The following is a 144,179-nucleotide window of genomic DNA, read 5'->3' as shown; positions in this document are numbered from 1 at the left end:
ATTGGTTTTTCAAGGTTTGCTCGGCTTTTAGTCCAGCTTGAAAAGCTTGCAAAGATGCATTGATTGGTTTGTAAATTTTGTCAACCAGAACAGATCCAACCGGATTTGGTTGGGGTTCCTTAAAGTTTGTTGAAGGAGTTTGTATTTTTTCTCCTATCTCCTTTTGTATCTTTCCCTCAATCTCCTTTCTCTATTTTTGTCTCTTGAGTTTGTATCTTTTGCATCTTTCTTTCTTGGAGTTTTTGAGGAATTGTTGGATTCCTCTGATCCAATTGTGTTTTTTTGTTTGTTTTGTGTGGTTTGTGCCCTAGTCATCACTTGAACTAGAATTATTGGTTTCCCTTATGATGAACTACTCTTCACTATTTGAAATATATTTAAGGCAGTTTTTCCCTTGTTTTCCAAATTCCTAGGTTAGTCCTCAAGAAAGTGTCACATCCTTGTGTCTGCACGCTCCACAATATGCCTTTATAGGTCTCACATTCTTATCCAATTTAGGACAGTCATTTGTCCGACGGTCATCCGCTCCACAGTTGTGATTTCCACTTTTTTGTTTGGGCATTGGCTTGACCATAGGTGGCCTCGCCCCCTAGTTTGTAATAAGGTAAACAGGTCCTGTATCAATGGGTGCTTGGCACATCGGTTCAATAGGAACTGGAGCAAGTTGGTTATACCACTCTTCTTCTATCAGAAACCATGTACTTGATTGGTATAGATATATTCTTTGGCACTGGAGGTTGCTAACCTAATACTAGTTGAGGTCGCTCCACATTCATGGGTGATATTTTCATGGATGCCATATTGGGCAGGTATCTATACATGGGTTGCCCTTGTGGCCCCATTGGTACATACTGGATATTTCCATCATATTTTGGTTTGTATTAGCACTCATTTGTCTCATGATTTGTCCATTTCCCTTCAATAGTGCACCATTTTAATTGCCTTTGTTGTCCCATAGGTTGTCCTTGATTTTGTCCCTGCAATAGGCCTTGCATTTGCATTCTTTGCATGTTGTTCATTTTATTGTTCATGCGTTTAAGCATGTCCTCTATCACATTGGGAGGAGCTGTATCTGCCGATTCTACTTGTGCTTGCATAGTGGATGTGTTTCGCTCGCTCTGAGTATCCTTAGCTTTGCTTTCTAGGTGAATGTGTGTGCAAAATGTGCTTCCATCTCTGATTTTGCACATCTCTTACCAGGTTGTATTTAGGATTACCGTGCCCCAACTGAAAATCCATTTGTGTAATTTTTTTTCTTTGTCTTCTCTTGCTCGACTCTGGTTTCTCTTGGCCTCCATTTATCTTCTCTTTACTTTTCCTTGCTCTAGTTTTGCGTTCTCTCTTGGTCACTCTTTTGTCTCTCGCTCTTTTGTTGGCCATAATATCAAATTCCTGCTTGTCAACACCAATAATATTAACCCTTTACACTTCATCATTACCTAGCAGAGTCGGTGGTGCTTGGTTTTCAACTACTTGCTACTGATCCTTCTGATGACTAAATTGTGCTTGCCCCTGCCTCAACCAAATAGAGGATACCAACCTCCCCTTTCCCTCGGTGGATGAGGCAATCCGGAGCATAGTGACCCTCCTCTCTGCAATTATAACACATGTCGGGCAGTTGCCTAGCCATGCCTCTTCCTGCCCTTGCTTGACCTCTGTCCATAATACTTAAACACAATTCTTGCATTTGCTCAGATAAATCTTGAACCGTACGTACCCATTGTTGAGGAATGGTTGCCACCCCCCCATTCGTCTAGTTCTCCATTTGAACTTCTTCCCTCGGACTTGGAGTAGGATTGGGAATCATCACCTTGTATCTCTATGCACCTTGCTGGATCTTCTTTTTAATTTTTTGGCTCTTTGCCGGTGCAATAGCGACCGCTCCGTTGTAATTCTCAGGGCTCTCAAAATCCACCTTCTCACGAAATTTGGGATGCAAACAAGCCATAAATTATTCCAAGTTAAATTACTCACCGCCATTAGCCAAGTGCATGGTGACTACAAAATCCCTCCAGCATTCCTGGAAGCAGTTGAGGAAAATCCCAAACTCCTTGTTCACATCCTGCTTCAAATTCTTCAATCTTGTATCCAAGTCAACAGGGGACACGTCCTTATAGAAATCATACAAAATACGAGCCTGCAAAGCTGGCCATGTAAGTATGGGTTCCCCTTCCAAAGCATAGAACCATGTTTTTGCTCTTCCCTACATCAGCAGTGGAATCGTCTTCATATTGCTATCTTTATTTGGCATATGCAACGATAGCATATACAGCTCTCAAAGTCGGTCATCCACTCCTTCGGATCTTCTTCTTCGGTGAAAATTGGTCCATAACTTTGCGCTACCATCTCCCCTTGATGAAAAAAACCTTCTCTGATCAAAACCTACGAGCAATCGGTTAATCCTCAATGGGGGCACCGGAAGATGGAGCGGGGGAATGGGGAACACACCCAACACAAAACACAATGCCTCCCTATAGCTCAAGGAATCCACAACACCCCTAACCTCTCAGATAACACCTTCAAATCGACTAATTTGCACTAATGGAACCACCAACACTCGGTCATCAAAAATTACAACTTGACATGAGGTGTAGTTTTGACTGTCATAAAAAACCCAAAAATAGCCCCAAAAATTTTAAAAATGAGCTTTCAAGCTTGCAAGTTTTTTTAAAAAAAAATTATGGCTAAAAAATCTTAAAATTTTTTTAAATCTTAAAATTTTGAAAGCAATGAAAAATTGACGAATTTATAATCACATGTTTAACTCAAAAAATTAACATCTCCATAATCACATCAGTTTTTGACCAATTAATAAAACATAAACTTTGTGCTTTCAATATTGTGATAAAAAATGCAAATAAATAACAAGCTTATAATATACAATCCCCAAAGTTTGCATCTAATTTTAAAAAAAGGTAACTAACAAGATTACCTCTACTTTTGAAACAAAGCTTTATAAACAAAACTAAAAACTAAAATTAACTTTTAATGCAAGACATATTTAAACTTGCACAAAAACTAAAGTTTTTCTAAAAGTTAAGAGAAACCATTACAATAAACATAGGCAATCTATTTGCCAATTCTTCACGACAAAAAAATTCAAAACTTGGTCTTAATACTAAATTAAGTCCAAAGATCTATGGATTGATTGGAAACTCTTATTCTTCCTCTTTGTCCTCCTCATCCTCTTCATGATTAGTTGGAGGAGAATCATCTTCACCACCATCACCACATGATCGCTCCCGTCTCTTGTATCCACCACATTTGGCTCCTCATAAGGTTCCAGATCAACAAACTGCATTCCTTCATCTAGTCGAAAGGGAGGTTGTGGTTCGCCTGATGTATCCACAACCCTTGGATGTGTGGCCATGTTTTCCATACCAACTTCTTGAAATTCATCTGACAACTCCTTGAGTGCAGTAACACGTTGTTGGATTATCTTACTTGTAAAGGATCCATCTCAACAGCAACAACATTTCGTCCTTTCTTCAAAGCACTCACTGCATTTGTCCCTATATCAACAAATATACAAAACTTGACATACCTTTATCGAAATAAATATCATCAATATATAAATTTTAAAATTGAGTAGTACATGTTCCTGCAAAAAGATCTAAGATCCATTCTCCTTTCATTGAGAGAAGATCAATAAAATCCATCATCAACAGTTGTGGCTTTTGATATGGATTCATGATCTCACTTGAATCACTAGAAAGATCTCGAAGTTTTCTACACACCCCTGGTCTATCAAAAATATTTGTGTGATTTGGTTTCACAACAAAATTGAAGCTACCTCTACAACTAAGAACAGAGGGAGAGAAAAATCCCACGGTAGCAAACTCTGCAGCAAAGGATAACCTATCCAATTGATAGCCTTTTATCTTAGGTTTTGTTCTGTCAAAAAGACAAAACTACATCATCATCGTGCACAAAAAAAAGGGAATACTAAAAAATTTATGAACCATCTGACTTACCGAATGCATAATTGATGGGTCATGGAGTTATCTGCAAAAGCATTTTCAACAGCAGAAATTTGATCATGAGCATGAAAGATTACTAAAACCCAAGAGTTAGATTGTGAATTTTTTGAAAGCTTCTATGACCTTTTCTAAGCACTAAGACCATATTTAACATCATCATTTAGAGAATGAGGTGCTTTGAAGCCATAAGGAGCATCTGCAATTCCAAGAGTGTAGTGGCGTTTGGGAACAAAGCTCTCCATGTTCTCAACTTTGCCTTCAAACACGGAGTATTGGACAGGCAATGTAGTAACTCCGAAATAAATGTACAAATATCACGAGTGCTAACAATGTTTTGAGCATCCTCAAGTCTTCTTCTCTTAGCTCTAGCTCATCCTAAATGTTGTTCAAATTCTTGAGGAATGCTTTTAATTGGAGCTCTTGAAGTACGATTCTGTAAAATATAAAAAATAATAAAAAACAAAATAAAACACTATCCTATATTTTGGAATACTTTCAACATATTGTACATCGTTGTTTAGAAAGATGAGAACACGATGTTTATCTTCTAGAATACAAAGATGTGAACACAAGATGATTGTTTCAAACTTAAACATAATAAATTAGTTGTATTTCAAAATGGAAAATACTTAACAATCAAACACTTACCGCATTTTTAAAAAGAAAAATAAAATGCTCCAACGCAGAGTGGTGACTTGTAGTTGGATGATGAGTTTGCACCTCGATACAATCCTTACAATTCAGCTTTTCGATCATGATGCGTTGCATGTAAAGAAATGTCTTTTGTCTAGAGAAAAGAAAAAAAAAAGACAAATAACAAAAATCCAATGTAACAAAAGAATTTTACTGAAACTTACGTTTCAAACTCTTTAGACATCTCATCAAGAGACAATGCACCTCCTTTGACTCGAGCAAGAATTGGAAGAATGATATGTTTTTATCGGATTCCTTGCAGCAAACGCCAAGGAATAATCTTCATCTCTTCGGGAATGGGTTTTAAGGCTTCTTCACTACCACCTTTTTTTCTTTGTGCTGAAGTAGGAAGCTTCACTCTTTGGCCCTTAATTTTTCCTTCTTCTCACAGCTTGAAAATATCTTCTTGATGCTCCCAAAGGTCACCATCACAAAAATCCAATTGGAAAAAGTTATCATATCCTCAGATGTTATGCTTAGCACCCCTCTCACCCTTCTTTGACTTCTTTGTTCCAAGTCCTACTTGTTCATAGAGTCTGACTTTGAAATCTTCATCTTCCTTTTTTCCTTGACTTAAATGATTGACCCACTCATTGTGAAAATAATGTATCTTCTGAAGAAATGACATGGAAAGTCGCATTTCTAAATCCACATTATGATCCCACGCCAATGTTTTAGCATCCTCATCAGAAAGACATGCGTAAACCCATGCTAAAATTGTCTTGTAGCTCTCAATTAATGGATACTCTGCACAAAGCTCTTTCTTGGCAACAAGAGAGTGTATTCCACCAAGAACAAAGAACCTATAACTCTCAATTTTTGACTTAACAAAGGATGCTTATTTGGACAAGTCTTTGGATCAAGAAGAACAAGCAATGGAAGAACATTGGTGGTTGGTTTTTCTTTCATCTATAACTTTAGATTACTTACATGAGTAGGAATAATGGAACAAACTTCCAAAGGTCTTGTTTGAGTAATTGGGTCAAGTGGTGGGTGATCAATTCTGTCAGCAAGCAAGATGATAGGTCTCTCATCAATCATGTTAAACCGTTTGTTCCTCTCATGGACAATGTTGAAATGAGAGTCACCAGGAGCAGAACTAGGAGCACCAGGACCAGAGAAAAGAGGCTCTCCTTCTTCATGTTCAACTATTTCATGAATCTCTTCAACATCTCTACCACCATTTGAGTCATTGTCATCAATGTCTCCACTTTCATCTGAATCTTTAAAACTGATGCTCAGAACAAAATTTTGAGGGCATAAACATCTCCGAAAGGGGAGTAAAACCATAGGACACCTGATGAAAAATCTCTCGGAATGTTGAATATGTAAATCCAAGATCTGGACCCGAAAAATGCTTGTAAGTTCCACACGCGCGTGCGAAAATGCAAAAACGATTTGCACACAGCCATGCAAAGTACACACATGAAGATAAAGCAAACTCACATAGAGAACAAGGAGATGGAGAACATGAAGATGGAGATGAAGATCAAAAAAGGCATACCTAGATACAACCTCTGGAGAGAGAAAACCCTTCTCATTGTGTTTTGGATTAGAAGAGTATAACAAAGTTGTCTTCTAGAATACACATGTGTTACAAACTTGTATTCCAGAATACACCTGTGCTACAAAGTTGTATTCTAGAATACACCTATGCTACAAACTTGTATTCCAGAATACACATGTGCTACAAACTTGTATTCAGAATACACGTACGTTGCAAACTTATATTCTAGAATACACTTGCATTGTATGTTTGTATTCTAGAATACAAGATTGTTGCAATCTTGTGTTCTAGAATAGAAAAGTGCTAAAACTTGTCATCTAGAATACAAGATTGAAGTAATCTTGTTTTCTATGAAAAAAAATTGAATCCTAGAATAATTATACATAATGAATGAACAAAAATCTTAACACTCATGTATTCTAGAATACAAGTGTATTATAAAGTTGTATTTTGGAAAAGAAATCCAGTGCAAGATTTTATTATACAAGAAGCTTACACACATGTATTCTAGAATACAAGGAACTTGCGCACAAAGTTGTATTCTAAAATACAAGGAGCTTGCACACATATATTTTGGAATACGTTTGTGCTGCAATTTTGTTTTCCAAACCAAAAATTGACACACAGTTCATCAATTTGTTTTTTAAAATCAAATGAGTTTTATTTAAAAAGATAAAAAATCTATTTTTTAGAATACACTAAATAAACATGCCGTGAAAATTGCTTCAAATTGTTTTCATTGATTTCTTTGTCAAACAACACTTTCAAAAAACAAATTTGTATCCCAGTATACAAGTTAATGATACGTCAATATAAAAAACTCAAGATTAATGCTTTATTGTAGTAGATTTAACAATTTGGTTGAATTCTTTTACTTAAAATGGTCTAAAACATTCCAAATAAATAAAAGGCTCTAAAACTTACAAAATTTATAAATTAAAAATCATACCTGAAAATAAACGATGGAGCAAAAAGTGTTCTTTTGCAAAAACATGCTCTAGAGATCAAATGCACAAAACTCTAAGGAAGAGTGACTCAAAATAAGACTTTGAGATCCTTTTTAAGGCATAAATAATTTTTTATTTTTTATTTTTTCTATTTTTTATTCTGTAAAAATAGAGTAAGAAGTGCTTAGGACTGCTCAGACTCATTCTAACAAGAGCCAAAGCTAAAGATTTCCGTTGTGGAATCATTTTTTTATCATTTTCAATTTTTTTCCTCAAACATGTCATTTTCAAGCACTTCTGAATCTTTTCACTTACCTTCTTCCTTAATTACACCACCAACGGAGAATAATAGTTCTAGCAGTAAAGAGGCAATTAGCCAAAGGTTTCAAGAAACGATGGACATGGAGTTGGATAGCACTTTTGGTTCTCAAGGAAATATTGAAAGTGCTGATGATTAAAATGCTACTCTCAGCAGAAAAAAAAGATTATCCAAAGGAGCAGCTGTGAAAGAAACTTGTCGAGAGTATTGTTGTGCAAAGAAGTTTAAGAAGTTTAGGCCTCAACAAAATCAAGCAAGAAAGAGAGATATTCTTTGGGATGAAGCGATCTAACCAAAATAGTTTCTTACATGCATCAATTGCGATAACAAATGAACACACAAGATATACAGTTTTGGATGAAATTGTATGTAGAAAATGTTTGTAAAAGTTTTTTGCTAGAGCAATCAGCGCATGAAAAAAATTCTAGCATGTTCAAGATCTAGAGAGGAGGTTATGCAGTGCTCATACACAGCACGTGATACTCCATAGCTATCATATTTAAAGAATTGGTTGGATGTATTTGTGGGTTACAATGGCAAAAATCTTCCAAAATATAAGTTTACACACTTACCGGATAACTTTACAAAGACAAAGGTTTACAATCTTTATGCTGCAACTCTCAAGGAGCAGAACATGCCAATTCTTTCTCTTTGCTCATTTCTAAGAGTTTGGAGAAAACACTTCTCCCATGTAAAGATTCCAAAAAAAACAAGAATGGGTGTGTGTCAAATTTGTGCTAAATTAAAATCAAAGCGAGACACAGCCAAAACATCAGAACAAAAAGGTAAGCTTGATCTGGATTTTGAAGTTTAAATATAATTTTTTAAATCATTCTATTCAATACTAATATTGTTCTTTTGTTTTGAAGCTCCTATTCAACTTGCACTCAAAATCCACTAAGAACAACAAAGCGCAGAGCGACAAAAGCTAGCAAAGCATAGGAAAAAGTGTCTAGAGCACAAAGATCAATACTTGAATTGGTCATTGGTGGGATGGATCAGAAGAAGACTTTGCTACCTCATTTTTTCTGAAATTATGGTGGATCCATTTTTTTGGCGTGTGAGTCAATCAAACATTATTCCTAACGATAATGTTACAAAAGGTGGAAATCAAGGGACTCAATTAAGAGAGGAGTTGGAGGGATTGGTGCATGGAGAGACTCGAGAAGCTTATGTTAGTGCAAGAAAAACAACACAGAGATGACAACAAGAGAAAGGGATGTGGGAGGGGAATTTCAATGAGTTGGTTGTGGGTGTCATGGTTGTTGTGTTAGCATCAGATGATGAGAGTGGATGTCCATTTTGGATAGCCAAAGTCATCAAGGTCTATGAAGAAAATCAATGTACTTATTCGATTGATGTTCATTGGTACAAAACGGTTGGAGAAGATGCAATTACCTGTAGGTACTATCCTGAAGTGATCAAGGTGAATAAGAAGAAGAAAAAGGAAAGTAGCAAATGCCATATCGATAATCTAAACTTGGAGGATGTGGAAATTCTTGTTTATGGTTTCACCTTGAAGAAGTCTGGTCATCTTTGTCAACAAACCATAAAAAGTTTGATGGAAAAATTTCAAGGATTGTAATTGAAAGCCTTGAGTCTTCAATTGTAAGCTTTCAAGGATGTAATTGTTTTTGTAGTGGAATTTTGTGTAATTTTTACAAAAATATTTGCACCTTTTTTGTCTCAAAAAACTTTCTTTATTGACTTTAGTACAAAAATTTGAAGTTTTTTTGGTAGTGTTCACTGTCATTTTTTAAAGTAGCTCCAAAAATTGATGTTGTTTTAGTTTTTTGATAACTTTTGGCCAAATTAAAGGTGAGGTGTAGTTTTTGCGATTTAGATGTACTTTTTGATGACCAAGTGTTCACCCTTACACACAAAACAATAATCTCCTACTCTACAAAACGACTACTCAGCCCGAATGCACCTCAATGGCTCAACTCACCTTTCCAGACTCACACAACACCCCAATTTTGCCCTCTTTACATCACACTACGATCCTCGGGCACACCTCTCCGCAGGCACAAACATGCACGCAAAGAGCGAGAGGGGAGGGGGAGAACGACACAAGGAAGTGGGACAATGGCTTAGTATTACTAAGCAACGAGATAGTACAACTAGTCCATAGCTCCAATGGAAAGCTTCAACACAAAACACCTCCACAACGGGAGTCTACAAGACTTCACCGTGCAAAAAAAAGGCCCTAAAATGGACCATCTTTTGATATTTACAGGAGAGCTTATCCTTATTTGGTAAATTGGGGAGCATCGAACACTTGTCCCTTTGCTCATTAGAAAGATTGCATGGGATTTGTTTCTCTTTAGAACTTGAACTTTACCTGCTCTCTTGAAAGGGGGGGGTGCACTAGCAACGTCGCTAGTGCCCCTTGGCTTTATTTTTATTTTTTTGGGTTTTATTTTTCTTCATTTCCACCTTTGGACTGCCTTTGTTTTAGCCCATCTTTGCCCGGCCTCTTGAATGGCCCTTCCACTAGCTCTCTGGTCCGCCCTTGAAGTGTTCTCTTTGACCACCCTTTGGTCTCTCTCTCTCTCTCTCTCTCTCTCTCTCTCTCTCTCTCTCTCTCTCTCTCTCTCTCTCTCTCTCTCCTCATGTGATACCTCCTCTACCCCTTAGCACTAGGGAGGTCGCTAGTTGGGGGGGGGGGGGGGGGGGGGGGTTACCGTTGCCTTGAAAAGATGAGGGGCCCTTACGAGCACGGGAACAACCCCCTCCAATATGCCATGTCATCAGCACGCTCAAGTCACCGCCATCACCGTCAGCTCCGCCAAAAGCCACTAGTCACCACCCAACGTCATCGTGCGGAAAACTGGCCACCACCCCCGCCTACACAGTGCTCAATAGGGCCGATTGCCATCACTACCATGGTGCAAGCTCCCACGAGCTCCTTGGATGCTTACAATGAGTTCATGCCCTCATACAAATACCCCTCATCTCCAGTCAACAAGACATTATGTGGGTTTAACCTCATGCCATGTGGCGCTCGCAGTGAAAAACCGCTCCCCAAAAACTCTCAAGTGACTGAATGTTTCCACCCCATTTCAATTGCATGCCATTCACTGGCCGGTGATCTGCCAATTTCCAACCACAAAGCCCGGCCAAAAGATCACATGATTGAATCCAATCCCCCTCGGCCTTGCCACATTCTAAGATTCCCAAATTCACAAACCGAGGCTGCAAAAATGTGAGAAAGCCAAATATAGCCAACCTTGAGCAACCGCACCCCGACTTTGACCGGCCAGAACTCACAGTCCGTAACTCTGTTTGGAGAGCACTCAATTCTGTTAGCTCCATACATCACCATAGAATGCATACAATCCTTGGCAAAGCTCCAAGAATCTCATATGGCACACCGACCAAGGCAACCCAACCGGCACAGAACTGGCCCTTGTGAAACTTCATCTGCTAATATCTTGACATCCGAGACTCAGATCGTTGATTTGAAAAGACCAACAATCTCCATAAATCAAGCACTACACATCTATCCATTAAACCATCTCAAACTGCCTAGAACCACTTTCCCCATCCGTATCATATCTGCAATGTAGTGCACCTTTAAACTCAAATATCTTGGACTCTGTAGCTCTGTTTGAAGATCCATCTAGACTTGCTTCTTTAGCAACTCGAACTCCACATTTCCAAGCAAAAAGATTGCACCTTGAAACTCTTTCATCTGCAACCCAAATTAGCCCTTTCTGGAGCCCTTCTTGGCCTCTAAACCACATCAGCCATACACATCTGTTGCTACCTGCCTGCCCAAGATCTCTGTAGCTGCTCCTGTTCCTTGCCACGCTTCTTCAAGCTTGTACATACCTACCCATGCCATCTTCTATGGTCGACCAACTTGGGTTCACCAACGCCACTTCTAATATAGGTTTTTGTTTTTGTGTCAGTCCCCCATGGGCTAACCAATTTTGACATTAGCCAGAGGTGGGATTTCTTTAACTATAGCTTCACTTGATTCCTTTACAGCTTGTTTTTGAGTTCACGTCCTCTTTCTAGCTGACAAAGGCACGGAGGTTTTGGATATAGTTGTAGGCTTTTCCTTTGCGTTGTGTGGTAGGGATCACACTAGAGTGGACCTTGCACACAGTTCTTGATTGGCTTTAGGCACACAAGGGACCTAGGGGTGATAAATTTGATACAGACACTTTGGCATCTAGCCAAGTGTGATGCCTTCTGATGCAACAGGATGTAGGCACATTGTGGTTCACTTTTTTGCCAACACTCAAAGCCCCCCTTGCTATGTATGTGTACATGCGGATTCTTGGACAGAGGATGTAGCCCTACAAATTGCATGCTCTGCTTGGGCTTGGGTGGGAAACTAGCTTTACACGTGCCTATCTTAAGGTCCCTCAGATGCGGATTACGCCCCATCCCGGCATTAAAAATAGCAAGGTTGGTTGTGTTGCAACATTGGTCTTTTCTCACTAATCCCATGAGGATTGTCTTATGGAATGTGTAGGGTTTAAGTGGGCCCTTGTTTTAGCGTCAGAGGGGTTGCTTTACCTAGGAGCTTCAAAGATGCCTTGTGGGTGGTATGATGTATATTCTTATGCTTCAAGAGCACCATGTTTGTTAGAGGTGCACTTGGCAATGTGGTCAGATTATGTGTGTCCGCTATGAGACCTTTTGGTTAGCTTCTTTTGGGCTTGGAGGCATATAGGGAGGTGTATTTATGACTATTGCAGACTCATGGCACCAGGCCATTGTGGACAGAGGTATTATTGTGCCAGGCAAATCCCAATGGATTATTATGCAGGTTCATGGTAGCCTCATGGGATTTCTAAACATCTATGCACCCAACCAAGAAAGCACACAAGCTGAGTTTTGGTCACATAGTACACATTCTTTGCCTCATGCAGAGTAGTGGTATGTTGGGGGGGTGGGGGGGGGGACTTCGACATGCTAGAGGACCCCTCAAATAGGATTGGAGGCAACCATGCTATTGTGCACGGGACTGAGTTTGTATCTTGGGAGTGCTTATGTATGACCTTGAGTATTTCACATGTTTGGCACCATGCACACTTTGTGTGGCCCCCAACCTAGATTATTCTTATCTCGATCTAACCGCAAACTAGGCGGAGTGAATCTCTCTCAAATAGATTGTTTCTATGCGACTGAGCGCATCGGTGACGTGGGAGGATTTGTTTGCATTTTGGTAGGGGCTACATTTTTAGATTATGCACCAATGATTTTTACTATGAGACACATAAAGAGCAATGGGAGTGCGATGTTGCACATCCCTGAGAGGACTCTATTGGATATAGAGCTCAAAGAGAGGGTGCTGGCACTTTAGACTAAGAGTTTGGGCACTCAAGGAACCCCTACTAGTAGAGTGGCCACTGGTGGACTTGATGTGTGTGAACACACTAGGGCCATCAAGGAAATTTTTTCTCCCTTGTTAGGAGATTTTTTCCTCTAGTGATACTAATTCTTGTGTTGTGTGCTCTTGAGCTTCTTCTTCATCTTCACATGCATTCTTATAGCTGTATTTCCACCAATTGGTATCAGAGTAAGCTTTGACATCTTGCCAATATTTCCATCATCATTAGGAAGTGAATGAGGTATAGGAGGGCCTCTTTATTTGGCAGTTTAAGGGAATGCTTAAAGCTTAAGCCAAGTTTGACCAAGCCTAAAAGAGAGGGCAAAAAGGCCTATGATAAGACTTTTTAAAAAACCATCTCCATATTTTGTATTTGAATATATTCTATTTAATAACCCAAAAGAGAGGTGGTAAATGAATTTTAAGATATCTTTTTCCCACCCCTCTTCTCTCTTTAACATATAAAACGCTCTCTCTCACTTAGATGTGATTAAAGGACGCACTTTTCAGCCCCCTGCCAAAAAAGCAAATTTTACACATTCTCTCAGTTCATTTTCTCTCTAAAATGTGAGTCAATTCTCTCTCTCTCTCTCTCTCTCTCTCTCTCTCTCTCTCTCTCTCTCTCTCTCTCTCTCTCTCTCTCTCTCTCTCTCTCTCTCTCTCTCTCGCGTTCCCCCCTTTTCTCTCTTGTCACTTTTCCCTCCCAATCATTAAGGGAACATTCTTTGTTGCCTACTTCTGATAGAGTGCAGATCCTCCAAGGTTGCAGGTATACTCTCTCTCCCACTATCTCTTCCTATATTGTCTTTATATCTCCCACTCCTCTCTCTCTCTCTCTCTCTCTCTCTCTCTCTCTCTCTCTCTCTCTCTCTCTCTCTCTCCCCCCCCCTCATGCTTCTCCCACCCCAGGTCCAATTGAAAGCAATGGAAAACTCCATTACCTCTGTGTGCAGCATAATTTCTCTCTTTACACTCATGATCAACAATTTGAATTCAAAGGAGATTCAGTTGTACTAACTCTCTTTTTTCCCTCCACAATATAATACTTTTCACCTATCTCTGAGTACTCTCCACTATTTTCCTCCATAGCCAGCTTCACCAACTTGTAGCAATTCCAATTACACATTCTCTTTAAGCGCCAATTTAGAGCAGAGTACGTTACTGTGCAACTTGGCACATCTAATCCCAAATGTTGGAGATCAGCTACAGAACCTTGGATGCAAGGCAATCAACTTATGGGTTGATGGCCATATTTACCATGGCGATCCAATGACCGATGCATCACCGCATTTTTGTAACATCAATGAGCTACTTTATTCTATTGGAGATGGGCGAGAAGGAAATGTTGCTGGAGATTTTATTTACCTTTCGTAAGTGAAAGGGAAGCAAGAAAACATCTCTGTGCTGCCTATTCTTCATTACAAGAGAAGTACGTGAAAGACATTCAACAAGTCAGAGAGGAAGCCAATGAGAAAACGAAGCAGCTAAACAATGATATGGTGAAGCTTAATCAAAAAGTAGAACATCAAAAAATGGAGCAAGAGCATCATCTATACAATTACGTTTAGCTACAACACACTGCACGTAATATGTGCCAACAAATTGATCATCTCACACACATTCCATTAGGCTACCACATTCGCAAGCGCAAGAGAGATGCAATGTCTATGCTATCTTCAAGTGGTGGAGCTCAAAAGAAACGTATCCGTCAAACTCGAGGATAAAAATGCAAGCTTTTAATTTCTTACATTTTTTGCAAGTTGTTGTAATATTATTTCAATAAGTGGGAACTTGGCTGGGATGATGATGGGAATCCATTTTGATGCTCAAATGATTGGACATACTCTGTTGCAACATATTATCAAGCCCAAGGAGTTGGTGGAGCTATTGGATGATTCATCCAATGCTGGCATTGCTAATGTTTTGCACCAAAAGTATTTTAGTGAGCTCAAGAGCATTGTGTTGCCTTAGGAGATGGTGGAGATGTGTGATAGCACAGGAATAAGTTTCAAGTCCTATGAAGCTTTGTATAGAATTGTCACACTAGGTCAAAGAGCAAAAGGCTTGTTTACGTTGTTGCCAACACCTTACAGTGTTGGTGTTGCAAAAAGGTGCACCAATAATGATGTTGCAAGCTTGTTGGGTGGATTTCAATATGTGGAGGATGCCCTGCCATTAGAAAAAAGCAAACCCTTTCGTTACAACAAATTCAATAATGTCTATGTTGACTTATTGAAGCTCCAAGAGTCAATGATCAGATTTTATGGGATGACAGAGAAAGAGTGTGATGGTAGAGTTATATTTTTTATGAAGCTTGATGAGTGCCAAATTTTCACAGGACAACGGCTCAAAAGGGTAAGTGTTATGCTTATGAATAGAGCCTTGGTGGGCATCGATGTTGAGCTAAATGCCAACAAGAAGACAAACACTTGTTTAGGTTCTCAATCAGAGAAGAATATTTGGTGGCTTGCAGCTTTTCATCTTCCACATGAGTCCCTCAAATGGTATTTTAATCACACCCCAATCATTGATGTCAATCGGCAATAACAAGAAGGACAACGATTGTTGCAGGTTTCGGGTATGGGTACATTCCAAGTGGAGTGGCATTTGGCAAGAGACTTGAAAACTCTTGAGTGTATGTTAGGGTGCAAGCAAGGTGAAACGACCCTTTTTCCATTCATTTATTGCTACCACAGTAAAGTCTCATTAGGAACTAAGGGCAAGTGCAAAGGCTAGCAATTCAAAGGGCGGTAAGTGTAAGGCTGGCAAAGTTGCAGTCAACTCTGCAAAAGGTGTTCCCACTACACAAACAATGGGTAAAGCACTACAACAATGGTTTCAAGGTATCCTCAGTTGTACTAGAGTGTACCCCCTATTCGAGACATGGACGATTCAAATTGGGATCCTGTTCTATCGATTCCTCTGATCAATGTGCAGGTGTGCACTCTTCATGTCCGTCTACGAATTCTTGACAAGTTTCTTATGCTCCATATTAATTATGCTTGGAATATGGAGCCTGCAAAATGAAGAGAAGAGTGTATAAGAGAACTCAAATCAAGTGCTAGTCTACATGGGGGTGCACTTGAGTTATCAAAGGACAAGAAGGCATATGAAAGTACACAGGATCGTCCTAATAAAATTTGTATGGGTGGTAGTAAATCTAGGCATTTTCCTTAATACTATTATGACTCCCAAAGTCCCAATGAGTTTCAATTGTGGAAAAAGGTGTGTGACATTACCACTTATAGAGGTAACGAAGCGGTCCTAGGAACTAAGCGTGACATTACCACTTATAGAGGTAACGAAGCGGTCCTAGGAACTAAGCGTGCTCATGTGTGGCAGTCTATAGATGATATTTCTTATTTTCTTGAAAAGGCAAAGGTAACATGTACTGAGATATCCACCTTATAGTTTGTAATCAATAGTTTCATAACGCAAATGGTGGATGCCTGAGACACACATAACACATTACATGGTGGGTTGAACACTTTGTCTTTGCAGTCAAAAAACATCAATGTTTGAACTAAAGTTTATATTTTTTTCATCACAATCTTTTTGCACATAGCTCAATTTTTCTTGGCACATACAGTTCATTGGCTATCCAAAGTAGCCAAGGAATGGAGGACATACACTATCAAGCAAAAGCAGTGTATTTTAAAAATACACGGCATGGATGTGGAAGGAAAAAGAGCAATGCTCTACATGAGATGTTCAATTGGTTCTACAAAGTTTTAGTGTAGAGAGAAAGGAAGAAGACTAAAGTGCAAAAAAGTTTGAAACGTAGAATAGAGAAAGTAGTTAGCATGAGGCAATCACATTCATAACACGCTTCGAGTGCAAAAGATCGATTTCAACGATGGAAACAAGGTGACAAAATGGTAGGCGTTGGGTGGAAAACCAATAAATTTCTGACACTGACCACTTCTATTGTAAACATGCATTGTAATGCCACGTGATTTGTGGACGCCCCAATCAATGGTTTTGTAGGTCAACTTTCATCTATTTTGAGGTTTTTTATTATTATTGATTTTTTAAGTTTTCTTTAAAAAAATAAGTACTATATAGGTCAAAACTCACAACTTGAAGTACATTTCTTGTTTGCACATTCTAGAAGATCCTCTCAAGCACAAATGAGCACGCACTCATATCTTGCACCACATGAACGATTCACACGAGAAAACCACTACGCACATCATTACCACCACAACCACTCATACCACTAATAATCCATAGGCAGCACCCCATGCAGAATCTACGGGTTCAAATCCACATCCTCAGCCACAAGTGGATAACCCAACACCCCAATCTGCTCCACATGCCCAATAGCCTCCCCAACCATCGAATCCAAATGATCAAACCACCATGCTCCTTTTCCAGATCCCCCACCAATTTCATCTCTACATAGAGCCACACAAGAAATAAGAGAAACCGAAGAGGAATACCATGGTCCACTTCAAAATCTGAAGCCCTCACCTATTGTCACAGCACCTAGTGCTTAGGCAACCGTGGTAGCCACGCCGCAAAGATTTGGACTGCAAATCAAACAAAGGGTAATCAAAGTAATAACATGTGATTCAGTTTCTCAAGCACGAGAGGCCAAGAGGAGGAAAAGCATTAAAGAGATGGAAAAGAAATAGGCAACTGAGAAGGAATCCAAAAGAATGCAAGAAGAAAAAAGAAGACAGAGGGAGCAAGAGGAATGGAAGAGAGCTGAGGCTAAGGGAGCTCACTTGGAAAACTTACATGCATGAGCAGAGGTAGAGAGGAAGGCAGAAAAGGATAGAGCTCAAGCCACCCAACAAGCAACTGTTGGGAGCTCAAGGCCTTCAAAAATACCTTAACAAAGAGATGATACTACCAAAATCAGTTTGAGACTCCTGATTGGCTACCAACGTCATTTTGATGAGCTCGTTGGCCATCCAAGCGATCAAGGCTCATGTTTTATAGTGGTGCCATGGTTTTGACCTAGCTTCTGATGTTCTTGCCGAGGAAGCAGATCTGCACATTTTGGTGTGCTTCCCTGGCCTAAGGACAGAGTACATCTTCTAGGATTGGTTCCCAAAGGACGACGGTCTTGGAGACATCATGCATGGCAGCTTCAATTGATGCCAAGTCTATAGGTATTCTTACAGTACGCATTCTGGTTTGAGACACTCATACCCTCCCAAAGGTGGTCCTTCGTGAGTGCTGGGTGGCTATGCAAGAGGGTGGAGTACTTAGGACTCCCAAACTAGTGCTTCATTTGGAGGAACATGGGCCATTGAGCAAATGCATGTCCTCATAGGAGATCTCAACCCACAGCATCGTCTCAGTCCCCATGGCTGGACATGCAGAGTAGACAAGTTCCAAAGACACACAGGTTGGCACCTCAAAAGAGGCCAACAACCAGCCAGTTAATGGATGTCATACTAGGTGCACAAATGCCATCAAAAGGGTAGGGCTTGCCATGTTGTCTCTCTCTCATCACCAACCTCTTATAGCCCAGCAGCATTAGGTTCCCATGAGGAACCATTTCAACCCTCTACAGTAGGATTCCCTTTGAATAGGCTCCCTCCACCTCAGCTTTACCACCACCAACCCCTCCTCCCCATCCACTTTTTGACTCCTTTGCTCTGCCTCCACCTCTCTCTTCTCCCCCTCACTCTCGCTCCCCGCTTTCCCTTGATGGGCCCTCATCTTCATCACCCAACCCATCTAACACTCCTCCTCCAACATAGAGGATTTGACACTCATTTGCTAGACTCTCTTTTGGTAGTGCTTTTGCTACAAGCCAAATGCCTCGAGAGGGACATACCTACTTGAGGACGCCACTTCTAATATAGGTTTCTGATTTTGTGTTAGTCCCCCATATGCTAACCAGTTTTGACATTAGCTGAAGGTGGGATTTCTTTAACTATAGCCTCACTTGATTCATTGGCACCTTGTTTCTAAGTTCATGTCCTCTTTCTAGCTGACAAGGGCACCGAGCATTTGTGTTACCATATACATGTGGTAGTGATGTGTGTGAACACACTAGGACCGCCGGGGCATTTTTTCCCTCTTTAGGAGGTTTTTTCCCCCGTGCATTGTATATACGCCCATCACTCTAGGGCTATCTATCTTTCCATTGCACACTAAGGAATACACTCTCTATTGTGTACCTTGAGCTTCCTTCGTCTTCTCCAAGCTGTGTGTGTTTCTCTGCAATCCTAATTCCAACAATTGGTATCAGAGCAGGTCACGTCCTCTCGGGCTTAGTCGCCAGCTGCTCCAGCACATGCCTGCTCACTTTCTCCGATTTCAGTGAGCTTTGGCAAGCGTTCGCAGGTCGACAAATTTTTTGGGTGAGCTCGAAGAGCTCGGTCTGCTCAGAATTTTGATTTGGGCTCATTTCGGCCTCCGTTTCCACTACGGGCAGTACTGCACAGGTTATTTCGTCATTTTGTGCAGATTTTCTGTCAGTGCCGTTTTCTGCATAACAGGTTCCTTATAGTCTTCTACGGTTTGTGCTATATAGCACAAGTTGTTCCCGCTCCATTTCTCCTATTTTCGGGCAGTTTTCACATCAGGTGCAGCATTTACCATGGCTCACAACAACAACACAGATGTGTTCAAGATGTTTGCTGCTGAGGACAGGTTGGATGGGGACAACTACCCTATGTGGGCTTATATGATGCAACACGTTCTTGTGTCAAAAGGTGTCTGGAACATTGTGCAGGGCATTGATGTACGTCCCGGTTCTGAAGATGTAGGCGATATTGAGGATGTTGCAGGTCTTGCTGCAAGGATTGCAGCTGTTAGAGTTGTTTTGCCTACAGCAGAACAAGCTCGTTGGGATGTTAAGGATGCGCAGGCTCATGCATTGATTGCGTTGTCTGTGAAGCGCACCATTATTCCTCACATCCGTTCAGCAAAATCTGCAAAACAGGCTTGGGATATTCTAGCAGGTCTTTATGCAAGCCGCAATGAGGCTAAAATTGCTTTGCTGCGTAAAGAGCTAGAGTCGAAGATTATGCATGAGGAAGATGATATGGACACTTTCCTTGCTAGTGTCAAGGATATCAATGAGCAACTCATTTCTGCAGGTGAAGTCATTTCTGACAGTTCCCTTGTGCAGACTGTTCTTGATGCCTTACCAGATTCCTACCAGACTTTTGCTAGTACTTGGAGACTGATGACCCAAGGAAATCCTGAAGTTGTCAAGTTTGATGCATTATGCACATTGCTGTTGCAAGAGTCACTTTCTAGAAAAAACAGGACTAGGCAGCGTGCAGTTGAACAGGCTTTTATTGCTTCTCAAAGAAAGGGTGGTAACAGTAATGCAGCCACTTCTTATGGTTCTGCTGCGAGTGGCAAAAATTCTGTTCCTAATGCTTCTGCTGGCAGCACTTCGTCTGGCAATTCTGGTGATAAGGGCAAAAAGAAGATGCGTTGCCATTATTGTAAAGCCAATGATCACTTGATCAAGTCGTGTCCTAAGTTGAAGGCCAAAGAGGCTAAGAAGAAAGAGGGTGGTTCCACTGCAAATGCTGGTTCCACTACAAATGCAGCCATTGTTGAGTCTTCTGTGAAAGGAGATTGTGATGCTGATGTTGATGCAGAATGGGCTTTTAGCGCAGAGTGCACTTACAATCCTGTTGTCCATGATGCATGCTTGTCAGTTGCTGCAGATTCACATGTGTGGTATTTCGACAGTGGTGCTACAAAGCACATTACCTCACATCGTGAATTGTTTACCTCTCTCGAGTCTGTCCCTCATGGGAATTCAGTCACTTGTGCCAACAACGCCTCTTATCCAGTTCAGGGAGTTGGAAAGATTGTGCTCACTGCTGCTAATGGCAGTTCCTTCACACTTGTTGATGCACTTTATGTACCTGGGATCAAGAAGAATCTCTTGTCTGTATCCGCACTTGCTAGACTTGGACTTGTAGTCAAATTTGTGGATGACAGATGTACAGTTCATGATCTCAGTTTTGGTGATGAAATTGTTGCATCTGGGCTTTTGTGCCGTGGGCTGTATAAGCTCACTTTGTATGACAAGTGTGGACAAAATTTTGCAAATGCTGTTGCAGATTCAAGGGCTATTTCAGATGCAAAACTTTGGCATGCACGTTTTGGTCATCTGAATTTTGCCAGTTTGTTGCGTTTGCAGAAATCTGATATGGTTGCTTCTTTGCCGCCTCTTGAAGCACCTATCAAACATGTTTGTGAAGGCTGTATTCTGGGTAAAATGCAGCGTTCTAAGTTTCCAAAGGATGGTTCAGTTAGGGCCACATGCAGGTTGCAGCTTGTGCATAGTGACGTTTGTGGGCCCATGCAAACTCCGTCCTTGGGCAATTACCTGTACTTCGTGACTTTCATTGATGATTACTCCAGGCATGCGTGGGTATTTCCGCTTAAAGAGAAGTCCGAAGTTTTTATGTGCTTCAAACAATTTTTGGCTATGGCTGAAAATGTCTCAAAATGTACTATGGGCACCCTCCGTTCCGATCGAGGGGGGGAGTATATGTCTCATGAATTTAATGCATTTCTGGCTAGTCGTGGGATAAAACACCAATGTACAGTGCCTTATACACCTCAGCAAAATGGTGTTGCTGAGAGGAAAAACAGGTCACTAACGGAAATGGCACGATGTATGGTCAAAAGTCAAGCTTTGCCGCATTCTTTTTGGCTTGAGGCCATCATGTGTGCCACTTATGTACTTAACAGGTGTCCTACGAAAGCTTTGCAGTCTATTACTCCATATGAAGCATGGCATGATAGAAAACCTTCTATTGAGCACATGCGTGTTTTTGGCTATTTGGCATATGCTTTGGTGCCACAAGTGCAGCGCAGAAAATTGGATGATAAGGCTGTCAAATGTATTTTTGTTGGTTATAGTGCTGAAAGCAAAGGTTACAGGTTGTATCATCCGCAAACAAAACGTATTTTGGTTTCACGGGATGTAGTGTTTGTGGAAGATTCTGTTCAACCCTTGCTGTCATGTACTAGAGACAGTAATGTAAGCTCACAGGACATTTATGACACTTTGTTGCCTCTTTTCAGTGGTGGAAATACGAATGTAAGTTCCAATGAGGCAAATGTACAGCCTATGGGGGTTTCTGAAAATGTTTTAGAACAGCCTATTACTGATGCAGATGTACATGATGTACTTGATGAGGAAAGGGCTGAAAATGAGCAAGCTAGAGGTATGCCAAAATGGCTGGTGCATACATTGCGTGACAGTAAATTGGATGCACCTTTATCTAGTCGTACTCGTTCAGGCTCTCGCCATGCATCTTATGCATCAGATTGTTATGCTTTGGCTGTGTCTAGTTTACATGATGTTGAGGAGCCTCTGTCTTTTGATGAAGCACAGAATTCAGAAAATTGGATTGCTGCCATGAAATCAGAATATGATGCACTTATAGAGAATGACACATGGACTTTATGTGATTTGCCTCCTGGCAAAAAGGCCATTGGTACCAAGTGGGTTTACAAGTTGAAACGCAAGCCGGATGGTGAGATCGATCGCCATAAGGCTCAACTTGTTGCAAAGGGTTATGCACAACAAAAAGGCATAGATTATGAAGAGACTTTTGCTCCCACTTGTCGTATGACTACTGTGCGTTTTCTATTTGCATTGGCAGCTCATTTTGGTTGGGATGTACATCAATCAGACATTGTTACTGCTTTCTTGAATGGTGACATATTTGAGGAAGTTTATGTAACGCAGCCTCGCGGTTTTGTCATAAAAGGACAAGAGGACAAAGTGTGCAAATGTAAGAAGGCTTTGTATGGGTTGAAGCAATCTCCTCGTGCTTGGTATGAGAAAGCTGACACTCATTTGGTTAAACGAGGCTTTCGTAACAGTCCAACAGAAAGCACATTGTATGTAAAGCGTGAGGATGATGTATTTCTCATTGTGGTTCTTTATGTTGATGATTTGCTGATCACTGGACCAAATGAGAGACATATTGCTGAATTTAAGGCTGATTTGAATGCTACTTTCAAGATGAAAGATTTGGGGCTGTTGCATCATTACTTGGGTATACAGTTTAAGCAGTGTGATGGTGGTATTTCCTTGTGTCAGAAAAGTTACATAGAGACATTGCTATGTAAGTTTGGACTTGAGGATTGCAAACCTATTGCCACTCCCATGGAAACAGGTTTGAAGTTGAGTCTACATGATGCTGGCGATCCTGCTGATGTCACTCTTTACCAAACTGCTGTTGGCTGCCTCATTTATGTATGCAACACGAGGCCAGATATTCAGTTTGCAGTCTCGCAGGTCAGCAGATTTATGCATAGCCCAGGGTCTAAGCATTGGCAGGCTGTCAAGAGGATTTTCCGCTACCTTAGTGGCACTTTACATCTTGGCTTGTTTTATCCCAAGGGGGGATCATTGCCGCCAGACTTACATGCTTTTTCGGACTCAGATTGGGCTGGTTGTTTTGACACGCGAGTGTCCACAAGTGGTTTTTGTTTCATGCTTGGCAGTTCATGTATATCATGGTTGAGCAAGAAGCAACCTACTGTGGCCACTTCGAGTTGTGAGGCTGAGTACAGGACAGTCTTCACAGCTACGGTTGAGTGTGTATGGCTCAGACGCCTTATGGCTGACTTGGGTGTTGGACAGGACACTGCCAACACTATCTACACTGACAGTCAGAGCGCATTGGCAGTTGCGAGGAACCCAGTTTTTCATGCTCGCACAAAGCACATTGAGGTGCATTACCACTATGTCAGGGAGAGGCTCTCAGCAGGAGAGATCAGCTTGGCTTATGTGCCAACACAGGACAACCTTGCAGATCTTTTCACAAAGGCATTATCTCGTGAGAAGCTTGAAGCTTTCCGCAAAGCTTTGGGCTTACTCCCCTTTGTGGACTGATCCTGTCCTCAGGGCATGGCACTTCCCTTTACTCATGTGCCAGCTCTCGTTCACCGCATCACTCCAGGGGGGATTTGTTACCATATACATGTGGTAGTGATGTGTGTGAACACACTAGGACCGCCGGGGCATTTTTTCCCTCTTTAGGAGGTTTTTTCCCCCGTGCATTGTATATACGCCCATCACTCTAGGGCTATCTATCTTTCCATTGCACACTAAGGAATACACTCTCTATTGTGTACCTTGAGCTTCCTTCGTCTTCTCCAAGCTGTGTGTGTTTCTCTGCAATCCTAATTCCAACAATTTGGATATAGTGGTAGGATTTTCCTTTTTGTTGTGTGGTAGGGATCACACTAGAGTGGACCTTGCACACAATTCTTGATTGGATTCAGGCACACAAGGGACCTAGGGGTGATAGATTTGATACAGACACTTTAGCATCTAGCCAAGTGTGATGCCTTATGATGCAGCGGGATGCAGGCACATTGTGGTTCACTTTTTTGCCAACACTCAGAACAACCCTTTCTATGTATATGTACATGAGGATTCTTGGACAAAGGATGTAGCCCTACGAACTACATGCCCTCCTTGGTCTTGGGTAGGAAACTAGCTTGAGACGCACCTATCTTGAGGTCCCTCGAATGCAGATTACTCCCTATCCAAGTCGGCCTTAAAAAATAGCAAGGTTGGTTGTGTTGCAACATTGGTCTTTTCTCGCTGATCCCATGAGGATTGTCTCATGGAACGTGTAGGGTTTAGGTGGGCCCTTGTTTTAGCATCAGAGGGGTCTCTTGTTCTAGGAGCTTCAAAGATGCCTTGTGGGTGGTATGTTGTATATTCTTATGCTTCAAGAGAACCATGTTTGTGAGAGCTGCATTCGGTGATGTGGTCTGATTTTGTGTGGCCACTATGAGACCTTTCGGTTAGCTTCTTTTGGGCTTGGAGGCATCTAGGAAGGTGTATTTATGACTATTGCTTCCTAAACATCTATGCACACAACCAAGCAAGCGCACAAGCTGAGTTTTATTCACATATTACATATTCTTTGCCTCATGTAGAGCAGTGGTATGTTGGGGGGGGGGGGACTTCAACATGTTGTAGGATCCCTCAAATAGGATTGGAGGCAACCATGCTACTGTGCACGGGACTGAGTTTGCCTCTTGGGAGTGCTTATGTATGACCTTGAGGATTTCATATGTTTGGCACCATGTAGGCTTTGTGTGGCCCCCATCCTAGCTTATCCTTATCTCGATCTAATCGCAAAGTAGGGGGGGTGAATCTCTGAGATAGATTATTTCTATGACAGTGTGCACATCTGTGACATGGGAGGATTTGTTTGCATTTTGGTAGGGGCTACATTTTTAGATTATGCACTAATGATTTTTACTATGAGAGACATATAGAGCAGTGGGAGTGAGATGTTTCACATCCCTTAGAGGATTCTATTGGATATAGAGCTCAAAGAGAGGGTGGTGGCACTTTAAACTGAGAGTTTGGGCACTCATGACACCCCTACTAGTAGAGTGGCCACTGGTGGACTTGATGTGTGTGAACACACTAGTGCCATCGAGGGAAATTTTTTCCCTTGTTAGGAGATTTTTTCCTCCAGTGCTACTACTTCTTGTGTTGTGTGCTCTTGAGCTTCTTCTTCATCTTCTCCATCTTCACATGCATTCTTATAGCCGTATTTCCACCAATTGGTATCACAGTAAGCTTTGACATCCTGTCAGCATTTCCATCATCATTCAGAAGTGAATGGGGTATAGGAGGGCCTCTTTATTTGGCAGTTGAAGAGAATGCTTAAAGCTTAAGCCAAGTTTGACCAAGCCTAAAAGAAAGGGCAAAAAGGCCTATGCTAAGATTTTCTAAAAAGCCATTTTTATATTTTGTATTCGAATATATTCTATATAGTAAACCAAAAGAGAGGTGGGTAAATGGATTTTAAAACATCTTTTTCGCATCCCTCTTCTCTCTTTAACATATAAAATACTCTCTCTCACTTAGATGTGATTAAAGGAGGCACTTTTCAGTCCCCCTCCAGAAAAGCAGATTTTACACATTCTCTCACTGTATTCACTCTCTAAAATGTGAGCCAACTCTCTCTCTCTCTCTCTCTCTCTCTCTCTCTCTCTCTCTCTCTCTCTCTCTCTCTCTCTCTCCGCCTTTTCTCTCTTGTCACTTTTCCCTCCCAATCATTAAGGGAACATTCTTTGCCACCTACTTCTGACAAAGTGCAGATCCTCCAAGGTTGCGGATCTACTCTCTCTCCCATTGTCTCTTCCTATATTTTCTTTCTATCTCCCACTCCCTCTCTCTCTCTTTGTCTCTCCCCTCCTCATGCTTTTTCCACCCCAGCTCCAGTTGAGAGCAATGGAAAACTCCATTACCTCTGTGTGCAACACCATTTCTCTCTCTACACTCATGATCAACAATTTGAATTCAAAAGAGATTGAGCTGCACTTACTCTCTTTCTTCCCTCCACAACATAATCCTTTTCTCCTATCTCTGAATACTCTCCACTTCTTTCCTCCATAGCCATCTTCACCTGCTTGTAGCAGTTCACAATTACACATTCTATCTTTTATTTGCTTGATTAGCTAACTCAAATGTCATTTAATCCCTTACCACTACAAGAGATTACTAACAAGACAAAAGGATATCAATTAAGTGCCAATTTAGAGCTAGAGTACTATTGTGCGACTTGGCACATCTAATCCCAATGTTGGAGATCAGCTACGAAACCTTGGGTGCAAGGCAATCAACTTATGGGTTGATGGCCATATTTACCATGGCGATCCAATGACCAATGCATCACCGCCCTTTCGTAACGTCACTCAGCTACTGCATTTTATTGGAGATGGGAGAGACAGATTGTTGTTGGAGATTGTGTTCAGCTTTTGTCAATGAAAGGGAAGCAAGAAAACATCTCCATGCTGCCTATTTTTCATTGCAAGAACAACAAGTCAAAGAGGAAGCCAATAAGAAGACAAAGCAGCTAAACAATGAGATGGCGAAGCTTAATCAAAAAGTAGAGCATCAAAAAATGGAGTAAAAGCGTCGTCTAGACAATTATGTTTAACTACAACACACTTCACGTAATATGTACCGGCGAACCGATCATCTCACACACATTTCATTGGGCTACCACATTTGCAAGCGCAAGAGACATACAATGTCTATGGTACTTCAAGCAGTGGAGCTCAAGAGAAACGTATCTGTCAAATTCGGTAAGGATACAAATGCAAGGTTTTAATTTCTTTCATTTTCTACAGGTTTTTGTAATATTATTTCAATATGTGGCAACTTGACTCGGATGATGATGGGAATCCGTTTTGATGCTCAAACGATTGGACATACTCTATTGTAGTATATCATCAAGCCCAAGGAGTTGGTGGTGCTATTTGATGATTCATCCAATGCTAGCATTGCTAATGTTTTACACCAGAAGTATTTTAGTGAGCTAAAGAGCATTGTGTTGCCTCCAAAGATGATTGAGATGTGTGACATCGCAGGAATAAGTTTCAAGGCTTGATGTTGGCTTGAAGTTCTACACGTCTTCTTATCTACATGCAATTGTGGTAATATTGCTCATATTTTTTAGGTGTTTTTTGAGGAGTTCTATGATGGAGAGTGGCTTTTGATCGGTCGCTGCCTTAGTGCTCTCACTAAGCATGAAGGGTGGATTGAACAAGTATAAAAGGATCATAAAGAAGGCTTACAACTATTTTATGAAAGATGGACATTTATGGAAGCAACCAAAGCACCCTGGAGGGGTACCGCAACGGGTTGTTTGTGATGAAGCGACTCAACAGCAGGTTATCGAAGAATTTCATGAAAGTTTATGGGCGAGACACAGAGGAGTTTGGGCAACTTTTGTCAAGATAAAGGATCGTTATTAATGGAAAGGTATGTATAAAGATGTGGCTCATTTTGTGGAGACATACTTAGTGTGCCAACAATATTCTAATGTGCATCATCAAGATGGATTGCATCCCACCTATCCACTGGCTATGCACTACAAGTGGGTGGTGGGTTTGATTACCATGCCAGTAGGTGTTTGGAAGATGCGTTACATTGTTCTTGCCAGAGAAGATCTTATTAATTAGCAGGTGGAAGGCAGAGCTTTGCGTATCAAAGCTCCCAGTGCTATATACAAGTTCTTGATTGAAGGATGTTATTTCCAAGTATGGATGTGTTGGTAGAATTACTGTTGATAGAGGAAAGTTGGATGCATATGAAGCTCAGGATTTCTTTGCTCGCTTGGCCATTAAATTAGCTCTCACTACAGCATACAATCCAGAGGGTAATGGTAAAAGTGAAAGAGGGCATCTGCCTATTGTTAAAGCTTTAGCAAAGGCATGCCAGGACATATTGGTGATTGGCCTAAATTCCTACCATTTGCTTTATGGGTTGATCGAACGACACATAGTTCTATTACAGGTTTTATGCCATTTGAGCTAATGTATGGGGGAAAACCCATTATGCCTACAGAGGAAGCGGTTATTTCTTGGACCATAATGCCATGGGAAGAAGGTATGTCTACAAAAGATTTGCTTGCTTCGTGCATTCGCCAACTTGAAGGAGTCGGGAAGATATTGAATAGGCTAAAGTGAAGCTTAAGAAAGCCAGGTTAAAGAATAAAGCAGCATTTGATGGTAAGAAAAGACTGCGAACTCATGCTATTTAATATGGGGATTGGGTCCTTGTATATGACATTAGCCTAGAGAACCAGTACATTGCTATGCAAAAGATGGTTAAACGATGGTTTGGACCATATGTAGTACTTCATGTTTATGATAATGCGACATATAAGCTACATGAGCTTGATGGCACTGAGCTCAAGGTGCCTATTGTGCAGGAAAAAGAGTTAAGTTGTTTAAGTAACGAGAAGGTGAGTTTAATATTGAATATTTCAACACAAATCAACCTCCTGAAGATAATGCTATGTATGCATCAAACGATGAGTTTGATGATCCTCTTGATGATGCTTCTTAAGTGCAGTTGGCACAGATCGGAGGCTGTGCGAGTTCAAAGGGGGTGGATGTTGTGAAACTCTACTCCCATGCTAATAAAGATACCAAGAAGATGCACATCAAGCTTATTTGAAGCTTACCTGATTAATGATCAATGTTCAGGGCTTGATAACAAGCTATTTTTACGGTTAATGTATGCCAGATGCAGCTTTAAAGGGCCAATAGATGCTTTAATGATGCTAAAAAGGAGTATTCTTGAAGTGATCACATATGGGAGATTATGATCTAGAACTACAGTGCTTGATGTGCTATACCCACGTGTCTTTACAGCTCGTCGATTGGAGCTACGGTAAAGAAGTTATGGTAGTTTGAAGTTTAAGTTTATGTAGATCCGTACCGGATTGGGCAAGTGCGGTTGAAGGATCAGAGATGAAGTGAATGCATCGGCGTGAAGTGCTCACTTTGTGGAGCACATCTGTCTTTTCAGATCTGTGATCGGAGTTACGGTTACCAAGATATCGCCAGATTAAATTTTACCATCGGGGCAAATTCCGTACCGGTCTAGTCTATTCGATCGGTGTGCCATCTAGGAATTTTTTATTTCAACCAAGTTTCAGAACGTTATCTTTTGCGGTGCACTCATAATTATATATACAAGAAGACTTGAACTCGCCACTACTTTAGTCAATATCTGTGTCATCATTGTGCTTGCAATGCTTTGATCAAGACTTATAATGCTAATTGATACTCAATCGAATGGTTTGCAAAAAAATTGTTGGGTGAATTATATGCCAAATATGGTGCCATACGGAAGCACATAAGGCTTTTGAAGAGCTTCGTGTCCGGAATGTCGTCTCTTGGAACGCAATGATTGTGGGGAATGCCCAACACGGCTGCGGCAAGGAGCTTTGGTCTATGAGAATAGTGTCATTAAAAATACTGAATGTTGTGCTTAACGATGCTTTGACCGGTATGTATACCAAATGTAGTGCCACTATAAGGGCTAAGTCCTCCCAAGGGGGTGTGGCCACCCAAAATACAACCAAATGTCGGTCGCTCAAGGGATGTCGGCTGTAAAAGCTTAGCCTTATTGAGTGTGAAGGGGAAGAAAAGAGGGGAGACGGTGGGGCAGGCAACGAGGCAGGGCGCAGGGAAGGAGAAAACACTCGTAGCATGCCGTAAGACACTCTGATGAGCTCCGCCAAGAAACATGATTTGCTCAGTAGGTTGGGGCGAAAAAATATGGGGCCATTGCCACCAAATTTGGTGATGGTCTGGGAGTCACCATGCCACATCACCACCCCATTTCCCACGCCTAGCAACAATGGCACCGTCATTGCTTAGGAGGGAAAGGGGCTATTTTAAGAAGGGGGTTATATATAGTGTAAAAGAGCAAAGAACGAGAGGGAGCCAAGGGTATTGTGGGATTTTGGAGGAAGAAGAAGGAGTCACTCACTCGCGTTGCATGAGCAAGAAGGGAAGCCACTCTTATACTCTCTCTCTCGTGCTTGAACAAGGTAAGCCACGCCCTCTCTTGTTGGAGATCGGGGGTGCGAGAGCGAAGACAAGACACGTGAGAGAGGGAAGGGAAGAGAGCACACACGATGTGGGTGGAGCTTCATTCTGTGCCAACTATGTGTGAGTGAGCCCCTTATTCATATGTATATAAATAATAAGGTATAAACGCATGTAGGCAGTTGGACACTAACTGGTCCTCGGGTGCAGGCACACTATCTTTACCCAACAATCTCCCATTAAAGGCTGTGCGTCGGTAAGTGGTGAGAAAACAACACTAAACTAGTATGTACAAAAGGTGAGAGAAGACGGTTCTAAACCTATACCCACTGGCTCATTCCAAGTATGTGAGTGCATCTATAAACTGCTCTAGCATAAACGCAAGGTGCGTACCACTAGGGCTAGAGCCACGATGACACTCCTGGTGCAGGTAACTCATAAGGACCTACAATGCTCCACTATGCACCATGCCAGTGAGTCACCGCACGACTGACAACTCCCCCTGCAAATGCACCAACCGCATAAGCAAGATCAGGTCTCGAGACCAAAAGGTCAGACATGAGAGACCGGAAAGCTGAGGAAACATGCACTATGTGTGCCAACCTATCCCTGTCAGCAACCTCAGTGCCATATGCATCCTCATCAGGAACCACCTGACTATGCATCACCATGTCAGCATTGTCTGGCAAAGGCATATCAGCTCAGAATGACTGCAAAACCAAAAAATCAGCACCATTGCAACCACACACAGCTGTCTAAAGGACACTGTTGTCCTCAAACCTATCAGATCATCATAGAACAATGCATCGGTCTCTGGCTCAACTAATGTCATCTCAAATGATGACTGACCAAGCTGTGCATCCCCATACATATCATTATTTGTGTGAACGTTAGCACAAGACAAATGCACAACCAGCTGTGTCTCACAAGAGCCTGCCTGCTCTAACTGTCTAACCTCGGTAGTTAGGCACACACACAACTATCTCACTGCTCCGCTGACACAAAGGCAAAGCATCATGCAACCCACTAGCAAAGGAAATTCGTCTCTGTTGTCTACATGGCTGCAACAATGTCATAGAGATAGTGCCATCTCTCACGTGACTAACATGCATCGAGTATGTGCTATCAACACTAGCACCTCTCGCTAAAACAAGTTGTCCATGACACAAACTAAAACCGTGCTCATCTAGGACAACATGGCACCCACTGTCTCTCAACAATTGACTCACGGAGACCAAACTCCGAGTCAAACTCGGCACATGGCGAACATGCCTTAGCACTAGCATTGCTCCACTCGGCAATGACATTTGAACATCTCCGGCACCAACAATATCATGGACTGAACCATCAGTCAAGTGCACATGTCTAAGCAAACCGCTAGCATACGAGCAAAAGTACTCGCGTCTCGGCGAGATGTGAAATGAAGCATCAATATCTAGCATCCACTACCATGATAATGTGCCATCGCATGACATGAGAACCTCAGGAGTAAACATGGAAGCAAGAACGACCTCACCATCGTGTGTAGCCTCATACACAACATCTGCCTCCGATGTAGTCAAAGCTGAAGCATCCAACCTGTACTGATGTTTGCGTTGTCGCATCCTGCGGAAACAACGCCTCTGAATGTGTCTTGTGTGTCCACAATTCCAACAAGTGCGCAGTCTCCGTCTCTGAGACCTGCATCTCGCTCTAGGTGCATCTCTAGACTCTGAAGTGCCATATCTCTGACACAACAACTGCCATAAATTTCTAGTTGTACGTGCTTGCATGACTATGCAATAGACTAACTCTACTAGGCTCAACATAATTGTCGACCGTGCTAGTGCATCCAAGTCCTCCCACGCACTGTCAGACATAGACTCTGGCCTCACATCCTTGCCCTGCAGTGGCAATGCCTGGCCCAAAACAAGTCAATGCATCAAGCATATGCGAGCTCCACCTAGCAAAATTTGACCCATCAAATCTCGTAACAAAGAGCTCAAACTCTGACGTGCGTACTGCCATGTCTGGCAACCTATACAACCAAAGAGCAGTAAAACCAATCCAAAAAACTGTCGGCAACCACACAACTGAGATAGAACCAAAACAGCAAGTACGAAATAGCTCAATGCACAAAATACGCATAAGGTCTCCCACTAGAACCACAATCTGTGGGCAAATAAGATGGATGCGGAATACACGTCACAATCCAAACTACCAAACAGTATGGCAAATCTGTGACCAACACTGCCACAAACTTGGATGCGAAAACTTGTCCCAATCCAAAGCCTGCTAGCATTATGGCAAACAAAGCAAACAATGCTCAAGATCACAAACTATGGCGAGTAATCCAAGCCAAAACTCAGTGCAATAACTCAAGCCAAATATGGTGAGTACCATGAGCATAAGAACAAGAACTCTTGGGAAAAATTTGCCAGAGTTCCGATGTAAAATGGCTATCTAACCTAAAATAACCATAAGCAGAAAGAACATGCTCAACAAGTGCCAATGTGCAGTCAATCTACACTCAATACATATGAGCTATCCCAAAAGCTCAACACAAATTGTGCATATGACCCCATGAGACCATACATGCCAAATTACTCCTGATATGCAAATTCGTCTCACACATGCACTGTGGAAATAGGCATATCAAATGGCAAGATACCTGGATGCATAATCATTGCCAAAACAAGGCACAAATGATGCTCAAAATAGCTCTTATTGCCATGATAATCACTGAGCACTATGTCCGGAAAGCGCACTACAAGCGCAACCACATGGCAATACAATAGAGCACTAGCCTATGCTCTAACCGTGCATCAAATAAGCATCCACAATGGCTACAAAATCAGTCCGTCTACATGCCAAAATGCCTTTCAACTGCCACAACGTTGTGTACATAAAGCTCTCTGACGGCCAAAAAACACACTTGTGGAAATCAATTTCTACAAACCTCCTGCCAGATCTATTGCATCTCAAGCTCTCCGTCATAGCCGAGCTCTGAGCTCAAGGCATTGTCATACTCCATCGCACCACCACCGCCGCAGTTCTGAAACCAGTTGTTGGAGATCGGGGGTGGGGGAGTGAAGATAAGACATGCAAGAGAGGGAAGGGAAGAGAGTACACAGGATGTGGATGGATCTTCACTCTTTGTCAACTATGTGTGAGTGAGCCCCTTATTCATATGTATATAAAGAATAAGGTATGAACACATGTGGGCAATCGGACACTAACTAGTCCCCGAGTGCAGGCACACTACCTTTACCCGACATCTCTCTCATTCTCGGACGAGCAAGGGAGAAAAGGAGCTCTATTTCTCTCTTTGTATGAGCAAGGGAGGAAGGGAACTCTCTCTCTCTCTCTCTCTCTCTCTCTCTCTCTCTCTCTCTCTCTCTCTCTCTCTCTCTCTCTCTCTCTCTCTCTCTCTCTCTCTCTCTCTCTCTCTCTCTCTCGCGCGCGCGCGCGCGCGTGCGCGCTTGAGCAAGAAAGGAGAGGAACGGCAAGACAAAGAGGAGCAAGACACATTTTTCTCCCTCGATCTTGAATACAAGCAAGAAACCTCTATCTCTCTCGCTCTCTCACAAGCAAGGAGATAACTCTATCTCTCGGTCTCAAGGTGCAAGGAGTCGGAGAAGAGGGGACAAAGGGAAGACTCTTTCTCTTGTTCTCAAAATTAATCAAGGAATTCTCTCTCTCTCTCTCTCTCTCTCTCTCTCTCTCTCTCTCTCTCTCTCTCTCTCTCTCAATCTCGCTTTCAGATCTAAGCAAGCAGAGTTAAAGAAGCAATTGGAAGGGCACTCAGTTGAAGAAGCAAATTGAAGGGAGCTCGGTAAGCCAGGGCTCAACAAGATCGGACGAAGTTAAGCGGTCTGAATCTGGAAGCCCAACATCGGAGAAACTTTGATTATCAACGTCAACTTAGTTAGTGTTATCAATTTTCAAGCGGTTTTTGTGCGTCGTTAGCATTACCAGGTGAATTATAACTGCCCTATTGTGCAATGCCCCAATTCTTGGCTCTCAATTTTCCCACAGCCAGTAGCCTAGCACTAACCTGGCTCACATTTCAAACCCATATCCCCCGACAGCAGGCAGCATTCAGGTGCGCATGGTGAGTAGTACAAACCATGTGAGCAATAGACTCCATGGTCGCATGTAAGGGCTCCGTGAATAGGCAGTTTGCCATAGAGGGTGCCATGGATTGAACATCCAATGCAAGTTCGACTGCGACCAGGTTTCCAGGAAAGGCGTCAATGATGATTGCATCATCATCATTGGAGTCGTCTGCTGGGTATGAAGAACGAGTAGCTACAACTGCATGAAGTGTCTATGCCATAAGCGGAGAGCAAGGCAGGCCGCTGTGAGCAGCTACGAAGCCTTCGGGCTTGAAGGTGGAACACCTGGCCTCTGTTGGGGGTGTGCAGAAGTTATGGAGGGCTTGCTATAGGGCAACGAGGAGAACCATGATGAGGTTCGTCGCCCATAGCAGGGGTTGTGCCAGAGGCCTGGCGAGGCACATGGCAGGAGGCAACATGATGGGGCTTTTCAAGGGGGTTAGCGGCGGCTACCAAGGGAATGTGCAGAGGTTGCTGGGTATGCACAGGGCTGCATGGTGGGCCTCCTCATATCCGGGGCTGTTTTATTTTAATTTTTATTTTTTGTCCTTGATGATGGGGTTCATTCCCACCCTCGTGGCCTCAAACATTATTTTCGTCGGGTCTAGTTGCTTAAGCGGCCCAAAATGCAGTCTTCTGCAACCAAGTGTCCTTGGAAGTTATGCACCACGATAGTTTTGGGAAATCATCAAGATTTTGTATACTAGACGAGTGGCGACATGTCCCTACAACAACTCACCGAGCATTTCAACTTGCACCAATCAAATAGCTTTTTCTGGGTTACCTACGAGCACCATCAACCCCTTCACAAAAGTAATTGCATAGGTGGTCCTCATTAACATATATATTACACCCCTCTATTCATATCACACACCCACCCCTTATCACACTTCAAAGACCCGACCACGCGTAAGACTAATAAGATGATGCGAACTTCTGATCACTCTCATGGCCATTTGAAGAGGTCCACCTTGGAAGTATAGACAACGATCGACACGATGATAGGATATAGTAGACATGAATCGGCATTTACGTCCGTCCAATTAGCATTATCATCTTTGTCTTAAACTCTCCAATCTCGTATGAGCTCTCAATCTTAACGTGGTCAATAATGATCCCGCTTATGCCTCGGATGCTAAACATAAAGATAATAATTGAAATTCCCAAATCTAAATCTTCAACTAGCTTTAGACTAAGATTAGGCAAACCTTCCTGGTACCTTGATAAATTTGTATGATACAGAGGATGGAGATGGTGACCATGTGGAGTTATAGAACAGTAATTTCCTTCTCATGGGTCTTGTTGGCTCTTAGTTTATTTTGATACTTTCATGCCCTACATTGTAAACATCGTGAATAATCATAACATGCTATGGTAAAATTTTCACCCTCAAGATACATCAAGCCTCAATATTCTAGCAATGATAACCATAGGCGACCTTTGCCTAGGTACACTTTTAGCTACCAACACCCAAATTAAATGTTACCTAGATTATTTAGCAATTATCAAGCATAAACACAAAAATCCATCTCTCTGCAAGAGCCATTATCCCCATAGTGTAAGTTTATACCCATTAGCAATGTTGGGAGGCATTGTAGCACGACCCAATCGCAACCCACACAAACTTATCAAATCCGTGGATCAGCAACCCGGCTAGGGCATGGAAGCACGAGCATCGGATGAATAAAAATAGAGGATTCAAGAGATCACCTATCTAATGCAAGTAGAGATTAGCCATGGCAAGACTAACTCTAATCATTCTCTAATCACTAATCTAACAACTCCTACACACATCAAGTCCACCAAAGTCCGACTTACCATAGACTAGAAACCCAAAGCACACTAATGATAAGCACACACTAATTACCACATGTCAATCACAGCACTTCATCAATAGCTACACACACGAGGTGAATGGTGCTAGAGTTTCATAAAACGTATCTACACACAAGCAAACAATAGGGCACACACACTAATTTTACAAGATTAAGACCCAACTTAATTAACCTAATTAGTGATGCTAAATATCACAATCGAATGCTTGTAGAAGAATAGGAGTGGTTAATAGCAAGAAGTACATACCTCTCTTTAATCTAGAATAATGAGAGTGTAATACTACTCCAAGACATAATGAAATGTAGAGAAGATAAGACTAAAGAAAAAATAGGAGTTAGATTAATCAAGAAGATCTTACTCTGATTACAATGATTAGCACTAGCCTCTTAAACATGTACATTAAGCTCAAGGCTAGGCCATAGAGTGAACACTCAAGAGAGAGAGAGAGAGAGAGAGAGAGAGAGAGCTCTCAAAAGTGGATCCTCAAGAGTGGATACTCAAGAATGAAGCCTCCTTGCATAAAGACTTCCTTTTAAAAGCTTTCACCACAATCCCTTCTACTATGGGTTTAAGCTTGAGCCCTCTAACTACCATATACAACTTTGGAACTCCAAGTGAGCCCAAGACTTATACAAAGTGAGTTGTAATATTATGCACAACCATAGCATATCTCCCGCTTGATGCATATTCGGTGTAGCCTGTGTTAGTCGCTGCTAACATTCCCCCCTTCCTAATTTGGCGCGCGTCCTCGTGTGCCAGTGAAGCAAAACATGGTGACATGGTAGAAAGCAAGTCCATGGAAGAAATGTTGAGCTGAAAATCATAAGAACAAGTAATGAGCATCAAAGGCCAACAAGGATAAAAACATGAAGTACAATGAACAATCATGCAAAGTGAATTTTTCGCTTCTAAAAGATAGGTGAATCATAGTCAAAAACTAAACAACATAAAGCAAAAAAGACACCTATACTATCATGAACATCAAACCACTTGAAATTTTAGTTTTATGCATGAAACACAAGCAATCAATTATGACCCTAGGCTAATGCAATCTCATAAACTTACTAGCCCAAAAACTATGTAATCATATTAATAAATCATTCAAGTCTATCATGTCTATGGGCTATAAAAAAGCTCCTAATCTATTAGTACATTGTCACAGCTTTTTGAAGCTCATGGAAGTTTTGTATTTGTCATTCATTGAAAAAAGTAAAGCACAATACAAGGCTACCACCCCAAGGCAAGTCTAGGTGCGACTCTTAGCTCCTTGAACCCTCAAGAAGGTGTTCCAAAAGCCTACTAGCCTACCAAGGTGACGGTTAACCCCTATTAGCCCAGGGCATCGGTTTAGGGCCTTGACCAAGCGAGCCAAGGTGATTCCCCTCGCCTGCCAAGTGCCAATAAGACACTAGGCCTCACATAAACACAACATAACATAGAGATTTTCTTTTCATGTGTCTAGTAGCAATTTTTGCTACTTTTTCTTGATACTTTTTTGCTTCATTGTTTCATTTTTTAGCACTTTTTTTATTTCTTCCAATATGAGATGCTAATGGAAATTGGACTAAAGGACTCAAGCCTAATCATAGCTCTAGATCGTGTTAAAAATTAATGGAGTATTAAAACTATCACTAAGAGTCTATGACTAAAAAGCAATGAACCTACATTAACCTAAGGTCAAGGCCAATTACCTATATTTAGCACACATAAAACCTAATTTTTTGATGAGTTAATTTTCACAAAGCAAAGTGTTGAAACTTTAGGATGCCTAGCTTTCGAACATGAAAGAACCATAGCTTAGAAGTAAAATTTCACTTAAGCCAAGCATAGAGAATGGAGAGATGAAAAAAAGAGCAAAATCATGGAAGGATTACACCTATTCATGCTCTTTTGAGCATCCTTGAGCAAGCATCCCCTTTGTGGAGAGAAGTATCTTGATCCTCTTTATTTGCAAAAGAAGCTTTCTGAAGCTAGGTGTAAACACAAGCTCTAAAAGGCCTTTTATTGAAATCCAAAAGCACACAAAAAACATTAATGAAAACCTAAAGCTAGAGTCTTGCATACCCAAATTTGCCAAAGGGAAAAAACCCAAGGGAAAAAAGTGCCTTTGGTTATGCACATGATGCTCTTTTGATAGCAAATTTATGCATACATAACAACAATGAGAGATATAAAATGCTTCTACATAAGCAAATTTTGCAATTTTTACAACCTCTCATGCATGATCAAAAGTTGATTAGTTTCTAGCTCACTTAAATTATGGAATTTAAACAAGCCAAGAGCTAAAAATAATGCAACTTTGATGAAATGAAGTGGCTCTTGAAAGCCAAACTTTACAATTAAAAGCTTTTCAAAAAGTTGGCTAACACCTAGCTCATGAAATTTTACAATTTTTAGAGCAATCTATGAGCTAGAGATGACTGTAACTTGATGAAATGAAAATGAATGGCTCTCAATAGCCAAATTTTGTACTTGAAAACTCTCAAAAAGTTGGGTAAACACTAGCTCAAATGAAAACATTTGCATTTTAGACCAAGCTATGAGCTAGCATGTATACAACTTTTAATCCAAACAATTGGAATGGCTCTAAGTAGCCAAATTTTGCAATATTTTGCAATGATCCCTTCTTGGATCAATAGAAGTTCGATCTTGTCACATCCCTTCAAAACAACTCATATGTTAGTGCTTTTAAGCATTTGTCATTTAAAGTAAGCACTAAAAAATGCACAATCGATCACAACCCCAAAATGCTCTCTTTTGATCATTCAAGAAGCCCAAATTTTAGTGTTTTGTAGGGTTTTGGCATTTGGAGCAAGCACTAAAATGGACAATCAATGTCAAGCCCAAATTTAGTACATAGAATGTCTCGATCAAGCATTATTGCATGTGCAATGTAGCTCTCAAAAGATGCCCAAATGCATATCACAAAGAGTTTTTTTTTTTCATTTGGTGCAAAGAGAATTTTTCAATTAAGCCAAGCACTAGATCATGCATAAGCCAAAAGCAATTGTGCATCATGTTCATTATGCATGGAAATCCTCACACACAATCGATGCTTAGCCTATTTTCTTTGAGCATACAAATCAAGAGATAGAAGGAGCTAAGGCAGTGGTTTTTAGCTCTCTTGAAGAACTCAAAATCTAGTGTTGTTCTTGGTTAATACCTCTACAAAACAACTCATTATTTAGTCCATAAAAGCATTAGGCATTCAACGTAGGCACTAAATAAGTCATGAACAGTAAGAAGCATCAAAATCTTAATGCAATACATGAAGAGAATCACATTCATGACACGATATATGCCCCAATATGCACTCCATAGCAACTTTTTACATATGAAAAAAGAAGAGAGAGAGAGACAGAGTGGCGTCAGTCAATGAACAATACAAATGAGCGTCTCAGTCTTATGCTCCACCCTAGCATACACACAAAAGACTCTCTTAAATCACGAGCTTTTCCTTGCTAGATGAGTATATCACTACCCAAACCCATTGATTAAATGAAAATTAAGAAGAATCAAATAATTCCATTTATCAATCGGCAATTTGCAATTCCAATTCAGTTGAGGACAGTGAGTGTCCGTAACTCGGTCTTTTCCAAGCCTTTTCTAGCTTTTATGAGCGGGAGATGAACGCGTGGGAATCACAGCTTAGTGGTTTATTTATTTATGCATTTTTACTTTTATTTTGATATGTAATCTGTCGTCTGCGAGATGCTGGGGTCGGCCTGCCACACAAGACTCGAGAGGGGTGTGGGACCAGGCAGCGAGAGAGGGTGTGTGTGTTTAGAATGGTAGGGCGCCAAGTGTGTGTGTGTGTGTGTGTGTGTGTGTGTGTGTGTGTGGTGTTACGATAATGGCGAGGTGGGCCAGATGCAGAAAATGGGGTGTGTGTGTGTGTGTGTGTGTGTGATGGCGTAGGCAGCATGAATGTGAGGCCGAGAAGGCGGGCAAGTGGGCCGTGTCCAAGCAAGGCGACAACAGAGAACGTGATTGTATGCCCGTTCAACTTGCAACAGCGATTAAGTCGGAAAGGCCAAAGGATAGTAGTGCAAGGCCTGCAAGTGGGTAGCGTGACGGGATCTTGGAGATTTGAGAAGTGTGTGTGTGTGTGTGTGTGTGTGTGTGTGTGTGTGTGTTCGTGAGCGTCAATCCAAGCCGGCTCAGCATTGCGCATGTGCGGATCTCCAGGTAATACGAAGGCATGTATGGGGTCGACTTCGGCCACTGGGCAGTAACAAAGAGAGAGAGAGAACGGATTCCTATGTGTGTGTGTGTGTGTGTGTGTGTGTGTATAAAGCCAAGACAAAATCGGGTGTGTGTGTGTGTAATTGTGAGCACCGAAAGTTGCCAGGTGGGACTTGGGTTTTTATTTTTTTATTTTTATCTTTTTAAATATTTTCTTGGGGGGGATTCCCACGATCATAAGAGTAACACACGTATCAACTTCTTTTCGATAAGTCCGGACTTTTGAATACATTCTTAACAAAATTGATGATGTGTACTCAACATGTAATCTTCAGTTCTCCACCTTGATTTGTGTGTGCACACAATTCCAATTTCCATATGAAAATTAAATCGATTCACAATTGATTGGTAGTTGCACACATGATTGACTAAAGCACAATTTCTCTCAATAGAAAATTCAAATCCATGTAGCAATCATTGCAAATGACTTGAGTGGCTTGTATCAAATAGTTGTAATCATTTAAAACTTTTAGGTTTGTCATATTGGTTTGTGATGCTACTTGATTATGACATTTGCAAATGCACAATCAACAAAATTCTTACCATGTGGCATATTTGACAATCGTACGTAAAATAATTTTCAATTGCGTATCAATTGAATCATCTCAAGTCAATCATACACATCAACTTTTAGGTCTTTCAATCATCATGATCAGTGATCAACACCAATCATTCATTCCAAATTGGATATCAAACACCATTGCATAGGCACACACATTAGTGCATTTTTTCCATGTTCATCAAATTGATTCATCATTAGCATGGAAATACACTAAAGATATACACAATTTAGCATCAATTGAGTGATCTTTATCTCAATCTTCAAGCCAATTGTGACACACACATCGATTATTTGGCCAAGTTAATCATCATAATTGGTAAAAAATACCAATTAATCATTCAAGCACCGGATTGCACATGCCATTGAGTAGGCACACACATCCAAATTTAGGCCAAAATTTTATACAAGAATTACATCAATTCCACATTGCAATTAATTGCCTTATCCAATGATTGAATTAGCCTAGTATACACATCAATTTCATGATTACATACTCATGTACTATCAATTCCATCACTTTAATGCATGCACACACTCAAGATTAGGTGCACACACACTTAAAATTCTTGACAGTTTTTTTCCCTCTTTGGTGCATGCACACACACAATGATTTTTATGCACACACATGAATTCTTGATAAGAATTAAGCATTATTTTGATACACACAAAGTTCATTAGTCACAATTTGACCATCAATTTCATTCCAAGTGTATCAAATTAGGTGCAAAGTTTAGGTCAATTTGTGTTACACACCTAATTTTAGCAAATAATTAGCAACATTGAACCTCATAAATCAATCAAGAATTGACAAAACAAGTGAGTGCACTTACATCGTAATTACACTCCAGGCTATTCCTTTGCTCCACGCGAAAACACATCATTGCACACACAAGTGTGTGCACCATCAAATCGGCTCCAATATTGACCATTGTAGGCCAAAAATCAAACACTCAAAATCAAATTAGGCATACATTAGTACAATTAACTTGATTAGAGTGATGATTCCACCTCTTGCAAGGGGATTTAACATGCTTTACACTTCAAATGTTAGTGGTTAGGTTAGCAAGGTTAATCAAAATTAGTACAATTAGCATGAAATGAAACGAAATTAGTAAGGGTTAGAATGAAATTAGTGAAATTAGGGGGTTTGGGGTATTCATAACTCAACATTAGCATCAATTTCTTGCACAAAACATCATCAAATCACACCAAATTTGAGTTACACACACTCAAAAACCAATGAAATTAGTAATGAAATTACTCTATTCTACACATTCTAAACTCACTAGCTTAGGTTATCGATCCCTGACAACGGCACCAAATGTTGGGAAGCGTTGTAGCATGACCTAATCGCAACCCACACAAAATTATCAAATCCGTGGATCGGCAACCCGGCTAGGGCATGGAAGCACGAGCATCGGATGAATAGAAATAGAGGATTCAAGAGATCACCTCTCCAATGCAAGTAGAGATTAGCCATGGCAAGACTAACTCTAATCATTCTCTAATCACTAATCTAACAACTCCTACACACATCAAGTCCACCGAAGTCCGACTTACCATACACTAGAAACCCCAAGCACACTAATGATAAACACACACTAATTACCGCATGTCAATCACGGCACTTCATCAATAGCTACACACATGAGGTGAATGGTGCTAGAGTTTCATAAAACCTATCTACACACAAGCAAACAATAGGGCACACACACTAATTACAAGATTAAGACCCAACTTAATCAACCTAATTAGTGATGCTAATATCACAAATCGAATGCTTGTAGAAGAATAGGAGTGGTTAATAGCAAGAAGTACATACCTCTCTCTAATATAGAATAATGAGAGTGTAATACTACTCCATGACATAATGAAATGTAGAGAAGATAAGACTAATGAGAAAATAGGAATTAGATTAATCAAGAAGATCTTACTCTAATTACAATGATTAGCACTAGCCTCTTAAGCATGGACATTAAGCTCAAGGCTAGACTATAGAGTGAACACTCAAGAGAGAGGGAGCTCTCAAAAGTGGGTTCTCAAGAGTGGATACTCAAAGAATGAAGCCTCCTTGCATAAAGGCTTCCTTTTAAAGGCTTTCACCACAATCCCTTCTACTACTATGGGTTTAAGCTTGAGCCCTCTAACTACCATATACAACTTTGGAACTCCAAGTGAGCCCAAGACTTATACAAAGTGAGTGGAAATATTATGCACAACCATAGCATATCTCCCACTTGATGCATATTCGGTGTTGTCTACGTTAGCCACTACTAACAAGCAATGATGTCACCTGATTAGATTTTCACTTTAATTGCTCTAGAAATTGTCTTAAATATTACATCATATGTCAGTCAAATTGCTGTTGCATATTACTCAATATTGTTCCATTTATTTATCACATCCCTACCAATGTTTCCAATACTCCTTTACAATGGACTATGTTCACTGAAGGTTATTTACCTCTATGCCAAAATTTCAAGCCAACTACTTTAGGAGAGCTGCTTTTGACCTATCCTAACATTTATACATTGATTGTGGCCTCACTTTATCTAAAGATCGATATCCATTGGTCATCCCAATCTTGCAAACCACCTTGTAAATTTAGATAATACCTCTCTTATCCGCTCATCTGTACTTCAAGTTGTCTACTTTTATTCTCTTTTCTTGGCAAACAAACTTTGCATCAATTTTGTCCTTCATGGCATTTAAAATGATAATGCATTTGATGTGCAATTATTAACGTCTTCTTAAATTTAACACAAAATTGTTTTAGTGCTTTGTCTTTCAGAAATACTTTTGCAGATAAAGTTAAGTACAATGCTCTCATATCAGAGAATCTTACGGTATGAAATTTCTTCATACATTTTGATAATATCCCTCAGCAAAATCATTTCAATTACCCCTGGTTAGTATGCTCTTTCAATGTACTATTAGATGGTTAACTTGTGTGATGCCTAACCTTAACCACTCTCCTTATCATCTGCACTTTGTATTAACCAGCTTTATACATGAGCAACACTCTTTTCATTCTAGTGATTTAAAATTTATCCCAGTACACTAGTTGAGACATTGTACATTGTTATGGCAAGGATCTTATCGGTTAGACTGCATTGGACTGGCAAAATTTCTCCACATGTTAGAGCTCCTACGCCTGAAGAGGGCAAGACTCTCCACTTTGCAATACTGTCATGGAAATTTTGGATGTCGATACATGTGTACTAGAGTGCCTACGCCTAGTAAGGCAAGACTCTCTATGGTTACATTATATGGGAATTGGCCCACAACAATTGGTATGGATTGATATGAAAGGATATGATGAATTGGTATGGACAGCTGGAAGGGTAATCGATGGTGGTCTATTTGGAACAACATTTTTGAACAATGTTGCACTGTGCACCTCCGCACATTTACTTCATTTTATGCAACCCCACCACACCATACACATGTTACACATTTTTCCACTTTTAAATTGCTTCCTACTAGTCATTTTTGCTCTTTTGGTTTTTAGTTACTCATTATGCTATGTAGGCATGTACCTACCGTCTCGTACCTCGCACTCGACTCCACCACTTATGTACCTTGCAATTGAGGGCAGTTGCTTTTTCAACCTTGGAGTATGTTATGGATAAGGGATACGTACATTTATTACTTAAGTGCTCATTACGAGCTATGGTCATTTGTGCCGGCCGGCCAATGTGTATTCGTTTTTGAGCATGGAAGAATCTATAAATAAAATACGTGCAAAAGGGAAATGCTCTCTCTTGCACGGGGGGAGATTGTACCCAGTGCTTGCATGTTTCTTCTCTCCCATCCTCTCTTCTCTCTTGCTGTGCCGATGTGACACTCCGCTCTAGGAGGCGCATCTGCACATGCTCTTTTGCTCTCTCAAGCGCTCTATCGCTCTCTGTTGGCATACGAATTCTATTATGTGCTCACGGTATTTGCCATGCATGCATATTAGTCTGTTTTATGGGTTGCAATGTTGTCTTTAGTATTTCCCAGGGTCTTCCATGCATCCGTTTGTACCATTCCCTTTCTGTGTAATTAAATTGACATGGTCACTTAGTTGTTGGGCATATACTACATATAGTGTGGAGGGCTCATAACTTGGTTTGGATACTTTTTCTAGAGTAAAGGAGCCAATAAAAAGGTGGGTCCCCCTTTAGAGACTTGTCTACCCCCAATGTTAAAACAATTTTGCGCCAATTTAGTGTCAACATCACGTGAGAGCTTGTGTGGTTAACGGGCCTGAGGAGAAGTCATGGCCGTTGGATCGAGAGTTCAATCCCTGTTGGGTGTGCCGACTTTATATACACCCCTTATGTTTTCGCTTTTGGCACCCTTTTTTGTTACACATAATCTAAAATCTGCATCGATCTTTGCATGCAGAGCTCTGATCACGTTGTCATCTTTGCCATAGACTCCTGCTGCATAGCTCTTCCTTTTGCGCCCCTCCACGCTTGAAATGGTCAATAGAGCGCTCACAATTGCCCACCTAGTTTAGGCGCCTCTTAATATGCTCCTCTACCCTAAGTGAAGGCTTGAGAGCCTTGGTTGACTTTGGGGTGCGACTCTTGGGCATCATTCGGTGTTGTAGAATTCTGGGAGTAAAATAGATTTCTTTGATTACATTGGACATCCCAAGCTCCAATTTTGGGAATAAAATAGATTTCCTTGATTACATTGGACAACCAAAGCTCCAATTTACTTTAACAATGAGGAAAAGCCGGGCAAAAGTGACCCCGATTCATTTCCACAGTCCTCCTTAAGCGTTTACTCGAAAAACGCACGCCCATAAGCTACCATCGCTTTTTTTCTGCATAGCTACCATCGCTGGCACTGTATTTTCTTGAACGTTGGAGATGAAACACTATCTGAAAACCTTCCAGGTACTCTCTCTCTCTCTCTCTCTCTCTCACACACACACACACACACACACACACACACACACACACACACACACACACACACACACACACACATTCTCTTTTGATTAATTCACAAATAGGAAACCTCAAATTGAGTAGAACCCATCAGAAAGAACAGAAAAAAAGGGCAGAACACAGAAGTGTTCTGTATAGTGAAAGCTCATAGGATAATCAGGGATATGTCCCCAACATCAAGGGCAAAATGTAAGGATTGCCGACGTAAAATCTTGAACGAAGGAAAGGGATCCCCATCATGCTGATGAAACATTCGAAGATGCGTTGATGCCACAGAACCATAGGGCCCAAACTCTGATCCATGTGAAGAAGACTACAAATTGTTGAAGGGAAGATGGGAGAATGCCAAAAGCCCAGAACCATTTGTGGAAAACTGACAAGGGAAAGCGGAGGCACATACATGCTGATATGTGATCAAGGAAGGCCTTGGTGGAACGACAATCCCAAAGCAGGTGTCTGATAGTCTCGTCTCACAGGCTGAACATCTGACACAACGAGAAGAGCTGATGTGATGCACACTAAGGAGATTTCCAACAGGGAGAACTCCCAGCAAGCAGCATTATAGAAACAGATGTTCCTTTAGAGGCAAATGGCTCTTCCAAATTGCCATAAGAGCCTGTCTCCACCATTGATCAGGTTTATGCAAAGACCATATTGCATTACAATGGTCAGCCAGCCAAGATTCGTGTAGTAGAGAAGCATAAATGTTGTTGGTAGAAATGGCAACAAAAGGTGTGTCTCATAAACTCCAATATGACGTATGGCATCCATTGGCCAGTGGCGCAATGGGCAAAAAAACAGCCAGCATGTGCTCAAGTGTGCTCCAAATCTGACGATAATGCACGGCCAAACCAAAACGTGCAGTTGCTTGAGAGAAGCTAAGCATATTCCCAGGCGCGTCAACCACATCATCGAATGTGTGTATGCCTCGGCAAGAATGGAAGTATGCCTGGGTGATTGGTCAACAAGGGTAAGAGAGAATGCTCTACTCCACTGAATGCTTTCCAAGCGTAGCGTCTACCATGCGAAGAAAGATGAGCCATAATGGCTTTCCAAGCAACGAGTCGTGGTCCGTGCAAGCGTTTCAAAACGCGGCTAGAAGGAGGTGCTCTCCCTTGGGTTGGCCCCGACCCATCCTTCCCCTTCTTGTTAGTGTTTCAGAATGCCAGCCCCTGGCAGCGCCTAGCCATCTCCACAACTACCGCCGCCCCCCCCCCCCCCCCCCCCAAAAGGTCTATTGCGTTTTGAAACGCTGCCTCATCCAATTTAGGCAATGGCTCATCCCCCTCATGTACTGGCCAGCGTTTTGAAAGGCTGAAGGCCACATTCCTTGGAGGTTAACGCCCATTCCCCTCCCCTCCCAAAGAACCTAGCGTTTTGAAATGCCATAGGTTGAGGTGATAGGGCAATTCTTTGGACAGGAAGGCTTGCGGTGGTGCCTTTGGGAGTAAGAAAGCGGCCTTGCAAGAAAGCAAGTGGGGAGCTTGGAGTTTCGAGCGGCTTGAGAAGTGCAGAGCCACTTGGAGCCCAAGAGAGAGTGTTAAGAGTTTTGGCATTGCCTCGGTGACCTGTGAAAGGCAGATTGAGGTGCGGCTTGGGAGATTGAAAAGGCGGATTGTGGAGCAGTTTGGCATAAGCCGTGGAACGGATTTTGTGCAGCTTGGACGGAACTCTTAGCCCTTGTTATGCACAGTTTTTTGTGGAGCTTTGGATTTGTTCAAGGCCTACAACAAGGCAAACGTGCGAAGCGGCTATCGGTGACAGAGTTTCGGATTTCAGAGAGGGATAGCAGATTGTGCGGAGCCCATTGCGTGTGGAGTTCCCTTTGTGGTGGAATTGAATCAGCTTGGATCTTTAACAGCTTGGTTTGTACGGCCATTTTTTGGAGTGCGAGAAGGTACCCGATTACCAGATCTTGCAATTTCAATATGTCCCTACCTTGCTCGAGGCCCGACGACATCGACCAAAACCAACCAAAAGCTATGGTTAACGGATCGTCAACCATCCTTTTAGCGGCCTATGCATCGGCACAGTTCTCAATGAACCCAACAAAATGTTTGGCTCGAGTTTGTGAAGTCAAAAGCAAATGGAGGAGTTCGCTAGAGGACAGTGGCAAAGGTCAGTTGGACAAGGATGGTGTCACAAGACGGGCACCACGTGCCAATAGAAAAGAACAGAATGACTCAGATTTTTAGCACTTCAATAACAACTGAACTAAAAGAGAGAGAGGACACGCGACACGGAGTGGCAGAATTCCACCCCAGAGAGTATTGGCCCCAAACCTTGGTGCCCCTTCCGGTATTTCTTTATATTGCATCAACACAATACAAGCCGGTACTCCAGACTTTGCACCTTCTCCAGGAAGCATGCCATAGAATGAGCCCTAACCTCATATTTAAAGGCCCTAGGCCCCAAAAGTAGTTTATAGTAAAAAGCCTTCAAACTCAAAAGCATATGGTCCAAAGGCAAAGCCAAAAAGCTGCCAGCGTAAATTACGAAAATCCATACAGCCTGCCATTTTGTCAGCCAGTGCAAAACGTGGAAATCCGTACAGCATGCCACGTCATCAGCCAGCGTGATTTTCAAAAATCTGCCACATCATCAGACAACTTTGCGATTTCTTGTGTGTGTGTGTGTGAGTCCTGCTTTACTTTAATTCTTTATGTCACTTGGGGCCCCATCGGACGGGGTCCCCATAAGTTGGTAGGACTTCTTCTTCTGTAACTTGTTCTTCTTAGGGTTTAAGCCCCTCGGCCGATATCTGCAAGTTGGCCCCCTTCTTCAGGGCTTTGACACGTCAGCAGTTTGTTACATCTCCCCTTCTTGAAAGAGAGTAATCGTCCGCGATTACAGCATATCTGCAAAACAACTCAAGTTAGCTCAAAAATTTCCGAGGGACATTCCGAGGGACAATCAGTTTGCTCTTTTTATTAAGGAGTTAGCTTCTCCTTTCTGCTCTTTTGATCAAGGAGTTAGCTTCTCCTTTCGTCCACATCGGAACTCTTGATATTCCGGTGTAGTAAAATTAGCCATCACACCCAGACCGTATTGATCTTCAACGGGTGTCTTGATGCACTAAAATTACATACCTAGGTAATGTCATCCAATTAGGAATATTCAGTGGTTGGCACATCACAATGCAAAACAAATGCTTACATATGTATGTTACAAGACATAGAAACATAAAGTCGCCGATGAACACTCCTCCCGCATAACCTAACAAGGTCCGGGCCGGGAGATATTCAACGACTCCCTCATCACTCCTCCCGCATAACCTAAAAAGGTCCGGGCCGGGAGATATAGAGGCCTTTTACAACCAAACGCCCCTTAGACCGCAGCCTGCGTCGTTTTGAGGTGCTGAGAGTAACCACTGCTCAGACTTCTTAATACTCCTCCCGCATAACCATCCACGTCTGGGCCGGGAGTCACGACAACAATTATTTTACAAGCATACAACCAAACGCTCCCCAGACATCCCGTCTGCGTCGTTCGGAGGTTCAAACAATAGCAAAACAACATTTCTCACTACTCCACCCGGGAGTAAAATCACCAATCATTGAAACCAGTATTAAAATCGGAGTCAAACATTTCAAATCGGCACCAAGACAAGTTTGAAACAAATACCATCCATTTCAAACAAGTTATCAAACAATACTTTCTAGCTATAAAGAAAAAAAAACAAGTAGAGAGTTATTTCGAGGTTTTGTTCAGACAACCGAACTTTGAGGACGACTGGCTTGTCCTTCTGCATCATGGTGATGGTTGAATTCCGAACCTGGAGAGTCGCATCATTCTTGCCGTGCCAAGGCATACCCAAGAGAATGTCGCAATTGCCCAACTTCATGATGTGGAAATTAGCTTTTCCATGATAATTTTGAATAGTCACTGGAAGAGCGCCAATGAGCGGTACTACTTTCTGAGTTTGCCCTGTGGCTAGTTCAGCTTCAATTTCTCCACCCTCTGCATCATAATCAAAGTGCATCTACTTTAAGAATTCTGGATGAATGAAGTTCTCTGTAGCTCTGGGGTCAAAGAAAATAAGTGCTTTGAAGCCATTGACTTTGCCATATGCTCGACACAATTCATCTGTACTCTCAAGGCGTATGCCATAAATATTAAGAACTAGTTCAATAGAGGGTCTAGCTCTCTTAGCAAGAGGTGGCGCTGGGGTTTTGTCGACCGTTGGTGCGGGCGTCGGCTCCTCTGGTCTATCAGTGCGTTTGGGACAATTAGAATGATTATGCTCTGTTTGAAAGCATCCAAAGCATCGGCCTTCTTGTAGTAAGGTGTCTCGTTGTTGAGGCATCAAACGAGGCCTTTGTGGTTAACTTTCACGAGACTTTCGAGAATTTGTTCTTTGCTGGCGAGAGTTGTGGTTTGTGGCCGGAGATTCTTCTGTGGTAAACTCTAGCTTTCCCTTCATCAGTTTGTAGCCGACCGCGGCATGGTCCATAAGTTCTTGCATCGTAGAGACTTGCTTGGATAGACAATATTCCTGCAATGGTGATGGTAGTCCAATGGTGTGCCGCTCGCATTGGGTCTCCAAGGGAAGAGATCTAAAGGACACCGGAAGATACACGTTGAGAAACCTTTGGTTATATTCGTCCATGGTTTCGGTGGCAAGCATTTTCAAGTTGCCCCACTCTGCCAATATCCGGACTTCAAACATAGAAGTCATCTAACTACGCGCAAAAACTGTCTTGAAAGCTTGCTAGGTCCTTAGAGCATGCGGTTGTGTCGCGATTGAACTCCACCATTGCATAGCATTATCTTTAAGAAATCTCCCTGCTCGAGAAATCTTGGATTCTTCTGTATAGTTCCCCAAAGCATAGATGTTGTCGAATTGATGTAGGAACTGCAATGCTTTCTTGCGATCTTTCACCCCGGAAAAAGTGAAAAATTTGACTGTCTTGCCGCCATCTTTGAAATCTTAGGGTTGGTTAGGCGCATATCCTAGGTATGGATAATAAGGGTATCCGTATGGGCTCCAACCATTGTAGATTGGTGGCGGTGATGGTGGAGGTGTGGACATTTGAGGTGGCAAAGCTGGTTGCATTGGATTAGGGTCAGCAGATGGCTGCACCATATTCCTGAAGACTCCTTTGATCGGAACAGAAGGCTGAGAAGGTTGCCAGTTGGAAGCTCTCGTACTTTCTGGTGCCGGAGGAGGAGGTACCACCTGGGGCATCAGAGGGGGTAACATGTAGTTCAAAAATTGTTGAAAACTTTGCAGCATTGGAAGATTCTGTTGAGGATGCCACGAAAGAATGTCGTGAAGCTCGTTGAGCAGAAACTGCAAATATTCTGCTGAATCCATGAATTCCAAGTCTTGGGTTCTTTATTGCTTATGCCCTGTAAGACACAGCGATGAAGACGGGAGCGCGCCCGATGCGCGCGATGAAGAATATGTATGTGCTGGAGGGCGAAGATACCTCAATTAAAATTTCAATAGCTCTGTCTGCTCTTTTGTAGGACCGGTATGCTTTTAGAAAAGCACAGGCGTGACGCTTTGATACCACTGTCACAAGACGGGCACCACGTGCCAATAGAGAAGAACAGACTAAACAGACTTTTAGCAAACTGAATAGACTTTTAGCACTTCAATAACAACTGAACTGAAAGAGAGAGAGAGACGACACGCAACACGGAGTGGCGGAATTCCACCCCAGAGAGTATTGGCCCCAAACCTTGGCGCCCCTTTCGGTATTTCTTTATGTTGCATCAACATAGTCCAAGCCGGTACTCCAGACTCTGCACCTTCTCCAGGAAGCATGCCATAGAATGAGCCCTAACCTCATTTAAAGGGCCTATGTCCCAAAAGTAGTTTACAGTAAAAAGCCTTCAAACTCAAAAGCATCTGATCCAAAAGCAAAGCCAAAAAGCTGTCATCGTAAATCACGGAAATCCGTACAGCCTGCCACGTCATCAGCCAGCACAAAGCACGGAAAATCCGTACAGCATGCCACGTCATCAGTCAACGTGATTTTTGGAAATCTGCCACGTCATCAGACAGCTTCGCGATTTCTTGTGTGTGTGTGTGTGTGTCTTGCTTTATTTTAATTCTTTATGTCACTTGGGACCCCATCGGACGGCGTCCCCATAAGTTGGTAGGACTTCTTCTTATGTTACTTGTTCTTCTTAGGGTTTAGGCCCCTCGGCGGGCATCTGCAAGGGGGCCCCCTTTTTTAGGGCTTTGACACGTCAACAGTTTGTTACAGATGGCAGTACCAGTACTCAGTTAGCTGCCTCGGTACCCACGAGGTACGATTAGAGTTGTTATAAATGTAACTTGACGCTTTGTTTGGCTCGGTAGTTTGAAGCCAAAGGCAAAAGCAAAAACTCACAGATAGACAACGACAAAGGCAAGCTGAACAGAGATTATGGTAATAAAGATTTGATAGAGGAGATCGGCATGGCACTCCTTGCGGTGGCCACAGTGGCCTCGACGTCAGATTTCTAGTCAAATGACATGTGTCACCACTAGCTTCTTCAAAAGAAAAGTGTGATTGAAAATATCTGAATAGCTCATGGCTTGGGTCTTGATCCGGGGGGGGGAGTGTTCATGTGAGTGTTGTCATTGGAAAGCCTCTAAATGATGGAGGCTATGGTCTGGGGAGCGTTTAGTTGTACATGGAACCTCCGAATGAAGCAGACTATGGTGTGAGAGGCGTTTGGTTGTATATGGCCTTTGAATCTCATGGCCCGGACTTTTGTTCTTGAGGGGAGCATTCATGGGGAAGTGTAACCTTTGAATTTCTCATGGTGTTAGGAGTTTATGTGTTTATGTCTTGATTGCATTTGTAATCATCCGTGTTGCATTGTGATGTGCCAACCATAAATTTTTCCAAATTGGGTGAGATCGCCTAGCTATGTAATCTTAGTGCATCGAGATACCCCTTAAAAGATCAGCGCGGTCTGGTTGTGATTGCTAACTTCACTATGCCAGAATATCAAGAGCTCAGATATGGAATGAGAATAATGAATGACCCTCTATTAGTTAAGAAAAGTGCCCAATGGGCTACAAACTGCCCCTGCAAGAGATGTCTACATCAGCAAATAAGGAGACTCTCCCAATGAAAAAATAGAATATGTACAAAGATGGGTAAATCAGGAGAGGGTGGGGGAAATAGCTACACTGGTTGATAGTATCGCCATCGAGGCGCGCCGTGGACCATGGTGAAGATGGGTCCAGGCCACCACAATCAGAAGAAAGCCTCACGGCGCTCCGCTCCCGCATGCGGTCGGAGCTACCTTGAAGGCGCTCATACTGGCCCCTGAGTGTGTGGACCAGCTCCAGCCAAACGTCACGAATAGTCTGCGCCGGTGGGACAGGTCGAGCCTCGAAGATGCGAAACAACAGGCTCTCCAAATCACCCACAGTGTCAGGCCGCAGATGAGCTCCCAACACCACTCACTATCACTGATCCACTCCTAAGAAACAAGCTGTGGCAGGTTGAAGTGTAGACTTTCCCTCTTGTAGCACAATCATCCTGTTAATTGAAGCCATCTCGAAGACAAGTGTTGGGCCCGTGAGTGTGGACCAGGCAGCAACACCCAAGTGTACTATCTGGCTGGAGAAAACGCAGGAATCAGGCGCAAGATCCGAAGCCAAACCTGCTGTGGCATGGGACAGTCCCACAGACAATGTTGTTGAGTCTCAAGTGGGTGGTCACTATCCGTGCATGCTGCCAAGAGACCGCTCCCAACTGCAGTAGCTCGATGTGCAACTAACCATTGAAACATGGTGTCTCTCCTCGGCTGCCTGCTGTCCCACAAGCACTCCTGGAATCTTTCTAGGAACTCGGCCGTGAGACCCTCCTCCCGCCAGTGAGTCGCTGCAGCAGGACGAGCCTCTCTTTGAGCTTTTAGTATGGGATGACCCAACTGGGTTGTGTACTAAAAGAATGGAATCCCTGGGTGGTCAGTTGAGGAGAAGGGGTCCTGCCAAAACCACTCCCTTGGGTCCCGAGCCAAAGGACGACTCTCTCACGCCCAGAGATCCCAGTGGCCAGACTCGAGAGCAATTGGGTCTGGATCAATAACACAAGTCCTCCTGCTGATGCCCACACCTTTGATCCGCTGAAAGAAGCACTCGCCCACCTCTAGTGCCTCGGTAGAGATGCTGTGGAGTCGGCCCTCCCCCTGTACCTCGAAGAAGCTGCAGGACCTTGTGAGTGTACAAGCCCTGACTGAGATGAGAACCATGAAGGCCCCCATCCAGCAGGGAGTTGTCGACTCCAGAGGAATGTGCCACTCTGCACGAATAGCCTTTGTGATATCTTGACACATGCTCTGCGCCCCCCTCATGTCACGCAGTTGAATGCTCTGCAACTCCTCGGGAAGAGGTGGAAGCTGCAGCCAATCTCTATAAGTATGGGCTGGACCCTCTACCACGGAGCCCAAGAGACGTGAGGCCTGCTACCAACCAAGTGGCCTCTCTGTGTGCTGACCAAGGGGTTCTAAACAAGTGGCTGTCTCAACTGTTCCTCAATGCATGTGGGCTGTGTCACAAGACGGGAACCACGTGCCAATAGAAAAGAACAGACTGAACAACTTTAAGCATAACAACCGAACTGAAAGAGAGACGACACGCGACACGGAGTGGCGGAATTCCATCCCAGAGAGTATTGGCTCCAAACCTTGGCGTGTCACAAAACGGGAGCGTACACGAGCACTTAGAAATCTGAAAAATAAAATACTTTGCAAATGTGAGAGAAGGGAGAAGATCGACACAGTATTGGGGACGAGAAGATGGGCTGGTCCCCCCCCCCCCCGTCAAGAGTATTCTTTATTCAGGGAGAGTTCATATACAAGCACAAAAATCCGAGGAAACCCCTCCGTTCGGTAATCTTAGACTTGAAGGTCGTTCTTTTCCCGTGAAGGACTTAGGCACGAGGCCGTACTTTCCCGTAAGGGACTTAGGCGCGAAGCCGTACTTCCCGAGAGGGACTTAGACGCAAAGGTCGTACTTCCCGTGAGGGAGGATTCCTGCAAAAACAACCACACAAAGCAATAGCTCGCAATGCGTATCAACAAATTATACCTGTAGCTCCTTGCTCGGAAAAGCGACCTCCGTACTTAGTCGTCACACGAACACTTGCTGAATTTCCTTCGCAATGACTGCTCCAAATTCTCCGCGCTAACTCCTCCTGCTGCTCCTGGCGTGTGTAAAACTAGAACGCTAACTGCCCTTTTATAGGCCCTTGCACCCGGCGGGAATAGGAGCCGAAATGCAAAAGCCTGGCGCCCCTAGCGAGAGGAGAGAGAGAGATCGCTGAATTCAGCCAGCCTTGCGTAGGCTTTTTTTTGTAGAGTTTTAACGTAGGATTTTTAGAGCATTGCTTTTTTTTATTATAAGAGGGCTGGTCACTTAAAAGTGACCGGCCACTTTATAAAATAAAGTGTGAACTTGTTTAAACTTTAAAAACTCACTCAGTTAGTGAAAACAATGCTACACGAACACATTCCAGGCGTCCCCGGGTGTAGAACACGGGCACAGATGCAATGCAGACACAGACTCCTCGCGGGAAAGCATCTGCCCTCCCGCGAAAGTTCCTGCTTTTCGTAAAAAGCTTCTTTGAACCCATCTTTATTCTTGTGCTTGCGTTCTTACGCGTATTTTCTTACTCAGTTCGGATTTCCTCCTCAGCCTACGGAATGCCCCCTTTCTGATGCACCCGTCACCCATCATGTGATGCATAAGGGGCACTCGTAACCCGGCCCTTTCCACCGGACTTACAGAAACTCCTTCGCGATGTTTACCGTCACCCATCAAATGACACATCAGAGTTGTCCGTTCTTGATGGCTCTTCCTGTAGCTACAATCTTTTAACAGTTCTTAGTGTACACAATAAAATATCCTAGAGAAAGAAATTAATCATTAAAAATTAGAAAATAGTCCAATTAGCAACATCCCTCTCTAAACAGTTGTCCAATTAGCAACATCCCTCTCTAAACAGTTGACCTCAACTGTAGTGCTTGAACATATACCTCCAGTATCTGGGGATAAGCTGCTAATTCCTCCTGCGTCATCCACTGAGCATCTAGATTCGAATAGTTCTTAAACTTAACCAAATACTTCCGTGTTATTTTTCCGGACTTGAGGGGCTGCTCCTGATGACTTACTATCTGTTCCGGTTGGAGTATTTCTTCTGTTCCCTCAACCTCAGGAGGTTCCTCAGCACTAGGCTGACTCGGAGGCGGTCCCACATACGGCCGAAGTAAACTGACATGGAAAGCATTATGGATCCTCCAATTAGGCGGTAGATCTAATCGGAAGGTGACATCATTCACTTGCTCAGTGATCTTAAACGGCCCATAATAACGGGTAGAAAGTTTTACCACCTTCCCCTTATGAGACGCTTGTTTCTTAAGTCTTGCCTTCTCAAACTTGAGTAAGACTAACTGTCCGACTGTTAAGTCTAGATTCCTCCTGTGCTTATCTGCAGCTTTCTTATGCTTTTCCTGAGAGCGTAGAATAGCTCTCCTAACTTGCCCGTAGGCTATGTCCAAATCCTGGACAAATTCATCTGTTGCAAAGATCTTATCCTTAGTTAAAAGGATCGGTGGAAGCAAAGGCTTACCATAGAGAATCTCAAAAGGTGCTTTCCCCGTCGATGAGTGTATGGTATTGTTATACGCATACTCGACAAGGGGCAAATATTTCTCCCAGTCAGATTGCCGGTCTGACACATAAACTTTTAACATATCCAATACTGTGGAGTTGGCTATCTCACTTTGCCTGTCCGTTTGAGGATGGTAGGCAGATGAAAAATTCAACTTCGTACCAAGATTATCCATCAAGGCACGCCAAAAATTTCCTGTCATGCGAGGATCTCGATCACTCACAATAGACTTAGGCATTCCATGATGCTTAAAGATCTGTGCCAGAAAAACCCTAGCCATATGATCTGCTTTGATCGTTTCCTTGACTGGTATAAAGTGTGCTTGCTTGCTAAACCTGTCCACAATGGTCCAGATCGCGTCATTTCCAGTCTAATTCTAGGGAGGTCCATGATGAAGTCCATTGCAGTACTTTCCCAAGGTTCATTAGGCACAGGCAATGGTTGTAGCAACCCAGGCGTCTTATGCCGATCATACTTCACTTTTTGGCAAACCAAGCATTCCCTGACATACTTATCAATGTCTGCTTTAAGGCTAGGCCAAAAGAAATATCTTTCCATTGCTAAGGTCGTAGGGAGAATACCCCGATGACCCGCATAAGACGAAGCGTGTGCTTCATCCATGATCTTCTTTCTTAATGGTTCCGCCACACATATGGCCTTATGGTGGTAGAGATAACCGTCCCGAATGCAATAGGGAAACTCATTCTCTCCACGATGTAGCTTTCCCCAAACGGTGGAGAAGTCTGGATCATTCGGATACAAATCCGGTAGTGCTTCTAATTCTTGGTGATACACCGAAGTGATAGCGTTCACCCTAGGCTGCTTAGACAATGCGTCCGCGACCACATTCTTACTCCCAGCCGTGTGAAGGATCTGGAAGTGAAACATAGACAAAAAGTTTGCCCATCTCATCTTCTTCTCAGATAGTTTCCTTTGCGTAAGAAAATACGGCAAACTCTGGTGATCAGTCTTGATCACAAAATCCGCTCCTAGAAGATAGTGCTTCCAGTTGGATAAGGCGTGAATCACAGCCGTAAGTTCCTTTTCGTAGATTGATGCATGCAACTCTGCATCCTTAAGCCGTCTGCTTTCGTAGGCCACTGCATGGCCTTCTTGGTTTAACACTGCTCCGATGCAATCGCCTGAAGCATCGCAGTGAACCTCAAATGGTTTCCTTAAGTCAGGCACTATCAAAATAGGTCCATGGCTTAGCAAGTACTTGAGCCGATCAAAAGCTCCTTGTTGTCTCGATCCCCATCTGAAAGGAATCTTCTTCTTTGTCAAATCATGAAGTGGTCCTGCTACGTGGGCAAATCCTCGGACAAACCTTCGATAATACGAACATAATCCCATGAAGCTACGTACATCATGTACCGTAGTGGGAATAGGCCAATCTTCTACCACTCGGATCTTGGTAGGATCCATACTCACTTGATTGTGAGACTATATGGCCGAGATAGTGTATCTCTGAGAGAAAGAACTCGCTCTTCTTTGCATTCACATGCAACTCATGATTTCGCAATTCTTGAAACACTAGGTCCGAGTGCTTCCGATGTTCCTCTTCTGACTTAGAGAAGATGAGTATGTCGTCAAAGAATACTCCCGTAAAAGCTCGATACGGGCTGAAAATGCGGTCCGTCATGCGGTTGAACGTCGCAGGAGCATTGGTCAAGCCGAAAGGCATTACCAAAAATTCATATAGTCCAAAGGTTGTGCGGAAAGCAGTCTTATGGACATCCTCAGGGACATTCCTCTCTGAAGGTTTGGAGTTGAGTAGGAGAGAGATACTTAGTTCGCTTGCCATTGCCCTCTGGCTTATTATAATGATCCTGGTCCCTAGATGGAGGACGTTTTCTTCCTTGGCCCCCTTGGTCATCGTAGACCCCTCTTTGTCTCGCACGGTAAGTGCTATGCTCCAGTTTTCTGGGCGTCCCAGTTGAGTGCAAATCCTCAGCAATGATTGCTGACTCCATCATCCTCTGAAGAGTGTCATGCGGATACACTTTCATGCTCTTTCGAAGCTGCGGTTGGAGACCCGCTTGGAACTTTCGTTTCTTTTCCTCGTCGGCAATCTTCATGAAGAGAGTGACCTTCAGAAGAACCGACCAATACTTGTCCACATAGGTTGTGACTCTCTCATGTTCCTTCTGGGCGAGCCAGTCCCATTCCTTTCGTATGTCCTGCTCATATTGTTCATAAAATTCAGATTTGAATCTCTCCCAAGTTCTGGCCTGAGAACCTTCCAGAATCTTGGCTAACCACCAATTACTTGCCGTTTCCTTGAGGTGCATCCCCACATGGCGCAATTTGGATCTTTCTGTGAAGTGCCCATTGGTAAAGGCGAATTCAAACTGTCTGATGAAGGACAGTGCTTTGGAGATATCTCTCCGTCCGTTGTAGGTTTCGAACTTGATGTCCTTGTCGCCCGATTTGAAGACTCTCATGCGATGTTGAGACTTGCGACCATGCTTCTTGAATCGAGGCTTATCTTTAGGTTGATGTAGGGTAGTAGTAGTAGCTGCTTCTTTCTTCTGGCGAGAAGATTGAGAAGTAGAAGTATAATCAGGGGAGTAAGATGGAGATGAAATAGAGATGTCCTTGCTCTCATCTAGCAAAGAGAGCGCTTTTTCCTGGCCTTTCCTTGGAGTAGGCCGTTCATTCCGATCTGAAGATCCTTTGTGCACCTCGGCACGTTCTTCTCTTTCTTCCTGTGGTCTCACGCCAACAGTGTGGTTTGGATGCCCGGCTGCATCGGTTCCATTCGTTCTCTTCATTCCGCCCAAGAGCTTTTGGACATCTGGCAATAGTAAGATTTGTTGCAAATCCGCAAGCTGAGCTCGCACTTGTTGAAGCTCCTCTTCAACGCTTCTCCCTTGGCTCGACATGGTTCTTCCCGTTCTTCCCGTTCTTCCCGGAATCGTCCTTCTTTGCAGAGAGAGAGAGAGGAGTCCGAGCTCTGATACCTCTGTCACAAAACGGGAGTGTACACGAGCACTTAGAAATCTGAAAAATAAAATACTTTGCAAATGTGAGAGAAGGGAGAAGATCGACACAATATTGGGGACCAGAAGATGGGCTGGTCCCCTCCCCGTCAAGAGTATTCTTTATTCAGGGAGAGTTCATATACCAACACAAGAATCCGAGGAAACCCCTCCGTTCGATAATCTTAGACCCGAAGGTCGTTCTTTTCCCGTGAAGGACTTAGGCACGAGGCCGTACTTTCCCGTAAGGGACTTAGGCGCGAAGCCGTACTTCCCGAGAGGGACTTAGACGCAAAGGTCGTACTTCCCGTGAGGGAGGATTCTTGCAAAAACAACCACACAAAGCAATAGCTCGCAATGCGTATCAACAAATTATACCTGTAGCTCCTTGCTTGGAAAAGCGACCTCCGTACTCAATCGTCACACGAACACTTGCTGAATTTCCTTCGCAATGACTGCTCCAAATTCTCAGCGCTAACTCCTCCTGCTGCTCCTGGCGTGTGTAAAACTGGAACGCTAACTACCCTTTTATAGGCCCTTGCATCCGGCGGGAATAGGAGCCGAAAAGCAAAAGCCTGGCGCCCCTAGCGAGAGGAGAGAGAGAGATCGCTGAATTCAGCCAGCCCTGCGTAGGCTTTTTTTTGTAGAGTTTTAACGTAGGATTTTTAGAGCATTGCTTTTTTTATTATAAGAGGGTTGGTCACTTAAAAGTGACCGGCCACTTTATAAAATAAAGTTTGAACTTGTTTAAACTTTAAAAACTCACTCAGTTAGTGAAAACAATGCTACACGAACACATTCTAGGCGTCCCCGGGTGTAGAACACGGGCATAGATGCAATGCAGACACAGACTCCTCGCGGGAAAGCATCTGCCCTCCCGTGAAAGTTCCTGCTTTTCGTAAAAAGCTTCTTTGAACCCATCTTTATTCTTGTGCTTGCGTTCTTACGCGTATTTTCTTACTCAGTTCGGATTTCCTCCTCAGCCTACGGAATGCCCCCTTTCTGATGCACTTGTCACCCATCATGTGACGCATAAGGGGCACTCGTAACCCGGCCCTTTCCACCGAACTTATGGAAACTCCTTCGCGATGTTTACCGTCACCCATCAAATGACACATCAGAGTTCTCCGTTCTTGATGGCGCTTCCTGTAGCTACAATCTTTTAACAGTTCTTAGTGTACACAATAAAATATCCTAGAGAAAGAAATGAATCATTAAAAATTAGAAAATAGTCCAATTAGCAACATGGCGTCCCTTTCGGTGTTTCTTTATATTGCATCAACACAGTACAAGCCGGTACTCCAAACTCTGCACCTTCGCTAGGAAGCATGCTAGAGAATGAGCCCTAGTCTCATATTTAAAGGCCCTAGGCCCCAAAAGTAGTTTTACATCAAAAGCCTTCAAACTCAAAAGCTTTTGGTCCAAAAGCAATGCCAAAAAGCTGCCAACGTAAATCACGGAATTCCGTACAGCAGAAAACGTGGAAATCCGTACAGTCTGCCACATCATCATGTCAGTGCAATAATTTCTGTACAGCTGCAATGTCATCAGCTCCTCCGCCAGCCCTTTTCTGTGTGTGTGTGGGTCCTGCTTTATTTTAATCCTTTATGTCACTTGGGGCCCCATCGGATGGGGTCCCCATAAGTTGGTAGGACTTCTTCTTCTTAGGGTTTAGGCCCCTCGGCCGGCATCTGCAAGTTGGCTCCCTTCTTCAGGGCTTTGATACGTCAGCAGTTTGTGACAGACTAATGCTGCTCAAGACCCCCCTGTAACTACTCCCAAGACCAAAGGAGGCTCAACACAACGATGCTCCCACCTTTTGCTTAGGCCTTCTTTGCTGTAAGGTGCAGCAGAAGTGAATGTTGAACTTTGCTCAAGATGAGTGCTCCGGATTGTGCTCAAGGTTCCTTTTACTTACAGAAGGGAGAGCCTTCCGTTCCTTTAGTGAGAGAGTGCAAGTGATCACAAACAAAGTGGATAAACACTGTGAATGAAGGTGCATGAGTCTGAGAGATAGAGAGAGAAGAGAATACGACACCAGAATGTTGTCAAACCCTCCTCCGAAGGCCCCACTCTCTATGGCGAGAGCGGTCTACTTATGATTGCACAAATCTCTACAATGCTTTGGACTTGCCGACGATGTCAACGACGATGAGGACGACTACGAGACGGGCTGAAATCTGAAAATGCTAAGGGCTGAAATCTGCAAATCTTTATCTGTTGAATTTTGACTCTATGTCGATGACGATGTCGACGACGACGATGCGACGGCGACGTGCTGAAAACGCAGTTGAAATCTGTTTTCCGGGCTGAAACTGTAAACCTTGATGAATCTCACCGTGCAGCGAGGATCTGCTGCGGGAAGGTGAGATCTGCGAGGTTTGGGGGTTCTACTGTGGAGTTTGACTGCTGAAAACTGAAAACGCTAGTGTTCTTGATGGTCTTGTCGCGAAGATCTGCAAAAACGTTGAGTTGTCTTGCAGATGCAAAAACGCTAGGGTTGAAAATCTTCCTGTGGTGGGAATTTGCTAACACTGGGGCGGATCTGCTATGGTTCTGTCGCCAGGTTGATGCAGATGCAAAAACGCTGGCTAATCTGGGTACTGTCCAAAAAACGCTAGCTCTTATGCCGTGGTGTAAAAACGGTAGAGATCTTGTCCTGTTGAGAAGTTGTCCGTGAGCAATTCTCCTGCTGCCTCTTTTGCCAAAAAGTGCTAGTGCTAGGTTTCTATATATACAAACTTAGCAAAATTGCCCTACCTACTTAAAAATAATAAGTGAAAAATGTCAAAAATAGGGAAAATAGGTCTATGCACTGTAAAAATGCTCCTGATGGGTTCTGATGGGAATCTGATGATCATGCCGTGTGCAACCAGAGGATATGCATCTAATCTAAGTGTCTGGACATGCACGGTCTGCGAACAGACTCACAAAAGTGCCAGATTACTTCCTATTCTAGACTGACTTGACTGAATTGAACTCTAGTCGTGCTGTAGCTTGTCCACGGACACATAGGGTTGGATGTATCACGTGACATCCCCTCCTTTTCAAAGTGAGGTACTGGTACCGAACTGTATGGCGTCGAGGGAGATCGCCAACAACATCGGGAATCTTGGAAAGGACTCTTCGCCGGCCCACTCTGATGTGTGGGTCATGCGATACTTGAACTTCATAAAGGTCTGCAACGCTTGCGTCTTTGGGCCGCGCCGAAAGCGACACACAGTCTTCTGTGGCTCCTTCGATGCTTCATCTTTGTCCATAGTCATGCGTCTAGCATCTTCAAGAATCTCCGAGGCTGAAAATTCCTGAAACCACTTCCAACACAAAAACATGAACATACCTATTCCATGTAAAGTGACTGGAAAAAATCTCATCTTCCTCAAAGATTGTGCATGCCATGTAGATGAACAAACAGACGGAGTGTCAAACCTTTCACCACACACACGCAAACAATGAGATCGAATCTTGTTTTTCTGATCTAAATCAATCAATTGTGGCAAATCACAATGGACATGCCGATGCTTGATGCTCAATCCGTCTTGTGCTCTTTCGGAAACTGTGTCATGCCAAGGAAGAGACATTGAATGTGACTTCCTTGAATGCAAACAATTCATCTTTTCATGAGAAATCCGCATACATTCGTGCTCATCCATGAGTGAATTGTGCTCAACAAACACTATGGCATGCCTATGAAAAGGGATCGCATAAAGACGCTGACTAAAATACAGGAAACGATCACGAATGAAACACTCGAACAATGCGTGCTGATTAATCATGCGAACACATAGTACTTCCTGTGGGGGTTCTTTGGACCTAGGGGTTCTGTGCACCTCGACTCGAGAGCCAAGATCGGTTCTTCGTGATTGATCGAATCTTCAATGAGGTTAGCTTCACTAGAGAAAGTATCAACTAAGACATCATCTGTGTGAACAATCACATCATCTTTATCTTGCAAATCATCATGCTTGTGAGAAATCACATCTTGATCATGCAAATCATCATGCTTGTCGTTATCAGGCAATTCATCATGCTTGTCATTATAATTCAAATCATCATGCTTATCATTGTCATTCAAATCGTCATGCTTATCATGATCATGCAAATCATGTGTGTCATGCGTTGGAGAAGAAGAGACTGAGAGAGTCTCCTTTTCCCGAATCTCTTGCATCTGTGTCTGCACTTGAGAAAAGAGTTGCAACATCTCTTGCATTCTTGCTTTGTTCTTGCGATCAAATTTTTCTTGTCTTTCTTTGTTCTCACGATCAAATTTTGCTTCTCTTTCTTCGCGCTCACGCGCTATGGCTGCCATTCTGTCTTCGTACTTACGATCAATTTCTGCTTTTCTTGCTTCGCGTTCTAACTTCCTTGCTTCGCGGTCTAACTTGTTCTCCATAAACATCTGCTCCAACTCCTCCATATCCTTGGCGTAGATGGGGAAGGGTCGGAAAAACTTCCTGGTGGGGAAAATTCTTCGCCTCTCTCATGCTCATCACCTCCAAGCGAAGTATCCATTCGCTTCAAGTGATGACCATCCACTGAAGTAGTGGGTTGTGGGTTTGTGTGGTCTTGGGTTCTTAAGTTCATGAGGAACTTGGGTTCTTGTGGGTCTTGGATTCTTTGGTTCTTGAGGGTCTTGAGGTTCTTCTTTTGCTTGCAATCTGTGTTAGAGAAGGATCTTCTCTTCACCCAAGTTATGCTCTTTTCCACGGGCGCACCCCTTGGCGGCCTTGCGCTCACACCAAGGTTGCTTTTTCCCACCTCACGTCGATTGGCCGACCGCTAAGTGCACGGTCCGCTCTCAATGAGTGAAAAGAGGCTGGACAAGCCCTTCTTTCTTGGGTTTCCTGTCACTCTTCAAAACACAATTAGGAATCGACACGCCCAAGAGGTCTTGGGTTATGTGCGACCGCAACAAGCAAAAAAATTCTTGTGGTTCTTTCCTTGAGTGATACAGAACACTACAAAATCTCTGATACCAATGTAAGGTGCAGCGGAAGTGAATGTTGAACTTTGCTCAAGATGCGTGCTACGAACTGTGCTCAAGGTTCCTTTTACTTACAGAAGGGAGAGCCTTCCGTTCCTTTAGTGAGAGAGTGCAAGTGATCACAAACAAAGTGGATAAACACTGTGAATGAAGGTGCATAAGTCTGAGAGATAGAGAGAGAAGAGAATACGACACCAGAATGTTGTCAAACCCTCCTCCGAAGGCCCCACTCTCTATGGCGAGAGCGGTCTACTTATGATTGCACAAATCTCTACAATGCTTTGGACTTGCCGACGATGAGGACGACGACGAGACGGGCTGAAATCTGAAAATGCTAAGGGCTGAAATCTGCAAATCTTTATCTGCTGAATTTTGACTCTATGTTGGTGACGGTGTCGATGACGACGATGCGACGACGACGCGCTGAAAACGCAGATGCTGAAATCTGCGTTTTCCAAGCTGAAACTGTAAACCTTGATGAATCTCACCGTGCGGCGAGGATCTGTTGCGGGAAGGTGAGATCTGCAAGGTTTGGGGGTTCTACTATGGAGTCTGACTGTTGAAAACTGAAAACGCTAGTGTGCTTGATGGTCTTGTCGCGAAGATCTACAAAAACGCTGAGTTGTCTTGCAGATGCAAAACCGCTAGGGCTGAAAATCTTCCTGCGGTGGGAATCCGCTAACGTTGGGGCTGATCTGCTGTGGTTCTGTCGCCAGGCTGATGCAGATGCAGATGCAAAAACACTGGCTGATCTAGGTACTTGTCCAAAAAATGCTAGCTCTTATGCTGTGGTGCAAAAATGCTAGAGATCTCTGGGGTCCTGCTGAGAAGTTGCCTGTGAGCAATGCTCCTGCTGCCTCTTCTGCCAGAAAGTGCTAGCACTAGGTTTCTATATATACAAACTTAGCAAAATTGCCCTACCTACTTTCCAACAAAAGTCACTTAAAGATAATAAGTGAAAAATGTCAAAAATAGGAAAAATAGGTCTATGCACTGTAAAAATGCTCCTGATGGGTTCTGATGGGAATCTGATGATCATGCTGTGTGCAACCAGAGGATATGCATCTAATCTAAGTGTCTGGACATGCACGGTCTGCGAACAGACTTACAAAAGTGCCAGATTACTTCCTATTCTAGACTGAATTGATTGAATTGAACCATGGTCGTACTGTAGATTGTTCATGGACACATAGGGTTGGATGTGTCACATGACATTTGCGCATCTTCGTGAAGATCCAGCGGTTGGAAGGACTCCATGGGCCACTTGTTTCTGGGACTCGGGTCTGAATCTTGTGAAGCAACAAGTCCTTCCAGGTGTTACCATATGGCATATACATGTGGTAGTGATGTGTGTGAACACACTTAGGGCCGCCGAGGCATTTTTTCCCTCTTTAGGAGGTTTTTTTCCCTGTGCATTGTATATACGTCCATTCATTCTAGGGCTATTTATCTTTTCATTGCACACTAAGTAATACACTCTCTATTGTGTGCCTTGAGCTTCCTTTGTCTTCTCCAAGCTGTGCGTGTTTTCTTGCAACCCTAATTCCAAAAATTGGTATTAGAACAGGTTGCGTCTCTCGGGCTTAGTGGCCAGCAGCTCCAACACACGCCTGCTCACTTTCTTTGATTTCAGTGAGCTTTGGCGAGCGTTCGCAGGTCTACAAAAATTTCGGGAGAGATTGGAGAAATTGGTATGCTCAGATTTCTGATTCGGGCTCATTTCAGCCTTCGTGTCCACTACAAGCAATACTGCACAGGCTATTTCGTCATTTTGTGCAGAATTTTTGTTAGTGCCGTTTTCTGCATAACAGGTCCCTTACAGTCTTCTACGGTTTGTGCTATATAGCACAAATTTGTTCCCGCTTCGTTTCTCCTCTTTTCGGGTAGTTTTCACATCAGGTGCAACATTTACCATGGCTGACAACACAGATGTGTTCAAGATGTTTGTTGCTTTTGAGGATAGATTGGATGGGGACAATTACCCTATGAGTGCTTACATGATGCAACATGTTCTTGTGTCAAAGGGCGTTTGGAATATTGTGCAGGGCATTGATGTACGTCCTGGTTTTGAGGATGTAGGCGATGTTGAGAATGTTGCATGTCTTGCTACAAGGATTTGTAACAAATTGCTGACGTGTCAAAGCCTAAAGAATGGAGCCAACTTACAGATGATGTGGCTGCCCGAGAGCAGAAACCCTAACCCTAATTTTTGCCAGAAACCCTAACTAATGAAACCCTAATTCTGAAAACCCTAACCCTAAAACCTGAAAACCCTAATTTTGGAAACCCTAACCCTAAAACTTGCCAACCCTAATTCTAGAAACCCTAAGAAGAACAAGTAACAGAAGAAGAAGTCCTACCAACTTATGGGAACCTCGTCCGATGGGGCCGCAAGTGACATAAAGGCATTCAAAATACACTAGAACACGCTCAAAAGACTTTGCACATCAAAATATGATGATGTGGCACCTGTACGGACGTTCCGGAATTCGCGGCCGATTTTTAGGGAAATCCCAAAATTTTAGGAAAGTGATTTTTTGGGGTCAGCTTTTCATATTTGATGCTTTTAAGCTTTGGGCCTTTAAATATGAGCCTCGGGGCCCCTCTCTGGCACTCTTTAGCGCTCAGATTACAGAGGAGGTGCTCCCGGACTGTTGTACTTTGCGAATCAGCAGTAATATAAAGAAATACCGAAAGGGGCGCCAAGGTTTGGGGCCAATACTCTCTGTGGAATTCCGCTACTCCGTGTCGCTTGTCGTCTCTCTCTCTCTCTCTCTCTCTCAGTTCAGTTGTGATTGAACAGTTGTTATTGAAGTGCTAAAAGTCTGTTCAATCTGTTCTTTTCTATTGGCACGTGGTGTCCGTCTTGTGATAGTGGTATCAGAGCATCAGGCGCGTGCTTTTCTGAAAGCATACCGGTCCTACAAAAGAGCAGACAGAGCTATTGGAATTATTATGTGAGGTATCTTTGCCCAGCTATTGGAATTATTATGTGAGGTATTATTATCACCCGGACTTATTAGCCACTCCCACCTATACTTCATCGCGCATCGGGCGTGCTCCCGTCTTCACCTCTCATGTCTTACAGGGCATAAGCCATAAAGATCACTTACAAGAGCAGGATCCAGATTATTTTTTCGAGTCACTGTTTTTCTCAGAAGGAGTGCCATGCAGATGTGATATCTATAGCTACCAAGCCACACACTTCCAAGGACTTGGCAAGCTTTCAAGAAAAATTTTGCCCGAAGTTATATGGTTTTTGACATCTTCCTTCGGAGTGCAACTTCTGGCAGAGTGGGGAATCCTGAAATGCCTGCCATGGAAACCCTAGTAGATTATAACTTGAAATTTCTCGACATCTCTTAGTAGATGTCTCTTCACGAGCAGATGACCTTGGAGGTCTAGTGCGATTGCTATCTTGGGACTACCATCGCCGTCAAAGAAACACTGTTTGTCCAAGAGTTGATGGACCATGTTGTGCTCGGCTACGACTTCATGGAAGGAACCTAACCCTAATTTTTGGTGCAGGTTTGAGGATGGAAAGTCAGTCGACTTTTCGAGCTCGACTGATGTCGAGATTGCTTTTTAAGTTTGAGTTCTGTTTGATCTTGTTTGGCGATCCTGTTTGGAATTTATTTGAAATGGATGGTATCTGTTTTTAACCTGTTTTGGTGCCGATTTGAATTGTTTGACTTTGGTTTGATACTAGTTTCAATGATTAGTGATTTTACTCTCGGGTGGAGAAGTGAGAAATATTGTTTTGGTATTGTTTGAACCTCGGAACGATGCAAGCCGATGCCTGGGGAGCGTTTCGTTGTATGCTAGAAAACCTCCGAATGACGCAGGCCGATGCCTGGGGAGTGTTTGGTTGTATGCTTGAACCTCCGAGTGACGCAGACTGGGGTTTGGGGAGCGTTTGGTTGTACAATCCTCGGAGCTCATGGCCCGGACCTTTTTAGGTTATTTGCAGGGGGAGTGACGAGGTAGTCGTTGAGTAGCTTCATACCGCAGACCGTTTGTCTCGGAGGATGCTCAGCGGCAGCGTTTGTTGTGTCTTGTAACATGCATATGTGAGCATTTGTGTTGCATGTGATGTGTCAATTATTGAATATTCCTAATTGGATGAGATTGCCTGGGTATGTAATTTTAGTGCATCAAGACACCCGTGGAAGATCAGTACGGTCTGGGTATGATGGCTAATTTTACTACCGCGGAATATCAAGAGTTCTGATCTGGACGAAAGGAGAAGCTAACTCTTTGATCAAAACAGCTGAAAGGAGAAGCTAACTCCTTAATAAAAAGAGCAAACTGATTGTCCCTCGGAAATTTTTGAGCTAACTTGATTTGTTTTGCAGATATGTTGTAATCGCGGACGATTACTCTCTTTCAAGAAGGGGAGATGTAACAAATTGCTGACGTGTCAAAGCCTAAAGAATGGAGCCAACTTACAGATGATGTGGCTGCCCGAGAGCAGAAACCCTAATCCTAATTTTTGCCAGAAACCCTCTCGGACTGTTGTACTTTACGAAAAGCAGTAATATAAAGAAATACCGAAAGGGGCGCCAAGGTTTGGGGCCAATACTCTCTGGGGTGGAATTCCGCCACTCCGTGTCGCGTGTTGTCTCTCTCTCTCTCTCTCTCAGTTCAGTTGTTATTGAACAGTCGTTATTGAAGTGCTAAAAGTTTGTTCAATCTGTTCTTTTCTATTGGCACGTGGTGCCCGTCTTGTGACAGGATTGCTGCTGTTAGAGTTGTTTTGCCTACGGCAAAACAAGCTCGTTGGTGTAAGCTGTAGCGGAAGTGAATGTTGAACTTTTTTTTTTTTCCGAGAAAAGATCCTTCTATTAGTTAATGAAAACTGTCCATAGGGCTACAACCACCTCTGCAAGAGAGGGTTACAACAAACATGATGGGGAGACTCTCCCAATGAAAAAACAACATATATACAATGGGGCTAAATCAAGAGATGGGAGGAGGAAAGAGCCACACAGGTGGACTGTAGTGCCATCTGAGTACACCCTGGACAATGGTGTAGAAAGGCCCAGGGCGCTAGAGTCGAAGGAAAGCCTCGCGGCGCTCCCGCATGCAATCGGAGCTGCCCTGTAGTCCCTCAAGCTGTCCTCTGAGAGTATGGATCAGCTCTAACCAAAAGTCACGAAAAGTCTCTGCTGGTGGCACACAGGGCGAGCCTCAAAGATGCGGAAACAGCGGGCCCGCCAGATGAACCAAAGTGTCAGGCCATTGATGAGCTCCCAAGACTCATCTCTCTCACTGCACCACTCTTGTGGAGTAAGCTCTGTAGAGCAGGCTGGAGTGAAGGTCGCCCCCCCAGTATCACTATCATCCTGCTGGTGGAAGATAGCTCAAACTGAAGTGCCGGGCCCGTGAGAGTGGACCAAGCCGCTGCCCCCCAAGTGTATTGTCTAGCCGTGGAGAGAGTAGGCATCAGCTGAAGAACTCGTAGCCACACCTGCTGGGTTGAGGGAGAGTCCCAAAGACAATGACGTTGACTCTCCACCAACTGGTCACAGGCTGCACATGCGGCCGAGAGACCACTATGCACAAGCCAGCTCCCTACTGTTGTAGCTCTGTGTGCAACCAGCCACTGAAACAAAGTGACGCGCCTCGGTTGTATGGAGTCCCAAAGCCTCTGCCAAAAGGCTGCCAAGAACTCGATTGTGAGGCCCTCCTCCTGCCAATGACGTGCTGCAACGCGGCGGGCCTCTCTCTGTGCTGCAAATATATGACGTCCAAGCCGAACAGTGTACTGAAAGAAGGGGACTCCTGGGTGGTCTGCAGAAGAGAAGGGGTCCCTCCATAGCCACTCACCAGGATCCCACTGTACTCGTGCCAGTGGACAACACTCCCAAGCCCATAGCCTCCAGTGTCCATTCTCAAGAGCTGCTGGGTCAGGGCCTATGAGGCAAGTTCTCCCACAGATGCCCACAACTCGGATCCTCTGGAAACAGCACTCTGCTACCTGCGGGGCCTTTACTGCAACTCGTTGTAATTGTCCCCCACCCTGAAGCTCGAAGAACAGGGCTGGGACAGTCTCTGAGCAGGCCCTGACTGAAATGAGAACCTCCAGTCGTGTGAAAGCTCCCATCCACCGGGGTGCTACTGGCTCGAGAGGCGTGAGCCACTCAACTGGAACTGACTCTGAGATGTCCTGACACATGCTCTGCACCCCTCTCATGCCCTGTAGCTGGAAACCCTGCTCCTCCTCTGACAAACCTGTGAACTCTAGCCAGTCACCTAGAGAGCGCGCTGGACCTGCTGCCATGGGACCCCAGGAAACATGAGGCCGACTACCAACCAAGTGGCCTCTCTGAGTGCTAACCATGGGGTTCTAGACGAGGGGCTGCCGTAGGCGCTCCTCCGTGCACATCGGCTGTCTCTGCTCCAGGCCACGCCGTAAGAGCTCCCAAGAACGAAGCAAACTCACAGCGAAGCTGTCCTCCAGTCTCCTGCTCAAACCAACTCGGCGCATCTCTGTAAAGATCCATCTGGTCGAAGGTTGCCAAGGGCCTCCTGACTGAGGCACCCTGGCACGAAGCCTCTGCAGCAAGAACTCCTTCCAGGGCTCCTCACCTGGAAGAAGTCCTTTGACTATGAACTTCCCAAGAAGGGCTCTGCTGTGCTGTGCTGGATCAATGATCCCAATCCCTCCCTGAGAACAAGGAAGCGTGATGACCGACCAAGCCACCTTGGCTCGGGCCATCTGAGTGTCACGTCCTGACCAAAGGAAGTTCATGATCAGCCTCTCTACCTGGCTGATACAAGAACTCGAGAAGATCCGGCAGGAAGTGATGTATCACATAGTCGCCAACAGCACCTTGTTGGAGCGAGCGAAAGTCGTGCTGAGCTCCAATGTAACAGCTTTCTCCTGATGGACAGGAGAAGAGGAGCAATCTGCTGCTTGGGGAGACAAGTCCAAACCAACCTGACAACCCAAGTACTGAACTGCAGTCCCTGGGGGAATCCACCTGCACCCTCTCCTCGAATCCAATCTGGCACAAGAGCACTACCAATCGAGAAAGCCACTATCTTTTTCCAATTGATCAGTGCGCCCGATGCACAACAAAAGGTCTCCAAAGCCTGCTCACATCCGTGAAGATTGGCCTCCTGGCCATCTAAGTACAAGGCTGAGTCATCGGCAAACTCAGCGTCCAGTAGCTCATCTCCCCGAATAGGGAGTGCTAAGCCCCGAAGACCAACCTGCTGTGACACCAAAAATCTGCTCATCGCCTCCGCATAGAACAGAAAGAGAAAGGGGGCAAGAGGACAACCCTGTCTGACCGAGCGTGTGAGCATGAAGCGCTCCGCCGCTCACCTCTCCCTCCTACCAAAAGCACCTGACTGTGAGCCTGTCTGTACAAAGCTAATACCCCTCCGATCCAAGCATCTGAGAAGCCCGTCCTACGGAGAGTGCCCTCTAGAAAGTCCCAGTCAACTCGGTCGTATGCCTTCTCAAAGTCGAGAAGAAGAATCACAAGGTCCTCACTACGGAGCCGTGCCAGGGCAGAAGCCTCCCAGAAAGTAAAGATGTTGTCAAGGATATTGCGTTCCTTGACAAAACTTGTCTGAGTCCCATGTATAAGGCTCTCTAAAAGTGGCTGAATCCTCAAACTCAGAGCCTTGGCAAGAATTTTGTAGGCTGAGTTGAGGATGGTGATGGGGCGTCACTGTCGAATCTCATCCAAGGAGCCACCCTCCTTGGGAATGAGGTAGATCAGGCCCTCACTCATGTTGTCAGGCATCACTCCTGTGTGCAAAATGTACTGAAAAGCACTACAAAGATCTGGGCCAAGCAGGTCCCAGTACTCCAAGAAAAAGCTCGGAGTTAGCCCATCCTCACTTGGACAGCTACCACGAGGGAGGGCCCTAAGAGCCGTGTGCACCTCCTCAAGCTGAAGTGGCATCTCTAGCCTCTGGCGCATCTCCTCTCTCACAAGACATGGCATCTGTGCCCAAACCTGCTCCCTGCATGCATCCTACCGCTCTGACTGAGGCTCAGCCGACAGTAACTCACGGTAAAAGTCAGTAGCAACTGCACGCATATCCTTGGGCTCACAAGCAACTGACCCATCGGGCCTCCTCATCTAAATGACCTTGGCATGCGAGTGCCGAGGTCCCACCGTCTCCAAAAAAGCACCAGTCACTCTGTCACCCACCTGAGTCCACTGAGATGCCTGTCGGTGAAAGGCAAACTCATGACGCCTCTCCTCTGGGCTAGCAAGCTCTTGTCGAGCTTGCTATAACTGCTCCTCCAACCATGGACTGTCTGGATGCTGCTCCTGCATCCTATGTAGTGAAGCAATGCCTCGTCTGAGACGCTGCTGCGCCTCTCTCGCTGCAGCTCGGCGAGCTAGAGACTCCTAAAGGAAAAAGTGGCTAAGCTGAGCTAGGCGTGAGGCCACTCTGTCTGCAGGTGAAACCTGGCTGTCCATGCCCTCTGTCCAGAGAGCCTCTACCCTCTCTCTGAGTGCTGAGTCCAACAAGACCCTCTCTGGGATGCAAAGCATCGTGCTCCCACTCCTCTGCCTGTCTGCCACTGTGAGGATCACTGGTGCATGGTCCGAGAAGGATGTCCCTGCCAGGATGCCCACTGATCCCCCCTAGTCACTGAAGTGGTCACTAGTGTAGAAGCGATCTATCCGCGAAAGATTCACTCCTCCCACTCTGCGGTCCGATCTAGAGAAGGCAAGACAGTCTGGGGGCCTCACAAAACGAGAGTGATGCCATGTATCCGAGACCCTCAAAGTCATACACAACCTCTCCCAAGGTGCCAACTCGACTCCATGCACAGTAGCATGGCTGCCACCAATCCTGTCAGAAGGGTCCTCCAACATGTTGAAGTCCCCTCCTATACACCAATGATCGGCCTGCGGCAAAGACTCAACAATCTGTGACCAAAACTCTGCACGAGCACTCGCCACATTGGGCGCATAGATGTTCAGCAAGCCCACAAGGCCATCCTGAATCTGCATAGTAATCCACTGCGCCCTGCCTGACACAATAATCCCTCTGCCCACAATGGCCTGCTGCAATGAGTCCGCAATAGTCATACATACCCCACCCTGGATGCCTCCAGGTCCAAAAGCAGCTGACCAAAAGGTATCATATTATCCACGCAAAATCTGACCACATCGCCGAATGCGGCTCTCACACAAATGGTGCTCCTGAAGCATGAGGAGATCAATCTCTCCTCCCACAAGGCAACGCTGAAGCTCGTGACGCAATCAGCCCCGCTGTCGCTGAAACTGGGGCCCACCTAGTCCCTGCACGTTCCATGAGACGATCCTCATGGGGAGCGAGAGAGAACAGCTGCTGCCGCAGCAGCAAGACGGGCTATCTTCGAGGCTGGCTTGGATGGGGAGTAATCCGCATCCGAGCGTCCTCTAGATAGGCGTGACTGTAGTGAGTGCCTAGCCCAAGCCCAAGCAGAGCGAGCCGTGCGTAAAGCAACCTCCTCTGTCCAGGAGTCCTCATGAATGTATACATAGCAAGGCAAACACTACGTATCAGCAAAGAAGTACACCACAATGTGTCTACATCTTGCTGAGTCTGGGGGTGTCACCGCAAACTTGGCCAATGGCCACAAAGTCTGCAGCATATCTGTAACTCCAAGTTCTCCCATGTGGTGAGAGAACTCTAGGACCTGTGTATGCAACCATCCCACCACTGAGTCGAGGGACCACTCTGTCTCGGCCCTACCACAGAGGGGGAAGGAGAAACCAACTACTGAGTCCAAGGCCTCTATCCCCCTAGCGGTGAGGAACAAAACATGGACCCTGAAGCAGGCTGCCTCATGGTCTACTGCGGAATCGCCGAGAAAACGAGTGAACCCGTAGTCGAAGAAGTCCCAGCGGCGTCGGATGTCAATGCTCGTCAGCCCACGAGGGATAGCTGCAAGGGAAGATGTCTGAATTTGCAAAGGGGGCCGCAAGAAGGGCCGACCCTCTCTCGCGAGGCGACTCGTGGCAAAGGCGCTGCCAAGAGATCTCCTAGCCGCCGGAGAGGGACCTGTCTCCTGAGTCGACTGTGAAACTGGAGCAGGAGGGGGGGAGAAGGAGCTGGGGGGAGCGGTGGAGAAGAGGGGCGGGATGGGGCGACAGAGGTAGAGGGGCGAGGTGGAGAGGCAACGGGAGCAGAAGGCGGGGAGAATGAGGAAGAGGGGGGGAACTCTGGGGGGGGGGGGGGGGGGGGGGGGGTGGGGGAGCGGCTGTCGAGGGTGAAGCGGGGGTGGGGGCTGGCGCAGGGATCTCCTCCTGCTCAAGAGGACCAAAGTGGTTCCCCGTGGGAACCCACTGCTGCTGAGAAGACACCTGAGGGCCACTCTGAGTGCCAGGCTGATGCTGTGGCCCCTAGCGTCGTCGGCCACGGGCCTGTTGCCACCCCTCCTCCGCTGGAGCCCCAAGCTCGGAGGGTGGCTCTGCATGTGTGCGCTGTGCCGCTGGCTGTGGCTGCAGGCCAGCCCTGGCAGGCTGGGGCTGAGGTGTAGGTTGCGGCCTCCTCCGTGGACAGGCCTTCGCTAGATGGCCCATCTGTCGGCAAATGAAGCATTGGTTCGGGAGGCCCGAGTACTCCACACTCTGTCTAAACCAACCCCCACTCACCCGAGGCAGAAGGATAACCTTCGGGAGCGTGTGGGTATCTCTGACCAAAACTCGAACTGAGGGGATGCCTGCCGCCTTGGCAGCTACTGATGCTGCCGTACGAGGTGTCTCCAGGACAGTCCCAATGGCGGAGCCAATCCTAGAAAGAAGTGGTAAGTACTCCCTCCGTAAACCCGGAAAGCAGATTGAGATGGGATGTCTGCCTCCTCTACTAGAACATCCGAAGCCGGGTCAAAACCATGTCGCCACTGTCGAAAGTGGGCGCGTGATGCTCGGATGGCCAGTGGACTCATAGCTATGACCTTGGATGCCATCTCGGAGGTCTCAAACTCGATCTGATAGTAACCCTGTCCAAGAATCTGGACATCCAAGATCTTGCCCACCTCTGCGAGAAGGCGGGCTTGGAGAAGGTCTCGCAGCTCTCCTCTGCTAGGTCGGGTGCCGAGAATCTTGCAGATGACCGAAGTCGCCTGCAATAGCTGTACCTCTGCGGCAAGGCTCGCTTGCTCTGTCGACGAGAGAGCAAGTCGAATGGTGGGCTCAACGGGGTCGGGCGAGGGGGCTTCTGACGAGTCCCTTTGTGGCGAAGCTGAAGCCTCCATCTGTGTCTACTGCTGTGGCGTGAGAAGAGGGCGACGGGAGGATGCTGCAATGAGGCGCACAAAGCACAGCCCCAATGACTGACGCAGTGCTGGAGGGGCCAAATTGCAAGGAGCTCACTGTGCGGAGAAAAAAAAACATAGCGGGCAACGAGCGGGGGGGGGGGGGGGGGGGGGGTGCTAAAGCGTTAGCGCTGGCAGCAGCATGAGGGAATAGCGGGGGCGGCAGCGGCGGGCAGTCAGCGTGGGCGGGCGGGCGGGCATGGTAGGCAATGGCAGCGGGTGGGTGGACAGCGAGCAGCGCTGGGGGGGGGGGCGAGGGGGGCAGCAGCACCGAGCGCAGGTTTTTTCGTCTATGGGGCCTGGGAATTCGTGAATGTTGAACTTTGCTCAAGATGAGTGCTCCGAATTGTGCTCAAGGGTTCCTTTTACTTACGGAAGGGAGAGCCTTCCGTTCCTTTAGTGAGAGAGTGCAATGGACACAAACAAAGTGAATACAGTGTGAATGAAGGTGCTGAGACTGAGAGATAGAGAGAGAAGAGAATACAACACCAGAAATGTTGTCAAACCCTCCTCCGAAGGCCCCACTCTCTATGGCGAGAGCGGTCTACTATTGATTGCACAAATCTCTACAATGCTTGGACTTGCCGACGATGTCGACGACGATGAGGACGGCGACGCGACGTGCTGAAATCTGAAAATGCTAAGGGCTGAAATCTGCAAATCTTTATCTGCTGAATTTTGCCTCTATGTCGGGGACGATGTTGATGATGACTGTATGACGATGACGTGCTGAAAACGCAGCTGAAATCTGCGTTTTCCGGGTTGAATCTGCAAACTTCGCGGGATTTGATCGTGCGGCGAGGATGTGCTGCGGGAAGGTGAGATCTGCGAGCTTCGGGGGTTCTACTGCAGAAAATGAATGCTAAAAACTGAAAACGCTGAGCCTAGGGCTGATTTCGTCGCGAAGATCTGCAAAAACGCTGAGGTTGATCTGCAAACCAAAAACGCTAGGGGCTGAATTCTTGTCCTTGTTGCAAAAACTCTAGGGATCTGCTGTCCTACTGTTGCCGGGCTGCTGTGCAATGCAAAAACGCCAGGGTTGATCTGGGTACTATTGTCGCCAGGAAATTGCAAGTGCAAAATGCTGGCTGATTTGTCTTCTACTGAAAAAGCTTGGCCTTGCTTGTTGCAAAATGCTAGGGTTCCTCTGTTGGGGGTCATGCTGAGAAGGTGCCTGTTGAGCAATTGCTCCTGCTGCCTCTTCTGCCAGAAAGTGCTAGCTCTGGTTTCCTTATATATTATCTTACCCTACCCAGTTCCCAACAAAAGTCACTTAAAAATAATAAGTGAAAAATGTCAAAAGTAGGGAAAATAGGATTTTTGCTTTGTAAAATGATCCTGATGGAATCTGATGGAAATGGTGATGATTATGCTGTGTGCAACCAGAGGATACGCATCTACTCCAAGTGTCTAGACATGCACGTCTGCGAACAGACTCACAAAAGTACCAGATCACTTCCTATTTTAGACTGACTTGACTGACTGAACCCTTGTCACGCTGTAGCTTGTCCACGGACACATAGGGTTGGATGTGTCACGTGACATCCCCTCCTTTTCAAAGTGAGGTACTGGTACCGAACTGTATGGCGTCGAGGGAGATTGTCAATTGCATCCGGAAGCCTGGAAAGGACTCTTCGCCAGCCCACTCTGATGTGTTTGTCGGGCGATACTTGAACTTCATAAAGGTCTGCAAAGTCTTCTTCTTTGGACCGTGCCGAAAGCGACACTCAAGTCATCTGTGGCTCCTTCAATGCTTCATCTTTGTCCATAGTCATGCTACCTTCGTCAAGAATCTCCGAGGCTGAAAATTCTTAAAACCACTTCCAACACAAAAACATGAACATACCCATTCCATGTAAAGTTACTGGAAAAAATCTCGTCCTCTACAAACTGTGCATGCAATGTAGATGAACAAATAGACGGAGTGCCAACCCATTCATCCAACACATGCAAACAATGAGATCGAATCTCTTCTTTTTGATCTGAATGAATCAACTGTGGCAAACCATAATGGAAATGCCGATGCTTGATGCTCAATCTTTCTTGTGCTCTTTCTACGATTGTGTCATGCCAAGGAAGAGACATGGAATGTGAATTCCTTGAATGCAAACATTTCAGCTTTTCATAAAAAATCTGTATACATCCGTGCTCATTCATGAGTGAATTGTGCTCATTGTACAATATGTCATGCCTTTGAAAAGGGATCACATAAGGACGGTGACTAAAATACAGGAAAGCATTACGAATGTAACACTCGAACAATGTGTGCTGATTAATCATTTGAACACATAATACTTCCTGAGGGGGTTCTTTGGACCTAGGCTTGAGAGCCAAGATCGGTTTTTCGTGAGGGATCGAATCTTCCTGTGGGAGTTCTGTGGACCTCGACTCGAAAGCCAAGATCTGTTCTTCGTGATTGATCGAATCTGCAACAAGGTTAGCTTCACTAGACAAAGTATCAACTAACACATCATTCTTGTGAACAATCACATCATCTTCATGCAAATCATCATGCTTGTGAGTAATCACATCTTGATCATGCTCGTGAGAAATCACATCGATCATGCAAATCATCATGCTTGTCATTGTCATCCGAATCATCATGCTTATCATAATCATGCAAATCATGTGTCATGCTTGGGAGAAGAAGAGACGGAGAGAGTCTCCTTTTCCCGAATCTCTTGCATTTGTGCTTGCACTTGAGAAAATAGTCGCAACATCTCTTTCATGTGTCGGTCGTTCATTGCTTTTCTTGCTTTGTTCTCGCATCCATTTCTACTTTTCTTTCTTCGTGCTCACGTGCTATGGCTGCCATTCTTTCTTCGTATTCACGGTCTATGGGTGCCCTTCTTTCTGCTATTCTTGCTTTGCGCTCACGCTCCAAGGCGACGCGTTGCGCTTCTCGTTCTATCCTCCTGTCCATAATCATCTGATCGAAAGCCTCCATAGGAGTTAGTGCAATCCTTGGCGTAGATGGGGAACAGTGAGGGTCGGAAAAACCTCCTGGTGGGGAAAACTCTTCTTCGTCACTGCCATGCGAAGTATCCATTCCGATTTGGGTGATGACTATCCATTGAAGTCTTGGGTTCTTAAGCTTACGAGGAACTTGGGTTCTTGTAGGTCTTGGGTTCTTGAGTGTCTTGAGGTTTTTGGGGGTCTTGAGGTTCTTGGGCTCAATCGTAGCTGTGAAGACTGCCCTATACTCAGCCTTGGGTTCTTGAGTTTTTTGAGATTCTTGCGGTTCTTCTTTTGCTTGCAATCTGTGTTAGAGAAGGATCTTCTCTTCACCCGAGTTATGCTCTTTTCTGCGGGCGCACCCCTTGGCGGCCTTGCGCTCACACCAAGGTTGCTTTTTCCCACCTCATGTCGATTGGCCGGCCGCTAAGTGCACGGTCCGCTCTCAATGAGTGAAAAGAGGCACAAGGGGAGGCTGGACAAGCCCTTCTTTCCTGGGTTTCGTGTCACTCTTCAAAAACACGATTAGGAATCGACACGCCCAAGAGGACTTGGGTTACGTGCGACCGCAACAAGCAAAAAAAATAAAATCTGTGGTTCTTGTGGTTCTTTCCTTGAGTGATACAGAACATTGCCAAAGCTCTGATACCAATGTTAGGTGCAGCGGAAGTGAATGTTGAACTTTGCTCAAAGATGAGTGCTCCGAATTGTGCTCAAGGGTTCCTTTTACTTACGGAAGGGAGAGCCTTCCGTTCCTTTAGTGAGAGAGTGCAATGGAGAGAAACAAAGTGAATAGACACTGTGAATGAAGGTGCTGAGACTGAGAGATAGAGAGAGAAGAGAATACGACATCAGCCTAAACTGCAGGGAATTGCCAGGGGAGCCTCGGAAAGGCCTTGGGATGCGTGTACAGGGCAGTAGGCACCTAACAGTGGCAAAACAGAAAATTACAGCATGCTGAAGTTGATCCACAGCTCAATGGAAAGCTTCCATACCGCAAGGGAAGGTGTCATTGACGTGTACTTTTGACCGACAGGGATATTTGCGCCGTTATGCTAGCGGAATTGGGTCAAAAACTTGCAATTACAGAGGTTTGGACAGGGTTAGGTGGAAGTGTTCGGATTGTTTATTTGCCAAGGGAGCCTCGGGAAAGCATTGGGTGCTTGTACAGGACAATTTAGAGAGATTTCCCGCGAGGAATCTCGTCTAATTCAAGGGGCAAGTGACCCTACAGGTGCGAGAGCTCGAGGGCTATCCACATAAGTGATTAGCGCGAATCGGAACGCAAAACAAAGAATTCAGCGAGTTGCAATTTCTCGCTAGGTTTTGTAAGTTGCTCTAAAGTGCGTGGAAAGTTATCGTGTACTTGGGATTTTGTCTGTGGAGACTTCTACTGTGGTTATGTTGCCGAAATCGGGTTAGAGGAATTTCAGCTCGATAAAAGTGGGACAGCTTGTAGAAGTTTACAGGTTTTTCTCAAATGTAATAAGAATAAAGAAATATCAAAAGGGGCGCTAGTCTTTGGGGCCAACAGGGTGTTGTTGTCTGCTAGGGAGCGCTCTAGCTACCAAGTCGTGAAATGTCTTGAAGTGTTGAATTCCAGTCACAGGCTTATTCGTGAAGTTCCTTTGTGTCGTAGAGTTAAAGTAAAGTTTCGGGTGAAAGCCAAAGTCTACCGCCCTACGGGCCGGTTTCATAGTCCTCCTCCAGAGCAAGGTAAAGTGATGACCTGCCAAGAGACCTTGGCGCGAGTTGACTGCGTGTCCTGTCCTATCGATCACAAGAAATTCTTGATTAGCTGCTCCAGCTAGTTGATGCAAAAACTCGAGAAAACCGAGCAAGATGTAACAGACTTGGACACTGCAAGTCGAGAATCTACCGCGACACCTCGAACAATCACTTCAAAATAGTTCACAGTTCTCAATTGATTCGACACTGGCCCGGCGGAGTTTCGTGCCTAGAGATATTGACCCCAAAGATTGGCGCCCCTTTTGGTATTTCTTTTGTATTAATCTGTGCTCAAAGTACAAGAGTGTAGGCAGGCGCTCACATTCAGGCTCTGCTTTTAGAAGCTCTGAGTTGTGAGGCCCTGCCTACATATTTAAAGATTACAAGGGATGCTAAAAGCAGAGCCCCAAAAGCTGAGAATTTAAAAGCTTTCAATAATAAAGCAAAAGAGGCTTCCCTCTCTCTTTGAACCTCTTGCATAGAATAAAGCAGAAAGTCTCTGTGTGTGTGTGTGTGTGTGTGTGTGTGTGTGTGTGTGTGTGTGTGTGTGTGCAATTGCGTAGCCAAAAAGCATGCCCAAAAGCTGTCGCAGGCTGTCGCAAATTGCGCCGCGTTTTGCAGGGGTTCGTACAACTGCCACATGTCAGTCATCCCGCCTTTTCCGGGCAGCCTCGCCACGTCAGCATTTCAGCCTCTTACAGGGTAGCCACATCATCATGTCACAGGCGGGTGTGTGTGTATACAGCAGCCACGTCACCAGTTTGTGACATACCCCCCTCTTGAAAGCATTGTAATCGCCCTCGATTCCGCCTGCAAAATAGACAGAGGCCATAAACTGTCTTAGTAGACACTGACTGTTAGTACCGACGCACTAGGAACACACATCTAGCACATGTACTAATCGACGGTCACATTACACAACATCACATGACAAATCACATTCAACATTCATTCGGATGTCAGACCATGATTTATCGGCAATGCAATTAGCAATCACATCTAGATCCACTCAAGACCTTCTAGATGCCCGATTGACTAACCCCTATTGCAACCATGTCTATCGAGATCATTTAGACCAAAATGCTGCAGTCATTTCGTCTATCAGTTCCTCCACTTAAAAACAAGTCAAGAACAAATCAGTTTCATATTCGGGAATTCCATTTCATAAAGTCATACAGGAGAATACTGTCAGCTTTGAGTATCTCTGAAGCTCAAAGAGACATCAGTGACTCTAGTATTCTAAAATCAAGGCATGTTGACAAAGCAGCGGAGTAACTCCCCTCTTGTGCAACCCACTGCACCAGATCTCCGGCCAAGCTGAATTCGGGTTCCATTTGCAGTAGACTATGCTAAACCAAAAGCTTCAAGTTAAAGTTTCACAATCTGAGGAGTATCTGCTAGATCCTCCTTCTCCATCCACTTCGCATCCAATGCAAGATAGTTCTTGAATTTAACCAAGGACTGCCTTCTCATTTACCCTTATTCTTTCTGTCCTTATGTGCCAAAATCTTTTCAAGGACAAGGATCTCCTCGTTTTCGTCCACTTCGGATTGCTCATCAGGCTCCCCATCTTTAGACACGTCACCTTTAAAAGGTTTCAAGAGACACATGAAATGCATTGTGAATCGTCTAAGTGTCAAGCAATTTCAGTCGGAAGGAGACATCATTGATCTTCTCGGAGATCTGGAAAGGTTCGTAGTATCTCATACTAAGCTTTGGAAAAAGCCTCTCCTTTCCCTTTCTCTCTCTCAAGCGTGAAACGTAAGAGCACCCAATCATCCTCCTTCAATTTCAAATCGCGACGATGGTGATCCGTTGCCTTTTTGTGTCTTTCCTGAGATTTCTGCAAAGCCTCGCGGACCTTGGCAAAAGCCGTGTCCAAGTCACGTGTGTACTCATCGGAGTCAAAAATCTTATCTTTCGTGCTTAGGAAGGGTGGAACCTTCGCAGCACCTTCAACAATCTCAAATGGTGCCTTCTCATAAATCTGAGGTGTCAATTCCGGCCTTGAGAACAATCGGCTCTCGTAAGCAATGACATGGCCTTCTTGCATTAAGACCGTACCCAGACTACGACCACAAGCATCACAATATACTTCAAATGACTTCTGCAAGTCCGGCAAAGTCAAAACTGGTCCCGTAGTCAATTTCTCTTTCAATGTCTGAAAGGTAGTCACTTCTGTGGGTCCCCACGAGAAAGGGACTCCTTTCTGTGTCAAGATATGCAAAGGGGAAGCAACCTCTGCAAACTTTTGAATGAACCGCCTGTAGTACGAACACAATCCCAAGAAGCTTCTAACTTCATGGACATTCTTCAAATCGGGCAAATCACGGATAGTCTCTATCTTAGCCGGATCCATCTGCACTTCTGCTGCTGAGACAATGTCTCCCAAAAGGTGTATCTTTGGTAGGAAAAATTCACTTTTCTTCGCATTAATCACCAACTTGTGATCTCGCAATGCCTGAAAGACTTGAAGCAGATGATCTCTACGTTTTGCATCATCCTTGGAGAAAACAATGATGTCGTCAAAGACAGTGCCAACAAATAGTGTGTAATCTCTAAAAATCTTGTCCATCATCCGGTTAAAAGTCGCCGGAGCATTGGTAAAGCCGAAAGGCATCACCAAAAACTCAAATAACCCAAAAGTCATCCGAAAGGCCGTCTTGTAGACATCTCCTTGCGTGATTCGGATATGATTGTTAGGGAATAAAGGCCTAAGTGCCTTGTACTTATTAACTTATAAGTTAAAAGACTTATAAGTGAGGGGGCCCAAGTGTGAATGGCCCCCTAGTCACTTACTCATATACTCAAAGGTCAAGCCCAAATAAAAAAAAATCGTGACTTCTCCCAAATTCTTCTACGAGCGTTCTCTCTCTCTCTCTCACGTTTCCTCTCTGCGTGAGCTTCTTCTGCGCCACTCTCCTCTTCTCCTTCACTCTCATTGCATAGAGTAGCAAGTGGGCTCTCTCTCCTGCTTCCCCACACTTGGTATCAGAGCTTTAGGGTTTCCAAGAGAGCCATTTTCGCAACACATATCAGAATTCTGTTCTTGCTCGCTGCGGGAAGGATATTCAACCGTTTTCGATCAACTCTGTCGCGAAGGGATCCTCTCACCGTGTAGAATCGACCTCCGGTGACAGTTTCCCCAAAATTAGGGCTTCAAAAACTGGCAAACAGCAGCCTATTTCTGCTGAAATTGACCAATTTCGGGGTCAATTTGATGCAATTTCATTAGGGCAAGTCTCACAGGTCAATCTTACAGGTGTTTCCACCAACGAGGTTCTGAAAATTCAGCAAAACAGGTGTTTACAGGTCTGATTTTTGCCCTAAAACAGGGAATTTCAGCAAGCAAATGATGTATACACCTTGTGGAAACCTTTGGTAAGGGTTTGGCAGTGAATGTACGCCGTTTTGGGGTGATTTCGCGTGAAATTTGCTTGCTGTTTTTTTGTAACAGCAAGCTGTTTTTTGCCCGATTACGCACATTTGGGCGTGTTTAGGTCGGCAAAACAGGGTTTCAGTGTTTGCAATCACTCAGAATGGCTTCTAACAGTGAAAGTGGCAATTTGTTGCACATTCGCAAGCTTGAAGGTGCCCATAACTTTGCTATATGGAAGAAGCAATGTCATAATGTGTTGTTGCAGAAGAAACAGGCGAAACCTATTAAGTTACAGGGTGTGAAACTGGTTGATATGGAGGTTGAAGAATGGGAAGAAGTGGACGAGTTGGCTCGCTCCACGATCATGCTTTCGGTGTCTGACAATTTACTCTTCAATGTAGAGAATGAGCAGACAGCATGGGGCATGTGGAAGCGTTTAGACGAGTTGTATGCACAGCAGAGTGCTGCCAGTAAAGTGTATTGGCTTAAGAAGCTTATGGATCTCCGCATGAAGGAGGGCACGCACATGTCAGTGCACCTCAATGAATTCAATTCTATTTTCAGCCAACTGACAGAGATGAAATTCACGATTGATGAGGAGTTCAAAGCTACTTTTCTGCTATGCACACTGCCCGAGAGTTGGGATGTATTCCGGACAGCTCTTAGTAACTCAAGTGCGTCACTTAAGTATGCAGATGTAGAGAGTTCTCTCTTGATGGAAGAGATGAACAGGAAGAACACCACAGGTGGGTCTTCTAATGCATTGCACTTGAGAGGCAGGTCTCAACAGAGGGAGAAATCTGACAGTAAGGACAGGGCACGCAGCAAATCTCGTAGGAAAGATGTTGTGTGTCATCATTGTGGAAAGAAAGGGCATTATAAACGGGAATGCTATGAGTGGAAGAAAGAGAAGAACAAGGGTGCTGAAACTGATGCAAAGGACAAGGGAAATGCCAAGAAGAGCACTGTGTTGATTGAGGAAATCAATGTTTCTAGTAGTTGTGACAGTGACAGCAGCACTGATGTACTCAATGCCTCTTCTGTGGATGCACATACCCTTGCTATGGGTTCTGATGTGGACATGCATACTTGGATTCTTGATTCAGGTGCCTCCTTTCATGTAACACCTCATAGGGATTGGTTTACACAGTACTCAGGTGAGGTGCAGGGCACTGTTTATTTGGGAGACAACTATGCATGTGACATTGCAGGTATTGGCAGTGTCCAGTTTTCCTTTGCTGATGGTATGACTTTTGTTTTGCACAAAGTGCGCCATGTGCCACAACTCAAGAAGAGTTTGATTAGTACAGGGCAGCTAGATGATGCAGGCTATCACACCACTTTTGGTGATAGCAAGTGGAAAATTTGTAAAGGGGTCCGGATTGTAGCCAAGGGTTGTCAATCGGACACTTTGTATCCTTTGCATGTATCTAGTGTGCGTGACCATGTTGTCGCCGTAACCGAGCAGCCAAGTGTTTCTTTGTGGCATGGCCGGTTGGGACACATGAGTAAAAGAGGAATGGAAACTCTGTCTCGTTGTGGTTATTTGCCGTGTTTGAGGTATGCTGATTTTTCTCATTGTGAGCACTGTATTTATGGTAAGCACAGTCAAACACCGCACAAAAGGTCTCTCTCTTTGAAGTCTGACAGGTTAGACTTAGTGCATTCCGATGTATGTGAAATGCCACAGTTGTCCTTAGGGGGAAAGAAATATTTTGTCTCGTTTATCGATGATGCTACACGTAAGGTGTGGGTGTATCCAATACGTGCTAAAAGCGATGTTTTGGATACTTTCAAGAAGTTTCTTGCGTTTGTTGAGAATCAAACTGACAAGAAGCTTAGGTCTTTGCGCTCAGACAATGGGGGGGAGTATGTATCCAAAGCATTTATTGACTTTTGTGCTACTAAAGGTATTAAAAGAGAGCTCACGGCTCCTTTTAATCCCTCTCAGAATGGAGTCGCAGAGAGGTTGAACCGGACTATCCAAGAGAAAGTTCGGAGTATGCTGTCACATGCTGCATTACCTCATGGTTTTTGGGCAGAAGCTGTGCAAACAGCTATTCACTTGATTAATCGCTCACCTAGCAAGGCTTTGGGTGGAAAGGTGCCTGAGGAGGTGTGGTCTGGCAAGCCACCCTCATATGCACATTTAAGAGTGTTTGGTTGTGAGGCCTATGTTCACATCCGGAGTGAACTGCGCACCAAACTAGAACCAAAGTCTCATAAATGCATTTTCCTAGGATATGGTGAGGATGGTGAAATGGGGTATAGATTATGGGATTCCGCATTACGGAAAATCATACGCAGCAATGACGTCATCTTCAATGAGAATTGCATGCACAAACAGCCCACAAAGGTCGAGGAAGTGCGCCGGGTTGTTTTTCGTGAAGATGTTACATATGGACAGCCAAGAAGGCCCAATGTTCAGCAGCCTTTACATGCTGAAAATGGTGCTGAAAATCAGCCATTAGCTGCTGAAAATCAGCCCCAACAAGTTGCCATTGATGCACCACAGGTAGGGGAACAGGTTGATGCTCCTAGACCGCTTGTTGTTGCGATGCAACCGGCTGAACAGCCTGCTGTTTTTGATGGTTTACAGGTTGAAAATCCACCTGTTATGGATCATTGGGTGCGTAGGTCTACTCGGGTGACAAGGCCCCCCGATAGATATGAACCGTCTTTGGACTATGTCATGCTTACTGATTGTGGTGAGCCGTCTTGCTATAAAGAGGCTATGCAACGGGAAGACGGTAAGAAATGGTTCAAAGCAATGGTTTCGGAAATGCAGTCTTTGGAGAAAAACCATACATGGGACTTGGTTGATTTGCCTAAAGGGCATAAGGCTCTGCCATGTAAATGGGTTTACAAGACCAAGGTCACATCTGATGCTTCCTCTAAGTACAAGGCACGTTTGGTTGCTAAAGGGTACAAGCAAAAGCATGGTGTTGATTTTGATGAGATTTTTTCTCCTGTTGTAAAGCTTGCCACATTACGTTTTGTTTTAGGCCTGGTTGCTTCTGAAGATATGGAGTTAAAGCAAATGGATGTCAAAACAGCGTTTTTGCATGGCGATTTGCTTGAGATGATCTATATGATGCAGCCAGAAGGTTTTGTGTCAAAGGGGTAAGAGAAGAAAGTATGTAGACTCTTGAAGAGCTTGTATGGTTTGAAACAGTCTCCCCGTGCATGGTATCACAAGTTTGATACATTCATGAGGTCTCAAGGATACAAAAGAAGTAATTCTGATCACTGTTTGTATATCAACACGGCAAGTGATGGATCTCTTCTATTGCTGATTTTGTATGTTGATGACATGCTTATTGCGGGTAAAAATGTCACGGAGTTGGATGCATTACAGCAAAGCTTAAAGAATCGCTTTGACATGAAAGATCTTGGTGATGCTAATCATATTTTGGGCATGCGTATCTCTCAAGATAGACCTAACAGGCGTCTGTATCTATCTCAACGAGATTATGTTAATAAGGTGCTACATCGTTTTCATATGGATGGGGGAAAGGCACTTGGTACTCCGCTGCCTCCATATGTAAAACTGACTGCACATGACTGCCCAAACACAGATGATATGCGGGCTGAAATGGCCAAGATTCCTTATGCATCAGCCGTTGGCAGTTTGATGTATGCTATGGTTGCTACACGTCCGGACATTGCATTTGCGGTGGGAGTGGTAAGCAGGTACATGAGCAATCCTGGCAAAAAGCATTGGGAAGCAGTGAAGTGTATCTTGAGATACTTGAAAGGCACTAAAGACTTGTGCATTTGTTTTGGGAAGAGTGAGACATCTGTGCATGGCTTTACAGATGCAGATTTTGCTGGACATCCAGATTGCAGGAAGTCTACCTCTGGATATGTGTTTACATTCACAGGAGGTGCAGTTTCTTGGATTTCTAGACTGCAAAAATGTGTTGCTTTGTCTACCACTGAGGCTGAGTATGTGGCTGCCACTGAGGCATGCAAAGAAGTTTTGTGGCTCATGCGTTTGGTAGAAGAGCTTGGCATTAAGTCACCGGTTCCTGTGCTACACTGTGATAGTCAGAGTGCTATTATGCTTGCAAGGAATCCTGTTTTTCATGCCAAGACAAAGCACATAGAGGTGAAGTATCATTTTATCAGAAGTGTGCTTGATGACAAGAGCATTACACTTGTCAAGGTGCACACAGATGACAATCCTGCAGATCTTTTGACCAAGAGTCTTCCAGCAGAGCGGTTTGCATATTGCCGACAGATGATGGGTGTTGGATGAGTAAGTGCATGATCAGCTGATGTATCATAGTTAGTTGATTCTTTGATCTCCCAAGGTACATTGCCTTTAGGTGGGAGGTTGTTAGGGAATAAAGGCCTAAGTGCCTTGTACTTATTAACTTATAAGTTAAAAGACTTATAAGTGAGGGGGCCCAAGTGTGAATGGCCCCCTAGTCACTTACTCATATACTCAAAGGTCAAGCCCAAATAAAAAAAATCGTGACTTCTCCCAAATTCTTCTACGAGCGTTCTCTCTCTCTCTCTCTCTCTCACGTTTTCTCTCTGCATGAGCTTCTTCTGCGCCACTCTCCTCTTCTCCTTCACTCTCATTGCATAAGTAGCAAGTGGGCTCTCTCTCCTGCTTCCCCACAATGATGATATCCGCTTTTCAAGTCGATCCTGCTGAAGCACGAGGATCCCTTGAAGTTGGTCAAGTATATCATCGATTCTAGGAATCAGAAATCTGTTCTTGATGGTGATTTTGTTGAGAGCTCTATAATCGATACAAATTCTCCAAGATCCGTCTTTCTTCAAAACCAACAACACTGGAGAGCAATACGGTGAAGTACTAGGCTGGACAAGACCCTTTTCCAAGAGGTCTTTCACTTGGTTCATAATCTCTTCGTTCTGGGCTCGGCTCACACGGTAAGGTGGCCGGTTCGGTGGTGTGCTTCCAGGTATCAGATCATTGGTATGATCTTCAGGACGAGCGGGAGGTAACTCGCGTGGTAGGCCCTCTAAGAAGCAATCGGCATGAGAGTGGAGAAAATCTTGGCGTTCTTTATCAAGTTCAGACATATTTGTCCTATCCTCATCACTCAACTCTTTCATAAAGATTGAGTAAACAAACAGATTGGATTTCATTAATTTTGAAATGGCCGAAGCCGATACAATAGGGACAGACTCGCCCTTAAGTTTTACATTGAGTACAATGGTTCTGTCCTTGTCTGTGGTCAATGTCGCTTTCCTTGCGCCCGATAGTCGACCATGGCATTGTTCTTGTTGTACCAGGGAATTCCCAAGAGAACATCACAACCTTCCAAAGGCATTATGTAAAAGTCCTCATGCCCCAAATACTCCTGACAATGCAACCGAAGTTTGCCAATGACAGGTGTAATGGCTACGTCCCTGCCGGGTGCCGCTAGAACTGCCTCTACAAGTGGTCCCATCCGATCGGATCTCGAGCTCGCCGCTAATTCCGGTGAAATGAAGTTGGCCTTGGCTCCTCCATCAAAGAAGATCAATGCTTCTTGGTCTTTCACTATGCCTGTCACGTGACACATCCCAACCCTATGTGTCCGTGGACAAGCTACACCACAGTAGGGTTCAGTCAGTGTAGTCAGTTTAGATTAGCAGTGATCTAGCACTTTTGTGAGTCTATTCGTAGACCGTGCATGCCCAGTCACTTAGCATAGGTGCATATCCTCCAGTTGCACACAGCATGATCATCGGAATTCCCATCAGAATCCATTAGCATCAGTTAGGGGAATTTTCCAGTGCATTTAGCCTATTTTCCTATTTATTGGTTATTTTCACTTATTATTTTTAAGCGACTTTCCAACAAAAGTAGGTAGGGCAATTTTGCTAAGTTAATATATAAGCAAACCCAAGTTAGCACTTTCTGGCTGAGAGGCAGCAGGAGCTTCTCGCTCAACAGGCAACTTCTCAACAGTACTCCCCCAAGCGGTAGACCTTCGCCATCTCCCCTCATGTGGCGTTTTCTCCCACAACATTCAGCCATTGCCATCAGGACCCATCTCTTGGCGTTTCCCCCTAGAGCCTAGCATCGCCATCACCCCTTGTAGGCTGGCGTTTTTGTCTCAGCATTTCAGTGTTTTTATCAATAATCACTAACGCTAGGAGTGCTGCCTTACCAGCGTTTTCAGCATCAAATAGGCCTGCTGTCCAGCGTTTTTCAGCATAAGAGATTGACCTAAAAACGCAGCCAAAGAAGTCCCACAGTTCAGCGTTTTACCATCAGCAGGAACCCCTGCAGCAAGAAGACAGTCATTTTCAGCCCCGAAACAGCCAACGAATTCAGCCCACAGAAGATCACAGTTTTCAGCCACCACGAAGGCGCCGTCGTCATCACCGTCGTCGTCATCGGCATAGTCCCATTGCGTCAGTCCATTGCATACGCATTGTACACCTTTATGCAATCAAAGTAGACCACTCTCGCTGACGAGAGTGGGGCCTTTGGAGGAGTGTTTTACAACCTCTCGGGTGTCGTATCTCTTCTCTCTCCTTCTCTCAATCTCATTCACTTGCACGCACAATATCCACTCACTTTGTTCGTGATCACAGCACTCTCCATAAGCCGGAAAGCTCTCTCTTTCCCTAAGAACTAAAAGGAACCTTGAGCAATAAAGATCACTAATCTTGAGAAAATACAACATTCATTCCGCTGCACTCTACATTGGTATCAGAGCTTTGGAAGTGTTCTGCATTACTCAAGGAAAGAACCACAAGAACCACAATGATTTTTTTGCTAGTTGCGGTCGCATGAACCCAAGTTTACTTGGGCGTGTCGATTCCTAATCGTGTTTTGTTGAAGAGTGACAGGAATCCCAAGAAAGAAGGGCTTGTTCAGCCTCCCCTTGTGTCTCTTTTCACTCATTGAGAGCGGACCGTGCACTTAGCGGCCGGCCAATCGACGTGAGGTGGGAAAAAGCAACCTTGGTGTGAGCGCAAGGCCGCCAAGGGGTGCGCCCGCAGAAAAGGGTAGCCCTCAATCCTTCTCAACGCGATTTGCAAGCGAAAGAAAACCTCAAGAACCCAAGAACCCAAGACCCTCAAGACTCAAGAACCTCAAGAACCCTCGATTCTCACGAATCAAGGACCTCAAGAACCCAAGATTCTCACGAATCAAGGACCTCAAGAATCCAAGTTCCTCGTGAACTTAAGAACCCAGACCACAAGAACCCACAAGAATCCACGACTTCAGAATGATCATCACTCGAAGCGGAATGGATACTTCGCTTGGAGGTGATGAGCATGAGAGAGGCGAAGAAGAATTTTCCTCACCAGTAGGTTTTTCCGATCCTTCCCCATCTACGACAAAGATTGCACAAACTCCTATGGAGGAGTTAGACCAAGAAAGAGAAGCAGAAAGAAAGGCTTACGAAGAACGAAGGGCAGCCATAGATCGTGAATACAAAGAAGGAATGGCAGCCATAGCGCGTGAGAGCAAGCAAGCACGTTTGGAAGCCAAAGCAAGAGAAGCAGAATTTGATCGCGAGAACAAAGCAATAAGGCAAGAGATGTTGCGACTCTTTTCTCGAATACAGGCACGGATGCAACAAGATCGGGAAAAAGAGTCTCTCTCAGTCTCTTCTTCTCCCAAGCATGACACACAGGATTTGCATGATTGTGTGAAGTATGATGATGATTTGATTGACGATGACTTGCAAGATGATTTGAATGACAAGGATAAGCATGATGATGTGGATGCCAATGATTTGCATAATGATTTGGATGACAATGACAAGCATGATGATTTGCATGAAGAAGATGTGATTGTTCACAAGGATGATGTGTTAGTTGATGCTTTTGCTAGCGAAGCTAACCTCGTTGTAGATTCGATCATCACCAAGAATCGATCTTGGCTTTCGAGTCGAGGTCCACAGATCCCCCACAAGAAGATTCGATAGATCCCGAAGAAGCGATCTTGGCTCTCGAGCCTTGGTCCAAAGAACCCTCACAGGAAGGATTATTTGTTCGCATGATTGATACGCACGCATTGTTCGAGTGTTTCATTCGTGACGGTTTCCTGTATTTTAGTCAACATCGTTATGTGATCCCTTTTCCTAGGCATGACATATTGTATGTTGAGCACGTTTCTCTCATGGATGAGCACGAATGTATGCGGATTGTTCATGAAAAGCTGAAAAGTTTGTATGTAAGGAAGTCGCATTGCATGTCTCTTCCTTGGCATGACACAGTTGTAGAAAGAGCACATGATAGTATGAGCACCAAGCATGGGCATTTCCATTGTGATTTGCCACAATTGATTGATTTCGATCAAACAGAAAAGATTCGAGCGCATTGTTTGCATGTGTTTGATGAACGGGTTGTCACTCCGTCTCTATGTTCATCTACATTGCATACACAGTCTTTAGCGAAGACAAGATTTTTTTCCTTAACTTTTCATGGAATGGGTATGTTCATGGTTTTGTGTTGGAGATGGTTTCAGGAATTTTCAGCCATGGAGATTCTTGAAGACGAAAGAAGCAGGATACTCGACGAAGTTGAAGCATCAAAAGAGCCACAGAAAACTTTGAGTCGCTTTTGGCGCGGCCCAAAGAAGCAAGCGTTGAAGACCTTTATGAAGTTCAAGTACCGCACGACCCACACAGCAGAGTAGGCTGGCGAAGAGTCCCTTCGAGGATTCCGGATGCTGTTGGCGATCTCCCTCGACGCCATACAGTTCGGTACCAGTACCTCACTTTGAAAAGGAGGGGATGTCACGTGACACATCCCAACCCTATGTGTCCGTGGACAAGCTACACCACAGCAGGGTTCAGTCAGTCAGTCCAGTCAGTTTAGATTAGCCGTGATCTGGCACTTTTGTGAGTCTATTCGTAGACCGTGCATGCCCAGTCACTTAGCGCATAGATGCATATCCTCCGGTTGCACACAGCATGATCATTGGAATTCCCATCAGAATCCATTAGCATCAGTTAGGGGAATTTTCCAGTGCATTTAGCCTATTTTCCTATTTATTGGTTATTTTTACTTATTATTTTTAAGTGACTTTCCAACAAAAGTAGGTAGGGCAATTTTGCTAAGTTAATATATAAGCAAACCCAAGTTAGCACTTTCTGGCAGAAGAGGCAGCAGGAGCTTCCCGCTCGACAGGCAACTTCTCAGCAGTAAACCCCCCCCCCCCCCCCCCCCCCCCCCCCCCGCCCCCAAGCAGTAGACCTTCGCCATCTCCCCTCATCTGGCGTTTTCTCCCACAACATTCAGCCATCGCCATTAGGACCCATCTCTTGGCGTTTCCCCCTAGAGCCTAGCATCGCCATCACCCCTTGTAGGCTGGCGTTTTTGTCTCAGCATTTCAGCGTTTTTATCAACAATCACTAACGCTAGGAGTGCTGCCTTACCAGCGTTTTCAGCATCAAATAGGCCTGCTGTCCAGCGTTTTTCAGCATAAGAGATTGACCTAAAGACGCAGCCAAAGAAGTCCCACAGTTCACGTTTTACCATCAGCAGGAACCTCGGCAAGATCCATCATTTTCAGTCATAACCACAGCAAGAAGACAGTCATTTTCAGCCCCGAAACAGCCACCGAATTCAGCCCACAGAAGATCACAGTTTTTAGCCACGAAGTCGCCGTCGTCGTCATCGGCATAGTCCCATTGCATCAGTCCATTGCATACGCATTGTACACCTGTGTGCAGTCAAAGTAGACCACTCTCACCGACGAGAGTGGGGCCTTCGGAGGAGGGTTTTACAACCTCTCGGGTCTGGAGAGTCAGGCCACTGATGAGCTCCCAGCATTCCTCTCTCACCACCACTCCTGTGGAGTAAGCTCTGTGGCAGGCTGGAGGGTAGGTTACCCCCCCTGCATCACTATCATCCTGCTGGTGGAAGATAGCTCAAACTTAAGTGCCGGGCCCGTGAGAGTGGACCAAGCAGTTGCCCCCCCAAGTGTACTGTCGAGCCGTGGAGAGAGCTGGCATTAGCCGAAGAACACGAAGCCACACGTGCTGTGCCAAAGGACAGTCCCAAAGACAGTGACGTTGACTCTCCACAAGATGGTCACAAGCTACACATGCGGCTGAGAGAGCACTATGTACAAGCCAGCTCCCAACTGCTGTAGCTCTGTGTGCGACCAGCTGGCAGCCACTGGAACAAAGACTCGCCTCGGCTGTCTGGAGTCCCACAACCTCTCCTAAAAGGCTGCCAAGAACTCAGCTGTGAGACCCTCCTGCCAATGAGGTGCTGCAGCAGGGCGAGCCTCTCTCTGTGCTGCGAGTATGTGTCGTCCTAGTCGAACAGTGTTCTGAAAGAAAGGGACACTTGGGTGGTCTGCAAAGGAGAAAGGGTCCCTCCAAAGCCACTCTCTAGGATCCCACTGTACTCAAGCCAGTGGACAGCTCTCCCAAGCCCACAGTCTCCAGTGTCCAGTCTTAAGAGCTGCTGGGTCATGATCGATGACACAAGTCCTCCCACAGATGTCCACCACTCGGATCCTCTGAAAACAGCACTCTGTCACCTGCGGGGCCTCTACTGCAACTCGGTGTAAGCGTCCCTCACCATGTATCTTGAAAAACAGGGAGGATACAGTCTCAAAGCAAGCCAGAACTGAGATGAGAACCTCCAGTCGCGTGAAGGCTCCCATCCATTTGGACGTTGCTGACTTGAGAGGTGTGAGCCACTCAGCTGGTATTGCCTCTGAGATGTCGTGACACATGCTCTGCACCCCTCTCATGCCCTGTAGCTGAAAGCCCTAAAGCTCCTCTGACAAGCCTGAAACTTGTAATCAGTCACCTAAAGAGCGCGTTGGACCCTCTGCCATGGGACCCTAGGAAACATGAGGCCAACTACCAACCAAGTGGCCTCTCTGAGTGCTAACCATGGGGTTCCAAACAAGGGGCTGTCTCAGGCGCTCCTCCGTGCAAGTAGGCTGACGCTGCTCCAGGCCTCGCCGTAGATGCTCCCAAGATCAGAGCAAACTCACAGCGAAGCGGTCCTCCAGTCTCTTGCTCAAGCCAACTCTGCGCATCTCTGTGAAAACCCATCTGGTCGAAGGGTGCCAGGGGCCTCCAGCCTGAGGTACCCTAGCACGAAGCCGCTGAAGCAAGAACTCCTTCTAGGGCTCCTCACCTGGAAGAAGTTCTCTGATGATGAACTTCCCAAGAAGGGCTCTGCTCTGCTGTGCTGGGTCTATGATCCCAAGCCCTCCCTGAGAACAAGGAAGAGTGATGACTTGCCAAGCTACTTTGGCCCGGGCTATCTCAGTGTCACGCCCTGACCAAAGGAAGTTCCTGATCAGCCTCTCTATCTGGCTGATAGAAGAACTCGAGAAGATCCAGCAAGAAGTGATGTACCATATAGTAGCCAACAACACCTGGTTGGCCACTACAACTCTGCCTGCCAGAGAAAGTCGTGCGGAGCTCCAATGTAACAACTTCCTCCTGATAGACAGGAGGAGGGGAGCAATCTGCTGCTCGAGAGACAAGTCCAAACCAAACCTGACAGCCCAAGTACTGAACTGCAGTCCCTTGGGGAATCCACCTGAAACCCTCACCTGGCATCCAATCGGGCATAGGAGCACTACCAACCGAGAAAGCCACTGTCTTTCTCCAGTTGATCAGTGTGCCAGATGCACAACAGAAAGTCTGAAGAGCCTGCTCACACCTGTGAAGGTTGGCCTCGTGGCCATCCAAGTACAAGGCTGAGTCGTCTGTCACAAGACGGGCACTACGCGCCAATAGAAAAGAACAGGCTGAACAGACTTTTAACTTTTCAATAACAATTGAACTGAGAGAGAGAGAGAGATGACACGCGACACGGAGTTGCGGAATTCCACCGCAGAGAGTATTGGCCCCAAACCTTGGCGTTCCTTTCAGTATTTCTTTATATTGCATCAACACAGTACAAGCCGGTACTCAGACTCTGCACCTTCTCTAGGAAGCATGCCAGAGAATGAGCCCTAGCCTCATATTTAAAGGCCCTTGGCCTGAAAAGCAATTACAGTGAAAAGCCTTTAAAACTCATAAACTTCTGGTCCAAAAGCAAAGCCAAAAAGCTGCCAACACAGTTTATGGAAATCCGTACAGCCTGCCATAACATCAGCCAACGTAAAACGCGGAAATCCGTATAGCCTGCCACGTTATCATGTCAACGCAATTCTTGGAAATCTGCCACGTCATCAGTTTTTGCGCGTGTGTGGGTCCTACTTTATTTTAATCCCTTTATTTCACTGAGGCCCCATCGGACGGGGTCCCCATAAGTTGGTAGGACTTCTTCTTCTTTTGCTACTTGTTCTTCTTAGAGTTTAGGCCCCTCGGTCGGCATATGTAAGTTGGCCCCATTCTTTAGGCTTTGACACGTCAGCAGTTTGTGACATCTCCCCTTCTTAAAAGAGAGTAATCGTCCGCGATTACATCAGATCTGCAAAACAACTCAAATATCTGAGGGACATCCGAGGGACAATCAGTTTGCTCTTTTTATTAAGGAGTTAGCTTCTCCTTTCTGCTCTTTTGATCAAGGAGTTAGCTTCTCCTTTCGTCCAGATCGGAACTCTTGATATTCCGGCATAGTAAAATTAGCCATCACATCCAGACCGCACTGATCTTCCACGGATGTCTTGATGCACTAAAATTACATACCTAGGCAATCTCATCCAATTAGGAATATTCAGTAGTTGGCACATCACAATGCAACACAAATGCTCACATATGCATGCTATAAGACATAGAAACATAAAGCCGCCGATGAACACTCCTCCCGCATAACCTAACAAGGTTCGGGCCGGGAGATATTCAACGACTCCCTCATCACTCCTCTCGCATAACCTAAAAAGGTCCGGGCTGGGAGATATAGAGGCCCTTTACAACCAAACGCCCCCCCGACTGCAGTCTGCGTCGTTTGGAGGTGCTGAGAGTAACCACTGCTCATACTTCTCAATACTCCTCCCGCATAACCATCCAGGTCCGGGCCGGGAGTCACAACAACAATTATTTTACAAGCATACAACCAAACGCTCCCCAGGCATCGGCCTGCGTCGTTCGGAGGTTTTCTAGCATACAACGGAACGCTCCCCAGGCATCGGCTTGCGTCGTTCTGAGGTTCAAACAATACCAAAACAATATTTCTCACTTCTCCACTCGGGAGTAAAATCACCAATCAATGAAACCAGTATTAAAACTAGAGTGAAACATTTCAAATCGGTACCAAGGCAGGTTCAAAACAGATACCATCCATTTCAAACAAAGTTTCAAACAATACCTTCTCAAACAAAGTTCAAAAGTATCTAACTATAAAACAACTAGAGAGTTCAATCAGGATTTTGTTCGGACAACCGAACTTTGAGGACGACTAGCTTGCCCTTCTGCATCACGATGATGGTTCGGTTCCGGACTTGGAGAGTCGCATCATTCTTGTCATGCCAAGGCATGCCTAATGGAACGTCACAAAATTTTTTTTTTCCAAGAAAAAGATCCTTCTATTAGTTACTGAAACTGCCCATAGGGCTACAACCACCTCTTCAAGAGAGGGCTACAACAACCATGGTGGGGAGACTCTCCCAATGAAAAAACCAGCATATGTACAATGGGGCTAAATCAAGAAATGGGGGGAGGGAAGAGCCACACAGGTGGTCGGTAGTGCCATCGGAGTACACCCTGGACCATGGTGTAAAAAGGCCCAGGACGCCAGAGACTCCCGCATGCGGTCGGAGCTGCCCTGTAGTCTCTTGAGCTGTCCTTTGAGAGTGTGGATCAGCTCTAGCCAAAAATCGCGAACAGTCTCTGCTGGTGGCACAGGGCGAGCCTCAAAGATGCGGAAGCAACGGACTCGCCAGATGAACCAGAGTGTCAGGCCATTGATGAGCTCTCAACACTCCTCTCTCTCATTGCACCACTCCTGTGGAGTAAGCTCTGTGGCAGGCTGGAGTGTAGGTCACCTGTAAGGTGCAGCGGAATGAATGTTGTACTTCTCAAGATGAGTGATCCATATTTGCTCAAGGTTCCTTTTAGTTCTTATGGAAGGGAGAGCCTTCCGTTCTTAATGGAGAGTGCTCTGATCACGGACAAAGTGAGTGGACATTGTGCGTGCAAGTGTATGAGACTGAGAGATAGAGAGGAGAGATACGACACCAGAGACGACGTAAAACCCTCCTCCGAAGGCCCCACTCTCGTTGGCGAGAGTGGTCTATGATTGATTGCACAAATGGGTACAATGATGATGCATAAAACTGATGCAGATCTAGGCTATGTCGACGACGATGACCGGGACGGCGATGACGACAATAGGGCTGAAATGGGGATGGATCTAACTGCTGTCCACAAACGCTATCTGTTGAAAATCTGCTGTGGATGATGGCTGAATTTTGGGGTTGTTTTGGACTGCTGAAAAACGCAGGTTTGGCTGTGTTTTGGAGGCTGAATTTGCTTGACAAAAACGCTGATGCCTGCAGTGTGTTAGGGCAGAAAACGCAGGTTTACCTGCTGCTGAAAACGCTGGTTTACCTGCTGTAAATTGATGCTGAAAACGCTGCTGTATCTGCTGCGAATTGATGCTGAAAACGCCAGATAACAGAGCCTGCTATCACTGATGCAAAACGCTAAGTGCAAGGTTGGGGTTCGGCCATGTAACTGCTGAAAACGCCAAGGCTGGGGGGGGGGGGCTGCTGGCGATGCTGCAAACGCTAGGTCTTGGGTGAGGAAAAACGCCAAGAGGTTCTTGGGGGAGTCTTGTTGAGAGAGGGTGGAACCTGTCACTAAAGGCCTGCTATTCTCCTTGTTCATCTGCTGTTTAGGGCTAACCTTGGTTTGCTTATATGTTTTCTTACCCAAATTGCCCTGCCTACTTTTGTTGGAAAGTCACTTAAATTAATAAGTGAAAAATGCCAAAAATAGGTAAAATAGGCTAAATGCACTGGAAAATTCCCCTGATGGAATCTGATGGATTCTGATGGGAATACTGATGATCATGCTGTGTGCAACCAAAGGATATGCATCTACACTAAGTGACTGGGCATGCACGGTCTACGAATAGACTCACAAAAAGTGCCAGATCACTTCTAATCTAGACTGACTGGACTGACGGAAACCTTGTTATGGTGTAGCTTGTCCACGGATACATAGGGTTGGATGTGTCACGTGACATCCCCTCCTTTTCAAAGTGAGGTACTGGTACCGAACTGTATGGTGTCGAGGGAGATCGCCAATAACATCCGGAATCGTGGAAGGGACTCTTCGCCGGCCCACTCTGCTGTGTGGGTCGTGCGGTACTTGAACTTCATAAAGGTCTGCAACGCTTGCTTCTTTGGGCCGCGCCGAAAGCGACACAAAGTCTTCTGTGGCTCCTTCGATGCTTCAACTTCATCTAGAGTCATGCTTCTTTCATCTCCACGGCTGAAAATTCTTGAAACCACTTCCAACACAAAAACATGAACATACCCATTCCATGTAAAGTGAGTGGAAAAAATCTTGTCTTTGCTAAAGATTGTGTATGCAATGTAGATGAACATAGAGACGGAGTGACAACCCGTTCACCACATACACGCAAACAATTAGATCGAATCTTTCTCTTATGATCTAGAGCAATCAACTGTGGCAATTCACAACGGAAAGGCCCATGCTTGGTGCTCATACTTTCATGTGCTCGTTCTACGAATGTGTCATGCCAAGGAAGATACATAGAATGTGACTTCCTTACATATATACTTTTCAGCTTTTCATGGGGAATCCGCATACATTCGTGCTCATCCATGAGAGAAACATGCTCAACATACAATATGTCATGCCTAGGAAATGGGATCACATAAAGATGCTGACTAAAATACAGGAAACGATCACGAATGAAACACTCGAACAATGCGTGCATACTAATCATGCGAACACATAATACTTCCTGTGAGGGTTCTTTGGACCTAGGCTCGAGAGCTAAGATCGATCCTTCGTGATTGATCGAATCTGCAACGAGGTTACCTTCGCTAGAAAAAGCATCAACTAACACATCATCCTTGTGAACAATCACATCTTCTTCATGCAACTCATCATGCTCGTGAGAAATCACATCTTGATCATGCAAATCATCATGCTTGTCTTTATCATCCAAATCATCATGCTTGTCTTTATCATCCAAATCATCATGCGGATCATTGTCAATCAAATCATGATGATGCAAATCATTGTCATTCAAATCATCATGCTGCTCACAATCATGCAATTCCTGTGTGTTATGCTCTAGAGAAAAAGAGACAGAGAGAGTCTCCTTCTCATGAATCCGTTCTATCATGTCCCGCATATTAGCAATGAGAGATGGAGAATGAACAATGTCCTCTCCATGAATGACAATGGGAGAATCACTTTTGGCATTGAGAGTGAAAGTGTTAGCCTCCCAATCAATGAGAGGGTTAGCATCACGAAACCATCGAATGCCCAAAATCATATCACATCCTGAGAGAGGAGAGACAACAAATCTTCTGGCGAAGACAGCTTGTTGAATTGCAAACAACACATCAAGGCACTCCTCCGTGATGAGAGCGTCCATATCGGGAACAAAACCAGAGACCTCGATAGGAGATCTCTGACTAACTTCTAGGCGGGCTCTCTCAACAAGAGAGGGACTGATCACATCATGCATACTACCTGGGTCAAACAATATGACAAAACGCTGCCCCGTCATATGACCATAACATTTAATGAGAGAATCATCAATGGGAGGGTCATGAGAAACTTGGGGCACACTCGTGTTATCATTAATTGCATTGACAGAGGAAGTGGGTTCTGTGGATTTTTTAGATTCATTCGATTCAAGCTTAGGACATGTTCTTTTTATGTGACCCTTAGTGTGACAATGAAAACAATGACCTTCCTTAGAATAAGTGCTTTGCTCTTCCGACATGAAGTATCCTCCTACTATTCCTTGTGCTACCTATTTCTTGGAAGATTGGTTAGAAGAGATACCATTCTTACCGTTCTGAGGGTTCTGAGAAGTCTGCAAGGTACTTGTGGACGTCTTGTTCTCCTTAGGCTTTCCCTTGTTGTGCTTCATCTCTTCTGCGAGAGCAATGGCTACCGCCTTGTTGAGATCGATTGGATCAAGTACCTTGACATCATACTTGATATACTCGTCCAATCCGTAAAGAAATGCCTCCTTGCGCTTCGAATCCGATTTGCGTAATTGAGTCCCGAGCTGCAAAACACGATTAGAGAAAGACATAACCGGCATACCATTTTGCTTGAGAGCGCGCCAATCGTCCTTCAATCATGCGAGGTACTGAGGTGGCATAAACCGCGCCTTGAGCTTGTCTTGGAAATCAGCCCAATTGAAGGAAAGGGGCGTGAGTTCGTCGGCTTCCTCTAGGTGCGGGGCTAGTTGTGCCTCTTGCCATGCGTGGTACCAATTGATGGCATCACCGACAAGGTACATAGCTGCTGTCAATACCTTGCTATTCCCTGTCTTCTTAGTTGTCGTAAAAATAAGCATTAAATTGATGCAACCAAGAATGAATAACCGTAGCATCCATCTTACCATCATACTTACTAAAAGTCAACTTCTCTGTGACTGGGTTGTTGGAATCCTCATCGTGGCTTGCGCCACTTGAGGAACTCCCACGATCTTTGGCTGGTTCGGATTTTGAGGCAAGTACTTGTTGAACCAACTCTTGAGTTCGTAGTTCTCTTTGCTCCATCTCTTGAAGCTTCGCCGGAGTAGGCAGAGGTGGGCCGTACTTGCGTGAATCTTCGTTGTGATCTCTTCCCGCATCTCCGGATGCAGAGGAAGTCGACTGATCTTTGCCTGAAGCCATAGGTGCCGTGTAAAAAGGATCGGATTTCCCGTAAAAGAGAAATCGACCACGCTCTGATACCACTATAACAGACTTGGACACTCCAAGTCAAGAATCTACCGCGACACCTCGAACAATCACTTCAAAACAGTTCACAGTTCACAATTGATTCGACACTGGCTTGACGGAGTTCCGTGCCTAGAGATATTGGCCCCAGAGACCGGCGCCCCTTTCGGTATTTCTTTTTGTATTAATCTGTGTTCAAAGTACAAGAGTGTAGGCAGGCGCTCACACTCAGACTCTGCGTCTAGAAGCTCTGAGTTGTAAGGCCCTGCCCACATATTTAAAGATTACAAGTGATGCTAAAAGCAGAGCCCCAAAAGCTGAGAATTTAAAAGCTTTCAATAATAAAGCAAAAGAGGCTTCCCTCTCTCTCTGAACCTCTTGCGTAGAATAAAGCAGAAAGGCTCTCTCTCTCTCTCTCTCTCTCTCTGCAATTGCGTAGCCAAAAAGCATGCCCAAAAGCTGTGGCAGGCTGCCGCAAATTGCGCCGCGTTTTGCGGGCGTCCGTACAGCTGCCACGTGTCAGTCATCCCGCCTTTCCTGGGCAGCCTCGCCATGTCAGCATTTTAGCCTCGTACAGGGCAGCCACGTCATCATGTCACAGGCGGGTGTTTGTGTATACAGCAGCCACGTCACCAGTTTGTGACACAAGACGTGATGTACCGCATACTAGCCAACAACACCTGCTTGACCACCAAAACCTGCCTGCAAGAGGAAAGCCGTGCTGAGCTCCAATGAAGTAGCTTCCTACTGATGGAAAGGAGGAGAGGAGCTATTTGCTGCTCTGATGAAAGTCCAAACCAAGCAGCCCAACTAGCATACTAGTGTACCTGGAGGGATCCACCTAAAGCCCTCTCCAGGTGACCACTCAAGCATGGGAGCACTACCAACCCAGAAAGCCACAATCTTCCTCCAGTTGATCAATGCTGCCAATGCACAACAAAACACCTCTAGAGCCTGCTCACACCTGTGCAAGTTGGCCTCTCGACCCTCCAAAAACAAACCTAAGGCATTAGCAAACTTAGTGTCCAGAAGCTCCTTGCCCCCGAATAGGCAGCTGCAGTCCATGTGGGCCCTTGAGATGTTTATTTTAATCTAAGGTTTTCTATCTAAAAAAAAAAGGTTCAGGCATGGTTCTCTAGTATATACGGCCAGTTGTGAAGATATTAACTCTTCAAATAGGGAAGTTGTGTTTACAAATTGGTTAGAAGATTTTGAAAACATGCTGTAGGCTTGGATTCAAGACTTTTTAAACGGAATAGAGAACAAGAGACCATCTATTTCTAATAGGTTTTGATATAAGAGTAATCATCAGAAATAAAAGAATTGATAGTCAGTCGTTATCGTTATTGTTGCTCCTCTTTTGGTTTCAAATTTCTTAGTAATTTATTTATATTTATATTTATGCATTTTTGCATCCCCACACCTAACGTATAACATGCTTCTAAATGACAGGGGGTTGGTGAACTGGTGTTTGGAAACAATGAGCAGAGTTCTCAAGAGGATGATGGGTATGCAGACCATTTGATGTTTCTTTATCTTTTTTCACTTTAGAGTGGTTCATGTGTAGTGGTATGTTTTAGGGTTAAGAGTCTTTTTCAAATGTCTATTTTGCTGGCATATAGTGCCCACACTGGGGTTGTGCAGTTTTGAATTCTGGTTGCTAAAAATCGTTTCTTGGCTTCATGCTAGGGTACTTCACAAATTGTTTGGCTACTTTCTTGTTTTATCAAAGACTGAAAGGATGTAACATTTGTTTTTGATATGTTGGTAGTGGCGTAGAGAGACTTTTGGAACGTATAAAGAATGGAGTCCTTGCAGAAGATCGGCGTCATGCAATGGAAGAGCTTCAAGATGTTGTAAGAGAGAGTCGATCTGCACAGTTAGCTTTAGGTGCAACAGGTATAGTGTGCAGCTTTCAAGCATGTATGATCAACTACTGGGATCTGATGTCATGATTTTTTTCAGGACTACCAGTTATTCTTTCAGTTCTAAGGGAGGAACGAGGCGATTTAGACCTGGTTGGAAGCTATTGTAATCCTTGAGTTCCAGGTTCTTTGATGTGTTTAGTATGCGATTCATGTGCTATAGAAACTTGATTTTGTGTCCATGTGTCTAGATGCAAATGTTCTGCAGGTGTTTAACGAAAGCTGCAAGCTTGATTGCTTTATCTGGGCATTCAACGCTTAGTAATCAATACCACATTATTTAATAGGATTTACATCAGTAAAGACTGATTGAGTTGGCTCCAATGATGATGTCAATTGTCGTTCTAATTTCTGAGCTCACTGCTGAAAAACTTTGAAGTAATGAGGAGCCTTATATTGTTCAGGTCACTAGCCCTAGTCAGTGTTTAGTTAATTTTCTCTTTTGCATGATAGCATCCAATAGTTGGTTAATTACGCAGAATAATGAATCTCAAGGTCTTTCTGACACAAACTAATGATGTTTTTTTGTGGCAATAAGTAGACTGGAAGGAGGCTGCAGGCATATACTTGCTTGCTGTACTGTTTTTCTACTTCTATCATCTTTGAAGTTTCGAAAAGCATATTAACATTGTGATAGTTGATAGAAGGGCATAATGATTGCCTCGTATCATGAGGCATGGGTAGTAGATGCATCTGTTTAGTGTGTAATTACTGAATCCGTGTCTGGTGCAACTTTGGCTGCTGCTTTGCTCTCTGAGTCGGTGGATGAAAAGCATGCTGTGATATTTGTAGGTGAGAGGGGCGCTGGAAACACTTGTCAATGCTTTGGGCTCAGAAGGAAATTCTCGGGGTCAGGTTGAGCCTGGTGTGCTTAATTCCGAGTTACTTGCAAGAGAAGAAGGATGTGCCTCTTTATTGCTGAGCCTGCTCGTAAGAACATCTAAGCTGCTTCTTTTATGTTGAAAGCTAGTTGAAGGTCTATCTATGTCTATCTTCAATCTTGTGGAGTTGGATCAGGTTTTATATTGATACCTTAAAAAGACAAAAATTTGTTTCAGGATGAGGAAGATTTCTATGTGCGGTATCATACACTTTGTTTGCTTACTATGCTATCTAGAAACTTCTCAGTCAGGTAGTAAACTTGTTGACCTTCTGCTCAAAACCATTGTTGGTTATTGCTCATAGAAGTTCTAAAGATTGTGTTCCTTTGGAAGGCTGCAGGAGGCCGTGTTGGCAACTCCACAAGGACTCACACGACTTATGGACATGATGCAAGATCGGGAAGTAAGATGCTTTGGTCATGAATGTCGGTTCTGGCATTATTTGATGTTTTATGGATGTGAAAGTTGGTTTTACAGGTGATTCGGAATGAAGCTTTGCTGTTGCTTACATTCTTGACAAGATCTGCTAAGGTACTCTTTAAGGTGCAATGACCAGGCACAGCTTTGTTGAGATTTATACCTTTCTTATGACTTCTGCTTCTGGGGTAGCTTTCATATCGCAAACGGTTCTTTTGTCATTAAAAGCATAGTTTTTTCCATACCCATACACCTAGGGTGTGGAAGTATGGAAAAAGTATGATTGGCTACCTTGGGGTGAACCATACGTGAGATGAAATTACTTTATACAAAAAGAGTCATTCCATGTTGACCTCAGACACATAAACAAAACTTGAAAAGAGCTTGAAACACCTTGGCTTGCTCAATAAGCCTGTACTTAATGTGCTCAAGCCAAAGGCACCCCAAAACTAGACATCAGAAGATTTTTTGAAATACTGCAGGTGGAGTATGGTATGCCTTATCATACTTTAGTTTTTTCATACGTTTCCAGTATGAAAACAAAAAGATTGAGGCGTTCCTTTGCATTTTCACAGGAAATTCAAAAAATAGCTGTGTTTGAAGGAGTGTTCGAGAAGTTGTTCAACATCATTGTCGAAGAGGGTGGCTGTGATGGAGGCATTGTTGTTCAGGTCGATTATATTTGCCAATATGCATTGACTATGCACATTGATCTGATTTTATCTCGTCATTCAAATTAAAAGCATGTTTCTATCGATTCAGGATTGTCTGGACTTGCTAAACAACATTTTAAGGGACAGTCCAGCAAATCAGGTAAGCTATTTACCGTGGCTTACTGCTGTACACCTTTGAACTTTCAAAGGCCAGTTTTAACATCTAATTGCTTGAACGGTCATAATAACAGAGCTTTCTGAGGGAAATGCTTGGACTTCAGCCTGTTGCATCTTTTTTGAAGCTTAGAAATAGTGGCAGCCGTATATTTTCACAGCAAAAGGTAAAAAAAATTATGTGTATTTTATAGGTGTGCACAGTGATGTAATTGCAAACACTCTTATTTCATCAACTGCAAACATTCTATGGGGTCTCCTGGAATCCTTGCTGTGATTTCAACTAAAAGTAGGTGGTTGACAGGCAGTAAACCTGCTGTGCATCTTGGAAACGGTGACCTTGCTTCTTGCTCGAGATCCGGCAAAGGAGCTTTCAAAGGATGCTAATGCCATTGCCAACCAGACGGTTTTAATGCAGGTATTCAGATGCATTCTTAGTTTGTATCTACATAATGTTTGGCTTTATATTTTTCTTGATGTATATCCAAAGGTGCATTGTGGCAGAACAATGTGCTGGATCATCTTCTCAATCTTTCTGTAGAGGGAAGAGTGCCAGTTGTCACCATTCGTTGCGCGGTAAGCTCAAAAAGATCCATGGTATCTTAATTCTGCTGCATAAGATTTTCTTAAAGTATAAAACATGGAACACTAGGTTCTGCTTACTGCCTTGGCAGCCATTGGACTCCGTCTTCAAAAGTTCTTTTGTTTTGGTTAAACAAACCTTCAACAAATAATCTTTGGTAATGCTAACCATTTTTTTCCTGAGCATTGAAGACTCTTTTTGGTTTGTGACTGTACTTGGGGCGGTAGTCTTTGAGGTGTATTGGAGATCTTATTCGAGGTCATGCAAGAAATGTGGAAATTCTTGGCAAAAGAACTGTAGGAGAGGAGCCAGATGGAGTGCCAGCACTAAACGCTGTTCTTCGTTTGATGTTGGACACGTCTGATAAAGATGAACAGATGGCTGCTGAATATGTTATTAAGTGCTTTTGTGAGGTGAGATGTCAAGCTTGGTCGTACTTGCTGGTAGTAGGTAATTATCTAAACTTCTATTTCAATTTTCTGAATCTGCACTCAACCAGGGAAATCCAGAAGGGCAGCGTATTTTGGCTTCGATTATTACACCTTCAGTCGAGTCTCAGGAAAATGGAAGCAAACTGCTAGGGACCAACAAAGATTTTCCTTTTGGAAGGTATGTGTTTTTTCTAACAATACTTGCCATACTTATGTAGTGGTCCTAGTGTAGCTGAGCTATATACACATGATTGACAATACTAAATTGTCAATCTGTGGAGCTCTTACATAATTAGGGATGGAGGCAAATTATACACGAGTATGGAAGTTGACACACTTGTGACACAGCGAGATCACAACCAAAATCAATCTACCTCAGTCCATGGGAGAGCTCTATGCTTTCTACACACTCAAATCTTAAGCTCCAATCAACACAACTTCATCAACAATTCATGGTACACACATGGAAGTGCACATAGACACGTAAGAGATCACCTCTCTCATTACACACAAGCACATGCACAAACGATCAAACATACATGTGCACACACTTGCAGAGAAAGGAGTAAACACTCAATGGTAAGCATAGAGAGAATAATTGATGAGACTTACATCACCATTGCCACCATTACACAAGCATGCTCAAGTACACAAGCTATGGAGTGCTGGAGCTTGTGAGCTTGGAGTAGAGATCTCATGTTGGAGATGTGCCTAGCCTTTTCATGTTGTATATATACCTAGGGTTTCCGATAGCACTTGTTCTACCGAATTCTAACTGAACTATAACTCTAGGTGAAATCTAAAAGCTCTGAGAATACAATTTAGAAATTGCTGCACTTGAATCCGGTTGAGCGTGGGCTGGCATAGGCATTTACATATACACATTCACCTTACTTATTTTTAAAATACAGTTAACATCTGCGTACTAGGCTTCAAAAAAATTATATTCACTACTTACATAGTGCAAGGACACTCTTAAGAAAAACACAAATGTATCAAGGTGCAGTCAATCATCTCTGTTTATATGGACAAAAAATCTTTTGACTTTCCACTTCCATGGGTCTCTTCATTTCCTAAACTCACCCTTCACTTATGCACTTAAGATGTTTTGAAAGGCTTTTTAATTTTTCAAGATTGGGGAGACCTAATGGGCTTGAAGTGTGATAAAATAGTAAACACATCTGGCATTGGTAATCTATATGTGCGACACAGCTTCCTTCCATGGTCATGTTTGTACTCACATAATAAGGCACCATGTGCAGTCATGCACGTATGCCATAGAAATGACTGCACAATACCCCTCTTATGGGTGTATTGTTTGAAAATCAAAAGATGCTTGGTAAAATAGCCCTGAAACCCTTTCCTTGACCTTATTTTTTTTTGTAGTTGATTGCAGTGTTTTCTTGAAAGTCAAAAATCAGTCCTGTTAACTGTGATAAACTTAGCCGATTTGATGTTTTGCTTAGTCTTAGTTTGACTACAACATGAGTTTGATGAGGTTTTGGGTCAATTTTTTGGTCAAGCATCCTTTCTTGGCCAGTTCAACTTGCTAATTGTGTTGCAACATATTTACCTTGTCTGTGTGAAGGTCCTGATTTATTAGCAGATTAAACCATTTGATTGCTTCTGAAGTCTTCCTCTGGCTAATGCAGCATGCTGTTTAATGCTCTTGATACAAAGAAGGGGCAGAAAGATTGTGAGGTATGTGGTGAAAATCACTCTCATCATGATTTTAACAATGGATAAAAACCATGTCTTAGATTCATCTGAAAATTTTGCGGGAACTAGCTGAAGAGAACTTTTAACCAATCAACGTAGGCAGAGCACTGTCAAACTTGCTTTAACAGAGCATTGGTGTCACCATGGCCTATCTCAAAAGTTTCTGCTAGACTTTGCTTTAGGATGTGGGTTATGGGTTAGCAGGTGTCTGAGGAGAGTGATTTCCCTGGTTGCTTGCATGCAGGAGGATTGTCACAGTGGACTGGATGCCACGTCACACCAGGGGAACGGTCATTGATCAGAGTGCTCTACCTCCTACTAGACACTCAAGGGTGTACACTTGGAGAGTGGTTGCTTGGTGCAGTACGTCAGGTCCTCCTCTTGATCATCACCACACGGATCGTAGTTAAGGGATCTCGATACACAGTATGTTAGGTCCTCCTCTTGATCATCACCACACGGATCGTAGTTAAGGGATCTCGATACACAGTGGAAGATCACTACCGTGGCCGTTTGGGAGCTTTGGGTTCTACCTTGGTTAAGCGTCGTTGGGACACAGGATATGAAATGATGATTCTCATAGTTTAGGTGTTCATTTTGGGACTTGAACCTTAAGCTGATGTGCAGATGCCGGACAATTGACTTGGATTTCTATTGGTCTTATGTTCGCATTCACATTCTCGAAAATGCCTTCTGGACTTGTGGTGGGAACAACCTCTAGTCATTGGCTTCGTTCCATGTGACTATGATGCCCACAAGTAGCCTTGTTGCTTTCCCCAGTATTGTGGACTTGTGGCAGGAACAACCTCTAATCATTGGCTTCGTCCATGTGACTATGATGCAGGCTTGTTGCCTTCCCTAGTATTGTGGATTTGTGGCAGGAACAACCTCTAATCATTGGCTTTGTTCCATGTGACTATGATGCCCACAAGTAGGTTTGTTGCCTTCCCTAGTATTGTGGACTTGTGGCGGGAACAACCTCTAGTCATCGGCTTCGTTCCATGTGACTATAATGCCCACAAGTAGGCTTATTGCCAAGTCAGTACAAAATTGGACAACCAAGGGCTGAAGCTGAATATCTGATTCAAAAAAGTCACAAGGGCACTGATAAATGCAAAAAAATTGATACAGCTAAATCCTGAGGGACTAGCAACTGAAAACCCAAGAAACGACAAGGAAAATAACCTCTCCCAAGCGAGTAAAAGTGCCCTGCGCACCTACAAGGGAGATGAGAGAGCCTTCAGCAAGTTGCTTTTTTGGTATATCATGCGTGAGTATGACTGTCACAACTCAGTGACGTGGCAGCCCGTGTACACACACACCTTCCCCTTTGGCATGGACAGTCCCGGGGAAAACAGGCTGAAATGATGATGTGGCACTGCCGTAGGTCAACACCCGCAGATCGCGGCGCAAATTCCGGAAGGCTGTACGGACAGCCACGTGGCAGGCAGCGTACGGAAAAAGCAGCAGTTTCTACGTAAAGAAAAAGCTGGCAGCTTTTGGCTACCAAGGCATTAGAAAGAGAGAGAGAGAGAGCTTTTATTTTTTAAAGCTTTGTTTTATTTTTTACCAAGCCTTGTGAGAGGAGATTTGAATGCTTTTTATGGGCAGCTTTTGGGCATCTGCTTTTGACATCCCTTGTAACTCTTTATAAGTGTGGTTTGGGCTCCCACTTCTCAGAGCATCTGGACGCAGAGTCTAAGAACGAGACCCAACCACTCCCGTGTACTTTGTGCAAGAGATTAATACAAAAAGAAATATTGAAAGGGGCGCCAGTCTTTGGGGCCAACATCTCTAGGCACTGAATTCCGCCGGGCCGTGTCGAATTAATTGTGAACTGTGAACTGTTTTGAAGTGAATTCCTTTCGTGTAGCGGTAGAATCTTGACTTGGAGTGTCCAAGTCTGTTACAGTGGTATCAGAGCGCGGCCGATTTCTCTTCTACGGGGAAATCCGATCCCTTTTCTAGCGACACTTATGGATTCAGACAGAGATCAGTCGACTTCCTCTGCATCCGAAGCTGTGGGAAAGATCACGAAGAAGATTCATGCAAGGAGTACGGCCCGCCTCGGCCTACTCAGGCGGAGATTGAAGAGATGGAGCGTCGACAATTGATTGACGATGCAACAAAGATGATGTTAAATTTTGCGAAGGACCCGAAATTTGCAAAATTTATGACCCAGACCTCCTTCGACGAGGTGTCCGCACAGTGGCGGCAAACCACATAACCACCCCTCAAACCGGCACCCAAGAAACCTCCTACTCCAAGGATGTTCACTGAGCAAGAATTAGAAGAGGTGGTTGATACATGGATTTCTCAGCTTTTTGACGCGTAGAACAAAGTTGAAAAGCACGACAAAAAGCAGAAGAAAGGAACTGACTTCCCGGGTTATTTGCGTCGTCAATCTGCTTTTGCCTTGGCAAGAAAGCAGAAAAAGCATGTCAAGTTTGAAGGAGTATCCAATTCTTCTTCTTCTTCTGAAAGTTCTTCTAGCTCTTCTGACTTGAGCGAAGAAGACAGAAGGGAAAAAGCGAAGCAAAAAGCAAAGCTTCGGAAAGGGTAAGAAAAAGGCCAAGAAGCATAGATTTCGCCCAGTTTTTGATAGTTCTATAGAGAACTCGTCTGCAGACAGTTCGGACTCCGATGATCACAGATTCTATGCAAAGAAGAAGAATTTCTATAAAGCCAACCAATATGACTTTCTGGAGTATAAAAGCAAGAAAGCCCGAGAGTTTAAAGAAGGTGGACAATCGATTAAATTTGACTCGTTTTCTGGATTTCGAGATGCTTCGAAGGCTTTGGCCTTCATACAGCAGTTTGACATAGCTTTCTCTGGAGGACATTACTCAGAGCATTCCAAGATTCGGAGGGCTACCTCTTACTTCAAGGGAAATGCTCGAACTTGGTGGTCCACTCTTCTATTCAACAAGAAAGCGCCAGTTAAATGGCTGAAATTTAAAAGGCTTTTTATTTCTTTCTGGTTGACTCGGTAGTACGAACCAGCTCTTTTCTACCAGCCTCTTCATTTAAGAAGATCTCTTTCAAAGAACAGATTGAGCGGTTTACCTTGGGACTTCCTACAGAGATCCGAGATCATTGCTTAGAGCAAAAGTCAGATTCCATTCAAGAATTGACGAGTCATGCGAAACGTGGTTTTGCCATTCATTCATGCAGTTTGACCTACCCCACAGATGAAATCATGATGCAAAGGACCGAACAGACTTCGAACAATGAAAGTAGAAAGAGGAAGAGCAACCTAGAAAAGAAAGAAAAGGATGCACGACCCAAGCTTACTCTTTGAGAGAGAGCTCTCTACATCAAAGAGGGGAAGTGCTTTGGATGCAAGGAAACTGGGCATATCTCCGCGAAGTGCCCTAAAAAGGCACCGAGAGAGCAGAACAACAAAGATGAAGATAGGCCTGAGGGTTCGAAAGTAGCTGAGGAACGTGGACGAAAAGGCAAGATGAAAGCAGGACTGGTTCCAGATTGCATGGGTACTGAACCAAGCACGATTGACGAGAGTACAAAACTTTGCCGAGCTTGGGGCAAAGTGAAAGACCAAGAAGCCCTGGTTTTCTTTGATGGAGGAGCCAAGGCCAACTTCATTTCACTTGAATTGGCGGCGTGGCTTGAGATCACATCTGATCAAATGGGACCACTAGTAGAGGCAGTTCTAGCGGCACCCGACAGGGACGTAGCCATTACACTTGTCATTGGCAAACTTCGGTTGCATTGTCAGGGGTATTTGGGGCACGAGGACTTCTACATAATGCCCTTGGAAGGTTGTGATGTCCTCCAGGGAATTCCCTGGTACCATAAGAACAACGCCGTGGTCGACTATCGGGTGAGAAAAGCGACTTTGACTACAGAGAAGGGCCGAACTATTGTACTTATGTGAAACTTAAGGGCAAGTCTGGCCCTATTGTATCGGCTTCGGCCGTTTCAACATTAATGAAATCCAGTCTGTTTGTTTACTCGATCTTTTTGAGAGAGCTGAATGATGAGAATAGGACAAATATGTTTGAACTTGATAAAGAACACCAAGATTTTCTCAACACTCATGCCGATTGCTTTTCAGAGGGCCTGCTAGGCGAGTTACCACCCGCTCGTCCTGAGGATCATATTATTGATCTGATACCTGGAAGCACACCACCGAACCGCCCACCTTACCGTGTGAGATGAGCCCAGAACGAAGAAATTATGAACCTTATAGAGCTCTCAACAAAATCACCATCAAGAACAGATTTTCGATTCCTAGGATCGATGATATTCTTGACCGACTACAGGGATCCTCGTGTTTTAGCAGGATCGATTTGAAGAGCGGGTATCATGAGATTCGAATCGCGCCAGGAGATGTCTACAAGACAACTTTTCGGACGACTTTTGGGTTATTTGAGTTTTTGGTGATGCGTTTTGACCTAACCAATGCTCCTGCGACATTTAACCGATGATGGACAGGATTTTTCGAGAGTACAGACTATTTGTTGGCACTTTCTTTGATGACATCATTGTTTTCTCCAAGGATGAGGCAGAACATAGAGTACATCTGCTGCAAGTCTTTCAAGCATTACGAGATCACAAGTTGGTGATTAATGCGAAGAAAAGTGAAATTTTCCTCCCGAGATACACTTTTTGGGACACATTGTCTCAGACCTGGCCAAGATAGAGACTATCCGTGATTGGCCCGATTTGAAGAATGTCCATGAAGTTAGAAGCTTCTTGGGCTTATGTTCGTAGTACAGGTGGTTCATCAGAAAGTTTCTAGAGGTTGCTTCCTCTTTGCATATCTTGACACAGAAGGAGTCCCTTTCTCGTGGGGACCCACAGAGGTGACTGCCTTTTAAACATTGAAAGAGAAATTGACTACATGACCAGTTTTGACTTTGCCGGACTTGCAGAAGTCATTTGAAGTATATTGTGATGCTTGTGGTCGTAGTCTGGGTGCGGTCTTAATGCAAGAAGACCATGTCATTGCCTACGAGATCCGATTGTTCTCAAGGCCGGAATTGACAACACAGATTTATGAGAAAGAGCTTTTAGCGGTTATCCATGCTCTTACGCAGTGGCGACATTACGTACTCGGAGCGGATTTTACTGTCTTCACAGACCATCAGAGTTTACGCTACTTCTTGTCACAGAAGCAACTATTGGAAAAGCAGATGCGGTGGGCGAACATCTTGTCACAATTTCACTTCCAAATTGTCCATGTGCAGGGACAGAAGAACTTGGTGGCAGATGCTTTTTCACGGAAGCCGTTGGTTCTGGCTATTTCCGCGATACATCATAGGAGCTTCGAGGATATGGTCGATCAGTATGCCACAGATACAGATTTTGCAGATATTTTCACACAGATACGGAATGGGAAGATAGTAGTGGGATATTCCATTCGGGATGGCTAGTTGATGAGGAAACCATGTTGTGCGTTACACAGCCGTTGAGAGAAAGGTTATGACCGAATGCCACTGTCCACCTTTTATGGGTCACCGCGGCATTGCTACCACCTTGAAAGGTGTGGAGAGAGACTTCTTTTGGCCGAGACTCAAGAAGGACGTGGCCGATTTTGTACGCAGTTGCTTGGTATGCCAGAAGATCAAGTTTGACAGGCATAAAGCACAGGGATTGTTACAACCTTTACCCATACCCACCCGCCCTGGGAAAGTATTGCAATGGATTTCATTTTTGATCTCCCGAGAACACAGAGTGGTCACGATGGTATCTTGACAGATTTAGCAAGCAAGCTCATTTCATTCCAGTAAAGAAAACACTCAAGCTGGATCACTTAGCGAGACTGTTTGTGGCCCAGATCTTCAGATTACATGGCATGCTCGGGAAGATTGTCTCCGACAGGGACCCCAGATTTACGAGTTTGTTTTGGAAGGCTATTTGGGAGAACATAGGCACGCGGTTGTAGTTCTCGTCATCGTTCCACCCGCAGACTGACAGGCAATCTGAGATTGCTAATTCAGTGGTACTAGATTTGTTGAAGTCTTACATCTCGGATGAGAAGACTCAATGGGAAAAGTATTTACCTTTGGTGGAATTTGCCTACAATAACACGATACACTCTTCGACGGGGAAGGCGCCATTTGAGATTATTGAAGGTGCTACGAAGGTTCTACCCTTCCTAAGCACGAAAGATAAGATTTTTGAAGCTGATGAGTATACGCGTGACTTGGACACGGCTTTTGCCAAGGTCCGCGAGGCTTTGCAGAAATCTCAAGAAAGACAGAAAAAGACAGCAGATCGCCATTATCGCGATTTGAAATTGAAGTAGAACGATTGGTTGCTCTTACGTTTTGAGAAGGCACGCCTGAGAAAAAAAGAAAACGGAGAGGCTTTTTCCAAAGCTTAGTATGCGATACTACGGACCTTTCCCCCCCCCCCCCCCCCCCCCCCGAGAAAAAGATCCTTCTATTAGTTATTGAAACTTCCCATAGGGCTACAACCACCTCTTCAAGAGAGGGTTACAACAACCATGGTGGGAGACTCTCCCAATGAAAAAACCAGTATATGTACAATGGAGCTAAATCAAGAAATGGGGGGAGGAAAGAGCCACACAGGTGGTCGGTAATGCCATCGGAGTACACCCTGGACTATGGTGTAGAAAGGCCCAGGACGCCAGAGTCGAAGGAAAGCCTCACGGTGCTCCCGCATGCGGTTGGAGCTGCCCTATAGTCCCTCAAGCAGTCCTCTGAGAGTATGGATCAACTCTAGCCAAGAATCACGAACAGTCTCTGTTGGTGGCACAGGGTGAGCCTCAAAGATGCGGAAACAGCGGGCCCGCCAGATGAACCAGAGTGTCAGGCCACTGATGAGCTCCCAACACTCCTCTCTCACTCTGCACCACTCGTGTGGAGTAAGCTCTGTAGTAGCATGCTAGAGTGTAGGTCGCCCCTCCTGCATCACTATCATCCTGCTGGTGGAAGATAGCTCAAACTGAAGTGCCGGGCCCGTGAGGGTGGACCAAGCCGCTGGCCCCCAACTGTATTGTTGAGCCATGGAGAGAGCAGGCATCAGCCGAAGAACTCGTAGCCACACATGCTGGGCCGAGGGACAATCCCAAAGACAGTGACGCTGACTCTCCACCAAATGGTCACAAGCTGCACATGCGATCGAGAGACCACTATGCACTAGCCAGCTCCCTACTGCTGTAGCTCTGTGTGCGACCAGCCACTAAAACAAGGTGACTGGCCTCGGCTGTCTGGAGTTCCACAACCTCTCCCAAAAGGCTGCGAAGAATTCAACTGTGAGACCCTCCTCTTGTCAATGAGGTGCTGCAGCGGGGCGGGCCTCTCTCTGTGTTGCTAGTATATGACGTCCCAGTCGAACAATGTACTGAAAGAACGCGACTCCTGGGTGGTCTGCAGAAGAGAAGGGGTCCCTCCATAGCCACTCACCAGGATCCCACTGTACTCGTGCCAATGGACAACACTCCCAAGCCCACAGCCTCCAGTGTCTAGTCTCAAGAGCTGCTAGGTCAGGGTCTATGACGCAAGTCCTCCCACAGATGCCCACTACTCGGATCCTCTGAAAACAACACTTTGCTACCTGCGGGGCCTCTACTGTAACTCGCTGTAGGTGTCCCCCACCCTGAAGCTCGAAGAACAGGGCTGGGACAGTCTTTGAGCAGGCCCTGAATGAGATGAGAACCTCCAGTCGTATGAAGGCTCCCATCCAGCGGGGTGCTATTGGCTCGAGAGGCGTGAGCCACTCAGCTGAGACTGACTATGAGATGTCCTGACACATGCTCTGCACCCCTCTCATGCCCTGTAGCTGGAGCCCCTGCACCTCCTCTGACAAACCTGTGAACTCTAGCCAGCCACCTAAAGAGCCCGTTGGACCTGCTGCCATGGGACCCCAGGAAACATGAGGCCGACTACCAACCAAGTGGCCTCTCTGAGTGCTAACCATGGGGTTCCAGACGAGGGGCTGCCGTAGGCGTTCCTCTGTGCACGTCGGCTGTCTCTGCTGCAGGCCACGCCGTAAGGGCTCCCAAGATCGAAGCAAACTCATAGCGAAGCGGTCCTCCAGTCTCTTGCTCAAACCAACTCTGTGCATCTCTGTAAAGATCCATTTGGTCGAAGGTTGCCAAGGGCCTCCTGATTGAGGCACCCTAGCACGAAGCCGTTGTAGCAAGAACTCATCCCAGGGCTCCTCACCTGGAAGAAGTCCTTTGACGATGAACTTCCCAAGAAGGGCTTTGCTCTGCTGTGCTGGATCAATGATCCCAAGCCCTCCCTATGAACAAGGAAGAGTGATGACTTGCCAAACCACCTTGGCTCGGGCTATTTGAGTGTCACGTCTTGACCAAAGGAAGTTCCTGATCAGCCTCTCTACCTGGCTGATACAAGAACTCGAGAAGATCCAGCAGGAAGTGATGTACTACATAGTCGCCAACAACACCTGGTTGGCAACTACTACTCTGCTAGCCAAAGAAAGTCGTGCTGAGCTCCAATGTAACAACTTTCTCCTGATAGACAGGGGAAGGGGAGCAATCTGCTGCTCGGGAGACAAGTCCAAACCAACCTGACAGCTCGAGTACCGAACTGCAGTCCCTGGGGGAATCCACCTGAAACCCTCTCCTGGCATCCAATCTAGCACAGGAGCACTACCAACCGAGAAAGCCACTGTCTTTCTCCAGTTGATTAGTGCGCCCGATGCACAAAAGAAGGTCTCCAGAGCCTGCTCACATCTGTGAAGGTTGGCCTCCTGGCCATCTAAGTACAAGGCTACAAGGCTGAGTCGTCGGCAAACATAGTGTCCATTAGCTCATCTCCCCGAATAGGGAGTGCTAAGCCCCGTAGACCAACCTGCTGCGACACCAAAAACCTGCTCATCGCCTCCGCATATAACAGAAAGAGGAAGGGGGCAAGAGGACAGTCCTGTCTGACCGAGCGTGTAATCACCTCTACCTCCTGCCAAAAGTACCTGACTATAAGCCTGTCTGTACAAGGCTGACACCCCGCTGATCCAAGCATCTGAGAAGCCCATCCTGCGTAGAGTGCCCTGTAGAAAGTCCCAGTCAACTCTGTCGTATGCCTTCTCAAAATCGAGAAGAAGAATCACGAGGTCCTCACCACGGAGCCGTGCCAGGACAGAAGCCTCCCTGAAAGTAAAGATGTTGTCAAGGATACTGCGTTCCTTGACAAAACCTGTCTGGGTCCCATGTATAAGGCTCTCTAGAAGTGGCTGAATCCTCAAACTCAGAGCCTTGGCAAGAATTTTGTAGGCTGAGTTGAGGATGGTGATGGGGCGCCACTGTCGAATCTCATCCAAGGAGCCACCCTCCTTGGGAATGAGGTAGATCAGGCTCTCACTCATGCTGTCAGGCATCACTCTTGTGTGCAACATGTACTGAAAAGCACTACAGAGATCTGGGCCAAGCAGGTCCCAGTACTCCAAGAAAAAATTGGGAGTCAACCCATCCTCACCTGGACAGCTATCACGGGGGAGGGCCCTAAGAGCCGTGTGCAGCTCCTCAAGCTGAAGTGGCAGCTCTAGCCTCTGACGCATCTCCTCACTCACAAGACAAGGCATTTGTGCCCAAACCTGCTCCCATCCTGACGCTCTGACTGGGGCTCTGCAGACAGTAACTCACGGTAAAAGTCAGTAGCAATTGCACGCATATCCTCGGGCTCAGAAGCAACTGACCGTCGGGCCTCCTCAACTGACTGGTGAGTGCCGAGGTCCCTCTGCCTCAAAGAAAGCACCAGTCACTCTGTTGCCCAACTGGGTCCACTGAGATTCCTGTCGATGGAAAGCAAACTCATGTCGCCTCTTCTCTGTGCTAGCAAGCTCCTGTCGAGCCTACTGTAACTGCTCCTCCAACCAAGGACTGTCTGGATACTGCTCGTGTATCCTCTGTAACGAAGCAATGCCCTGTCTCAGACGCTGCTCCGCCTCTCTCGCTGCAGCCGAGCGAGCCAGAGACTCCTGAAGAAAAAAAAGGATAATCTGAGCTAGGCCTGAGGCCACTCTGTCAGCAGAATCCTACCTGTCCATGCCCTCTGTCCAGAGAGCCTCTACCCTCTCTCTGAGTGCTGAGTCCAACAAGACCCTCTCTGGGATGCGAAGCATCGTGCTCCCACTCCTCTGCCTGTCTGCCATTGTGAGGATCACTGGTGCATGGTCTGAGAAGGAGGTCCCTGCCAGGATGCCCACTGACCCTCCCAAGTCACTGAAGTGGTCACTAGTGTAGAAGCGATCTATCCGCGATAGATTCACTCCTCCCACTCTGCGGTCCGACCGAGAGAAGGCAAGACTGTCTGGGGGCCTCACAAAACCAAAGTGCTGCCACGCATCCGAGACCCTCAGAGTCATACAAAACCTCTCCCAAGCTGCCAGCTCAACTCCATGCACAGTAGCATGGTTGCCACCAATCCTGTCAGAAGGGTCCTCAAACATGTTGAAGTCCCCTCCTATGCACCAACGTTTTGCGTGCGGCAGAGACTCAACAATCTGTGACCAAAACTCTGCATGAGCACTCGCCACATTGGGCGCATAGATGTTCAGGCAACCCACTAGGCCACCCTGAACCTGCATAGTAATCCACTGAGCCCTGCCTGGCACAATAATCCCTCTGCCCGCAATGGCCTGCTGCAATGAGTCCGCAATAGTCATACATACCGCACCCTGGATGCCTCCAGGTCCAAAAGCAACTGACCAAAAAGTATCATATCGTCCACGCAAGAGCTGACCACATCGTCGAATGCGGCTCTCACACAGATGGTGCTCCTGAAGCATAAGGAGATCAATCTTTCCTCCCACAAGGCAACGCTGAAGCTCCTGACGCAGTCGGCCCCTCTGACGCTGAAACTGGGGCCCACCTAGTCCCTCCACGTTCCATGAGACGATCCTCATGGGGAGAGAGAGAGAACAGATGCTGCCGCAGCAGCTAGACTAGCTATCTTCGAGACTGGCTTGGATGGGGAGTAATCCGCATCCGAGCGTCCTCGACATAGGCGTGACTGCAACGAGTGCCTGGCCCAAGCCCAAGCAGAGCGAGCCGTACGTAAAGCAACCTCCTCTGTCCAGGAGTCCTCATGAATGTATACATAGCATGGCAAGCACTGCGTATCAGCAAAGAAGTAAACCACAATGTGCCTACATCCTGCTGAGTTTGGAGGTGTCACCGCAAACTTGGCCAATGGCCACAAAATTTGGAGCATGTCTGTAACTCCTAGTTCTCCCATGTGGTGAGAGATCTCTAGGACCTGTGTGTGCAACCATCCCAACACTGAGTCGAGAGTCCACTCTGTCTGGGCCCTGCCGCAAAGGGGGAAGGAGAAACCAACTACTGAGTCCAAGGCCTCTGTCCCCCTAGCGGCAAGGAACAGAGCATGGACCCTGAAGCAGGCTGCCTCATGGTCTGCTGAGGGGTCGCCGAGAAAATGAGTGAAGCCGTAGTCGAAGAAGTCCCATCGGCGCCGGATGTCAATGCTCGCCAGCCCACGAGGGATAGCTGCAAGGGAAGATGTCTGTACCTGCAGAGGGGGCCGTAAGAAAGGCTGACCCTCTCGCTAGGCGACTCGCGGCAAAGGCGTTGCCAAGAGATCTCCTAGCTGCCGGAGAAGGCCCTGCCCCTTGGGTTGACTGTGGAACTGGAGCAGGAGGGGGGGGGGGAGAAGGAGCTGGGGGAAGCGGTGGAGAAGAGGGGCGGGAGGGGGTGACAGAGGCAGAGGGGCGGGCGGAAGACGCGGCGGGAGCAGGAGGCGGGGGGGAGGATGAAGAGGAGGGGGGGAACTCTGGGGGGGAGGAGATGTCGAGGGTGAAGTTGGGTTGGGGGCTGGAGTAGGGTCTTGTCCTGCTCAAGAGGACCAAAGCGGTTCCCCGTGGGAACCCACTGTTGCTGAGTAGGCGCCTGAGGACCACTCTGAGTGCTAGGCTGACGTTGTGGCCCCTGTCGTCGTCTACCACGTGCTTGCTGCCATCCCTCCTCCGTTGGAGCCCCAGGCTCCGAGGGTGGCTCTGCATGTGTGCGCTGTGTCTGTGTGTGGCTGCTGACCAGCCCTTGCAGGCTGGGGCTGAGGCTGTGGTGTAGGTCGAGGCCTCCTCCGTGGACAGGCCTTCACTAGATGGCCCATCTGTCGAAAAATGAAGCACTGGTTCGGGAGGCCCGAATACTCCACACTGTTTAAACCAACCTCCACTCACCCGAGGCAAAAGAATAACCTTCGGGTGTCTCTGACCAAAACTTGAACTGAGGGAATGCCAGCTGCCTTGGCAGCTACTGAGGCTGCCGTACGAGGTGTCTCCAAGACAATCCCAATGGCGGAGCCGATCGTGGATAAAAGTGGTAAGTACTCCCTCCGCAAACCTGAGATGGGGATGTCTGCCTCCTCTACTAGAACATCCGAAGCAGGGTCGAATCCATGTCTCCACTGTCGAAAGTGGGCACGTGCTGCTCGGATGGTCAGTGGACTCATGGCGATGACCTTGGACGCCATCTCGGAGGTCTCAAACTCGATCTGATAGTAACCTCGTCCGAGAATCTGTACGTCCAAGATCTTGCCCACCTCTGCGAGAAGGCGGGCCTGGAGAAGGTCACGCAGCTCTCCTCTGCTAGGTCGGGTGCCGAGAATCTTGCAAATGACAGAAGTCGCCTGCAATCGCTCTACCTCTGCGGCTAGGCTCGCTTGCTCTGCCGGCGAAAGAGCAAGTCGAATGGTGGGCTTAGCAGGGTCAGGGGAGGGGGCTTCGGGCAAGTCCCTCTGTGGCGGAGTTGGAGCCTCCATCTGTGTCTACTGCTGTGGTGTAAGAAAAGGGCGGCGGGGAGATTCTGCAACTGGGTGCGTCGAGCACTGCCCCAAAAAATCTCAGTGTTGCAGGTGCCGAATTGCAGGAAGCTACTGAGAAGAAGGAAAGTAGGCAGGCGGGGGGGGGGGGGGGGGGGGGGGGGACGGCAGCGCGTGGGCAGGGGCAGTGCGAAAGGGGGGGGCAATGCGCGGACGAGCAGGGGAGGCGAGGGGGCAGCAGGGGCTGGCGGGCAGCGTTTGGGGGGGGGATAGCGATGGCGCAGCAGGGTGAACAGCAGCAGCGAGCGCGTCGTTTTCTTGAGAGAGACACATAAGTCTTGTTACTACGGACCTTTTTAGATTTCCGAAAAGATAAATGATGTCTCCTTTAGACTGAAGCTGCCCGACACTTGGAGAATTCACAATGCTTTTCATGTCAGTCTCTTGAAGCCTTTTAAAGGCGATGTGCTCGAAGATGGGGAGCGTGATGAGTAACCCGAAGTGGAAGAAAACGAGGAGATCCTTGTTCCAGAACAGATATTGGCACATAAAAACATAAAGATTAAGGGTAAAGTGATAAGGCGGTTCTTGGTTAAATTCAAGAACTATCTTGCATTGGATGCGAAGTGGATGGAGGAGGAGGACCTAGCAGATACTCCTTAGATTGTGAATCTTTACCTTGAAGCATTTGGATTAGCATATTCTATTCTAAATGGAACCCCGAACTCAGGAGTCAGCTTGGGTGGAATTTGGTGCAGCGGGTATGCACAAGAGGGGAGTTGCTCCGCTCCTTTGTCAACAGGTTGCCTCGATATTTGATACTAAAGTCACTGATGTCTCTTTGAGTTTTAGGGATACTGTGAGCTGACAGTATTCTGTTGTATGACTTTATGAACTAGAATTCCTGATAATATGATATTGATTTGTTCTTGACTTGTTTAAGGTCAACTGAAACACACACACACACACACACACACACATGCACATGATTTTTGTCATACTCTTATAGGAAATTTACCATACTTTCATACTATATTATTTGGTGTATGAGATGGGTATGATATGATCATACTTGCCTTGCATCATTTATTCAGTGAATCGAACAATTTTCTAATTCAAACCAGAATTGATAGCGAATAGCATGTGAAAGGCATTAAAGCAGTGGCTATCAAACTTTCTGACCACAACCAATTTATCATTGTCACAAGTAGCATGTTTTTTAGCCTCTGTATGGTATTCTACGTATGGAGTTTGTTGGGAATCTCAATCATTATTTTTCCTTACTTTCATACCCGTATGCGATTGCCGTATGGTTGCCATGTGAAAAACTATGCGGGTATGAATTGCCGTGTGGTTGCGGTATGAAAAACTATGCACTCTTTTTCCCTGCGCCAAAAGAGAGGGAGGGGGCCCCCGTTCCAGCAAAATGCTAAGCCGAAGAGGGGGACCAAAAGCAGCAGCAACAATTGTTGATTACACATAAAGGCGATTTTATTTGTTTTGAACCTTGATTATGTTTGATTTAGGAAATCTCTGTAGAGTTTGCTTGCACTACACAGCTGATTCCTGGTGTGTTTGTGACAGGAGTTATTGTCAAGGAATGTTGCACTTGCTGAGGAACTGAATAAAGGGATAAATAAGGATCTAGAGGGGGGAAGGCCTGGGCTTGCCAGAGAATCCCAGGGGATCTTTATTTCAAGTGTAGAGATAGAAACATTAAAGAAACAGGTAGAAATTTACAAGCACAAAATTGAAAACATGGAGAGTAAGCAGCGTGAGAAGGAACAGGAAGCCCTGTACTACAAGCAGCTTGCTGAAAAGCATGAAGGAGATCTCAAGAGTTTGTCCGCTGCGTATAACAGTCTCGAACAAGAAAATTTCCGTCTAGATTTGCAGGTGCAGGATCTCAGGCAGGGCGTTCAAGGGACAGCCGTGGCAGGGCCAAGTGTGAGTGAGCTGGAGGCAGCTCGAGAGGAGGGAAGGCAGGAAGCTGCAAAGGAGAGTGAAGCAGAGCTGAATGATCTGCTTGTATGTCTTGGGCAGGAGGAAAGCAAGGTCGAGAGGCTGAGGACACGCTTGGAAGAATTGGGTGAGGATGTTCAGGCATTGCTTCAGGGAATTGGTGAGGAACCTGAAGGAGAACAGGTTGGAGAAGAGTCGTAAAGGCAAAAACATGTCAGAATTTGCACACTGTTTGTCTGTGGTTTCTTATCTGGGGTTTACAAGTCCTCCTCACTGGTTGAACTCTCAGCCCTATCATCGCGTGGGACTTGGTGGATCTATACCCTTGTATGGAATGTATAGAGCCTCTACAACTCCAGTGACCAAGTTCTTACCAGTCCTGATGGCATTTATTAGCTATTAGTATGACCCTCCAGCTGTATATTAAGTTGCTTGTCATTTTGATGTTTTAGAGAGCTAACATATTTCTCATTTGATTAGTCTCTGATAACAAGCTTTTCTCTGCCTTAGAAAGTTGCAAGTACTTTGGCTCGGTGTCTGGTGTGTGATCTTTGAGCTTAATGACATTCTATGTGGAAGATTTCAACTACCTCTTCAAAATTTGAGCTTTAGATAGGTCCAAACTAGTGATAACAGTAAAGGGGATGACACTGTTGACATTGTAAGTAGGTCAATAGTGGATGACACAGACCATGATGACACTTCCATTGAGGGTAACTGGTCAATAGGAATTGTCAAGAGCCTTGGAGATCTCGCCTGAGGTAAGAATAAGGTCAGTGCTCAATGATCAAGGGTCTGACCACACCTCTATTGAGCAGATTACACAAGGAAATGCAACAGAATTCCCATTGCCTATTGCTGTGAAGGTCGAGGGTCATCCTTTCCCCACCGTACAACTACTTTGCTTTCTAAGCCGTAAAATTTGGCTATATTTGTCCAATGCTTGACACCTCAGCACCGGTGGAATTCTGCTCGTGCTCTCCAATCAAAGCCCTTAGATTGGTGCACACCTGCGCAGAATTGATCACTGCACACCAGATTGGTGCACCTCTGGAATTTTTCTCGTGCCCTCCAATCAAAGCACGCCAGATTGGTGCACACATGTGCAGGATTGATCACTGCACACAAATACCCGCCAACTATGGCCTGCTTATTGGCCTCCTCCCCTCAACCTTTATGGCCGGAGACCTTTCCCCAGGAACCACGTGAACACCTTGGCGACCGGTGGAGGAGACCTTTCCCTACACCATGATGACACTTCCATTGAGGGCAGCCAGTCAATAGGAATTATCAAGAGCCTTGGAGAGATGAAGAAGGTCAGGGCTCAGTGATCAAGGCTCAAAACAAAGTGACCACACCTCTATTGAGCAGATTACACGAGGGAAAGTAACGGATGGAAACATTCACTACAACGAGATGCTACAAATGGAAATACGAAACATAGACAACCATCTACTCAAGTGCCCATTGTTTCTGCAAAGGTACTATTGCCCAGGTAACCATGGTGCAACTACGAAATGCTGTGTGAAATTTGTAGAGCCATGGAAGGGTTTGGAAGGCTTTGATGTAGAGTATACTGTAGGGATGTTCTCTTTATATATTAGAAGTTTCAACACCATTAGAACATCCGATGAAGATGGAGTGTGATAGATTATTCCTTCCACTTGACATCTAGGCACAAGATGTGGGCAACCTTGCTTAATAACTAGACTTTCTTTGGGCTAAAGAGCAATGGTGGAAAGAAGGCAAGTCTTTTATGACGTGGTGGCCGTGATGTAAAAGTGCTATAGCAGTTTTGCGATTGACATGAATGATCTGGTGCCCAACTGGCCAAGATAAGTCTATAGTCTAAAGTGATACACACGTGATACAATATGAAGAATGAATGGTAATATAGTATGTCATGAAAGTGCCAAAAGCACGAAGAAGATTCTCTCCTACAGCTTTATCCCACTAATTGTGAAAACTATGTGAAAACTGTGGATCAGCTTAAGGATTGGAGGAAAGGAATTGTTCATGAAAGTGTGTTTTACAGCACGAAGAAGATTCTCTACTACAGCTTTATCCCACTAATTGTGAAAACTATGTGAAAACTGTGGATCAGCTTAAGGATTGGAGGAAAGGAATGGTTCTTAATTTGACATGTGTACTTTGGTTTGAACAATGAGAACCTTCGGAATTTTGGGAAGCTACACTCTCAAAAAGAGACCGTGGGCTCAATCGAGCTTTTCAAAAGCCTCACTAATTGATGGAAAGTTCACCAAGAAAGTTGTGCAAGAAGTGTAGTTTTTTAGTTACTTGCTTAAGGAAAAGGGCTAAGACTAGAGACATGTTTATTTGGCAAAGAAGTGAGCGATGACGCTAGAAAGTGGACGGATTTTGTCTGTCATTCTTTCATCACCCAATTAGCCAAAAGGTTGAACCCTTTCATAGTGAATTCTTCAAGAAACCTTTGGAAATATCAGAGTAAAAGATGTTTCAAAAGGTTTACGAAGCAAAGATGCAATTTGAACATGAATTCTTGAAGAGTATTGCAAAGCTAGAAAAACTCATGTAGGCTTGAGAGGCTTGAAAGTGACAAAACAAGCAAAAAAAGGATCAGTTGCCAACACAAAACATGGGCAATGAGGGATAAAATTTAGGTGTGAAGAAGCAAGACAAATAAAAGGGACGTCGGTCTTAATTATAGAAGAAAAAACAATGACATGGCATATTTTAGTTGTTGAGAAACCAATTGAAGGGACGTCGGGCTTAATTATAGAAGAAAACAGAATGACATGGCATAGTTCAGTTGATTGAGAAACCAAGCTAAAAAATGCTTTTGCCAACTGGGTTTCCACCACCTTGTCTAATGTCTATACTAGTATCTTTCCACCCAAAACAAACCTTGGAAAAATTTTTAGTCCACCTCTTGCCCCCTATGATACTATAATGTAAGCATATACAAAAGCATGGGCGTTATGCGAAAAATCATGTGTTTGGAAAAAATGCAACATAAGGGTGTTTCTTTACCTCCCCTCTCTGCTGCGAGTAGCACGAGAGCTTGTGGTAGCAAGCCGTGCGAATGAAATTACTTGACTTCATAAGAATACTATGCTTAGCTTTATATATAGATGGCATCTTCCAAGGAGCAAAATAAGTTTCAATCCGTACAATTTTGGTACACACACACAGTCTTTGAATAAAGATGTGGGCAAGGCATATCACCAAGGACAACCACCTCTACGACATCCATACCAAGACATTGCCATCTTATTGAAGGACATGACACGAACACATCGCCTTAACAAAAACTTTTTGGCCTGCCCCAAAGGAATGAGGCCTTAGTGATGCTTCCCTTTTTGCTAATGAAAAAGGAAAAGGTTATTTTTTTTCCTTTTTGGGTTGTGATTGGTTTTTGAAGTTAGTGGGTGAGTAGGCCCCTCCAATCTTGAAAAACTAAAAATCCTTTCAAAACATCTCAAATGGATAAGTGAATGGTGAGTTTAGGAAATGAAAAGCCCAATGGAAATGGAAAGTCAAAAGAAAGACTTCTATTATCCATATAAAGAGGTGGTCAAATGTGCATCGACACGTTTATATTCATTACCTTTCTTTTAACATTTTCTTCACTTTAGAGTTTTTTAGCACTATGCAGGGAGAGAAGTTATTTGTTTTGAAGTTAGTGGGTGATTATTACATGGATCAAGCTGTAAAGGGAATGATCGTGGAGGGTCTCAATATCATGATCCATTACTTGGAGTTTGGTATTGGCTTGAGCGACTTGCAACATTAACACATGTTGAGGCAGACTCTAACCTGCAACATTACCCAACAAATCCGGATTCCCAAGAGCCGGTGAGGAGAAGCCGGTAAAACGATAGGTTGTCAATAGCACATAGCTGACGTTTGACCTTCAATGATTTTGGGAAATTAATGTAACTATTTTCTATACTTGGCAAGAGTATTTGAGGAACTTTAACCATATAGGGAGCAGTTTGAAAGCCCAACAAGAGCTCTAGATATGAGTCGGGAAGTACTGTAGAGCTAGACGTTGCGTATTGCACATGAAGGACCTTGTCCTTATGGCCACTAAGGAAATCACATGATAAAATTTAGAACATACCAAGCTCCCCATGGGCAAGCCTTGTGATTTTATCGCTTGTTCTTTTTTATTTTGAGCTAAAAGCACATGGTAGCTAACCCTCAACCTAAGCCTACATTCTACTTGTGTGTATGGAAACAAGTTATGCAAACACACATTTTATATGAGAAGCATTTTGGCATATTTAAAGTCAGTTGCAAAGTCTCTTTGTTGTGTTCCTTTGATTGTTTGAGATAATGTATTTATTTCTCATGTTCCAATTACCTATTTATTCTAGTATGTCACACAACATGCATAGCCAAAATGACATCATGAAGAATGCACCATTTTATCTTTACCGATGTAAGGTGAGTTGGAAAATTGTAATTTGATTTATTTTCAAGACAGTTTCTTTTTATATGTATTGAGAAATGAATGATCTATGAATACGAAGGAATGCTATGAAATTTAGAGTTTGCTACTAGCATGCTATACCTTGAAAAGACCTTTGTGTGGATGTACCACCATTTTCGGATATTAGCAAAATATCTCTAGGCCTTCAGTAGTGTAGATTTTCTTCTATAGAAAATTTTCGGGTAATCTCTCTCGGGTAAAGGCGCTAACTTAAGGACACTCAAATTGTGCATAGCCTACGACAAGCTATGCTTGGCAGCTTTGAGCAACTTGGGGTTTCTCAGATGGGTGGCAATGAGATCTTCCATCAGAAGTTGTGATCGTCGCTGGCTATGACAGTTGACTGCGTTTTGATAGACGTTCATAGGAATCGGTGCAAAAGCAGCAAGTCGAAGCAAACCGGACAACACTGCTCCTAAATTAATATAACCTTTGCTTGAGTGTCGAACGCATACCCTGGCTATCAGGCGGTTGCCGTATAATTCTGCTGTCCACTTACTCGCACTGGCGCGTGTGCATATTCGGGGAGGGTAAAGTTTATAAAACAAGTACGTTCTTTTATTGGCGCCTTTACCCAAGGTAGAGTCACTTTGGACATTTTGATAATAGGTGGCAATGCCAAAAGTCACAATTCCCATGAGCACTCAAGTTTGTGTGTTCACACTCTACCTATCCCTTACTCCTCATTGACACTTCTCATTTTACCTTGATGGCTTCCGGGACCTCTATGGCCTCTTCACTCACTTGCCAAACTTGAATGCCACCATTAAGCTTGGTTCTGAAGGCCTTCACTAAAATCTTGAAGTTCATGAGCTTACACATCCTCTAATGTGAGGACTAAGGTCCTAAGGTGGCTGCGTGGATTATGACTCTAGGGCAAGGCCCTGCCACATGTAAGAGTGGGTAGTTGGGAGGTTAGTGGCATGCTTGTACCCAGATCCTAACATCTAACATGGACGAAAATTCTACCACATGGCATAATTATTGCCCCTGATAATTTTGGCATGCTTTTGGCAAATTGCTGAGGCCAGACATTATACTATGCAAGGATTGCATTCGACTAGTTAGCAACATTTTTGTTCTTGATGAATAATGGGCCCGATTGAATTCCTCAGCACTAAAGGGTACGGGGTCTACAATGAAACCCCGATGATGGGATCAAGGGATGGGAAGTCTCGGCACAAGCAAAGACGCGGCTGCCGTCGGATCCAAGAAAAGTAAACATGGAAACTTTTTGTAAACATGGATATCATGAGAGTAAACTCAGACAAGCATAAGTAAAAGTAAACTCACATGCACTTCCGTGAATTGCACACGCGCGCCCGATCAAGGCGTCAAGTTGCCACAACGCCCGTCTGAGTTCAAATCTAGGGGGCAACCTGCCACGCGAACATTTTGGATACCGCCGGATCTCCTTGAGATTTGCATGCTCACTTCTCCTCTGTCGATCCCATCAGTGGGGGTTCATTTAAGACCCCATGTCCTTCAATGCTGAGGCAATTCTAAAGAGGTGAGGTTGTGGCATGGAAGAATTTGTAGGTTCTTGAAGAGGATCCCCTTTTCTCACCACTCATGGAAATAATCGCAGAGCTGGCAAAGCTAAGTGCTTGTAGCAAATCCAAATCTCATACAAAATGAAGTTATTGCTAATATATTGCAGAGTTACAGAATCCCTTGTTGGGATTAATGAATTGGAAAACAAAGGTGCAGAGCATGCTAAGCACTCAATTCATTATCTTCAAAAGAGATGTTGCTTGTTAGAGGTCCTTGAGTTTCAAAGAACGAGAGAGAAAAATCAGTATCATGAACATCCCAAAGACTACATACAAGTTGTAAAGAGGCACAACTCTTGTTCAAAGGCATACAGCTCTTGTTAATAAGCTAGCAAGAATGTTTCTACATCTAGCAGCATCACATTGACTGAATTGTTCAAGTAGCTCGCCTTGCTCATGATCATTTAGTGAAAAAGATGGAGAGCAAAAGATAGCTTTTGCATCAGTAAGGATGTCAATACTGGTGACATATGCCCTAAACAATGAATTGTTATTATCTTTGAGCTCCTCTTCATATTTTGTCCTATTGATGCTTAAATTCCTTGCGGACTGGACAGATTCAACCTCAAAGTACAATATTGGTACTGCTTGTTCATGTACATATCGTCGCGAAGCTTCTTCTTCTGCTCTGCTACTGGGTGGCATGGGGTAGCTGCAGAGCTTGCATGCGGGTTGGGGGGCCCATAGATGCGGCTTTTGGAGGCTCCTACGCTAGCAGTGGTGGCGAGGGTGTTGTGGTGGCCCGGGTGCAGGGGGGTTCCGGGGATGGAGCCCTCGGCTGCCCCGCCCACTTTGGTACCAAGAAGAAGGTCGGGCTTGACAAATTTTTTCCACTCAGGCTTGGCTGCCTGCGCTCGTGTCGAGGGCGAATCGCTCGCCAGGACATTGGTGATGGTTGTGCGGTTTTGGCCACTGGCGGACAGAGTTGTGGTTCGTGGACTCCTGCTCCTTGTGGTGACGATGGCTGGCCTTTGGCACTATGCATCTTGGCTGGAATGGGTGTGGTGGCAGATTCAGGTTGTGTTAGGCTTGCGGCTCTGGTGGATGGACATCTGTGATGCTCGTGTGGCGGCTTGGGATGGTGCAATCGATTCTTGGACTGTGAGGGTGATTAGATATGGGAGTTTGGGGTGTGGGTCCTGATTCAACGGGTGGGAGTACTGCATCTTATTTGGGTACGTTGGTCTAGTGGTCGCGGGCCATGATGTCTTTTGGTGACAGCGGGAATTTCATGGTTGCAACACCTACCGACCTTTGGTGATGGAGGCCCTCCTACGGCTGTAAGCTCTTTTCTGCGTCCTTTGGTTGGTAGTTAGTCTGTTTGTGGTGTGATGGGGTGGCTCCCCTTGTTAGCCGATGTACCTCGGTAGTCGATCCTGTTGTGTTGCGATGGGGTGGCTCCCCTTGTTAGCCGATGTACCTTAAGTGTTAGGTCTCGTCTCTATCGGTTGGTGGCCTGGCTCGGGCTGAGCAGGTCAGATGATGTATTTTTTTGGTTTTTCTTTAATCTAATCTTTTCACCCACCTATTGTGGGTTTTGCTAAAAAAGAAAAGAGAAAAAGAAAATAAGAAAAAAAAAAGAAAATGGAAATTTATCAAGAAAGTGCAAATGATACGAATTTATCAGTAAAGGGGACATGTTTACCTCTTCATTCTTTGTGTGCACACAATTTCCGTATTGTATATGTTGTGAATAAAGCCCATTGCACTTCGTTTATGTGGAGCATGATAGCATTTTTGTGCCTATGTAAGTAAAAGTCATCAAGTTGTATAGATAGTGGCATGATCAAAATAAAAGTCTTAGCAAGGATGCCATCACTGTCATGGTCGCCGGTCGTGGGGCTGACAATCTCGATCGTCCATCTACTACCGTTTCCCCTGCAGAATGCACCTCTGCAGCCATGGGATGCACGCCATCTCAGCAAATAGAATCCATGCTTCTTTGGATGAACCAGTGAGCGGCACGTCAACACTCAAAATTTAATGAGGGAGTGACACATCAACATCCAGAATGCTGTCTGCCTGCATGCAATCATTGAAGGCCAACTCAGCACTAGGAAACTGTGCAGGTATCAGCCACGCAGCCGCAGGGTATAGTCCTCACGCTCGCTGTCAGACTCTAGGTATACTTGGTCCCTCTCCCAACGACCATGACGGCCGGGAATGGCCCTATAGTGGCCATTCCTTGAAATAATGGGCTCCCATCATGGCTCCCCGCCTCTGCCAGTTGCCATGAGGTCGCCCATTATTTCAGGGAATGGCCGCTGCAGGGCCATTCCCTACACCGTCAAGGTCGAGAATCAGGGGGCAGCAAGTGTGAGCCGTCCATCTGTAGCACATTCTAGTCCGGAATTTTCGTTGCAACCGTCAGATGCACAACACGTTAGCACATGGAATCGAGACCTTGAGACTCCAATGGGGTAATGGCAGGTCATCGCTCAGAAAACAATGAGGTGTCGACACCTCAGCATGTGTAACTGTAATAGGGCAGCCAATCATTGACGTCATAATCAGAGCACCCCGACTGAGTGCAACTATGTGACTGACAGACACATGTCTCCTTACGATGATTGGCCCCCCTCCTCTCGACCATTGACGGCCGGGAATAGTCGCCTACTGACCGATCCCGTAATCAGGGCTCCTCCGCCGATCGCCCATGATTAACGGGAATGGTATCGCCATTCCACCAATCAGCTCAGTCCAGATCAGCAGTGGGAATGCGCTCAACTGCCAACACGTCAGTGCTCGTAATCCCCTCAGTTTACTCATTGTCACCAGTTCCAAGGGCTGACGTGTCGTGAGCAGAGCTGCCCTCAGCTTTTGTGTCTGCGCTTCCCATGCTGACATGTCAGTGGGAGCGATTCAGTTCAGTCCCAGGCCTGCTGTGATTGGCGCCGACACATCAACGAATGTAATTTACAGACTGTCAGACAATCAGTGGCTGGCACGTCAGCAACTGGAAAATGCAGCTATCACCACTTGTGTGCAGTCTGTCATTAGTTGTGGTGGGGCCTGCAGAAGGCTAGCGCAGAGGCCACAAGGAGGCGACTTGCAGCATCACTTTCCCACTGTCATCGGGTGTCATCTGCCCTCTAGCCTTTCATCGAGCCTCGCATGCCTATTGGCCCCCCTCCCCCCAACTCTTGACGGCCGGGAATGGTCCCATTCCCTGCAATGCCTGCTCCCCCATGGCTCCCGGCCTCCGCCGGTAGCCACAAGGTCACATGCATTACAGGGAATGGTCACCAGACCATTCCCTACCCCATCATTAGCCATGGTACAAGGAGGCATTCGTACACACTATTGGTAACATTCAACAAAGCATGTGAATAAACACCACCTTTTTATGCTCCTGACAATGCAAATTTAATTTCCATCCATCAACCGGCTACACGTGCTTGGATAATAATTTTCCAAAGTTCCAATAGTGTCCAACTTCGCTTGATTGATTACAAGGGGTGTACTCGCAACACACATGAGAGATGGAAAAAGGGGTTCTTCATGTCTTTTTTTCTTGCATATATGTACCTGGCACCTCCACAGAAAACTTTCTCAAGGCCAGCTTCTTTTTTTTTGGGGTGCAAGCACCTATGAGTTCTTCTAACGACATAGGGAACCGAAAAGTGACATTGTGTGTCCAAATTGAGCAGACTAACGACTCATGAGCTTTGTTAGTAGGTCACGCTCTTAATTTAGTGAGATATCAGCTCTATAGAGTGGTTCACAAGGTGAACCCCTAGGCTCCACATCAAGGTTGTCATATGTTAAATTTATTAGCTTTATCCTATGTGTGCGTAACACCTCTTGTATAATGGGGCATGGTAGCATGTGGAAAAGACACCTTAGGAGTTGTGAGGGACCCGTCCGGTTAAATTTCGAGTGCTCAATGCCATGTGGCACAAGTGAATATGCTCCAATTCTTTTGATCTGAAACCTAAACTTAGTAAAGGTCTCTAAAGTAGCTTGAAAGGCCACCACAAACTCACAAGTGGATTGAGCTAATTTTAGGCTCCACATGATGTCATGTATGATGTCTAATGAGATGCTTACACTAGCTTTATATAGTGAATCTCTTTGTACTCACTTGAAGCAATCTAGTGATCAAGTCTGTGTCTACACTATACTCCATTCTATATTGTGTGATTAAGTGTTGATAATTATGCCACTGCTATGAATGGTTCACTAATTTATCCTCCCTAAACACTACAAATGGTATCAGAGCTCTTAGGGTGATTAATACCCAAGAGGCCACTACCCTCCATGGCTAGGTAGACTCGATTAAAGAGAATAGGTTTCTTAATCACATAATTAGGACATTTTAGCTATTTTCTTTGCATATTTACTTCACTCTTCGATGCTCCAAATGAATTCCATGCTCCAAAAGCCTGCAACAACAGCTCTCAATAGCACCCCTAATCTCTGCAATCGAATTCTATTAGCCTTGCTAATAATCACATTAGTCTCTCTTGTGTGTGTGTGTGTGTGTGTGTGTGTGTGTGCTGTTTACTTGCATGGCTAAGGAGTCAAGACCCTATTTTTGGGAGCTGTTGCACAAGCAAAGGCAAGTGGGCACATGGTTAGCTCGCCAAATTAAGAGCTTTGATCCCAAGTGTGTCATGGGTTCAATAAGGAAAATATTCTTGGTGGTGGACTTCATATACTAGTGGCAATTTTTTTTTGAAATTGGATCCAATGTGAGATGCAAAAGATTACTTCAACACATGCGCAAGGCCGGCATTGAATCCGGGTGCTTAGCTTGAGAAGCCATGAGCTTCACCAACTAGGTTGATGCCTATTGGGTAACAACAATGGCACTGAGAAGCCTTACCACCCATGACAAATAGCAACCAGACTCCATTCTCATTCAAAAAGGGATTCTTGTCCAGTTTGGGACTGTAGGGGAATTCGCGTGGTACTCTTTGCACAAAGCCCTCAAAGGCTTAAGCTTTAACCCCCTTATCCAAGGACCTTGTCCTGTGCCAATCACTTATCAAAGCATAGCACCAAGCCCTACTTTGGTGGATGTTCCCACCAAAGCCAAAGGCATTGTCCTCAGTCAAGAGAGGTTTCCCGTTGGCTAGCAGAGACTTAAAAGGCACAATGGAAGGTAAACTTAAGCAAAGCAAAGGAGGAAATGGGTGTTCTACTTGTTTTCTAGTGAAGGATGACTTCACCTCGAGTGGAGAGGTGCTTCACATTGGAGAAATTTAAAGGGAAATCTCAAATTGTTCTACCAAGAATAATAATTTTGAAGCGCATGTTTCATATTCTCACATTGGGAATGACTTTATAATTGGCTAAACATTGGCTTTAGAAGAGTCTCTTAAGCTAAAACCCCTATAAATTTGCACAAATGGAGGAGAAGGGACTTAAGAAATTCAACGATGATGGGTTTCACACCTATCAGATCAAATTAAAGGGATTCTTGATGAAAAAGGGGTTGTGGGGAATAGTCAAGCCGATAATTAGTGACTCCTCACCTAGAGATGGAGCACAAGTGCAGACACATAGTATGAGCGCATAGAACCATCCCAAGGATGACCAAACACTAGGAATCATAATAACTGCACTACATGACAATAATGTACATTTCATTTTGATGATTGTGAAACCTCATCAATTGAATAAGAAGCCCTAGAGAAAAGTTTTGGAGCTAAAAGAAAGAAAAGTAGGGCGAGCTTAAAGAAAAATATCTACAAACTTAAAATGGAACGCCTTCTTAAAAAAATGACAACGCAACCCGCCTATGTGAGCGGTGTCGTAATAGAGGAGGAAAAGACTGTAGTTCTACTAGGAGCCTACTAGCCATCTAGGTTTGACCAAATAGTGACCATCATCAAATAGAAGGATTCAAATCGTGACTTGAAAGATGTGATCAACTCTTTACAATCCCCGCGAAGAAGCAAAGAAGGAATTCAACTTCAAGGGGAGGAGCATTTGCAATTAGTTCTAGTTATAAAACTTATTTCAAGTATGGCAATAAAGGGCACATAGAAAAAGATTGCCTAGCATCAAACAGTTGTAGCATTTGTTGGGGTAAAGGCGGTGTGACTTACCCTGCACTGAACATTGTGCCATGCTTATCCTTACTGTTTGTACATATATAAACTAATAAGGATCTCGTCTTTTGTGTTTTACTCCACCCACACACTGTGTGTGCTCTGCTTTCCTCTTCCCTACACGCATGCATGCGTGCGCGCATGCACATGCACGCATATGTGCATGCGCACACGCACACGCGCACGCGCGCGCGCACAGGCACACACACACACACACGCACACCTCTCAAGTTGTTGGGCTAGAGGTGGTGTGCCTTGTAATGCCTATGGTGGATAGACCAATAAGGCATTCATCATAGTGAGAGCTTCATAACAAGTAGGAGCAAATAAATTAGAGAGAATGTACTCAATGAGATGAAAACAGACTTGCTCAATTGATTAAATAAGAGAACAAATTACAAGTTAAGCATGATGGCTTTATATAGGCTCAAAATGGAAGGTAGAATTAAATGTTGGAAAATAATATGCATCACATGTGGGAAAAGGTCAAGTAGCATGTGGGCTACACTAAATAGCATGTGACTAAAATTGTGTAGCACGTCGACATAGCAAAGAAGCATGTGCTAGAGAAATCTATGTAGTAGGATACATGCATGCACATAAGGGTGCATGCTTAGTGTGCTCGGGCTGGTCACATATTGACTTATCCCAACAAACGCTCCCATAAACCGAAGCTTACACGAAGTGCATGGATTCTATTCTAGGAGGCTAATATGGGTTACACAAGGTAACTACAGATGGCTCATCAGATGGATCTAATGCAAAAGAGTACCTCTTACCACCAAAAATTGGGTTTGGGACAATGCCTAAACCCATTACATATGGCTCATCAGATGAATCTAATGCAAAAGGGTACCTCTTACCACCAAACGTTGTCGTGCTGTGACACGTACATAGTGGGAACACATGCTACAAGATTTATCTTGTAACTTTTTAGATACATAGTTATATTTCCTATAATGTACATATACATATTTAAGTATAATAATATTCTTTCTATCTCATCCTATTATTTATCTCAGAGGTAACCTATTCTTACTTTACCATCAGAAAGTACTATGGGTAAAGTGTCAATAGCTCCGCCTCTTTAACTTGGGGCAAAAAAGCATTGATTCTTTATTTCTACTATCTCATTATCATCTCACACCTTAGCTAGATCCTATATCTAGAGTAAAATCCAATATATATATATATTCTATGTATTTTTCATATTTTTTAAATATTTATTTTTAAATAGCTACTAGGGGGAAATAAAATCCTAGTGGGACACTAGGTGGTGTGATTTCAAAGATACACTTATTTTAATGCATTATTGCAAGCATGATTACAAAGCTTTGTCAAGGAGAAATGTCATGCTTTCATATGGCATGAGGTGTCCTTTGGAATCAAATGAAAGTCTAAGCTAAGAGGACCACAGGAAGACTTTTGCTGCCAGAAATGGATCCTATTTTGATGATTTTTTAACACAAGGTTCCAATCCGAATTGGAAAACAATTTTAAAATGAAAATCGTAGCTAATGAGCTGAATTTTTTGCTCATATTTTTACTTTTTTATTTGGAGCCACGGTTGAGGAGATATGATCAAAATACTGGACCCCAGTCTTCCCACATCATGCAGGGACAAATCATTTTCAACTTTTCCAGTTTCTGTTCACACTGGCTCTTCTCTTCTTGTGTAAACCCTTGGGGGTTTCTTTCACTTATAAAAGGGGACCTCTTATTCCTTGAAAAGAACTCACGCATTCAAGACATTGAGGAGAGGAATTCTTGAGGGAGTGAGTAGTAATGCCTAATTGTACTTAGCCATTAACATAAGCCCAAGCCTACACTTTCTCCTAGAGGAAGACTAGCCATTCTTGTACGCTATCCTTGGAAGATCAACTCTAATCAAAGAAGGTGTTGGACTTGGCGTATCAATCAACGTTGAATTCTCCCCTCTTCTTCTCTCTCCATCAATAATGGTGTCGAAGGGTTTGTCAAGTAAGATGTGTTCTACATTGATGTTTTCTTGATTTCTTGTTGTTTTCTTTTTCATCTCTAATTCTACACACACACACACACACACACACACACACACACACATATATATATATATATACATCCAATCTCATCTCCTTAACCAAACCTATCTCTCTCACTCTTAGTAATTCATCCTCTCTACAAATTCTAGGTTCTCTTTGCTACAGGTACATCTCTCCCCGCAGTATCCTTATTGACTACGGGCAAGAATAGGGCTTGGGAGGGAAACTTCTCATCTCTTCACTTCTCTCATATCTACATTTCTCAAATACTATCGTAGATGAATAATCCACATGATGATAATTTCTATCGCTTTCACTCTGTACGATCTATTAGAATTAATGTATGGATTAACCGTAAAATACACTTTCAACAACGTATAGTGTTTCTCTTTGGCCCAGAAAGGCTCAATGAAATACTTCTTTCACCGGATTCCATCATACTACCTCTTATAGACTATAACTTTTCTTTTGATGTAAGCGAAGTTATCTTGCTATGAACCAAGAGGATTTGTATACACAATTAATCGCCATCACTAGACAAAACATATATATTTGGTCAGCCAAGATTGAATGCCATTAACTCATCTATTAACCCTTTCATACTACCCATGATACGATATGACCATAGCCTTGATGTTTTCATCTTTGTGTTGTTTTGACATTCTCTTTTGTGTTCTTTTTTTGTGTGTGTGTGTGCAAGAGAGACAGAGTTGGTCTTCTTTGATTGCACTTCTTTCCAAACCCTAGTCTTCATGGCATCTATGGTTTAACTCCTTCATATAGTTTTTATTGGGTTCTCTCACAAACTCTCACAGCCATAAGCCCGGTGCTTTCCTCGCAAGACCGCAAATTTCTCAACAACGTTGGGTTTGGGATAATGCCAAAACCCATTACATCACATCCTCATAATAGAGAGTGTTGACATCCCCTTATTCTTCTTCTTCTTCTTCTTCCACATTATGTACTTTGCCTTTGGAATCTCTAGGATTCTTTTGGTTCTTAGCATTTTCTTTGAAGAAACACCAGTTGGGTGCATGTTCCTTCTTGTTACAATGAGGGCACACCTTAATGTCGAAGAAATCTTGTGATTTGTGGTTGCTTTTGCCACAATATGAGAGGGATAGTTACGGAGCGAGCTCAACCGAGCGAGCTTTTTTTTTTAAAGGGCAGCCACCACTACCTCCCATTGCCGTCCCTTAGCACCCATCGCCACCATCACCTAAGTCCACCAATGGTGGTTAGTGGTGCTAGCTTACTGCCACAGTGAGCCTCCCGTAATCCTACCACCACTGCCCTCTTTCCACTATGATCTCACTCCCCCCTCTTTCCCTCTTTATAACAACAAAACAATGCACCTCCCGCTCTCCCTGTCACAATTTTTGCCTCGCCCCCCCCCCCCCCCCCCCCCCTCTCTCTCTCTCTCTCTCCACCAACACCTATCTCTTCCCTCTCTCTAGCCCTTTTGATTCCCCTTCTTTCCCCTTCTTTTTCTCTTCATCCCCCCATTTCTCTCTTCCTACCCACACCTCTCTCTGTCCCCCTCATCCTTCCTCTTTGCTCACCCCTCCCTCTTCCCTCTCTCCAGTCCTTTCCCTTCCCCTTCTTCCCCCTTCTCTCTCTCTCTCTCTCTCTCTCTCTCTCTCTCTCTCTCTCTCTCTCTCATGGGTCATATGTGACCTTTGTGGATGGGTGGAGAGAGAGAAAGAGAGAGATATTGGGGGTTGGAGAGAGAGAGAGAGAGAGAGAGAGAGAGAGAGAGAGAGAGAGAGAGAGAGAGAGAGAGAGAGAGAGATCCTCCATGGAAGGTCACATAAAACCCATGGGACCAAAAAAATCATAAAAAGGGTGTCTCCTCTCATGACCTAAAGGATAATGGTTGTTACATTGGCATTGAGCAACCCGAGTGTCGGGATAGGATTTGGCTGTTTGAAAAGGAAAACCTTTCAGCACGATACAAATTTTTTTTTAAAGGATGGGGGAAACTAAGAGGCTGAGGGGTGATGTTTGGCGACATGACGGGGGCATTAGGAGAGCAAAACTCCTGTATGATGGCCTTCCCTACCGCCCACTTGCCTTGGATCATGCCACTCGCCCTTTCTTGAGCTCCTCACCTTTGCGTTTGATTTGAGCCAGGGTAAGTTCCTGAGCAATCCAAAATCCGGTGTCTTTTAGGAGGCGTGATTGTTGGAGTAGTCGAAGTCGTTCCTCCTTGTTCCCAAACTCAAGGATAGCGAGTGTGACCGTGTGAACTTTGTTAACTTTACCTTCAACTTCCTTGACCTTATCAATGGCGAGTTTGATGATTGAGTCGAATGGTGCCTCGAGCTTGTTAATGCGAGGTCAAAAATTGAAGGTTTTGCCGATATTTATGTAGAAAATTAATTAATTTTTTTGGTTTTCTTCAAGGACAACTCAAAATATAACCGAGATTTTACAACTCCAGCCGATTAGAAACATTATACCCCTATTTTTTTCTGACTCTGATATGGGGGTTGGAGAGGGCGAGCAGAGAGAGAGAGAGAGAGAGAGAGAGAGAGAGAGAGAGAGAGAGAGAGAGAGAGAGAGAGAGAGAGAGAGAGAGAGAGAGAGAGAGAGAGAAGGATATTGCTAGGGCTCGGGAGAGCTTTATTTTTATATCGCTAGTGCTTGGGATAGATTCTTTTTTTTGCTTGGCTTCGACTCTTATTTCTCTCTTTATATATAACAAAAAGACAATGTTCTCCCCCCTCCCCCCCCCCCCCCCCCCCTCTCTCTCTCTCTCTCTCGCCCTGCTTCCCCTCTCCAACCTCCCTATCAGAAAAAAAAACCCCGTGGTATAGTGTTTTTAACTGATTGAAATTGTAAAAGCCTAGTTAAATTTTGAACTATCCTAGAAAAAAACAGAGAAATACCGGCAAAACCTTCAATTTTTGACCTAAAAATCGGAAGAAGTCAAAGTTTGCCCTTATTTTCTTCGAGTAGGAAAATGTATTTTCCTAGCGCTACCCCTCTCTCTCTCTCTCTTTTCGTTGTCCCTCTCTCTTTCCCTCTCTCTCTCTCTCTCTCTCTCTCTGTTTCTCTCTCTTCCCCCCCATCTCCTCTTCTCTCTCTACCCCCCACCCCTCTTCCCTCTCTCTCTCTCTCTCTCTCTCTCTCTCTCTCTCTCTCGTGCTACCCCACCATTTTCTTCCCTTTTGTCCCAGGGAGAGAGAGATAGGAAGAGGGGGGGGGGGGGGGGAGAGAGAGAGAGAGAGAGAGAGAGAGAGAGAGAGAGAGAGAGAGAGGTTATATAGTGATAGGGAAAGAGAGAGGAAGAAGATGAAGAGCTTGAGGAAGGAAGGGCGGTTGGTGGAGGAGGAGATGGAGGAGGGAGGGCAGCTAGATGAGTAGATGGAGAGAGGAGGTGGAGGAGAGGGAGGATGGAGGAGGAGAAATGGAAGAGGAGGAAGCACATGGGCGGCAAGAGGAGGAAGGGGAGGTAGGGAAGGTGGCCCTATAAAAGAAAAGAAAAGCTGGATCTGTTGAGCTCGCTCGAAGACCTAACTCCACTATGAGCAACCTTTATCGTTTATTACAGAAAATGCATTATTTTGAGATCTTGTGTAAGTATCAATTCATTTTTCTTTCTCTAGGAGTGAATTGATTACATCTTCAAATTCAAGATTGGGATCTTTCTCCTTGAGCACAGTTACGATGTTATCAAATCTACTTGGTAGGGATTTGAGAAGGATGGCTTTCTTATCCTCATTTGGAACTTGGGTCCTCCGCATAGACAAGTTGGGTTGAGATACTCTTAAGTTTGTTGTGATGAGGTTAAAAAAATTATCTTGCTCTTGCATAGTGAGACCATAAAGTTGAAATTTGAGGCTCATTTCGGAATGCTTACCCCAAGCACCAAAAGATGCTCTAGGGTTTGCCAATCGTGAAGCGTGGGTGTAGCATTGGCTACGTGATGGATGAACTCATTTTTGAGTGTCATGATGATGATTCCAAGTGCTTGCTTGTATTTGGCTTGTTATTGAGCATTCAAGTATCATGTCGAGGCTTCCCCCAAACTGGATGGCCGTTTTATAATTCTCAATAGATTTTTCTTCATGAGCACCCCCCTTTTACCTTTGTCTGCTAGGTGTGAAATTTGATGCCGTTGTGGACATTGTGTGTAGGAGGTCTTCCCAAATAATTTGGTAGTGTCTATAAATCCTTTATAAAGTGTGAGTGTAAGGTGATGGATCTATCTCCTCAATTATGGCATACACATCAACTAAATCCAAAAGATAACAATGTCATCACCATAAATAAGTATGATAGGGAACATTGATGAAAATATGGTTCTCAAACTATCAAGCCCTTGTTTTTTCAGGAAAAGAAAAAGGTCTTTAATCACTTGCTTATTTCCTCACTACCAAGTGTTTATGAAAATAGGGGTGTAGAATTACGGCACTAATGGAGAAGAGGTTCAGGACCTTGAGGTAGTGGTGTGGTGAACCTTGTGTTGAAAGGATTGGTGGGAGCACCCTCTAGAGGACTCAAGCAATGGGCTCAAGCCGCGGCAGGCGGTCAATAGACCAGGCAGTCGAGTAGCAAATCAGGCAGGGCAAGTGCCCGGCAAGCGCGAGCAGCTAAGCGGATAGTGAGTAGCCCGCCGGGGGGGGGGAGGCATATGCCTCGAAAAAACTAGGGAAGAAATGGGTCCCACAAGATGGTTAATGCTTTGAAAAAGATTTGTTTGACTTCTTCAACACCTTTTCAAAGGGTGCACACACACACACACACATGTTCAAAGGGTACACACATACACATGTTCAAATGGCATGCACACGCGTACACACACACCAAACACACACACACACACACACACACACACACACACATGAACACTCTTAATGAGCAGAGAATGCATGCCTAGGAGCTTCAATAATTGGTAAACTTAATCAAGCCATTATATTCTCATGCATAATCCAACCATGGCATAGCAAGACGATTAAAAGCTCTTTGGTGCATTAGGAAATTTCAGAGGTCATTTGGAGGGCCATATGAAGAGAGAGAAAAATAGAGCGCGTCCAATGAGCATGAAGGCTACGTTACGTAGGAAAGTACGTGGAAAGACTCAAAAAATAGGAAAATAGCATAAAACTTTCACGAATCTAGGATTGTAGCATAGTAATTTCCTTCCTTTTACCGAGCTTTTAGGTGCTTGCATGTGGTCCCACTTCTGATATTCTCTTATGGTCATTAACGTACTGGAGGGTGACCATTAAGCCCGCACAAGATATTGGAATTCTAAAACACTTTCCCTCCATTAGAATGCTTTCAAAGTGAATCTCCCTCCACTAAAGCTTTTCTCTGAGAGCTATGGCGTCCACGTCTTCTCGCCCAAGAGGCTCCAGGTGTTTACTGTCTCTCACACCAACAACCAACAACTGCACTTTGCCTAGAAGGCCAAGTAGTAGCATATCCTCAATTACAATACCAACTTCAATAAGTGCAGAGAACCAATGGGTTGGACAAAGGATAAACAAAGGTTCATGGGTCCTCATGCAACCAAGAAGACCCAAGAGGTCTAGTAGTATCAACGTTTACCGCTCAGCATGGAAGGCCAGAGTGTTGGATTTCAAAGTTGAAATCGGCAAAAGATCTGTAAAGGAAGTTCTTGTTCAGCATGTGTTTACCCATCCTGAGGTGATAGCAAACGGTGGAAATGTATCAGATATACATCAACCACGTTGCAATTGTAAGTACTCTTGACATGTGAACTTACTGATACTCTCATTATAACTTTTCTTATATATTTTGCAATGTTTCTCCCACTTGTTATGAGTAATGTCTCCATTCTTCACAGCTCAATTACATTAGATTTGTCATTTGTACTTATTGATACTCTTAGTTTAACTCTTCTTATATATATTGCAGATGTTTATCCCTCTTCTTATGAGCAATGGGAGCCTGTGGAGTGCATAATAGGCCTCTTCCATGTTGTTCATGCCCACATTGGTTCTCTACAGTATACAGAGAGGAGCAGCAAAAGACTGGCTGATGAGGGAATCTTTTTTTATGACCACTTTTACCAACTCAGCTCAGGGAATAAGAATGGCATGTTGGTGAAAGTGCCTCTACCAACCGATTGGAACACTGTGGACTGGCCAGTTCCCGAGGAAACAATGGTGGAGGCAATGCGAAGTAAGCTCTACAAGGATATACAAAGGTCTCTACGTAGCTCTATTCCTACCAAACTGGTTAGAATTGCAAACTTCTGTCCTGTTGCACTCTTTATAGAGCTGTTTCATAGCTACAACATCCGAGTTACAAAAACTATGTTCATGTGCAAGTCATTTCAACAGTCATCCTGTGACAAACTTCTTGACAAAGGATGGTATGCAAAGGAAGAGATTGGTTTACGGTGCGAGGTCGCGCTTGATACTCTAGTTGTCAAGTACATGATTGCAAGCCAATCACTGTTACTCTCGTTTTGGTATATGCGATCACAAATGCTCAACGGTAAGTACATTCCTATGGACCAGGCTTCTGCAGGTTTGGAAGATAATCCTGCTGTGGATGTGGAAGTGATTGATAAAGAGCATGGCCTACTATTGGTGGTTACAATAAGGGAGCTATGCAGTCTTCAGCATTTGCGGCATGACATCATTGAAGAGTCAATGGATAAGGACCTATCAGATTTTTCCTTTTTCCTAGCTGGCCGTAAGGTGATGCGGCGAAGGGAAAAAGATATTTTGTGCAAAGAGTTGGATGGTCGGGTTGAATTAGTGTCAATGTAACAGATATTCTTGTGAACCCAAGTGTATACAAATGACTTTCAAGACATGAAGTTTATTGAGCTCATTTTTCAATTGTGCCCTGTGAAAAAGTGTGCTTGAAATACATTTCTTTACCACATCAAATCTCTCTCTCTCTCTCTCTCTCTCTCTCTCTCTCTATGTTAGACAAGACAAAGACATGATAGAAGAGTCATCTTAATTCATTAGAAAGTACAAACTCGTCCGTGAACAATGGACTGAGATACAATTTCTGTAAGTATGGAATCAGAATGTCTTCAAGGTAAAAATCGAAGGA

The 144,179-nt window shown here is 44.6% G+C and overlaps 1 protein-coding gene and 1 pseudogene across 2 annotated transcripts; one reads left to right on the top strand and one right to left on the bottom strand.

Moving 5' to 3' along the window:
* The first annotated feature begins 45,605 nt into the window (after positions 1-45,605).
* Positions 45,606-123,556, top strand: LOC147459301 (golgin candidate 6-like). Of its 2 annotated transcripts, none has more exons than XM_086510593.1 (17): positions 45,606-45,762; positions 102,996-103,051; positions 103,315-103,442; positions 103,509-103,561; positions 104,261-104,398; positions 104,527-104,600; positions 104,683-104,752; positions 104,827-104,880; positions 105,342-105,437; positions 105,529-105,579; positions 105,671-105,760; positions 105,898-106,011; positions 106,098-106,169; positions 106,404-106,589; positions 106,676-106,785; positions 108,260-108,308; positions 122,645-123,556. In XM_086510593.1, the coding sequence occupies exons 1-17, from the start codon at positions 45,736-45,738 to the stop codon at positions 123,221-123,223; spliced, it is 1,947 nt and encodes a 648-aa protein (XP_086366719.1). In that variant the 5' UTR covers positions 45,606-45,735; the 3' UTR covers positions 123,224-123,556. The 2 variants fall into 2 exon arrangements, with proteins under 2 accessions (XP_086366719.1, XP_086366717.1); XM_086510591.1 differs by having other exon boundaries at positions 104,827-104,892.
* Positions 123,557-129,886: 6,330 nt separating this feature from the next.
* LOC147459300 (uncharacterized) lies at positions 129,887-131,899 on the bottom strand (annotated as a pseudogene).
* Between the last annotated feature and the right edge of the window lie 12,280 nt (positions 131,900-144,179).

The sequence above is a fragment of the Adiantum capillus-veneris genome, chromosome 4, assembly GCF_014529385.1.
Source record: "Adiantum capillus-veneris isolate H3 chromosome 4, ASM1452938v2, whole genome shotgun sequence".
Lineage (NCBI taxonomy): Eukaryota > Viridiplantae > Streptophyta > Polypodiopsida > Polypodiales > Pteridaceae > Adiantum > Adiantum capillus-veneris.
The sequence above is the reverse complement of the archived record's forward strand: the minus strand, read 5'-3'. Positions and strand labels throughout refer to the sequence as shown.

Coding starts and splice junctions, on each gene's coding strand:
- LOC147459301 (XM_086510591.1), top strand. CDS start 45,736: ATGAAACACTATCTGAAAACCTTCCAG. Junction 45,763..102,995: donor ACTATCTGAAAACCTTCCAG/GTACTCTCTCTC, acceptor TCTAAATGACAG/GGGGTTGGTGAACTGGTGTT. Junction 106,170..106,403: donor TTGTCACCATTCGTTGCGCG/GTAAGCTCAAAA, acceptor TTGGGGCGGTAG/TCTTTGAGGTGTATTGGAGA.